Genomic DNA, 144,179 nt, shown 5'->3' with positions numbered 1-144,179 from the left:
TCGAAACGTTGTAACAAATAAATAAATCTTCCTGGGAGCTACAACTCAGTGTGCGGACATCCCTTCTTTTTTCACAGTTGTCCTAAAACCCAGAGATGTCTCTTTCAATGGCTCTTTTAGTGGGGCTTGGGTCACCTTTCTCCTGTTTTGTTGTTTTTTTCCCCTTCCCTGCAGGGTTGTTCATGTTCAAATAAGGGCTGTGGTCATATTTATCATTAACATTATGTTAATACATAATGTAAGAGAATCTATATTCCATAAAAAGTATCAAATCTGTTGATGTTAATTCTAACAAGTGTTTAACAAGTGTTGATCATACAGTAAACATTCCATTGGAAATCTGTGATAGGAAACGTCTAGTTTGGCCTATAAGAAGTTATCCCTGTGAACTGTGTCACTTGAGTGCTTGAATAATGGAAAGCAATTAATGGTAATCTAAATATATACATTTAATGTTCTGCACTGTCAATGTTCTTTTTTGTTACAAAAATGATCATGTTTTAAAAGCTGGGGGTTCATTGTCTCCTTCCTGAAAAGAACATTTTCTCTGCAAACGTTAATGTTAGTTAATTAAACCGATTCATATTGAACATTTTAAACATGCCTGTGAATTTGATAATACATTTTAATAATTTAGTCCCAATCCTTTGGGGGTAGTTTTTGTCATTGTACATTTGCACATTAGTCTAAGTATTTGGAGCTGTACATGCCATCGAAGCACCAAAGTCTGACGTCAATCGGTCGGTCCACAGGTTCATGTAGGCCTACTTTTTATTTGCACTGTAATCCCCATAGGGGGATTTTAGATCACCTCATATATGAACTGTGTTTGAAAAATAAACATGTAATCCCGGCCGTTTCACTCTTATGGATATGAAGAATCAACTGACTGTGAGAAAACGCTAATGTTACTGCAACTAATGTTGCAACTGAATGTGAGAAAACGCTAATGTTACTGTAACTAATGTTAGATTTTCGCTAGAAACAGACTGTATCAAATATGAGTGACTGACGGTCTTAACGATACAGAGACACTTCCCTGACAATATCGCAGAGACAGCCACGTAGTTTATTTTTGGACCACAATGCTTATATGAGACGATTTCAAGATGGCCCCATGTTATTCTCCATAGAGAAATTACTTCCGTGAACCAGGGGATGAGCGAGTGACGTCAGGACTTCGGCGCTCTATAGAGCGCCCGGTTAGAAGTTGCTCAGGGACACTTCTGGGGGTGATCTGGAGACCTTAGGCCTCTCTACACATTCAGCTATGGGCCTGGCTGCCATGAATTTGCACTTTTACTGGTAATGCTACAAAACACAACCTCTTCTTGTTTTGGATCGAATGTACTCCAGTTTAAATAAGCTATATAACAATAAGTCACAGATTTCTTTACAACAGGGATCAGATCTCTGATGTTGTCATAATTATGTTAAGTTGACTTTATTGAACGTTTTCCTTTGCATCTGAACGATCCTAGAGTAGTTGATTTTCTGTAAACGTATTCCTTCACACAAGTTCTCGAAAACAAACCAAATGGCAAAACGTTATTTCTCCTCTTTTTTTTCTTAAAAACATTTTATTCCGTGAGAACATCAGGGATAATACAAAAGGGCCATGTTTGCTTTTCAACATATTATTCCACGCAATCTCTTTGAAACACCACTTTATGTAACACAATCATTCACTCAAACACAGATCCATTTCCATGAAACCCTTTGCACTATTTTCTTCCCGCTGTTTGAAAAAGGTTGTCATTGAAAAAAAAATGTCTGACGTAATGAAATCACACCCGTGTGAACTGGGTGACCATAGCAACCATGCTAATTTTTTTTGGTACGAACAGACACGGGTAAATTTTTTTTGGTACGAACAGACACGGGTACAAAGCCAGTTGTTGGAGTGGTTTACACCACTCAATAATATTAAAACAATATTCTGTACGGAGAACAAATTGTCAGTCTCTGGATGTTTTATTGTTGTTCGGGTCAGTCCCTGAGTTAAGGTCTTTGCAGACTGATGCATTTTTTGGAAATAACCGGTGGAAAATTGCCAAAAAACGCATCAGTCTGCAGTCTGCAAGGACCTTTAGAGTGCACCTCCATCATCTTCTCATCACAACTCCTCGTGTCTCTCTCTCTCCTTGTCTTCTTCCACTTTGGTTTTGAGCTCTTCAAGGGTGATGAAGCCGTCATTATTCCTGTCCTGGTTGTTGAACATGTCTTCGATGACGTCCTCAACGCCCAAGCCAGGCTTCATGCGACCCTTGCCCGCTGTCACCTGTTGCTTGAGGAACTCTCCAAACTAGAAATGGCAAAAAAATAATGCATCCATGTTAGTTATCGTATTGTCCCTCTCACCAAATTTCTTTGCGGAAAATAAGCAATCTATCACGTTAGATTAATATCTGTGTATAAAACTAGTACCCTGAAATCCTAGTACTAGACTTACTACTTTTTCATGAAAGCAGGCACAGGCATACACGTGTATGCCCATGCTTTACACTTTCATCCAAAAGTACCAGAACGACTAAAAGCCTCGACATAGTCCGTTTTGACTTGCGTTGGGGTGAGTTAGCACATGCAATGCTCGCCGTTCATTACGTTGCCCATACATACATGCCCTGCCTGTGTTGCTGGCATCTGTCTCTTGATTATGTGCAATCACCTATTCATCCACTAGATGGCAGCTGCGACACCCCCTGCTGTAGATCTATTTTAGCCTACTACATGCAACGTGGTGAGCTGGATGGATCTGCCACGTTCAAATATGTTTAGACTGTACTGACGTGCCACTTTCTTTTTTGGTATGAGTTGAGATGTAGTTATAACTGAAGTGAGTTTTACACTATATCATAATTGAAGTAGTCTCTTGCTGTTTTCCCGAATATTTGACGATGGGTTGTAATTCAGATTGTATAGGTTGTAACTCAGATTGTAATTTAACAACCCATTTTGGTGTTAGCATTATGTTATGCTTTAGCTATTGAAGACAAAGACAAAGCCACCGAGTGGCGCGCTACGAGCTTGTAGGTCTGCTATTTTTGAAAAATCGAAGAACGACTGACATAGAAACATAGCTTTTTCAGAAAACTGTCAGGATGTAGAAGACATTTTTAGAATCTGATCTCAGGTCAAAACGGGTTAAGTGGTGTCCCTTGAGTCCCTTCAGCATGCAATGCAATAGTATACCACTGCCTGTGCTGGCCAATCTACAAGCTCACACCGCGACGCATTGCAAGCTTGAAACTTGTTTATTCTAATTGAATTGGCCCAGTTTTGCACCTTTTGCTAGTGATGTAATCAATCATTTGGCACCAGCTGTGTAAAATTCCATAGGATTTTCTTTTAATGGCTTCCTTTCATGTACTCTTTAGGCTACATATAAATATGTACTGCCTTATAGATCGAAATGTGCTCGGTTGGCCATTTTCTGGGTGTTAATTTAAATAAATAACATAGCCCAATAGGCTATGCTATGGAGAAAATATGAAGTTCAGTGTTGCTATGTGAGGTGAGTCCCTTATGCCCAAGCTCCTGTGTGCTTAATTTGATTTTGAAAGATGAACATTGGATCGTTTTTCTAGTGATAAGCTATAGCCCTGAAACATGACTGTCATAAGTACAAGCGTCATGTGTGCATGGCTACAATGCAGCAGGATATTATTATTGCAGATCACATGGCCGTTCCGTGTTTACAACTGAAGGCGGAAGCCTCTTTTGGAAAAGAGGGGGGTAGCCGGGGCTGGGAGCAGAGCAGGACAAGCCTTGCTCTCTGCTGCCAAAGGTCGCCAGGGGTACTTTTCTCTGCTTGTGTTGCAACGGACTGGATGCGAGAAATTTCTCTCACCCTCCGTTGCTTAGTGCTTTCTGCGTCGATTACGTTCAACTCTGTAAAGCACTTAACTTAAGGAGTGCTGGTTATTCTTTCTGCTCATTTTGCTTCTACTTAAGATTAATATCAGTGTCGGTGTTTGTTTACCTCCTCCTTTGGAACCTCTTTGTTGTGGTTCATGTCCATGGCTCCAAATAAATCAGAAGGAGTGTCCTCTATCCACACAAACAGGTATCCTGGTGGAACGCCTTTCTCTATGGCCACCAGCTCCAGCTCAAACACTAACACAGCACTGCTTGGCACACCAGGAGCTGAATGACACAGAGAGAGAGAGAGGTTAAGGTCAGTGGTTGTCAAACATTTCCATGTTCACGTGTAAGTGTAAGGTTTGACGTTACTAGGCATAATGTTAGACAATTTCATCTTTTGGACCCATGGAATGCTTTAAATATGTATGTGTAGTACATCTGATGTCCACTAGACGGGGCACTTGGTTGGTTCAACTATAAATGCATTCTAAAAGATTCATACAGTACTTCGGTGTATGCATGCACTCAAAAGTATGTTGCGCATATTGAGTATGTACTGTATGACATATGACACATACTATGGACTGCAGACATGGTTTCTCACCTCCTTTCTCTCCGTGTCCGAGGTGAGGAGGAATAGTGACCACCCTCTTCTCTCCCACACACATGCCAGTCAACCCTTCATCCAGGCCGTCGATCACTTTGTTTGCACCCAGTACTGTATTCTGAACGTTCGCATAGTCACCCCTGAGAAGAACAATTGAGCATGATATGTGTGAACAAGGGTATTGTTTAACAACAAAATCTGCCAGAGACAGGAGTGCAGTTTAGGAGAAAAAGACAGCAGGAAGTGGAGGTCAGTGTGTGAGAAACACCAGTCTTCAGACACCTCTTCAATTCAATGTCTAGAGACACCTTCAGACTCCACCTCACGCCCTGTGAGAACTCAATTGTCTTTGTCACCTTTTGTTCTCTCGATATATTAGTTCATCCCTTCGTCAGATTTTGTCAACTTTTTTTAAATTGCAAATAATACTATATGTTGGATACTTGTTTTTTTTTACCATAAATGTTAAGAATGTTGTTTAGACAGCTGCTAGGTTTGGTGTTTACCTGGTATCTCCTAGTATCTCCGCTGTGCTACATTGTTCTCTCTGCACTCTAATATGTGACTATTTACCCTGTTGTTTGTTGACTAGGGTTCAAGCCATTTACCCTGATCTTACACTTGTATGTCGCTGATGTAAGAGCAAAATGGCCACTGTGTGAATATTATGGTGGTGTTGGGTTGATGTGCAAACGACTCACGAGGAGAAGAGTAAAGTTCCGTCCATCAGAGTGCAGTTGTAGTGGTAGTCGATGTGGTCGTTGACGACGCTGGTGTCGTTGCACACCTCAGGGCGGTGGGTGACCTGGACGGTCACATTGTCCTTGGGGTTGTGGAAGTCGATGACGTGGATGTCAAAGACCAGCACAGCTGAGCCGGGGACGTCCTTACCTGTACAGACAAAGACGTAATGATAAAAATGTGACTCTGAAACATTCGTAAGGGTTTGATTTTCTGGGGGGGATGGGTGCCTCTGCTTTTGAGATCCCCCCTTTGGTCATTCATTTTTATGGTCCGTAGGGATGTATTTTATGCCTGCTTTCTGTGTCAGACGGAACTAAAAGCATGCATTTCCTTTTGGGTAGTAGTACTCTACAGCGGTGCCCGTTGGGCACTGGCCTACTTGGAAGTTGGAAATGCATGCCCCACCAGATATTATGTCTGTGTCCCTATTATGCCCATATATGGAGTTATTTGTCAGGCATGCCCAAATATAGAGTTGCAGACGTCAGAATGATGTCAGAACAGGCCAGCTCCATATATGGACACTGTATGTCTGAGAACACCAAAACAATATTTTTCATTTACAATGATGAACAGAGATGACTCGACTCTATCTCAATGGCTCTGGTCCTGTGAGTTGACTGACCTGCTCCCTGCTCTCCATAAGCCAGGTGTGGTGGAATGGTGATCTTCCTCTTCTCCCCAATACACACTCCCAGCAGAGCCTGGTCCATGCCAGGAATCACATAACCCATCCCGATGTATGTGTTGTATGTGCTGTTCCTCTGGTAGCTGTGGACAAGAAAACATCAAGAAGTAAGTACTTAGTTAGTAAGTAAGTACTTTTATACATTTCATAGGACTGTCAGTCTCCCAGTGTCCTAGAACTAGAGCAAGATGCTACAGTAATCCAATGGGTATGGGACCCATTGTACCTGCTAACATTTCTGTGGATGACAGTTTTGCCTAAACTAAAGGATGAAAATGTAAATGTGGGATGTAACCTGAGTTCTTTAAAATAAGAAAGTGCAGCAACTTTCTCTTTTGTGTTTACTGTCCGTGTCTCACACTACAAACTAATAATTTACAGCCTCAAAATACACCAGACAACAGTGACGGATAACACTTCTAAAGAAGTGATGATGGATGAGAATCTTGGTCATGAGTATGAGAAGGATGTTTAGCTAGGTTTGACATCACTCAAGAGTGGAATCATTCAAGATGTTGAGTTTTAACAGTATTGGCTTCTTAAAGGTCGACTTACCTGGTCCTACAGTTCTATTTCAAGGACGACATGTGAAAACCTGATAGAACACGTCACTGCGTGCCACTGGCATTCCAACTCCAGCTGATATGTCAAGTCAGATTATATTTTAGCCATAACCTATTTATAATATGAATAGAGGTTATACATTTAAGTTAAAAGGTACTATGGAAACTGGGGACAAAAGTCTTCCAATACTCTCTCCCAATTGGAAATAAAAGAGCATGATAGTACTATGGTCCCCTGTCTGTTTATGGCAGAGTGTTAAAGCTACCATGAGCACCCCCTCCCACAAACACACACACACCCTTGGGGCACATTATAGATCTAAGATCGGAATGTGAGGTTTGTTTGGGGGTGGTGGTGTTGTTTTCATCCACTGCCTGCCTGTGTGTGTGCTCAATGTGATATGTCAATATGATCTATTATCCTGTAGCTACTGTAACTCACAGCAACATCATTGAGAAGCACAACATCAGATCCCTATTTTTGGTATGTTATTATATTGTCATAATAGTCAAACATAGTAAAAAAAATCAAAACATTATTTTATTTTTATTTTTTAAATAGCGCATCTACAAGCTCACAGTATGTCATGATGCTGTGAGCTTGTATATTATATAGGGCTTACATTGTTAACATGTCTGAACACAAGTGTGTATACGTGTGTATGTGTGAGGGGTCTCTCAGCTTTTGTCCAATGTATGAAGAAGGGGCAAAAACAGGCTGGACACCAGTGAGGTAAAGGAAGCAGGGCTAACCTGGTGTCGAAGGTGTCGCCATTGAGGAATGTTCCGTTGTAGTGGTAGCGGATGTAATCCCCCGACACCGACGTCCGCTTGCACGACTCTGGCACAATCGCCTGCTCCACTGTGACATTGTCCTTGGAGTTGTGGATGTCCTCCAGCAGGACGTCAAACACCAGCGTGGCATGAGGTGGGATGTCTGTACCTGAGGGGTGAATTGAGAGGGGACACTTTTATAAGCCATACAGTCCAGACTCTGGCATAACAGCTACAGTAAGGTAATCCTCCCACACAAACATCTGTTGTTCTGTCTTCTGCATACCCGTATGGTAAAGCTGGGGCTCGCCACAGGTTATTTAAACGTGTAACTTCCTGTGTAAGTTAATGAAGTTTATCAAATATCAATCACAGGTGTTGCTGAGGAGAGAGGCAAATAGATTTCCACTGAGCTTGTTTAATATTGTTGGGCTGTATTTGTTTTCATATCTTCGCATTGAAATCCTATCTGGAGTGACAGACATACAGAGGTACACTGGTGAGAAAATAAATACACTATTAATAGATCAGTGGCTTTCAAACTTTTTGTACCCAAGGCACACCAACAGGAAAGTTTAAACCTCAAGGCACACCAACGGGAAAGTTTAAACCTCAAGGCACACCAACGGGAAAGTTTAAACCTCAAGGCACATCGGTATTCATAGCAAAAAGAGACTATCTACAACATGCTCACAACACTTGTGACATGTTGTGACTTGTGAGCTCATGTAGATTCTCTCCTGATTCTCTGAGGAGATTCGATAAACCAACATATAGTCTTCTACAGCTCATCACATCTAACAGGCCTTTACTTTGTAGGTAGGTCATGTGTTCTAAATACATACTGTATCCTTTTTCTCCATAGGCTTTGAAGGGCGGGATGACAATATTCCTCAGCTCTCCCACACACATCCCCAGAAGGCCCTCGTCCATGCCTTTGATCACCCATCCTTCACCAACCATCGTGTTGTAGGTTGACTGCCTGTTGTAGCTACAATACAAGAGCAAAGTCAGACACACATTATCTCCGACACAAAGTACCACTTTAACCCAGAGAAGGATATACAAAAATAAAATAGTAATTATATTTTATTTATATCAAACATTTCCCCCTTTTTTTGTAAATGTTTTGCATAAATAGCCAATCTACAAGCTCACAACGTGCCGTAATGCAACTGGTGAGTTTGTAGATTTTGTGCTAGAACTTTTTCTAAACTATACTTTAGTTATCGTGCTTGGTTTGGACGGCCCAACACTTTAATGATACAGTACAGAGACACTAACACGCAAAAGGACCGTCATTCATATAAGGGATCAGTGTGAGGTCAGATTAGGGCCACAACGTTTACTTTTATTTGACTGTGAAAGAGCTTTGTAAACAGCATCTTTAAAAGGTGTCGTGGACTTAGTGGAGCTGCAGCCTAACGGTTCGTTAGACCCTCCATGGCGTTTCTTGAATACAAGTGTAGGAATGACATTCCCGATGACCAAGTAACCATCTCCACTTTCTACCCATCCCAAACGGCACCAAACTATTTGAAAACTTTACATTGTAGATTTTGATTATTATTACAAAATATACATTTACCACTTCATTTTGGCCATTTGTAGATTTGAAATTTTGTACATTTTGATACCAATACTTTTGTACTTTTACTCAAATACATTTTGAATTCCGGACAGAGTATTTATAATGCAGTATTGATACTTTGAGTGCTTTTCCCAATACTGCCCAGGAGTTTTCCAGGGGTATCCGGAGAACTCGCCAGTTTACCAACTCGCCGCAGAGAAAATTATTAATCAATGTCTTCATCGTTATGCTAACATGCTGTCTTCATCAGTGTAGTATGTCAAACCCACAGCTGTTATAGTTCATTTCCAAAGTAATTAATTATTTTGTGCAATTAAATGATCAGCTAGATAATGATAAAAAGTTGAGTAGCCTACAGTATGTGAATACCAATTATAGTAGGACTACCAATTCAGGATATTGTTTACTAATGAATTACATTGTTTCGGTACTTTGGTGTTTAAACTTTAGCATTCCTACTTCAACTAGTGTAAACTCTAAACAACTATCCTCTCTCAATCTCTCAATTCAATGCAATTTAAATGAAGGTGAAGTAAAACTAAAATGCACTAAACAGCGGCGAGTCGGAAAACTGGCGAGTTCTCTGGTATCCGTTCCAGGCGGCACCTCACCTGGAGTCAAAGGCGGTTCCATCCAACAAGGTGCCGTTGTAATGGTATCTCACATAGTCTGAGCGCATCACAGAGCGCTTGCAGTCTTTGGGAGTGGATTTGGTTTTGGTGATGACCAGGTCAGCCTTGTTCCACAGGTCCAACAGTTGCACGTCAAACACCAGCGTGGTGTCTGGGGGGACCACGTCACCTGTGGGGAAGCAACAGTTAATCCAAACAATCGATTATAAAAAAAAAAAAAAACTTTTTAATAAATATAAATTGAATCACGGGTGTAGTCACGATTTAATGGCGGGTTGGAGCACTTTGCCACGCGCACACGCTCGTGCAAGCACGGCCACCGATTGAAATAACCTTGCCCGTTAATTATTAATATAGAAATAATCACAAATAAAATAATGAATAGTTCCAGCCCTAGTCATATGGGCCAGAATCTCTGACTCATCACTCCGATCTTTAACACTGGACACTTCAAAATCAATCAGTCAAGCTGCAAGCAATTGGTAAAAAATAACCGGAAACTGTTCATTTATCTCTGAGTAGGTATAAAATGTGGACTTTTATTATTGACAGAGTACAGATGGACATACATGGGTCAATTTGGTTTCATTTATTTTGTACTCTCTCAGTTGCAATCTGGAACTAAACATTATTTGAACCAATCTGGAATGTGGAGTGCGTTAATACAATATACATCTGCAGACAGTGGTTGGAGGTCCCTATATCGTATATAATCCCTATATCCACACACACACACAAAATACAGCATCAAAATCTGTTAAACCACATAGACCTTTATAGGCCTACTATGGGATTTGAGCTCCTACTTTCAAAAAAAATCTTGGGAAAAGTATGAAAAATGTGGAATATTTTTGAAACATTTTAACAACTCGATCTTGACATGAAAGGGTTTGAGAAGCATATGTGATCAGATCAGATCTATAGACCAAGGGAGTGAAGGGACACATTGTACACTTGGACTTACCTGCACCGGTGCTTCCATAGGCCATGTTTGGGGGCACAGTGACCTTTCTGCGCTCGTTTACGCACATCCCCACCATACCCTTCTCAATGCCGGCGATCAGTTTCCCCTCCCCGATGAGGCCGACCTTTGCATCTCCTTTCTGATGACTGAGGGAGGCAAAAGATGGGAAAAGGATACAGACAATTAAGAAACATTCATTATATGGGGCATGATGGTCGCTTTTTAACCTTAAATTGAAGGGTGCAAGCTAAAGAATTGATTGGGTTTTTTTTCTTATTTTATTTTTTTTAGAATAGTTGACACAATAGTCTTTTGTAGTCTTGAAATAGGCCTCTACTAGGCTAGTTTTCTCAGAAAAATACTTTTAGGCTAATGAAACCGATTGCAGAAAGGGAGTTCATTTGAGGTGACCTCACAAATCACGCCTAGCTGTGATTATCGCCACAACCACAACCATGAATTAGTTGTAGCCTATAAACAACAGATAAACAAATATATATCATACATGTTTCCATACTTATGTTTACTTTGCAAAAAGTTGTTTTTTCTTCGTAACAAAGAACAACAAACGTTTAGTCTCTCTTCTTCGATCGCAAGAGGAAAACGCATTCATTCAAATGTTCACAAATTAATGAATGCATTATGCATAGGCCTATGGCACACACTCACCTGGAATCAAAGACTTTCCCGTCCACAAACGTAACGTTGTAGTGATATCGGACATAATCTCCGTTCTTCACCTCTCTGGGACAGTCGGTAGGTATGGAGTATCTGTCCACCACTATCTCCCCTGATCGGTTTGGGTTGCAGTCCACCACCAGAGAAGACCAGAGGAATAACATGAACATACTAGCCCCAAACATCTTTACACCCCCAAAAGAACTAAGTTATAATTAGGATATAAATATATTAAAGATATAGTGCAAAGTTGAATCTTCGTGCAGGCTCGTCCGTTCGTGACTGTTCTGTACACGCACACAGAAGAAGAGAGAGAGAGGGGGGAGCTCCTTGGTGGAACGGTGAAGAGCAGAGCTGCTGGAGGAATTCTGTAAACGTGGACAGTCTGCAGTTTGCTGCTCAGGAATTAAGCTGTTATACCCACATCGGTGGCCCATCAAATATTGTGACCCTGTAGCTCCACAGAGTCGACGTACGCAGCCAAGTGGGGGTCGCCCGGGGGGGGGGGATACAGGGGGTCCACCACTCTAGGTCATCTAATGAGTAGATTCAAAGTAAACATTAGGCTAAACATGTTAGAACAGTAGAGCAGGTTATATTTCAATAGCCTATAGGCTAAAAATAAATAAATCTAAATCTGTTCACAAGACATTCCAAGGGATTTTGAACGGTGCTGCCTGCACAACATAACTGTTTTCAGACACCGCACAATACACAATAGGCCTACAAATAGGCTAAGAGACTAAGCAATACAGGGATGTCATGTCAGACCAAGTATGGTAATTTGACAATTTATTTTTAAACCGAAAACATTTTCAGATGGAGTTTGAAATGGGGGTTTAGTGCGGCTCTTAGGTGGGCATTAGCCTGCCTAAGATTCTCGTCAGAATCGAAAAATACCTCTACGAGTCTAAAATGTAGACCTCAGTCATCATGCCCACATATAGCCTATGATTTAGACTCTAAATCATAGGCTATAGGTGGGCATGATGACTGAGGTCTTTTTCATGCCTGCCTTTAGATTCGTTTACACGTGATGCCATGCCAACCAATGACGAGCCATTGTTTTCTTATTTATTATATAATATAACGCTTAATAAAGGAGTATTCAATGTCTGGAGTCAGGTCGATCAGGTCACCAAGTTCGTTGCAAACATCTGGCTAAACAACCGTGCCTTCTGATTCTTTGCTTTTGAATCGAAGTTGGGCAGTACGCTTGCCCCAGTCTGTCCAAACTTTTGGTTCCGAGCTTCCGACCCCCGAACACGCAAGGATAGACAGCATCTCAAATTACACGAGACGAGAGGAGTGGTCTTCAAATATAGGATGGTTATTGTTTAAAGGCACACAACGGCCGACGTGTGCTGCCTGAAGACTGAGAAACATCTACCAAAAGCCTGTACCACGAATGAACAGCAGATTTTTTGCGTGAAGATATACATTATCTCTGACGTCACGTGTTACACCGAGGCAGACCAATCTTGAAATTACTTCTTTAACCCTATACCTAATTTGGGTAAAACCTTTGGTTGCCAATCACGGAGGCAATGGGTCTCATTTTTTCGTTTAGTTTCATTCTTTTTTTTGTATTTTACTTTGTAATGCTACTGATGTTTGTTCAGCACTCTTGAAAACAATGCATTATGGGGTTGAGATGACAGGCCCTTTTTGATGTCAATCAATCAATCAAGTCACCTTAATTAAATTGGCAGATGCCAAAATAGTTATTTAATTTGATATATTTTTAGGGGCATGTCATGTGATCTACCTTTACCTTTTGGGCACCCCTGCTCTATCCACAAGGCCACTGCCTGAGCTGGTCTCAAATCTTATACTTTAGGCTACATTTATTCCAACCATTTTACAATCATACATTAGTTTTTCTCAACATTTTGAGAAAAACTGCTAATTTAACATTGAGGGTGTTCCCTGGACCTGTATCTGTGCTAACTGGCTGTGTCCCTTCCCTTCCATCACTTCCAGAACAATCTGGGAAGTGGGAACCCATAGTGGGAACCCATCTACCTCCAGAGTGGATTGTTACATCCATCCATCCAGCTGAGGGGAATGTGACACCATGGCTGCTGGCCTCCTCCTTCTCACCTTTCTCTACTAACTGCTTCTGACCCCCCATGGACGGATGTCCTCCTGCTCAGCTCAACCAGAACACACACACACACACACACACACACACACACACACACACACACACACACACACACACACACACATATATATTTAATATCAGGGATCAAATACTGAATGAATGTATTTCTTATGTATAGGCCGCCCAAGGACCACTCACACTCACTCACTGTACCAGCAGGGGCAGCCCGGCCTGCCCCTGCTGGTATTAACATAAGATTTAACTTTAAATCTTGAACCTCTACTCTTTAGATGATAAAAAGCTCTTCCTTTTGAGGTCATTAACAAACAACAGTGGTCTCCCCGTCTCTCGAGTCCAAGTCTTGAGTAAAGTGTTAGAGATCCCTGGTTTGATTCCACTCAGCGGTGAAAAATAAAATAAAAGTATACTGTTACATTTGACTTATTTCACTTTGTACAAAAGGCCCTAATTGAAATGGACAATTAAGTCACATCCAGTGCAGGTGTGATTATTAGCACAGGGTCACCGTGCCCTTGATGAGAGCTTTCATTCACTTCAGAACAAGAACAGGAGAGGAGAACATGCCAGCAACAGAGCTGAACATTTCTATCTTATTTAGTCTGTTTTACTGTGTTACCAGTCGACTACCTGTCAAATGTTTATGTTGTGTGCGTCACTGACCCAAAGTAAGTTACCAACATTACTGTTATTTGGTTCTGATTCATGTAAATGACAAGACTAATGATTAGTATGATTGGTTTGATTTCCCCATGTCAATGTGGCAACCATGTGTTACTATACAGAATATGGGTGACAATATAGGTCTAGTTCCCTTATGTTGTATTTGATGATGGTGATAATTTCCTTTCATGAAGCTGATGTGGTGTACATGGTGTATATTGTAGTGAATGTTATGTGCTTTGTGGAGTAAGTACTGTTTGTAGTTATGGAGGAGTTTGCTGTATTGTAAGCAATGCATACTGTATATTGTGATCTCCTTGTCTCCCTCCCTCCTTTAGAACCACAGACATGAACAGATAAAGATTATTGTGAACAGACAAAGATTATTGTGTCTTGCCAATCTACCATACTGTGCTCTTTAATTGTGCTGTGCTACATTCAACAAAGACTGTGCCTACGAGCAACACTCCATCCTTGTCTCCTTGTGAATTCTTACCAATTCCCTGTGGCGAATACTACTGCCCGCTACTCTACCACCTAATACAAATACAGTCCTTACCCTCTCGAACACACTTTACACATTTACACTTATTTTAACCAATAGAGGGTATGCGCGTGACATCATCATACCCGGAAGTTATGCGGGAACGCCTACTGAGTGGCAAATAAACATACAGAAAAGTCCTATTTGATTTCATTAAATTATGTGAAACAATGTTAAACTCACTTTGCCACTCGATTTGCCACTGACTTTATGCATGCGCATACCCTATATTAAAGAAAATCACTTACCCTACCTTTAAACCCATTAGGCTACTCTCTTTTCATTGTTATTCTCACGTGTTGTATCAAATAAATCCACTGAAGATGTTTTTGTAATTTATTCATGAGGAAATGAGAAAATCTCTTAATTTCCACAAAAGCGTCAGCGGCGTGCGCGGACGGACATCCATACGATGATGTCCAAGAGATCAACGTTGTATGGATGGCGTGTTGGCGTAGTTCACTTTCAAGTTTCAACTTTTGCATTTTCAGCTTTCAGTTTCAGACTCAGCAGTCTACCGTGATTCAATATACGTTCGGGTCCAGTAAAAACCGGCAGGGGCAGGTCTTTACCGCCAAGCCAAATCAAATATTTTTAATATACGATCTCCGTTGGAGCCACTAGAGGCAAAATGGACTACAAATCCTACAAATGGAGAAGTCTATGATTTTATTTTCTCCTCAATTCTCTGTTGAAGCCATTTATTTGACAATCAAAGGGGATACTCTGGGTGTAAGCACACCTGGGATTCCATGCGTGGCCAAAAGCCGCTCGTGGCAGGCGTCTCTTCCCGGTTTTTAGACAGCTGGTGGATGGCAGATTGCCGCGTCGGCCAGATTCCCGGAAAAGCTTGCCCCCGCCGGCATTCTGCCGCATGGGTGGAGCTTCATTTCCATCCACCAGCTGTCTAAAAACCAGGAAGAGACGCCGGCCACGAGCGGCTTTTGGCATCTTCGTGACGCTAAGGTGTGCCTGCGCTGACTGTCAGAGCGAGGACTTGAACCTCTGACATTGTGCTTATGAGGCAGTCACTCTTGTCTAACCATTGAGCTATGGTTGCCAAGAAAGGTTTGTATTTAAAAAAAATAAAAATGAGTATAACCCAAATGTGTCAAGATGTTGGCAACATAATTGTCAGGCTGGGGAATCTGTCATAAATAATGACAAAAAAGCCAGAGGCTTGTTTCCATTGTGGTTCATAAGCATTCGATTTTTTGACGTGCCAAAATCTGCCATTGACCCCAATTATAAATTCCTCAAATTTGAAAGCACTATATTTCTAAAACTATGAAACATTTCAAAGATTCATTTTGGGATGCTACTAGTCCTACATACTTACACATAGAGACCCCATTCAACCATATTTAGGTTCATCTTACGGTGGACATGTTTGCCTGAAAAGGAATCTTGAAATGTTTCATAGTTTTAAAAATATAGTGCTTTCAAATTTGAGAAATTCATAATGGGGCTCAATGGCAGCTATTGGCACGTCAAAAAAAATCACTTTCACCTAGAAACTCCATTTACACTTTTTATAATTGAGCTTACTGCATGAGTTATTTTCGTCTTTTTTTCAAATCCTCAAAAATGATGAAAAACTGCATGCTATAGTATGCCGTCCGAGGCCATGGGCTATAGCCCATGGTCTCGGAGTGATTTTCGTCTTTTTTTCTAATCCTCAAAATTGATGAAAAACGGCATGCCATAGTATGCCGTCCGAGGCCATGGGCTATAGCCCATGGTCCCGGAGTGATTTTCGTCTTTTTTTCAAATCCTCAAAAATGATGAAAAACGGCATGCTATAGTATGCTATAGCCCATGGAACTTTTTACTTTGAAATGTTTTCAAGTTTCTGAGTTATTGTCTCCACCAGGCCGAAGGCATGGGGAGAGAGTATGTTTTGCACTCCGTCCGTCCGTCCGTGTGTCCGTCCGTCCGTCCGTCCGTGTGTCCGTCCGTGTGTCCGTCTGTGAACAGCTAATCTCCGGCACTGTTAACCCGGTCGATGCCACATTTTGTACACACACTCCCTGGATGCCAACGATGAACCTCTGCCCCAATATTTCCAGAACGGCCTGTTATAGCGCCACCAGGAGGCCGCTTTGTGCAAAACAAGTTTTTGGACAGTACACCTACAGATTTTGTCCAAACATAACGCAAATTGGTACACAGTCTCTCTAGCGCCATTCAACCAAACGGGTCTTTCAGATTTCTCAGACTCCATCCTGATTGGCTAAGATTGGCTTCCAAACTTCCAAGGAGTGTTCAGTTTCAAACAAAATGCTGCAAATCATGAACACATCGTGTGATTTCCGTGAAATTGCGCACGCCCATTCCCACTAGGCCGAGGAAGAAATGCCACGTGGACATTTCCAACTCAGCCTCATGGTGGCGCTATAACTGGCCGAAAAGTGTTTTTACCTCCAACTGCACGGATTTGTGGATAACTTCGTATGCCAACTCCCTAGAGGCCAAGGAAAAACCTTTGCCTGGAATTTTTCACATCTGCTCTTTATAGCGCCACCAGGAGGCCGACATATGTAAAACACATTTTCTAATATTACTCCTTCAGATGTTATCCAAATTTCACGCAAATCGGTACACATGCTCTCCATAGTCATGTAATCCACCGTCATTGCCTACGATTGGCTTCTAAACTTTTCAGGAGTAGCCCGCTTGGTACCCGTTTTGTACAAATCGCCACAACTACTCAACGCAGCGTCCGATTTCGGTGAAACTGTGCATGCATATTCCCACTAGGCTGAGGAAAAAATGCCACTTGACAGTTTTCAAATCAGCCTCATGGTGGCGCTACAACAGGCCAAGCTGTGTCTCACACACACACACACACACACACACACACACACACACACACACACACACACACACACACACACACACAAAACATGATTATATTACTCCTAAACATTTTGCCAAACATCACACACACTCCTATCCTCCTGGTGGAGACCTGTGCCCAGAAGGGCACTTTTTCTAGTTTAACTTAAAACGCCCAATGCATTCTCAATGGCAATAGCACAAACGTTGGCATGCTATTAGTCCTACATACTTTCACCTAGAAACCCCATTCAACCCTATTTAGGTTCATCTTACGGTGGACATGTTTTCCTGAAAAGGAATCTTTGAAATGTTTCATAGTTTTAGAAATATAGTGCTTTCAAATTTGAGAAATTCATAATGGGGCTCAATGGCAGCTATTGGCACGTCAAAAAATCACTTTCACCTAGAAACTCCATTCACACTTTTTATAATTCAGCTTACTGTGGAGACACATGCTGGAACTTTTTGTCATAGGGTTTTGTAGTTTCTGAGTTATTTTCGTCATTTTTTCAAATCCTCAAAAATGATGAAAAACGGCATGCTATAGTATGCCGTCCGAGGCCATGGGCTATAGCCCATGGTCTCGGAGTGATTTTCGTCTTTTTTTCAAATCCTCAAAAATGATGAAAAACGGCATGCCATAGTATGCCGTCCGAGGCCATGAGCTATAGCCCATGGTCTCGGAGTGATTTTCGTCTTTTTTTCAAATCCTCAAAAATGATGAAAAAAGGCATGCTATAGTATGCCGTCTGAGGCCATGGGCTGAACTTGAACCCACGACCTGTGGCTCACATAGACAGCAGCTTATCACAGAGTGCCACCATGCTCTCTGAGAATCTCCTCAGCTTTCCATCTCTATCCAGTTCTCTTCTGGATGTTATTCTCCAAAACATGCTGCAGAGTGAAAGTAGGAGGAACTCAGCTGGATTTGAACTCACAACCTCTGGCTGACATGGACGTCATCTTAACAAGGGTGCCACTGAGCTCTCAGTGATTTTTAGGTTGTAAGTTGTTCTTCTTGGTGTCACTTTTCAAATGGGGCCTTGGGATCATGTACAGAGCATTTGAATGGTGCTGTGCATCAAAGGTGTCTTTAGTGCTTTTAAGTGTTATCGTGGATGTTAATCAGATAATACAGAGGAGAAACCATGACAGGACACAGACAGCCTCCCCATTGGTGGATGTGATCCTGGCAGCCAGCTCTGCTCAATCAACAGGACCAGAACACACACTTGTTACTTTTCTTCCAGTTTATTATACTCGTCGTCACGCTACTAGTCCTACATACTTACACCTAGAAACCCCATTCAAACCTACTTAGGTTCATCTTACGGTGGACATGTTTGCCTGAAAAGGAATCTTTGAAATGTTTCATAGTTTTAGAAATATAGTGCTTTCAAATTTGAGAAATCTACAATGGGGCTCAATGGCAGATATTGGCACGTCAAAAAAGCACTTTCACCTAGAAACTGCATTCACACTGTTTCAAATTCAGCTTACTGTGGAGACACATGCTGGAACTTTTTACTTTGAAATGTTTTGTAGTTTCTGAGTTATTTAACCTAAACGCCCAATGCATTCTCAATGACAATAGCACAAACTTTGGCATGCTACTAGTCCTACATACTTACACCTAGAAACCCCATTCAAACCTATTTAGGTTCATCTTACGGTGGACATGTTTTCCTGAAAAGGAATCTTTGAAATGTTTCATAGTTTTAGCATGCCGTTTTTCATCATTTTTGAGGATTTGAAAAAAAGTCGAAAATCACTCCGAGACGATGGGCTATAGCCCATGGTCTCGAACGGCATACTATAGCATGCCGTTTTGCATCATTTTTGAGGATTTGAAAAAAAGACGAAAATCACTCCGAGACCATGGGCTATAGCCCATCGTCTCGGAGTAATTTTTGTCTTTTTTTCAAATCCTCGTTTTTCATCATTTATGACCATGGGCTATAGCCCATATCGGACGGCATACTATAGCATGCCGTTTTTCATCATTTTTGAGGATTTGAAAAAAAGGCGAAAATCACTCCGAGACGATGGGCTATAGCCCATGGTCTCGAACGGCATACTATAGCATGCCGTTTTGCATCATTTTTGAGGATTTGAAAAAAAGACGAAAATCACTCCGAGACCATGGGCTATAGCCCATCGTCTCGGAGTCATTTTCGTCTTTTTTTAAAATCCTCGTTTTTCATCATTTATGACCATGGGCTATAGCCCATATCGGACGGCATACTATAGCATGCCGTTTTTCATCATTTTTGAGGATTTGAAAAAAAGACGAAAATGACTCCGAGACCATGGGCTATAGCCCATGGTCTCGGAGTGATTTTCGTCTTTTTTTCGTCTTTTTTTTCGTCTTTTTTTGAAAAAAAGACGAAAATCACTCCGAGACCATGGGCTATAGCCCATCGTCTCGGAGTCATTTTCGTCTTTTTTTCAAATCCTCAAAAATGATGAAAAATGGCATGCTATAGTATGCCGTCTGAGGCCATGGGCTGAACTTGAACGCACGACCTGTGGCTCACATAGACAGCAGCTTAGTTATCACAGAGTGCCACCATGCTCTCTGAGAATCTCCTCAGCTTTCCATCTCTTTCCAGTTCTCTTCTGGATGTTATTCTCCAAAACATGCTGCAGAGTGAAAGTAGGAGGAACTCAGCTGGATTTGAACTGACAACCTCTGGCTGACATGGACGTCATCTTAACAAGGGTGCCACTGAGCTCTCAGTGATTTTTAGGTTGTAAGTTGTTCTTCTTGGTGTCACTTTTCAAATGGGGCCTTGGGATCATGTACAGAGCATTTGAATGGTGCTGTGCATCAAAGGTGTCTTTAGTGCTTTTAAGTGTTATCGTGGATGTTAATCAGATAATACAGAGGAGAAACCATGACAGGACACAGACAGCCTCCCCATTGGTGGATGTAATCCTGGCAGCCAGCCCAGGTGTGTTCTGGTCCTGTTGATTGAGCTGAGAAGGACCTATAAACCTTCAAGGTTTATAGGTCCTGCTCTGCTCAATCAACAGGACCAGAACACACACTTGTTACTTTTCTTCCAGTTTATTATACTCGTCGTCACGCTACATACTTACACCTAGAAACCCCATTCAAACCTACTTAGGTTCATTTTACGGTGGACATGTTTGCCTGAAAAGGAATCTTTGAAATGTTTCATAGTTTTAGAAATATAGTGCTTTCAAATTTGAGAAATCTACAATGGGGCTCAATGGCAGATATTGGCACGTCAAAAAAGCACTTTCACCTAGAAACTGCATTCACACTGTTTCAAATTCAGCTTACTGTGGAGACACATGCTGGAACTTTTTACTTTGAAATGTTTTGTAGTTTCTGAGTTATTTAACTTAAACGCCCAATGCATTCTCAATGGCAATAGCACAAACTTTGGCATGCTACTAGTCCTACATACTTACACCTAGAAACCCCATTCAAACCTATTTAGGTTCATCTTACGGTGGACATGTTTGCCTGAAAAGGAATCTTTGAAATGTTTCATAGTTTTAGCATGCCGTTTTTCATAATTTTTGAGGATTTGAAAAAAAGACAAAAATCACTCCGAGACGATGGGCTATAGCCCATGGTCTCGAACGGCATACTATAGCATGCCGTTTTGCATCATTTTTGAAGATTTGAAAAAAAGACGAAAATCACTCCGAGACCATGGGCTATAACCCATCGTCTCGGAGTCATTTTCGTCTTTTTAACAAGGGTACCACTGAGCTCTCAGTGATTTTTAGGTTGTAAGTTGTTCTTCTTGGTGTCACTTTTCAAATGGGGCCTTGGGATCATGTACAGAGCATTTGAATGGTGCTGTGCATCAAAGGTGTCTTTAGTGCTTTTAAGTGTTATCGTGGATGTTAATCAGATAATACAGAGGAGAAACCATGACAGGACACAGACAGCCTCCCCATTGGTGGATGTAATCCTGGCAGCCAGCCCAGGTGTGTTCTGGTCCTGTTGATTGAGCTGAGAAGGACCTATAAACCTTCAAGGTTTATAGGTCCTGCTCTGCTCAATCAACAGGACCAGAACACACACTTGTTACTTTTCTTCCAGTTTATTATACTCGTCGTCACGCTACTAGTCCTACATACTTACACCTAGAAACCCCATTCAAACCTACTTAGGTTCATCTTACGGTGGACATGTTTGCCTGAAAAGGAATCTTTGAAATGTTTCATAGTTTTAGAAATATAGTGCTTTCAAATTTGAGAAATCTACAATGGGGCTCAATGGCAGATATTGGCACGTCAAAAAAGCACTTTCACCTAGAAACTGTATTCACACTGTTTCAAATTCAGCTTACTGTGGAGACACATGCTGGAACTTTTTACTTTGAAATGTTTTGTAGTTTCTGAGTTATTTAACTTAAACGCCCAATGCATTCTCAATGGCAATAGCACAAACTTTGGCATGCTACTAGTCCTACATACTTACACCTAGAAACCCCATTCAAACCTATTTAGGTTCATCTTACGGTGGACATGTTTGCCTGAAAAGGAATCTTTGAAATGTTTCATAGTTTTAGCATGCCGTTTTTCATAATTTTTGAGGATTTGAAAAAAAGACAAAAATCACTCCGAGACGATGGGCTATAGCCCATGGTCTCGAACGGCATACTATAGCATGCCGTTTTGCATCATTTTTGAAGATTTGAAAAAAAGACGAAAATCACTCCGAGACCATGGGCTATAACCCATCGTCTCGGAGTCATTTTCGTCTTTTTAACAAGGGTACCACTGAGCTCTCAGTGATTTTTAGGTTGTAAGTTGTTCTTCTTGGTGTCACTTTTCAAATGGGGCCTTGGGATCATGTACAGAGCATTTGAATGGTGCTGTGCATCAAAGGTGTCTTTAGTGCTTTTAAGTGTTATCGTGGATGTTAATCAGATAATACAGAGGAGAAACCATGACAGGACACAGACAGCCTCCCCATTGGTGGATGTAATCCTGGCAGCCAGCCCAGGTGTGTTCTGGTCCTGTTGATTGAGCTGAGAAGGACCTATAAACCTTCAAGGTTTATAGGTCCTGCTCTGCTCAATCAACAGGACCAGAACACACACTTGTTACTTTTCTTCCAGTTTATTATACTCGTCGTCACGCTACTAGTCCTACATACTTACACCTAGAAACCCCATTCAAACCTACTTAGGTTCATCTTACGGTGGACATGTTTGCCTGAAAAGGAATCTTTGAAATGTTTCATAGTTTTAGAAATATAGTGCTTTCAAATTTGAGAAATCTACAATGGGGCTCAATGGCAGATATTGGCACGTCAAAAAAGCACTTTCACCTAGAAACTGTATTCACACTGTTTCAAATTCAGCTTACTGTGGAGACACATGCTGGAACTTTTTACTTTGAAATGTTTTGTAGTTTCTGAGTTATTTAACTTAAACGCCCAATGCATTCTCAATGGCAATAGCACAAACTTTGGCATGCTACTAGTCCTACATACTTACACCTAGAAACCCCATTCAAACCTATTTAGGTTCATCTTACGGTGGACATGTTTGCCTGAAAAGGAATCTTTGAAATGTTTCATAGTTTTAGCATGCCGTTTTTCATACTTTTTGAGGATTTGAAAAAAAGACAAAAATCACTCCGAGACGATGGGCTATAGCCCATGGTCTCGAACGGCATACTATAGCATGCCGTTTTGCATCATTTTTGAGGATTTGAAAAAAAGACGAAAATCACTCCGAGACCATGGGCTATAGCCCATCGTCTCGGAGTCATTTTCGTCTTTTTTTCAAATCCTCGTTTTTCATAATTTATGACCATGGGCTATAGCCCATATCGAACGGCATACTATAGCATGCCGTTTTGCATCATTTTTTTGCATAATTTTTTTAAATCCTCGTTTTTCATCATTTATGACCATGGGCTATAGCCCATATCGGACGGCATACTATAGCATGCCGTTTTTCATCATTTTTGAGGATTTGAAAAAAAGACGAAAATCACTCCGAGACGATGGGCTATAGCCCATGGTCCCGAACGGCATACTATAGCATGCCGTTTTGCATCATTTTTTTGCATCATTTTTTTAAATCCTCGTTTTTCATCATTTATGACCATGGGCTATAGCCCATATCGGACGGCATACTATAGCATGCCGTTTTTCATCATTTTTGAGGATTTGAAAAAAAGACGAAAATCACTCCGAGACGATGGGCTATAGCCCATGGTCTCGAACGGCATACTATAGCATGCCGTTTTGCATCATTTTTGAGGATTTGAAAAAAAGACGAAAATTACTCCGAGACCATGGGCTATAGCCCATCGTCTCGGAGTCATTTTCATCTTGCTATAGTATGCCGTCTGAGGCCATGGGCTGAACTTGAACGCACGACCTGTGGCTCACATAGACAGCAGCTTATCACAGAGTGCCACCATGCTCTCTGAGAATCTCCTCAGCTTTCCATCTCTTTCCAGTTCTCTTCTGGATGTTATTCTCCAAAACATGCTGCAGAGTGAAAGTAGGAGGAACTCAGCTGGATTTGAACTCACAACCTCTGGCTGACATGGACGTCATCTTAACAAGGGTGCCACTGAGCTCTCAGTGATTTTTAGGTTGTAAGTTGTTCTTCTTGGTGTCACTTTTCAAATGGGGCCTTGGGATCATGTACAGAGCATTTGAATGGTGCTGTGCATCAAAGGTGTCTTTAGTGCTTTTAAGTGTTATCGTGGATGTTAATCAGATAATACAGAGGAGAAACCATGACAGGACACAGACAGCCTCCCCATTGGTGGATGTGATCCTGGCAGCCAGCCCAGGTGTGTTCTGGTCCTGTTGATTGAGCTGAGAAGGACCTATAAACCTTCAAGGTTTATAGGTCCTGCTCTGCTCAATCAACAGGACCAGAACACACACTTGTTACTTTTCTTCCAGTTTATTATACTCGTCGTCACGCTACTAGTCCTACATACTTACACCTAGAAACCCCATTCAAACCTACTTAGGTTCATCTTACGGTGGACATGTTTGCCTGAAAAGGAATCTTTGAAATGTTTCATAGTTTTAGAAATATAGTGCTTTCAAATTTGAGAAATCTACAATGGGGCTCAATGGCAGATATTGGCACGTCAAAAAAGCACTTTCACCTAGAAACTGCATTCACACTGTTTCAAATTCAGCTTACTGTGGAGACACATGCTGGAACTTTTTACTTTGAAATGTTTTGTAGTTTCTGAGTTATTTAACTTAAACGCCCAATGCATTCTCAATGGCAATAGCACAAACTTTGGCATGCTACTAGTCCTACATACTTACACCTAGAAACCCCATTCAAACCTATTTAGGTTCATCTTACGGTGGGCATGTTTGCCTGAAAAGGAATCTTTGAAATGTTTCATAGTTTTAGCATGCCGTTTTTCATACTTTTTGAGGATTTGAAAAAAAGACAAAAATCACTCCGAGACGATGGGCTATAGCCCATGGTCTCGAACGGCATACTATAGCATGCCGTTTTGCATCATTTTTGAGGATTTGAAAAAAAGACGAAAATCACTCCGAGACCATGGGCTATAGCCCATCGTCTCGGAGTAATTTTCGTCTTTTTTTCAAATCCTCGTTTTTCATCATTTATGACCATGGGCTATAGCCCATATCGGACGGCATACTATAGCATGCCGTTTTTCATCATTTTTGAGGATTTGAAAAAAAGACGAAAATCACTCCGAGACGATGGGCTATAGCCCATGGTCTCGAACGGCATACTATAGCATGCCGTTTTGCATAATTTTTTTGCATAATTTTTTTAAATCCTCGTTTTTCATCATTTATGACCATGGCCTATAGCCCATATCGGACGGCATACTATAGCATGCCGTTTTTCATCATTTTTGAGGATTTGAAAAAAATACGAAAATCACTCCGAGACGATGGGCTATAGCCCATGGTCTCGAACGGCATACTATAGCATGCCGTTTTGCATCATTTTTGAGGATTTGAAAAAAAGACGAAAATCACTCCGAGACCATGGGCTATAGCCCATCGTCTCGGAGTCATTTTCGTCTTTTTTTCAAATCCTCAAAAATGATGAAAAATGGCATGCTATAGTATGCCGTCTGAGGCCATGGGCTGAACTTGAACGCACGACCTGTGGCTCACATAGACAGCAGCTTATCACAGAGTGCCACCATGCTCTCTGAGAATCTCCTCAGCTTTCCATCTCTTTCCAGTTCTCTTCTGGATGTTATTCTCCAAAACATGCTGCAGAGTGAAAGTAGGAGGAACTCAGCTGGATTTGAACTCACAACCTCTGGCTGACATGGACGTCATCTTAACAAGGGTGCCACTGCAGAGCTCTCAGTGATTTTTAGGTTGTAAGTTGTTCTTCTTGGTGTCACTTTTCAAATGGGGCCTTGGGATCATGTACAGAGCATTTGAATGGTGCTGTGCATCAAAGGTGTCTTTAGTGCTTTTAAGTGTTATCGTGGATGTTAATCAGATAATACAGAGGAGAAACCATGACAGGACACAGACAGCCTCCCCATTGGTGGATGTGATCCTGGCAGCCAGCCCAGGTGTGTTCTGGTCCTGTTGATTGAGCTGAGAAGGACCTATAAACCTTCAAGGTTTATAGGTCCTGCTCTGCTCAATCAACAGGACCAGAACACACACTTGTTACTTTTCTTCCAGTTTATTATACTCGTCGTCACGCTACTAGTCCTACATACTTACACCTAGAAACCCCATTCAAACCTACTTAGGTTCATCTTACGGTGGACATGTTTGCCTGAAAAGGAATCTTTGAAATGTTTCATAGTTTTAGAAATATAGTGCTTTCAAATTTGAGAAATCTACAATGGGGCTCAATGGCAGATATTGGCACGTCAAAAAAGCACTTTCACCTAGAAACTGCATTCACACTGTTTCAAATTCAGCTTACTGTGGAGACACATGCTGGAACTTTTTACTTTGAAATGTTTTGTAGTTTCTGAGTTATTTAACTTAAACGCCCAATGCATTCTCAATGGCAATAGCACAAACTTTGGCATGCTACTAGTCCTACATACTTACACCTAGAAACCCCATTCAAACCTATTTAGGTTCATCTTACGGTGGGCATGTTTGCCTGAAAAGGAATCTTTGAAATGTTTCATAGTTTTAGCATGCCGTTTTTCATACTTTTTGAGGATTTGAAAAAAAGACAAAAATCACTCCGAGACGATGGGCTATAGCCCATGGTCTCGAACGGCATACTATAGCATGCCGTTTTGCATCATTTTTGAGGATTTGAAAAAAAGACGAAAATCACTCCGAGACCATGGGCTATAGCCCATCGTCTCGGAGTAATTTTCGTCTTTTTTTCAAATCCTCGTTTTTCATCATTTATGACCATGGGCTATAGCCCATATCGGACGGCATACTATAGCATGCCGTTTTTCATCATTTTTGAGGATTTGAAAAAAAGACGAAAATCACTCCGAGACGATGGGCTATAGCCCATGGTCTCGAACGGCATACTATAGCATGCCGTTTTGCATCATTTTTTTGCATCATTTTTTTAAATCCTCCTTCTTCATCATTTATGACCATGGCCTATAGCCCATATCGGACGGCATACTATAGCATGCCGTTTTTCATCATTTTTGAGGATTTGAAAAAAAGACGAAAATCACTCCGAGACGATGGGCTATAGCCCATGGTCTCGAACGGCATACTATAGCATGCCGTTTTGCATCATTTTTGAGGATTTGAAAAAAAGACGAAAATCACTCCGAGACCATGGGCTATAGCCCATCGTCTCGGAGTCATTTTCGTCTTTTTTTCAAATCCTCAAAAATGATGAAAAATGGCATGCTATAGTATGCCGTCTGAGGCCATGGGCTGAACTTGAACGCACGACCTGTGGCTCACATAGACAGCAGCTTATCACAGAGTGCCACCATGCTCTCTGAGAATCTCCTCAGCTTTCCATCTCTTTCCAGTTCTCTTCTGGATGTTATTCTCCAAAACATGCTGCAGAGTGAAAGTAGGAGGAACTCAGCTGGATTTGAACTCACAACCTCTGGCTGACATGGACGTCATCTTAACAAGGGTGCCACTGAGCTCTCAGTGATTTTTAGGTTGTAAGTTGTTCTTCTTGGTGTCACTTTTCAAATGGGGCCTTGGGATCATGTACAGAGCATTTGAATGGTGCTGTGCATCAAAGGTGTCTTTAGTGCTTTTAAGTGTTATCGTGGATGTTAATCAGATAATACAGAGGAGAAACCATGACAGGACACAGACAGCCTCCCCATTGGTGGATGTGATCCTGGCAGCCAGCCCAGGTGTGTTCTGGTCCTGTTGATTGAGCTGAGAAGGACCTATAAACCTTCAAGGTTTATAGGTCCTGCTCTGCTCAATCAACAGGACCAGAACACACACTTGTTACTTTTCTTCCAGTTTATTATACTCGTCGTCACGCTACTAGTCCTACATACTTACACCTAGAAACCCCATTCAAACCTACTTAGGTTCATCTTACGGTGGACATGTTTGCCTGAAAAGGAATCTTTGAAATGTTTCATAGTTTTAGAAATATAGTGCTTTCAAATTTGAGAAATCTACAATGGGGCTCAATGGCAGATATTGGCACGTCAAAAAAGCACTTTCACCTAGAAACTGCATTCACACTGTTTCAAATTCAGCTTACTGTGGAGACACATGCTGGAACTTTTTACTTTGAAATGTTTTGTAGTTTCTGAGTTATTTAACTTAAACGCCCAATGCATTCTCAATGGCAATAGCACAAACTTTGGCATGCTACTAGTCCTACATACTTACACCTAGAAACCCCATTCAAACCTATTTAGGTTCATCTTACGGTGGGCATGTTTGCCTGAAAAGGAATCTTTGAAATGTTTCATAGTTTTAGCATGCCGTTTTTCATACTTTTTGAGGATTTGAAAAAAATACAAAAATCACTCCGAGACGATGGGCTATAGCCCATGGTCTCGAACGGCATACTATAGCATGCTGTTTTGCATCATTTTTGAGGATTTGAAAAAAAGACGAAAATCACTCCGAGACCATGGGCTATAGCCCATCGTCTCGGAGTAATTTTCGTCTTTTTTTCAAATCCTCGTTTTTCATCATTTATGACCATGGGCTATAGCCCATATCGGACGGCATACTATAGCATGCCGTTTTTCATCATTTTTGAGGATTTGAAAAAAAGACGAAAATCACTCCGAGACGATGGGCTATAGCCCATGGTCTCGAACGGCATACTATAGCATGCCGTTTTGCATCATTTTTTTGCATCATTTTTTTAAATCCTCGTTTTTCATCATTTATGACCATGGCCTATAGCCCATATCGGACGGCATACTATAGCATACCGTTTTTCATCATTTTTGAGGATTTGAAAAAAAGACGAAAATCACTCCGAGACGATGGGCTATAGCCCATGGTCTCGAACGGCATACTATAGCATGCCGTTTTGCATCATTTTTGAGGATTTGAAAAAAAGACGAAAATCACTCCGAGACCATGGGCTATAGCCCATCGTCTCGGAGTCATTTTCGTCTTTTTTTCAAATCCTCAAAAATGATGAAAAATGGCATGCTATAGTATGCCGTCTGAGGCCATGGGCTGAACTTGAACGCACGACCTGTGGCTCACATAGACAGCAGCTTATCACAGAGTGCCACCATGCTCTCTGAGAATCTCCTCAGCTTTCCATCTCTTTCCAGTTCTCTTCTGGATGTTATTCTCCAAAACATGCTGCAGAGTGAAAGTAGGAGGAACTCAGCTGGATTTGAACTCACAACCTCTGGCTGACATGGACGTCATCTTAACAAGGGTGCCACTGAGCTCTCAGTGATTTTTAGGTTGTAAGTTGTTCTTCTTGGTGTCACTTTTCAAATGGGGCCTTGGGATCATGTACAGAGCATTTGAATGGTGCTGTGCATCAAAAGTGTCTTTAGTGCTTTTAAGTGTTATCGTGGATGTTAATCAGATAATACAGAGGAGAAACCATGACAGGACACAGACAGCCTCCCCATTGGTGGATGTAATCCTGGCAGCCAGCCCAGGTGTGTTCTGGTCCTGTTGATTGAGCTGAGAAGGACCTATAAACCTTCAAGGTTTATAGGTCCTGCTCTGCTCAATCAACAGGACCAGAACACACACTTGTTACTTTTCTTCCAGTTTATTATACTCGTCGTCACGCTACTAGTCCTACATACTTACACCTAGAAACCCCATTCAAACCTACTTAGGTTCATCTTACGGTGGACATGTTTGCCTGAAAAGGAATCTTTGAAATGTTTCATAGTTTTAGAAATATAGTGCTTTCAAATTTGAGAAATCTACAATGGGGCTCAATGGCAGATATTGGCACGTCAAAAAAGCACTTTCACCTAGAAACTGCATTCACACTGTTTCAAATTCAGCTTACTGTGGAGACACATGCTGGAACTTTTTACTTTGAAATGTTTTGTAGTTTCTGAGTTATTTAACTTAAACGCCCAATGCATTCTCAATGGCAATAGCACAAACTTTGGCATGCTACTAGTCCTACATACTTACACCTAGAAACCCCATTCAAACCTATTTAGGTTCATCTTACGCTGGACATGTTTGCCTGAAAAGGAATCTTTGAAATGTTTCATAGTTTTAGCATGCCGTTTTTCATCATTTTTGAGGATTTGAAAAAAAGACGAAAATCACTCCGAGACGATGGGCTATAGCCCATGGTCTCGAACGGCATACTATAGCATGCCGTTTTGCATCATTTTTGAGGGTTTTGAGCGTCATAAATGATGAAAAACGAGGATTTAAAAAAAAGACGAAAATGACTCCGAGACGATGGGCTATAGCCCATGGTCTCGGAGTGATTTTCATCTTTTTTTTAAATCTTCGTTTTTCATCATTTATGACCATGGGCTATAGCCCATATCGGACGGCATACTATAGCATGCCGTTTTTCATCATTTTTGAGGATTTGAAAAAAAGACGAAAATCACTCCGAGACGATGGGCTATAGCCCATGGTCTCGAAAGGCATACTATAGCATGCCGTTTTGCATAATTTTTGAGGGTTTGAAAAAAAGACGAAAATCACTCCGAGACCATGGGCTATAGCCCATCGGAGTCATTTTCGTCTTTTTTTAAAATCCTCGTTTTTCATCATTTATGACCATGGGCTATAGCCCATATCGGACGGCATACTATAGCATGCCGTTTTTCATCATTTTTGAGGATTTGAAAAAAAGACGAAAATCACTCCGAGACGATGGGCTATAGCCCATGGTCTCGAACGGCATACTATAGCATGCCGTTTTGCATCATTTTTGAGGATTTGAAAAAAAGACGAAAATCACTCCGACACCATGGGCTATAGCCCATCGTCTCGGAGTCATTTTCGTCTTTTTTTCAAATCCTCAAAAATGATGAAAAATGGCATGCTATAGTATGCCGTCTGAGGACATGGGCTGAACTTGAACGCACGACCTGTGGCTCACATAGACAGCAGCTTATCACAGAGTGCCACCATGCTCTCTGAGAATCTCCTCAGCTTTCCATCTCTTTCCAGTTCTCTTCTGGATGTTATTCTCCAAAACATGCTGCAGAGTGAAAGTAGGAGGATCTCAGCTGGATTTGAACTCACAACCTCTGGCTGACATGGACGTCATCTTAACAAGGGTGCCACTGAGCTCTCAGTGATTTTTAGGTTGTAAGTTGTTCTTCTTGGTGTCACTTTTCAAATGGGGCCTTGGGATCATGTACAGAGCATTTGAATGGTGCTGTGCATCAAAGGTGTCTTTAGTGCTTTTAAGTGTTATCGTGGATGTTAATCAGATAATACAGAGGAGAAACCATGACAGGACACAGACAGCCTCCCCATTGGTGGATGTGATCCTGGCAGCCAGCCCAGGTGTGTTCTGGTCCTGTTGATTGAGCTGAGAAGGACCTATAAACCTGTATAGGTCCTGCTCTGCTCAATCAACAGGACCAGAACACACACTTGTTACTTTTCTTCCAGTTTATTATACTCGTCGTCACGCTACTAGTCCTACATACTTACACCTAGAAACCCCATTCAAACCTACTTAGGTTCATCTTACGGTGGACATGTTTGCCTGAAAAGGAATCTTTGAAATGTTTCATAGTTTTAGAAATATAGTGCTTTCAAATTTGAGAAATCTACAATGGGGCTCAATGGCAGATATTGGCACGTCAAAAAAGCTAAACTGCATTCACACTGTTTCAAATTCAGCTTACTGTGGAGACACATGCTGGAACTTTTTACTTTGAAATGTTTTGTAGTTTCTGAGTTATTTAACTTAAACGCCCAATGCATTCTCAATGGCAATAGCACAAACTTTGGCATGCTACTAGTCCTACATACTTACACCTAGAAACCCCATTCAAACCTATTTAGGTTCATCTTACGGTGGACATGTTTGCCTGAAAAGGAATCTTTGAAATGTTTCATAGTTTTAGCATGCCGTTTTTCATCATTTTTGAGGATTTGAAAAAAAGACGAAAATCACTCCGAGACGATGGGCTATAGCCCATGGTCTCGAACGGCATACTATAGCATGCCGTTTTGCATCATTTTTGAGGATTTGAAAAAAAGACGAAAATCACTCCGAGACCATGGGCTATAGCCCATCGTCTCGGAGTCATTTTCGTCTTTTTTTCAAATCCTCGTTTTTCATCATTTATGACCATGGGCTATAGCCCATATCGGACGGCATACTATAGCATGCCGTTTTTCATCATTTTTGAGGATTTGAAAAAAAGACGAAAATCACTCCGAGACGATGGGCCATGGTCTCGGAGTGATTTTTGTCTTTTTTTCAAATCCTCAAAAATGATGAAAAATGGCATGCTATAGTATGCCGTCTGAGGCCATGGGCTGAACTTGAACCCACGACCTGTGGCTCACATAGACAGCAGCTTATCACAGAGTGCCACCATCAGCCCACCATCAACCCACATTGGGTGGGCAGCACGCACGTGGGCAGCACCCCCCCCCCCCCCCCCCCCTAGAACCGGCCCTGTTGAGAGCTCTCAGCTCAGTGGCACCCTTGTTAAGATGACGTCCATGTGAGCCAGAGGTTGTGAGTTCAAATCCAGCTGAGTTCTTCCTACTTTCACTCTGCAGCATGTTTTAGAGAATAACATCCAGAAGAGAACTGGAAAGAGATGGAAAGCTGAGGAGATTCTCAGAGAGCATGGTGGCACTCTGTGATAAGCTGCTGTCTATGTGAGCCACAGGTCGTGGGTTCAAGTTCAGCCCATAGCCTCAGACGGCATACTATAGCATGCCATTTTTGAGGATTTGAAAAAAAGACGAAAATCACTCAGAGACCATGGGCTATAGCCCAAAGTCCACCTTAAGATGAACCTAAAGGTTTGAATGGGGTTTCTAGGTGTAAGTATGTAGGACTAGTAGCGTGACGACGAGTATAATAAACTGGAATAAAAGTAACAAGTGTGTGTTCTGGTCCTGTTGATCGAGCAGAGCAGGACCTATAAACCTTCAAGGTTTATAGGTCCTGCTCTGCTATGCCGTCCGATATGGGCTATAGCCCATGGTCATAAATGATGAAAAACGAGGATTTAAAAAAATGATGCAAAACGGCATGCTATAGTATGCCGTTCGAGACCATGGGCTATAGCCCATGGTCTCGGAGTGATTTTCGTCTTTTTTTCAAATCCTCAAAAATGATGCAAAACGGCATGCTATAGTATGCCGTTCGAGACCATGGGCTATAGCCCATCGTCTCGGAGTGATTTTTGTCTTTTTTTCAAATCCTCAAAAAGTATGAAAAACGGCATGCTAAAACTATGAAACATTTCAAAGATTCCTTTTCAGGCAAACATGCCCACCGTAAGATGAACCTAAATAGGTTTGAATGGGGTTTCTAGGTGTAAGTATGTAGGACTAGTAGCATGCCAAAGTTTGTGCTATTGCATTGGGCGTTTAAGTTAAATAACTCAGAAACTACAAAACATTTCAAAGTAAAAAGTTCCAGCATGTGTCTCCACAGTAAGCTGAATTTGAAACAGTGTGAATGCAGTTTCTAGGTGAAAGTGCTTTTTTGACGTGCCAATATCTGCCATTGAGCCCCATTGTAGATTTCTCAAATTTGAAAGCACTATATTTCTAAAACTATGAAACATTTCAAAGATTCCTTTTCAGGCAAACATGTCCACCGTAAGATGAACCTAAGTAGGTTTGAATGGGGTTTCTAGGTGTAAGTATGTAGGACTAGTAGCGTGACGACGAGTATAATAAACTGGAAGAAAAGTAACAAGTGTGTGTTCTGGTCCTGTTGATAGAGCAGAGCAGGACCTATAAACCTTGGTTTATAGGTCCTGCTCTGCTCTATCAACAGGACCAGAACACACACTTGTTGATGATGAATGAAAAAGTGGTTCAGTCCATTCAACAAGTGCCTCTGAGAACGAAGCGAGACGCCACACTGCCCCCTAGTGGTGGCACCACTAGGAAAGTTCCAAAGTTCCACTGTGTATAGTCCAGTCGCTCTGGATTAAGAGCGTCTGCTAAATGCCTAAATTGTAAATTGTAAATTGTAAATTGTAAATTGTATAGTGTCATTGAGAAAGAACCAATAGATATAAATATGCATTGTCCATTTTTGCTCATATAGCAACATTATTTTCACAAAAACAACATCTTCACAATCATAACAAAATTAAATACACAACATAAATGTGACCATACATTTTGTGTGCGTCACAAAGGCTAAAATACAAAAGAACGCTTCAACAATTCTGAGAGATGGTGTACTGGTCTGATGATCAGACTCTCAACACAGATGTTCCATGTTCAAGTCCCACATTTCCTAGTTCAACTTCAATTCTGGAGAACGTTGAAATATACTGGCTATATAACATTGCACAAATAAGTTAATATCACTTTTCCAAGTCGGACGCAAACACGCCCAACACTCACTCAGCAGTCAGCTCACTCTAATTCAATATACAATTCAATATATAGGCCAAATATTGAATTGAATATAATTAAATGTAATTGTGTCTTATAAACCCATGGGGGTTGGGCACTTTGTGTGCAGGACACGAAAATAAAAGAATCAATCAAAATTCAATCAATCATAGCTCGAAAGTGAACAGCCCCGACATTGTCCAGTTCAAAATGAAGTAATGAATTACGCCGACACGCCACCCATACGACGTTGATACGCCGTCTCTCTCTGGACGGCGTATCAACGGCGTATCAACGTCCGCTCACGCCGTCGGACTGTTTTTGTCCAAAAACAGTTTTTTTTGTGATTTCAGAGTTGAAAGTGAGCTGAAAATGAACTACGCCGACACGCCGTGCTCACGACGTTGATACGCCGTCTCTCTCTTGGACCGCGTAGTAACGTCGTATGGACGTCCGCTCACGCCGGAGATTTCCTCAGTGATAGAATGAATAAGTTACAGCTATAACTTTAATGGATTTAACAGATGGAATGAATTATTACAACTACGCCTAGTCTTTAGTGGATTTATTTGATACAATTAAGCGATGGAATTAATAATTATAACTAAATGTCTTTAGTAAAGAAGTCAAATGTAAATAAACATTTATATTAAAATAGCTTAAAACGTGACGAATGTCTTTGTCTGTGCTTGGTGATGATAGGTTTGGTTCTTCATCAGGTCTGGCTCTTTAAGTCCACTGGTAACGTATGCGCCTTGTTGATATGAGGACTGGGGTTCGCCTCCCAGCCGACGTTACACTTCAAACCACAGTGTTTCTTTCTACCGTAGCTACATTGTTTTTTCTATCACTGAGTGGAATCAAACCAAGGAGGATCTCTCACACTTAAAGACTTGAGACGGTAGACCACTGTTAATGAACTCAATTAGAACGTTTAATGATTTGCGAGTTCAAGGTTTAAAGTTAAAGTTAAATGTTGTTATCTAAAATGCCTAACAACACTTGCAACGACAGAAACATCTAGCTGCCCTCTGAACACAAGCCACTTTACACAGCGAGTGAGCATTCATTCATTCATTATTTGATCCCTGCGATTAAATCCAACTGGTGTCCTCAACATAGACATTATTACAGTCACCAGGGGGCGCTCTGTACCAAGACGATCTGACGACGAACTGGAAGAAAATGTATTCGTGTCATGTGTGGTCCTGCTGAATGCTGATTGAGCTGAGCAGGAGCCTGGAGGACATCCATCCATCCATGGGGAGGTCAGAAGCAGAGAAAGGTTAAAAGGAGGAGGCAGCAGCCATGGCGTCACATTCCCCTCAGCTGTATGGATGTATGTGACAATCCACTCTCTGGAGTCTGGAGGTGATGGAAGGAACACATCATCAGCCACACTCAGCGACGGATACAGGTCCAGTGCCAGTGGGCACCTCAATGTTAAATTACCATCCCCAAAACGTAAGTCTATGCTTTGGAAAATGGTTGGAATAATAAATGTAAAGTATATGATTTGAACATGCCCAGTACATCTTTAAAACAACTTTATTGACCCTTCAATTCCTTGTTTATCCCCGAAATGACTGCACATCACAGGTTTTGTATTTTGTAGAAATATAGGCCAAATATTGAGACAAAGCAGTGAAAGGTCCTGAAAGATACATAACGTCAGTCTTACCCAATAGGCTACCCAATCTTTCTGTTTTAGGAACACAAGGCTGCTGTACTTTATACCTCATACTAAGCATTAAAGTATGAGGTAGCCTATAAAGTACAGTAGCCTTGTGTTCCTAAAATCGTCACGCTTTTCCGTCACGCTTTTTCGTCACGTTTCACACTATAGCATGCCGTTTTTCATCATTTTTTAGGATAAATGATTTTCGTCATTTTTGTCATAATTAATTGCCCATGGTCTCGGACGCCATACTATAGCATGCAGTTTTTCATCATTTTTGAGGATTAAAAAAAAAGACTAAAATCACTCCGAGACCATGGACTATAGCCCATGGTCTCGGAGTGATTTTCGTCTTTTTTTCAAATCCTCGTTTTTCATAATTTATTGCCCATGGTCTCGGACACCATACTATAGCATGCCGTTTTTCAATATTTTTGAGGATTTGAAAAAATGCGAAAATCACTCCGAGACCATGGACTATAGCCCATGGTCTCGGAGTGATTTTTGTCTTTTTTTTTATCCTCAAAAATGATGAAAAACTGCATGCTATAGTATGGCGTCCGAGACCATGGGCAATTAATTATGAAAAAAAGTATTGGCAAGTACAAAAAGTACTAATTGTGCAGAATATCCAGAAGTTCAAAATGTATAAAAAACATTTGAAAATGGCAGATCTACAAGCTCACAATGCATCGCATACGACAGGACAAATGGTGAATAAGCTAGCAGGGCAAAGCAGGGAGTTGCACCCTGTCCCAGGAAACCAGGAGTCCATACTACCAGAGCCGTTTGCAGTTTAACACCATGTCCTTGCATGTGAATATATATATTTTTATATATCATAGAATATGTAAGAAAAGATGGATTTAGACTTGAACTGTTACCAGGCAGTGTTTCTTGTCGGATAAAGCTGAAGTAGTGATGATAAAGGAAATCCCATATACTGCTGGGCTGGCTGCTGGATCAAAACTTCAGCAGTAGCAAAATAATTAAATGTGAATAAAGTTCCACAATGGGGTGTACTGAAACAATCATTAAGTTATATATGATTTCCTTTTTTTCCATCTGATGAATTCAATTAAAAGAAGGAATGCCAGCACTCACTGAATGTCTTTTTTCACATGTGTATTCACCTCCGACGAGCCAACGTACGCGTTTCGGCCAGATGGGCCCGCTGAGGAAGGCCCATCTGGCTGAAAAGCGTACATACAGCTAGTACACAGTTATTTGCCTGCTGTTTTATGCTGAAGACTAGCCGACCGGCTCCCATTGCCTCGCCAAACGTCCAAGCGCTGGACAACAAAATTACCGAACTATGAGCCCAATGCGAAACCGTGGATTAACAGCAAGATACGAGCTGCTGTCCATGCACGCAACGTCACCTTCAGATCTGGGAATCTGGGGGGACACCCGTGTGACACTCCTGAGAACCATCAAGAAGGCCAAGAGGGACTACACTACACCACCAAGCTGGAGGAATAGCTTGAGAGCGGGGACGTGAGGACTACATGGCAGGGGCTGTGTATACTATCACGGACTGCAGAGGGAGAGCTAGATCTGTAGAGACCCCTCTGCCTCGCTCCCTGGCGAGCTGAACACCTTCTACACCCGGTTTGAGTCCGGAAGTACAGTACAGCCAGTGCCTGCACCACCTGTGGACACCAGATCTCTTACCATCATGGAGGCTTACGTGTGCAGAGCCTTCCAGCTTGAATCTGCTATACGCGCAGCACCGCAGTACGCGCTGATCTTGGACTACACGTGGCTCTTGGGCTTTGCTTGGCATAGTTTCCAAAGTAAAACAAAATAATAATAATAATGCTAAAGTAGAATCCATTAAACTAATATCAAACACGACACTGGAGCACAGAACTGACTGACACAGTGAATAGCAGGCAGGCTGACAGTGAAGTAGTATAACGGCAAATAGCCAAAAGAGGCAATGCAATGCAGTGTGTCTGGATTTATTGGAGACAATATCGCAGAGTTGATGGTCAGTGTCCGTGAGCACCAGCCATCAAGCACACCGCTATCTGGGGGATCAAAGTGTGTTATGCAAGTGTACCCGGGTGTGCTGTTCCATCACGGTTCCAATGAAACGGATTCAGTCCCTCTCAGTGTGAATTGCCTATACATATGCTCCATATATACCTCCTGCCACGCTGGACCCACAAACAATGGACCACATCATGAGATGTATCTATGCTCCACAATGTAGGCCTACTGGAGATGACCTGGCCGAACCAAATGCTGCTGCACTCGCCTGCGCCAACCACTGGAAAGACGTGATATAGAGGATAGCCAGACACGAAGAAGAACTGTACAGCCAATGCACAGCTCCAATGTCATCATCAAATATGCGGACGACACAACAGTGATGGGCCTGATTGATGATGACGACGAGGTGGCCTCCAGAGCTGAGGTTGGAACACTGACACAGTGGTGCCAGGAGAACAGCCTGGCTTTCAACGTCAATAAAACCAAGGAGCCGATGCGTGGATTTCAGGAGGCCAGAGAGAGAGAGCACACACCTATTGTCATCAACGGTGCAGCAGTGGAGCAGGTCTGCGACTTCAAGTTCCTCGGAATACACATCTCGAGGGCATAAAAGAAGAGGATCCAAGGCACTCTGTTCCAGTGAGGTGAAAAAAAAGCCTTTTTTATTTAAGAGTTAAGGCATGGCAAAGAACATTACAAAAAGAAGGACCAGCGCGTTTCGGCACTCAGCCTTCGTCAGGGTGCCATGACATATCTCGAGGGACCTGAAGAGGGCCACAACACCACAAAAGTGGTGAAAAAGGCCCAACGACGATTCTTCCTGCGGTGCCTGAAGAAGTTCAGAGTGAGTCCCCGCATCCTCAGAGCATTCTACAAGAGTACCATCGAGTGTTCTAGATGATGGTACTGTTCAGAGTGTCGTGGGACTATCTGGTGCTACATTAGGATTCAAACATTGTGCCCTTGAACCTACTACCTTTACTTTGAAGTCTTCAGAATGGGACACTTTTCACTCCACCAGAGCCAAAGGAAATCAATATTTTAAGAGGTATGAATGGCAAGAGCTATTTGCCAGCAAAGTCAAGGAATCAAATCCATATTGTATAATACGTTTAGTTAATCACAACTTTTCTACCGCTGTCGTTAGAAAATCAAGCAAGCCATGTCTGACAATCAATGGCGCCTGCAGGCATACTTCATGTGAGATGACCTTCAAAATACATCTCCATTCATTCGAAGACAGCATATTCATATAGCTTACACTGGCAACATATATCACACAAAGGACAAATTGAGAAGTAGATTTGTTAGAAGCACAGAGCGTGCAAACTTAGGTAGATCAATGAAGAACCGATTTGCACATACTGCTTACATTGAGGCATTGAACAATGCAGATCCAAGGTCTTTAATAGCTGGAAATCGTAGTGGGCAAAGACACCTCTTTGTACAGGCAGATCAAACATGAACAGCGGAAACAAGGATAATAATAATAATAATAATAATAATAAAGCTTTATTTATATAGCACCTTTCAAGAACAAGGTGACAAAGTGCTGAACAACAAGAGCATAGAACATATCATACATCCAAAGGCAACAGCTTTGGAAGGATAACAATGAGATCAAAGCTTTGATGGACCTTAAAAAAGACTGGGAGGATAAAGACACAGACAGTGTTGTTGTAAAAGGATTCATTCAAATTATTAAAGTTAAGGTTATATGTTTTAGTGAAGGAGTGAAACTGTGGCACAATGCAACGGCACAATGTGCCACATCATGGGAGTGTTGTAGAGGAGGTCTCCCCGGACATGTGCGTATATCACACTAGTCGAATCATAGAGTGTTTTGTCCAGCGTCCACTTTTGGGATGTTTTTTTACCTCTGACCTCACTGTATGGCATGCCAATTTCTTTTTTACACCTCTGCTGCTTACCGGAGGGTGTGGTGTTGTAGAGGAGGTCTCCCCGAACGTGTGCGTATGTCACACTAGTTGAAACGTCCACCGGAAGTCTTACATTTGCTAGCTTAGATTTGCCAAAAAGTATGAATGGCTAGTCTCAGCCATGCGTTCTGCCTTGCGGAGACAATACAATAATTTCCCCTCCCTTCTACCCAGCAAAACACCAGATGAATGAAATAATTGAAACATGAGAACAAGATGCATTTGAAGCTGAAGTTCACACAAGAACTGATCCATTCAAATAATTTGGTCCTTTAATTATACAAAATTGCCCATAAATGTATTCATTTGCATAAAAATGATTGTAAAAGGACATTCAGGGAAGCACTTATTTATACCGCATTCTACAACCATGTCACTCACCAATTTTCAAGTTAAAAACAATGCACTGCATTCAATCAATGCACCAATCTTGTCTAATTCAAGTAGTTAATGTATTTAAAGCATTTGCACTCTTGTTACACTGGTTTTATAATATCTAGTAACTAAATATGGTTTTCATTTTTTGTAAACCATTTACTGTATTCTCATTAAATAGATGTCATTAGTTACTACTCAAGCAGCCATGCAGTGTATTCCAGTTACTCAACTAGCACTGCTAGTTTTTATATTAGCCATACTGTTGACCACCAGGGGGCATATGGTGACCGCATGGCTGCAGCCTAGCTGCCTGCCTGCTATATCCCCCCCTCCCTCTGGGGATATCTCTGGCACATATTTTTTAGATGGGGGTCAAATATAGATATAGATTTTCAATTAGGGGTCCTTCATATGAAAAAGTCTGAGAACCACTAGTAGGATAGATGATGAGCAGTTGAGCAGTGCCAGAGTTCACACCCAAAGGGGGGGGGAATCACTTGCATTCACTTAAATAAATCACTGAATCAAAATGTCATCCTTCAAGGAATATTTCACCATCAAGAAATTCAAAAATTCCACTCTGGTAAAATAAAAGAAACAATTAAATTACACAGCCAATTTGCTTAAAAATGCTGTACCATAAAAAGAACATCCAAATGAACGTTAGATTGACACACACACACACACACACACACACACACACACACACACACACACACACACACACACACACACACACACACACACACACACACACACACACACACACACACACACACACACACACACACACACACACACACACACACACACACACACACACACACACACACACACACACACACACACGCGCGTACACACACGCACACGCACACACGCGCGCGCATTGGGAGGGAAGGCTGGTCCCTTTTGGTTTTGTCTAATGAGGTCAGACACATTCTGATGATCGGTCTCAAGAGGTTTTTGATGGCTTGATGGTTGGTCATCATCGTGACCTTTAGCCCAGCCCAACATCCAGTGACATCATGACCACGAACCCAAGAATGGAAGTCCAGGACGCCAGCTTCCCATTTCCACTGAAAGAGGGAGAAATTCTTTAATAGTAAGTACGTGTTGTGTAAATTGAGGTTATAAGTTATAGTCAGGTTCATAATGGTACAATAAAAAATATATAAATGTGAATGGTAAATGAAAACACTATTAAAAAAAAGTCTTTCATTTATGATGAATTCCTGTTCTGTTCTTTGTCTATATGGAAGTGTCTATTTGTACGTCTATAAATGTTTTGATGAATTGAACATGGTGGACCCTCTTGTAAACAAGTGTAATGCTTAATTGGGTCGTCCACTCACAGTTAACAGCCTTTGTATTGAGTTTGTGCTTGAAATGTACTGTAATTCTGCAAACTGTTATATATTTCAATCAATCAAAACTGTATAGCCACATCTGTCAATCATTTGCTCTGTCCCCTCATCTACGCTGTAGGCGGATGGATGAATGAGGGAACAGATCAATAGATTGTATGGCAGTGGTTTCTCCAAAGTGGGCTCCAGGGACCCTCAGGGTTTGGATTCTGAGAGTTATGGTGTTTCTTGAAATGTATACATTTGAGAACCACTGTTCTCTATAAATATATTCCTCCAGCTACCCACCGACCCAACTACCATCTCTCTATCAGTGAAAAAACAACAGACAATCCGGGGACTCGGGACGTCAGGCCTGACGTCGAAATTAAAAAAAAAGTTTTCTAAATCATGACAATTTTCGGAAAGATTTGAGGCACATTTTAACGATTTTTCAAAAATAGCAGACCTACAGAGTGGCGCGCTATGAGCTTGTAGATCTGCTATTTTTCAATAGCTAGATTACAACATAATGTTTAAAACTGCCCAAAATGGGTTAAAGTCTAACTCATGTTGATTAGTTGATGTAATGGTGATGTAAAACAAACGGTGCCAAAACAAACATTAAATTCTCTTTATTGTTAATGGCATTTAATGTTTGTGTTAGGGACAAGATGGCGTAAATGTTCCCTTCATTGTCAATGGCGTTTTTAAAACAAACATTGAACTAAAAACAAACATTAAACCTGTATATAGGAGGGGCTAGCACCCCTCAAAAAGCAACTGCCAACATGTTTCCACCTCTGAAGGTCTTCATCGGGGAGAAAATGTTAAGGTCCTTCACCTGACTTGAGCCTCGGGTATGATGTCGTCAACCACCACGTAGACCATCGCCCCGGCAGCAAACGCCAGCGCATATGGCAACAGAGGTTCCGCCAAAACCACGGCAACGGCACCCAGCATCCCTGCTATGGGCTCTACCATTCCGCTCAGCTGGCCGTACCTGAGGTTCAGAGAGACAGTAGTTGACACACAGTCGCAAACACCACCACTTTTTACTGCATTCTGCCTGAACCACCGAACCGTACCTTTATTCCAGGCCTAAATGGTAGAGTCAAGAATGGCTGAATTAAATTTCTCTCAACAGAATAACTATTTGGTTGAGAGAAGAGATTCTCCAAACAATTCCCCTGCAGAATTATTTGGCAAGCCTTCACCAAAGAATAACTGTAATCTAACTAACACAAAAATTCATAAAAACTAAACTAAGCCTTTTCAAAAACTAAAAACTAAACTAAATTAGTACACCTGCTTTAAACCAAATTAAAACTACATGATTTTTTTTTGATTGATTCTTTATTTAAGTGTCATGCTTCCGAAGAAGCCCATCCCATATAGCCTGACACTCAGCCTGAATTTTCATTTCGTTTCTTTTTTAATGGGCGTGGCTAGCGATTCAGGGGCTGGAGCCAGGCTACATCCCATATGGACTTACAGGACACTTTTTACAGTTTACATGAACAATTACAATAAACCGACATGACGGTTTGCAAACAATGATCAATTGAATACCAAACTGACACTCCAGATCCTTACGAGCAGATTACATAATATATAACATAAAATAAAATACACCATTAGGCCTGTGACAGGAGACACATGTACCTACTTGAAGAGCTGGGATTGTCTTCTACTCCAGGCTCTAGAAACATTTGAAAACTACATTTCCAAATTAAATAAAACTAAAAACTAAAATAACATCGACAAACTCACACATACCAGAAAGATTTCCATGTTGACATCCCAGAACCACGCAGGGGCAGGCTAACTGCTAAGCCTTCTGGGAAATTCTGGATACCAATTCCCACAGCCAAGTTTCTGAACAGGGGAAAAGTGAAACAATACCTACAATCTCAGATCACACAGTTTCACAATATTATTTAGCACCCAATTTAGCAAGTATATCTTCTACAAACCTTTAAATTATTTGCAGTGAAAGTAGAAACGTACAACATATTGATAAAGTAAATCTCAGTGCTCACTGGTTTTTCGGTATACAAGGACCCAGCAACACAGTGGATCTCAATTATAAATAGTTCATCAAATGTGTGTACAATTCCTTGCAAAATGATAAAACAACAGCTAGTGAAGTGTGGCGGTTACTTTTACTTTTATGCATGTGTATGTTAATTAAAAGCATGTGCCTTCTTGACATAAATTAAACACATTCTTCCATGCCAGAAATAACTCCTTTGACTTATACTGAAGCACACACACTGCTGATTCTGGACAACCTAGACTCGTACGCCTAGATCCAGTGTGTGGAAGTGGAAGGCAAAGGGAGGGAGATGTTCAATTACAACATTTACAAGACAAAGGTCAGAATAGGTGACATGGACATTTTGTCAGCCTAAGTGTTTAGGGTGTAAATGGTCATCTTAATGATAACGATAAATGAAGCAGCAATACATCTCTAGTCTAAACCAGCCTCAACAGAAGAGTTGTAGGTAATCAGAATCTGCTCGTAATTCACACATAAAAGTCAAAGCCGGCCTGGTCCCTAACATTGTCCTTGACAATTTCTCCAATAGCAACAGCAAACATTATTTTACGATGCATTTTTATGCATTTACACTTGGCTTCAACCAAAATCATAGTTAGATATTTTAGTTCCTTTCCATGATATGTAGGGTTATGTAAACATTTGATTTTCAACTGAAACATTTTCAGGGAATCTGAACAATGGAAGACGTTTCAAGGACACCCCACCCACTGCTTGCTGGGTGGGGTTTAGGGGTTTCTTGTGACCCTACCATTAAAGGGGCATTCCACTAATTTTCAACATTTTACTATGTCATTAATATACCTTAGAGCTGTTGTCATCAAGATGTGTTTCACCATGATAATGATTTTTTTCATACTTACAGAATGGGGGGACTTTTTTATTATTTCCACACAACAGCTCTAAGGTATATTAATGACATAGTAAAATGTTGAAAATGAGTGGAATGCCCCTTTAACATCATATGGCAGGCAAAAATGTGAAACTTTCCATTTGCTTTAAGTAGCATGTGACATGTCAAACTAGGATTCATGAATGTATGTATGTACAGTATATAGACAATATTTTAGGCCAATAAAAAAGACTATATACCAAATGTCCCACTTTAAACAAAAGTAGCCTGTCGGCTGCCGGACTAGTATAAAAAGGGATAGGGAAAGCTTTAACTTTCCTTTTATTACATTGTGTGCCCAGGACGTCTCCAGACGTCTTTATAATCTCTCCTGTGGTGCTTTGGGAATTTTTCATTAAAAAAATGGGCATCTGTTGTGTTAAACAATATCAAGTGAAGAGCAGTTTGTTGACAACTCACTGATCATTTGGTCACTGGAATCACTGGAATATAAACCACGTGGAGATTTCAAGCCATTAAATCATTTTGCCTGCTTTAGTCAAAGGTCACCACTAAGGATTTGATTTCCAGCCAACAAAAAGCCATGTTGTAAAACCACTGTGTGTGTGTGTGTGTGTGTGTGTGTGTGTGTGTGTGTGTGTGTGTGTGTGTGTGTGTGTGTGTGTGTATTTCCGTTGACCGTTGGTCTTACCTGGCACTCTCAAAAGTGGCAGATGACGTTTTTCCAATTGCGCCAAATGCTACTCCCACAGCTAATCCCTCTGCAAAACACACACACACACTGTTACTACAACATGCAGCAAAGAAACCGTGACAGAAGAAAGGACCGGGGGAAAACAAGGGTTGGATGACCTAGCACCCTGTCTGCATAGTGACCTGGGAGTCAGGGACTAAATCCCCTCAATATTTTAAAGCCATCTGATTTAACTTGGACCTTCACTTTCCGTCTATCTGTTAGGAAATACAGTGGGTACAACTTAACCACTTCACCCCTACACAGTACTTCATTGCACGTATATGTCAAATAGCAAAATTACCATCTACATTTATGCTAAATGTTTGCCTATTACGATGTGGACAGAACAGAGATGCTAAGGTTGAAGAGCAAACTGGCCTATCTATTCTGCATTAGACAACCAGTATATTACCAGTAAGATGCCTGAGGGAGAGAAGCAGAGCGAGGTCACGTGCACGCATCCGCCTAGGTGACAGCAGACTGCTGGGCGAGAGCTGGCGCTTTGGCATGGGGGGTCAGATCAACATATGGAATGAATTCTGTACTGGCCACATAATGGAGTGTGTCTTGAGTGTACAGGGTTTGATGTGGTCAAAACAACATATGGAATGAAACAGGTCAGCTCCATGGAGATCTGGGAGATCTAAGGGTGGCAGCGGGGGCAGTGTCTTGAGTGTACAGGGTTTGATGAGGGCCCAGTTAGGGCCGGGCCTTAATTTTCGGGCCTGATGAGAACTCTAGTGTGGCAGCGGGGCAGTGTCTTGAGTGTACAGGGTTTGGTGAGGGCCCAGGTAGGGCCAGACCTTAATTTTCAGGGCCTGTTGAGAACTCTAGTTTTCGTCGGCTGCCGGGCGCGGCTGCACTAATAACTTTGGGGCAGGCCCATCTAGAGTTTAAATGGACAGGTATCAGTCAAAAGGGAGACATCGAAGAGGAAGGATGGATGGGGAAGGATCAACATATGGAATGTCATAACAGGTTAGATGTAGAGTTGCTGGCCAATATTGATGACATCAAGGATTTCCATATATGGGCATTCCCATATATGAGCTTAGTATTGATGACATCAGGGATCTCCATCCCTGATGATGTCACGTGATGTCACATATATGGTCATGTCTGGGGTGACCGACCTACCAACCAACCGAACAACTGCCCCGCTGACTAAAGCCTCTTTTAGACGGCGACCATCTCCAGATAAAACGGCAAAGTCCCGTTGCGTTCTCAGTTTTTATTGACCCTTTACACGAGAACGCACACTTTATGAAAACGCTATAATATCGCTAGGTGGCGGTAACGGGCTGCCAAATAGACCAGTCACCCACGTTATGCACAAGAAGAAGAGCCAGCTCCCCCTTCACGCATTCCCCGTGTCAATCACACTACAACACACACTACAAGTACACACTTCAACCCACACTTTACAATGACTTACATAGCTTGCTGTGTTAGGTGTTAGACTACGAGACCATTGTCCGCATTGGCCGTGAGTTCAAGCCTCAGAGCAGACAGTTTTTCGCGATTTTTGCGGTCACTTTATTTTCTCACATATTAAAAACGCTACCAGCTTAAAGTTAGGAATAAATAATACTGAGGTAAATGTGATGTTAATTAATAGGTTAATAGGGGAGGGGACTGGATTTTTATTCACAGGGAGGGTGATGGTGGTGACAGACAGCCCAGAGCATGCAGGCAGAGTGCGCCACGGGAATTGGTTATATATTTTATAATACATTAGGCTACATAAACGCTGCTGCCGCGGCTGCCACCTATCACAATTAAGGCATTTTATTTACATCATGGTTTTACATTCACCATCGCTGATGAGCAGCGCTTTGTAGGCGAGGAGGAGGCTTGTTCAGGAATTCCATTATATCATAATTATATGGCTCTGCATCAATGTAATAATATATGCGCTGCGAGCCAACGTGAGCCATGATGTCATAAGTTTTGCGGATTCACCGTTTTGCCTGTTTACACGGAGAAGGGATAAAACGGCGTTCTCAAAGATTTCCACTCTGGGAGGTGGTTTCACTTTGATGCGTTTTCACCTCCTGAGAACACCCTTCTCGTCTAAAAGGACCCCAGCAAACGATACTTTATTTTCCCGTTTCTTATGAACACCATCCTCGTGTAAAAGCCACCTAAATGCGACCTGTGGTCGCTATAAACCCATCTGCCCATTGTCAGAGTAGCTACTATCTACCGTTCCTCCACAACTACTGCTGAGGTGCTTTTGAGCAATCGCCTAGTGGCTCCAATTGTGCTGTTCGGTTTTATTGCTTCAAAATATGAATACACATAAATTATAAATCGTTGGCAAAGTGGCCATGGTATAAGTAGGATAATGCACACGCACACGCGTGTGTGTGGTTTTTCAATGCGCGCGCGCGCGCGCACACGCACGCACGCACGCACGCACGCACGCACACACACTCCTGTGACGTTTTCCCTCTTAGTTTCACGGCTGTCAGGCTGAACAAATAGAGTTGACAATGTCAATGTTTAGCAGCAGGTTAACTCAAAGCCTCGTCTGATATTGTTTGGCACAGATTGCTATTTTAAATTAAAATTGATTTTCAATAGAAAAAGTTTTTTCCTAGAGTAATTCTGCAACATAACCTTCCTAACCTTTGTTTGTTGCAAATTGGAATCGAAAAGTTGCGCACGCACACACGCACGCACGCACGCACACCCACGCACACGCACACACACACACACAATTTACAATTTACAATTTAGGCATTTAGCAGACGCTCTTAATCCAGAGCGACTTACAATAGGCAAGAACAAAAAGCATGGGAATACATCACACACACACACACACACACACACACACACACACACACACACACACACACACACACACACACACACACACACACACACACACACACACACACACACCTCCATCTTTTCCCCTACACTCTCCCCTCCTCTTCCACTGAGTCCTCACACCCTTCCTTCCTCAATTGTACTCTTTCATCTATCTCCCCGGTGACCTCCTCGACATCCATGTAGGACAAGGCTGTTGGTTCCCGAAGATCAATAGTGGACAAAGACCAAAGGTGTCAGCTGCTTCAGGGGTTCTTAAAACAGGAACTGGTACTTTGTCTACAACAAAGTTCCAATCTCTCTCTAATGCTGTCTCCTTTCTTCCTTTTGACCCTATCGATTTCTTCTCATTCCATTCCTGAGATACGGTCTTTCTGTCAGGGCTGACGTCACGACTACCTAGTCGTTACGTCACTCCCTCCTCTTATAAGGCCTCGTGCCAGAATTACTCTGTCGGATTATAGATTTCCTTTTGTGTTTGTTAAGAACCTAACTCTAACTCTAAACTCAAGCTAAACCTTTCATCTCTAAACTATCTACTCGGCAGTCTTTAGCCAAGACTTTACCTCTATCGAAGTTAGGGGTTACATCTAGTCAGCACTTCCGCCTTTGTGACTCGCGGAAAACTATCAATCCTTACAGTATAATCCGACCAAATCTTGGTCTCTTGGTCACTGAATGAGGGAAAGGAGCTCCACATATTTGGCGCAGTCAGAAATTGGGGGGAATAGCTAGTGTGTGTCCGTGTGAAGGTTTCTGGAACGTCACGGAACTGACAGCATCGCAGGAGAGTAGGGTCATCCGTCCCCTCAAGATCAAACTCACTAATCAGTCGGTTTAGTCGACTAAGACTAATATGTTTTAAAATGTCCATTTCTGCTAAGCAGCAAGCTATATGGTTAGACTCATTTTACAGATTAAATAAACTAATCGATTAGTCGAGAGTGTTGAACAGCCCTACAGGAGATATTTCTATTATTGTACAGTTTGTGGTGTGTGTGGGTAGTATGTGGAGCATCACCATGGGCCCGAACCTCCAAGCTCATCCACTAGGGAGAGTAGAGGCCTGGGGAGGGATCTCAGCACCATGGACAGTGCATACACCCGCTATTACCAAGACAATGTGCTAAATCAGTAGGAGTTAGTGGCAGCTGCTTATTACCATAGATATTATAAAAAATAGATGCCTCACTGGCCGTTGCAGTTCATTGGAGCGACGTGTATCCCAATGAAGGTGGAAGTGCAGTGCTGAAGGCTTTTCTTTTTTTTAAACAAATCTTAATAACAGTCATGACAATAAATTACAATACAAAACAAGACAAACAAACAAACACAAACAACAAAGTTATTAATACAACAATACAACATCAGAGCCAGGGGGGATTAGATTACTAACAGAAAACATTAAAGAGTGAACACAAAGCAACAGTTCTCCGCAGCTTTCTTATTTAGAAGTGCTGACGGCATTTGCTGAAGGCACTCTGCGTCGCTGCCCAAGTGACGTCACTCATGCGACTCCTCCATGTCTCTCGCTGTCACTCAAGTGACTACTGGCCAATCACAGCGCGTCTTTTCCGGGACTTATGTTACGCACGCGGAAGCTGCTCATTGAAGGCAAATGCTTTGCAAGGAATCTCGGGAGAATTGTGCCTTCAATTGTGACACACGCCTCAGAGCCGGAAAGGGCGTCTACGTTTATATGTCTATGCTTATTACCCTCAGAACACCCTCATCATCATTGGGGGACTACAACTTCAGGCAGTAAGCAACACATTCCCCAGTGAAATGCTGCATTGACTTGAGATTGAAAATGTTGAAACTTGAAAGGCTCAGGCTCTCTCCTGTGTACTGATGTCTGCTCTGTTATGTTTCCATAGAGGCATACAGTAGTAGCTTGTGAGTAAATCTGACTGAAATACCCCGGTACGGAAATAACTTGGCCAGGCCTGTTTCTTTCTGCCCACTTCTCTACTCTCTGTACACCTACGACTGGCTGGCCATGCACAGCTCCAACTTAGTGGTCAAGTTTGCTGACAAAATAACAGCGACAGCCAGGCATGATCATGGATAAAGCAGACTAAGGCCTGACTCACACGTGCACAACAGATTGATGTATGGCTGATGCATGAGACTTATTGACTGATGCAAGCTCGCAATTCATTCCCAATGGGAGTCACATGGTTTGACACAACATTTGTGTTGTATGAGGGGGTGGGGGGGCAGTTGAAACACAGCCGAAAGCCGTACAACACAAATGTTGTGTCAAACCATGTGACTTCCATTGGAAATGCATTGGGGCAAGATGTAAACAAACCCTTTCTTTACATCTAGCATGCATCAATGTTGTATGCTAGATCGAAAGGTGTGAGTCAGGCCTAAGACCAAAGAGCTGATCGTGAACTCCATAAGTCAGGCAGAGAGCACACCCCATCTAAATCAATGGGGCCACAGTGGAGAAGGTCAGTGACTTCAAATTCATTGACATTCACATGAATCACATCACTGAGAAACTCACCCGGGAAGTCCACTCCACACGAACCAAGTGGTGTGACTTCCTCACACCACTTGGTTCGCCTCTACATTCTCAGGCATCAAGAAGGGGGCCCTAAGGTTCTGCAGGCTTTCTACAGGGGTAACACAGAGAGCATTCTGACTGGCTGCATCATTGCCTGCTATGGGAACTGTACTGACTTCAAACACAAAAGCAAACAAACAAAAAAACCGAAACTAAACAATTTCCAGAAACCATTTTGGGCGGGAACCCCTTTTGGTGTTAGCATTATGTTATGCTTTAGCTATTGAAAAATAGCAGACCTACAAGCTCATAGCGCGCCACCGAGCGGCGCGCTACGAGCGGCGCGCTACGAGCTTGTAGGTCTGCTGTTTTTGAAAAATCAAAGAACGACTGACATAGAAACATAGCCTTTTCAGAAAACTGTCAGGATGTAGAAGACATTTTTAGAATCTGATCTCAGGTCAAGTAAAATGTATGCTTGCCTACAATAATGACATGCCCAAATTACGGAAAATGTACTTGCACCTTAAACGTGACTGTGATGTTGGGAAAGGGGAACTCAAAGATGGTGTTAGATTAGAAAAAAGCTGCTCAATGTATAGTACAAAAGAGCCTTACACACACAAAACCACACCCACAGACACTTAACCAGGCAGCCATGCAACACATACATAATCCACATTCCCAATCTTCCTTTTGCACTGATTTACAGCCCCTTGCTCACACATTACAAGCACAAGCACACAAATACCCATCCCCACTAACTCAATATAATCAATCTCAGGCATAGAGAACATGCCTTCGCTAATTTATTCATGCAATATGCAAAACAAAGCTAATGTATTCATCTAGGAAATGAGACACAGCTAATGTATTAATATAGACAATGAAAGTCAATAGTATTTTTACACAGGGTTACTGTAATACAGTACTTAAGATAATACAATGCAAATTTAGCCATACAATTAATGAAAGCCAGCAATTTATTCATACAGTTAAACATACTGTGTCATGCGAGAAATAAAACGGATTTCATGTAGGGCTGCAACTATAGATAATATCATATTAGCGTTTATTCTAGGAAATGAAAAATTTACATTTTTCAGGAAATTAAGAAAACCTTATATATGTATGTATGTATGTATGTATGTATGTATGTATGTATGTATGTATGTATGTATGTATGTATGTATGTATATTTTATTCTTCATAACAAATCCAGTGTGGTAGGATGGTGTTTCTATGTCTCTCTGTGATTTGAGCCTCTGCCTATATACATTGTGCAGCCTTTTATGGCAATAACCAACACAATATGTTGGTTATTGCCATCCAGATAGGGCTAGAATAGTGCATAGTCGATAGCATTATTGGATGTATGGGGCGGGTCATCCAATCACGGATTAATTGCATAATCTTTTTTTAATCTAATTAATTTCACAAATGAATGTCATAGTTCAATGTTGAAAATGAGTGGTGTTGCTGCTATGAGGGTGGGTCACAAACACATTCGAGACTCTCAAGTGGGCCATTATCCAGAAAGGGTTGACAACCACTGGTTTAGAACAGTGTTCTGTTCAGTGAGCTGCGACCCAAACAGGTAGCAGAATGCTACCTGTTTAGCATGTTAGAATGGGGCGGCCCTTGACAAAAACTTGACAGGCTTTGAAACCCATGGTCTCCAGGTCTCCTTTCTCAGCTGATGTCCTCCCCCCCCCCGTCCCCCCGTCCCCGTGTCTAGTGTACTGAAGTGTGTACTATTTGCCGATGATACGAACATGTTCTGTACAGGGGAGGACATCCAGCAGCTCATGATGGTGCTAACAGCATAAATGAATAAATACAAACTCTGGTTTGATAGAAATAAATTATCTTTAAATCTATAAAAAAAAGTATAGTAAACCATATCATGTATCATATATATTATATACTATACTATAGTAAAACCATATTACCTTTTATACCTACCGTACTATACCATATTACAGTAAACCATAACATATATTATACCATAGATACTATACAATATACATTATAACTCATTAACTCATTATAGAACTATATTCTATAAGGATAACATAACATACCAATGAGATGCAGGAATCATACTCATATCCCCAAAATAATAACCCTTATATAATAATCTGCCAACAATGTACTTCGGGATGCTCTGTGCCACCTTGGCTTAATCAATCAGTATTAGTAAACCATAACACAATAATGGCAATGAAAGGTATTGATTCCACACAGCAGGAATTATTGTGTTGATGCGATGTTTATAGTGGTGTATGTACGTAGCTGTGTATACTGTATGTATGAATATGTGTAGGTGAATGTATATATCTAAGGACAACATGCATGTATGCACTGTGTGGGTAGACAGATGTCCCATCAGTCTGGAACACGTGCACCTAAATAATGTGTGTTATGTATAAACTGAACTGAACTGAACAACCCATGCTTAACCTTTAATACATTTTAATATACCACTACTTTATTATTTTTGTTTTTGTTTTTAAATTAATCCATTTTGACCTGAGATCAGATTCTAAAAATGTCTTCTACATCCTGACAGTTTTCTGAAAAGGCTATGTTTCTGTCAGTCGTTCTTCGATTTAAAAAAAATAGCAGACCTACAAGCTCGTAGCGTGCCACTCGGTGGCGCGCTATGAGCATGTAGATCTGCTATTTTTCAATAGCTAAAGCAAAACATAATGCTAACACCAAAAGGGGTTCCCGCCCAAAATGGGTTAAGTTGGTTCCTTTCTTTATCTCTACAGTGACTTTGGGTACTTAGAAATTAGACATTTGTCCGGTACCCAAACTAGTGACAATAGCCTATCTACGACAGAAGCGACATGTTGTGAGCTAGTAGATCAGCTATTTACTATTTTCACTACATCCTAAACATTTGTTTTCTAATTTATGGAATTTATTTTATTTTTTTATGCATGCAATTCGTATTCATGAAAAGCTGTATTGCATTAGCCTGGCTAATAAGCCAGACTAATATCACACAACACTGTCGCGGTATATTAGTCTGGGCTGGCTCCACTTGGATTTCATTTCCCGGGGGGCGGGTTCAAACATTTTCTCTTTGACGCAATTGGTCAGAGCTACTGTCAGTCAAAGGTCTCAAGCATTGAACGTCACTGTACCAAAGCCCGCCCATATTGCATACCGTGTCCCGATTGGCCCGACCTGTTCTCGGTTGTAGGAAAGAGGCGTGCTACTGAGCCTCGCCAGACCCTAATCCGCTGGCAGGCAAATTTGTTTTTTGCCAACGGCTGATTCGGTCTGGTTTATTAACCAGGCTAGTATTGCATGCCACCCTATATCTCTCTCTTTATGTCAGACTTTACTGCACTGTATGCCAGAGAAGAAATGCTCTGAGTCCGACTGATCTTTTAAAAAAAAATCCCCCGTAGCGTTCAGCTCAATCATTCACTGATGCCAGGTGCAAGTTTAGCTCCCTGTAAATCACCTGTAGTGTGGCTGTCACACAAGCCGTTTGATTCCTTCCTATTGTAGAGCCAGGCATATTCCACCAGTCCCAGGCAGCGCCCATAGAGTATTAAAAGGATAAAGACTGATCTGGTGCGAAGCTCCCCCCCCCCGCTATTCATGTCAGTGGAAGTTGCTCAGTGGCGTTTTGAAGCACCCGGAAGGACCGTCTCAGAACGTCTACTTCCGCATTTGACCACCAAATTTTGGTGGTCAAATGCGGAAGTGCAACCGAGCGCTCAATGTTAAAGCCCAGCTGCACGGGGTTTCCCAGTCATGAATCCACGGGTCCGCTTGTAGTCCCTCCTCTTACCACTAGGGCCCAGTGCTTCAACGTTGGAGCGCCTCACTGGCCCCTTGGCAGCGCCCCTTCACATCTCAGATATTTGTTCACCTTCAATTTGCGGCTGAATTAATCACACGTGAGTGGTTTTTGGATCATGGCCCAATGGATTGCATACTAAATAGTGTTCCCTTGTGTTTAGCTGGATTGTTTGTGAGCAGTATCTCTTTCTCATGAATTAGCTTATCGTAGATTCTGTGGTGTCCAATTCTAAGACAATCAAATGACTGTCTTTTGTGATAAAAGATGTGTTCAAGGTGTGGGTTTGTTTACATGCCACGGCTATCCATTTTAACCCATTTTGGGCGGGAACCCCTTTTGGTGTTAGCATTATGTTATGCTTTAGCTATTGAAAAATAGCAGATCTACAAGCTCATAGCGCGCCACCGAGTGGCGCGCTACGAGCTTGTAGGTCTGCTATTTTTAGTCTAGCTTATTGTAGATTCTGTGGTGTCCAATTCTAAGACAATCAAATGACTGTCTTTTGTGTTCAAGGTGTGGGTTTGTTTACATGCCACGGCTATCCAGAGCAACTGTAAGGATGTGTTCAAGGTGTGGGTTTGTTTACATGCCACGGCTATCCAGAGCAACTGTAAGGATGTGTTCAAGGTGTGGGTTTGTTTACATGCCACGGCTATCCAGAGCAACTGTAAGGATGTGTTCAAGGTGTGGGTTTGTTTACATGCCACGGCTATCCAGAGCAACTGTAAGGATGTGTTCAAGGTGTGGGTTTGTTTACATGCCACGGCTATCCAGAGCAACTGTAAGGATGTGCTCAAGGTGTGGGTTTGTTTACATGCCACGGCTATCCAGAGCAACTGTAAGGATGTGTTCAAGGTGTGGGTTTGTTTACATGCCGCGGCTATCCAGAGCAACTGTAAGGATGTGTTCAAGGTGTGGGTTTGTTTACATGCCACGGCTATCCAGAGTAACTGTAAGGATGTGTTCAAGGTGTGGGTTTGTTTACATGCCACGGCTATCCAGAGTAACTGTAAGGATGTGTTCAAGGTGTGGGTTTGTTTACATGCCACGGCTATCCAGAGTAACTGTAAGAATAGAGCAAAGAGGAGGTCCACTAAATACAGTGACAAGAAAACAATCTTGTGCTACAAAATAATTACGATAGTCTGTTTACCCCGCTAGGGTAAAGATCAAACCTCGCATCTGTCTAAATCAGTGGTTAGTGGTAGTTTTATCCTGTAGTTTTATCCTGTAGTTTTATCCTGTAGTTTTATCCTGTCGTTTTATCATGTAGTTTTATCCTGTAGTTTTATCCTGTTGTTTTATCATGTAGTTTTATCCTGTAGTTTTATCCTGTAGTTTTATCATGTCGTTTTATCCTGTCGTTTTATCCTGTAGTTTTATCATGTCGTTTTATCATGTAGTTTTATCATGTAGTTTTATCATGTAGTTTTATCCTGTAGTTTTATCACACTTTTTGGTCACAGTTTTTGGTCACACTTTCTGGTCGCACTTTTTGGTCACACTTTCTGGTCACACTTTTTGGTCACACTTTTTGGTCACACTTTTTGGTCACACATTCTGGTCACACTTTTTGGTCACACTTTTTGGTCACACTTTGCTCATGGCACCCCTGTAAATAACGTATTCATCCACGGCATCCCTGAATGACATTTCTTTTTGGTCATATTTTTAGTGAAAATAACTGTATGCTTGATATTAACCACTTGAAACCCAGCATCCATATTCTGGGGGTAACATAGGCCAAAAGTAGCCGATCTACAAGCTCACAAGATCGGCTATTTTTGGCACAAAGATTTGGCGTAGATTAAAAAAGAACGCACTAAGTGCACAGTGCAACTCCATTTTATTAGAGGGTGGTTGAATTTAAGTGATATTGATGAATTCCAAATAGTATCAAAGTATTCTGCAGCATCCCTGGACTTGCTTCACGGCACCCGCAGCACCCACTTTGAGAAACCCTGGTCTAAATCATACCGTCTAAAACAGCTTATGTTTATCTAAATAACATAAATAGCATAAGTGAACAAGGAAGAGGAAAATAAGGAGTGGCTAGGGGTGTGGTCTGAAGAGGTGAGTTCAGACTATGGCGGGTGAGTCTGCAGTTCTCTGACTGGGTGGGTGGGATGTCGTACAGAGAGGAGCGGCAGATATCCCGGGTTTACTGATCATGATGTGTGTGAACAGGGTGGATCATCAGGCCAGTGAAGTGAGCACAGAAGTGATGAGATGTGGGATTTAGGAAATTGAAACCCAGGCGTGCCATGGCATTCTGGATCAGTTGAAGGGTTTGAGAGAGCATGCAGACAGACAGACCACCAAGGAGGGAGTCAAGCCCGGAGATAACTGAAGTTCGGATAAAGAGCTGGGCTCACTTTTTGCTTCTCATTCTCCGGATAAAGTGCAAACCTGACTGTGTGTACATTGCACGTTTTCTGGGAAAATATTTATATATAATATATGTAATTTATGTGTGAGCACGTAGCTAATTATGAAACCTATATGCAGATGAAGTCTCACTAATGAATTGGTTGTCCACCAGAAAAGGATGTGCTCAATCAGTAGAGTGCACTCCGTTAATCTCTCTTATGACCACATCGTACAGTACCTCCGCGTCACATGTCATTAATTCACCCTCTCACTCGTACTTCCTGCAGCGCACCGCCTGAAGCTGAGACCATGCTGTACTTCCTGCAGCGCACCGCCTGAAGCTGAGACCATGCAGTACTTCCTGCAGCGCACCGCCTGAAGCTGAGACCATGCAGTACTTCCTGCAGCGCACCGCCTGAAGCTGAGACCATGCTCTTAACCTATTCTGGGCGGGAACCCCTTTTGGTGTTAGCATTATGTTATGCTTTAGCTATTGAAAAATAGCAGATCTACAAGCTCATAAAAATCGAAGAACGACTGACATAGAAACATAGCTTTTTCAGGAAACTGAAGCTGAGACCAGGCATTTGTTTAGTCCTGATGGATGGAAATCAATCCTCATTAAATGTGTTTACATGTTACTGAAAGAGGACAGCGTGATGTCAACATGTGATCCATGTTTTTCCCGTTTTTTTTTTTTTCTCCAGTTTTTGCAAAACATTTTTTTCACTCTGAAATCCTGGGTGCTACACTCCCTCTGCCAACCTGGGGAAAGAAACGGACTGACCTCATGCTTCCTTCAATGTATGAGGAGTCCAAGCCGCTTCTTTTTCACCTGACAGGGTGGAGTTTCCCCGGTTGGACGTAGCGCGTGAACACGTTATTCCAACCAGTTCCTTTCCCCTCCATCAAGGCGCCTTGGAGGCAGTATAGAGCGTCGCAGTCCCGCCTCCTACCCTGGACCAGGAAATGAAACCCAATGCATTATTCTCATAGACATTTCTTAAAGTATTTATTTAAAGACGGTTACGCCGCGGACAAAGCCAACTCGAGTCGTGACAACTCATGACAACACAAACAATATTTTGGACCAAACAAATAATTACAAAGAAGAAAAACAACAAAAAACGTGTTGTAACCTGCCGTTTTTTTCTTCTTTCTAATTATTTGTTTGGTCCAAAATATTGTTTGTGTTGTCATGAGTTGTCACGACTCGAGTTGGCTTTGTCTGCGGCGTAACCGTCTTTAAATAAATACTTTAAGAAATGTCTATGAGAATAATGCATTGGGTTTCATTTCCTGGTCCAGGGTAGGAGGCGGGACTGCGACGCTCTATTGAGACCAAGATTACTGCATGTTTTTGTGACACACCATGAGTCAGACACCCTCCCCTAACCTAACCTCGCAGGAAGCCATGGGTGATTTTTAACCCGCAGCACCGGTTTGTCTGACTCATGACTGTATGACTGTTGGTATGTCTAACCAACGTATTGCCAACACCAACTATGGCTATAATATAGTCGTGGTCTTCTACCCAGCTCAGTGGCCTTGTGGTTAGAGTGTCCGCCATGAGACTGGGAGGTTGGGGTTCAATCCCCGGCCGGGTCATACCAAAGAACCAAGAACATCTGACCTGGAATGTTGTGGATGGTGATGGCCAGGATGAGTAGCAGAACACGTCTCCAACTGTTTCCTGTCTGCCCTGTCCCTTCCTGTTGCCTGCTTCCCGTTTCCTGTCCCTCGGAGCTGCTGGACTGGGGGCCTCTCCTCCTCTGGTACACCTCGCCCTGCACACCGTTCTCTAGCTTATCTGCCACAGAGAGAAAGAGGGATGGAGAGAGAGAAAGAGGGATGGAGAGAGAGAGAGAGAGGGATGGAGAGAGAGAGAGAGAAAGAGGGATGGAGAGAGAGAGAGAAAGGGGTGTGAAAAATGTAAAAAAAACTAGGGCTGTCAATATTAACACAATGACACCTGGTGGATGCTAACAGCAATAGCGGCAATGCTAGCGAGGACCATCCTTGCTCCAGAAAACGCCAATGTTCCAATCGCGATCAACGTAAAATCCGAAAATCCGAACATCGTCGATCTGATCAAAACCACAGACAGCGCTGTAGTTTCCAAGAAAAGAGCATGGAAAGGCCGTGGCTAATACAGAAGCTAATGTGGTTGGCCGCACAGACGCAGTGCAGACGAGGCCCTAGCAACCATGCCTAGCAACCGGAGCGCTTCCAAAAATGGAAAATAGCGAGGCATTCTTATATCGATATTAAACGCCTTAGGACGAGTATACTTCTGTAGAGCACATCGCATATTTATTTAATTGGACAAGTATACCTGTCCTTAGCATCAAATGTGTTAATACAATACTCAAGTACCGTACTGTACTGTACTGTACTGTACTGTACTGTACTGTACTGTACTGTACTGTACTTCCTGTGAAACACAGCGAGTAGACAGAAATGGCACCATCCTATAGTGATTAGCATAGTTGAGGACATTAAACCCGGGAAAGCATCCGTGTTATTTTATTTACAGTATATATACAGTATGTTGCTGTAGAGAGGAAACCACCTAACTGCATTTCTTTCTTTTTTTTAAATTCTTTTTTTGCATAAATCAGTGCTATTGAACACCCTTTACGTCTGTGTGTTGGTTAAAAAAATATTGAACCAATGAAACTGCAGTAAAAAGCGATTCGGACAAAACCTATTAACTCCATTGAACTCAAACTGTCTGCTAAAGCAACTAACTCCACCACAGCACCTCTCCCCCTCTAATGCAAGTAATTGACAATATATAAAGTCACAACACCAACTTTGATGAGGCAGTATTGCTTTGTTTTCAAAATACAAGGTTTATTTCATTTCTTGAAAAATGTACATTTTGGAGTTAGGGGGTTTCTTGCCGACAGCAGAGATATATAGCACATTGGTTGGCTATTCAAAAATCATGACATTTTCTGTAAATCTTTTAATATATACTGCATTTTAAGAATATTTTTGAGTGGTGCAACCACTCCTATAGACAGCTATGTGTGTCCCTGGGTCTGTCTGTCCAAGCACGAAAATAGTGTTATAGCGTTTGTTCACCACCAAGTGTCACTGTTGCACAGCCTAACACACAGACACACACAGGCCAGGGAGGAGGGCTTGTACAGTACTGTACAGTACCACTCACTTCAGATTTTTAACTCAAATCTTTGCTTCTGGGGGTCCCTGGAACGGAAATATGTTGAGATGAGGCCAAATACATACGAGTTTATGGGTCCTTGACATGAAACGGGATATTGCAACATATGTTTTTCAGAAAACTGTTAGGATTTAGAAGATATCTGTAGAACCGGCCTCAGCTGTCTTAATGGGTTAAGCTTACAGTAGCTTGAAAGTGGTCAGGCAGGACAGGCTCTCATGGTGTGAATCGGAGGCCATTATCCACCCGATGGCACAGAACGTATCAGTAACACACGACACTCAGCAATTGACTTCAGGAAACAGGACATTAGACATAGATTGGTCCACCGTAATACTAACATTCTGTTTGGTCGAGTGCCTGAGTAAACCGCCTTGAGGTTGATTAGCAATGTACACACACAGTATGTCATTATGCTATATTACCACCTCTGGGGCAGCGATGACACATTTTCTAGACTGATTTTCCTTTGACTGAAATAACAGAGCCCCCGGGACGCTTTCTATATCAATCAGCATCTCCGGTAACAGGAATGTGGTTAATGAATTCTATAAAGAAAAATGCACATGAATGATAATGGCGCTGCACTGTACTGTATGAGAAAAAGACACCGCAAATACCGTTATAAAGAGTGCAGACTTCCCTGCCCCCCTACTATTCATTTCGATGGAAGTTGCTCAGTGGCGTTTTATAATTTATTTTTTTTGCATTTTTCCGTTTTGGACACCAAAATTTGGTGTCCAAAATGCGGAAGTGCTGAATGTTAAACCCGAGCTGCACGGGGTTTCCTCATGCTAAATCCACGGGCCCGCCTGCATTCTCAGCGCTGACCAGTAGGGCTCAGCACTTCAACGCTGGAGAGCCTCCCTGGGGACTTGGAGCCAACCCAACTGCTGGAAATTCCTCGCAGACAGCCCCAAGACAAGCCTGACCAGCCTATCTTGAGAAACTGCAACTTCTCTTTTAGGGCTAGGCCATGAGCCAATAGCATAATCGAAACAACATAAAACCAGTGAGTTTGCTAATAAGCGAATTCTAGCCGAGTCTAGAAAATGTGCTTTCCTGGCTAAGAACTTGGCCACCTTGCCAATGGTCTTAAGAGCCATGGTTTTACCACCCAGGCCACGATCTAGCAGACAACCGAGGTAGCTGACATTGAAAAATGTTGAAAATTGAAAATGTTGGAACCTGTCAGTTTGTTTCCTGATCCCTTTTCAAACTGATCTATCACTCTCCCCCACTTTCTTTCACAATGTGTATCTGCCTCTCTTTTTGTCTTTAGCTCTTTCGCCACTCTCCTCCACATGCGCGCGCGCACACACACACACACACACACACACACACACACACACACACACACACACACACACACACACACACACACACACACACACACACACACACACACACACACACACACACACACACACACACACACACACACACACACACACACACACACACACACACACACGATGAGTGATTGACCCCAGTAAGTGCATCCATTCAGCCATGTGTGAAACGACAGATATAATCTCGTCTGTAAAAGGTCAGATGGTTTGACCTCACGGTCTGTATCTCTTTATCCACGCACTCCTCAACTTCAGTATGCAGAGGTTTGCAATAGACCTGTAACGTCTCATTAATTCTCAAAGGAGCGGCATATGACACGGTTGCCCGAGGTGAAACCGAAACGCTTAAAAAAATATATGTGTTTGATTGATTGATTGAGTTAAAGTCTTTATTAACAGTTTGCAGAATGGGTAAATTTCACATGAAAGCACAACTCAATACAAAGACTGTTACTGTGGACGACACACTGATAAAGCATTACACTTGTTTACAACAGGGTCCACCTTTTTCAATTCATCAGAACGTTTAGAGACTATATAAAAAAAAACAGGAAATCATGTAAGGAGGTAAAAAGGGCAAGGAAACATACAGTAAGGGGGAAAGGGGGCGGGGGTATTCAGATGTATCGATTTACGGGGGCCAGTTTCGAATTGCAGCCGTCCGTCCGTAGGTGCCCTTTGAGAGCGCTTTTGAAGGAGTCAAGGGATTCGCACGTCTTAATGGCTGTTGGTAGGGCGTTCCACATTTTGGTGGCATAGGAGCGAAAAGAACGAATTTAGTCCCTTGTTTGTGCCGAATCTGGGTTGAACATGGTTTGTTGAACTCCCTCTGGTGTTATGGGTGTGAACTTCGTTGACATTAAGGAAGTATTTAGACAGGTGTACTCTCTCAGATTGAAAAAAAATCGCTGAGGATGTTATTGTGCCGAGTCTGTCTGTGTTCCACTAAAGAGAGGGTGTGCGCATGCATAAAGTGAGTGGCAAATCGAGTGGTAAAGTGAGTGGCAAAGTGAGTTTAACGTTGTTAAACGCATTTTGGGCGGGAACCCCTTTTGGTGTTAGCATCATGTTATGCTTTAGCTATTGAAAAATAGCAGATCTACAAGCTCATAGCGCGCCACCGAGTGGCGCGCTACGAGCTTGTAGGTCTGCTATTTTTGAAAAGTCGAAGAACGACATAGAAACATAGCTTTTTCAGAAAACTGTCAGGATGTAGAAGACATTTTTAGAATCTGATCTCAGGTCAAAATGGGTTAATGCAATCAGATTTCTGTTTGGACGTATGGAGTGTCAAGGCCAGAACGTAGTTTCTTCCCCCACTCAGTAGGAGTTCCCGCATAACTTACAGGTATGATGATGTCACGTGCATAGCCTCTATAACAATAAGCCATGCCTGTCCTCAGGCCTCTGTTGCTATTTATCTCTAAACCTCTCCAACACACGTGTGTGCATGTGAAACGTGCATGTGAAATATATACACACACACAGCTGGCAAAGGGCAGCTGTTGAGGGATGGCTGCAATTATCAAGTGATGTATAGGCGCCTTCACAATCTATACTGCTATGCATGTCTCAAACAAACCAACACACACACACACACAGTCACACACACAGTCACACACACACACACACACACACACACACACACACTTGCACAAACTCTGAATATATTAAGGAAATAAATCTACATACACACACAACATAAATACGTACAACACACTCAGAATACCTTAATGAAATGCACAGACACACACACACACGAATGGTGGGCAGGGCAGTGGGTAATCTCACTGACCTTGGACACGCATGCACGCAATTGACCAATTTACCTTTGTATTCTGTCTCTCTGAATGCTCTCAACATCAACAAGACCAAGGAGGTAGAGGAGAGAGCATGTCGCTATATGTAATTTACATATAGCGACAACAGCGTCGCAGTGGCGAGTTTCCTCTGTACACAAGTGATGAAAGCAAGGCTCAGCAGCGCCTGTACTGCCTCCATTTGTTCACTGTTCACCATTTACATGCCCCCCATGGGTCAGATTATTCGCCACCATGGTCTAAGCTTTCATTATATGCTGATGATACTCAACTGTATCTCAGCAGTCAGCACCTCACCTTCCACTCAGCTCCCCCCTCAGTCCCTTGTCAACTGCCTCCTCCTTCATGTCGATGGCAGCTTCATATCTCCATCTCTGGAAGTCCGCAACCTGGGCATCATTCTGGATTCAACCCTCTCCTACCAGTCACATATCAAATCCATAACCAAATCAGCATTCTACCACCTTAAGAACCGCCCTTCACTCTCTGACTCCGTGGCCGAGACCCTTATCCATGCATTTGTTACCTCCCGCCTGGACTACTGCAATGGAGTCCTGTTTGGGGTCCCAAACAAGTACCTGGACAGGCTGCAGTATGTCCAAAACTCAGCTGCCAGAGTTCTCATCCGCACCAAGCCATGGCAGCACATAACCCCGACCCTCAAACAACTGCATTGGCTTCCTGTCAAGTTCCGTATCAACTATAAACTCCTCCTTCTCACCTACAAATGTCAAAACGCCCTGGCTCCACAGTACCTCTCAGGCCTCCTCCATAAACCTCCTGTGACACGGAACCTGCGGTCCACAAACTTGGACCTCCTCTCTGTCCCCAAGGCAGTTAAGCGAACCTTCGGGGACAGAGCGTTTAGTGTGGCAGCCCCCACCCTGTGGAACTCTCTATCTATTCCAATAGAGATTCGCCATGCTCCAACACTGGACTCTTTTAAGGCTGCCTTGAAAAGACACTTATTCTCTCAGGCTTATGGCATATAGTACATTTTGTAAAGCGTCCTTGGGTTCATGAAAGGCGCTATATCAATTCAAGCTATTATAAATTCAGTGTGAGTCGCCGTAACCTCAGGCTACTCACAAGGAAGAAGGCTTGACGCTGAAGCACGATTCGATTTGTCAGTGCTGCACTATGAGATGAGGTCACTACTTTTGTGTGGCACTCTTGCATGGCGAAGTAGGTTTACATTTACAAAACAAAACCCTTGGAAAGTTCAAATATGGAGATATGAGATTTCTGCCTGACAGAAACAATGTATTCCTTCCAGCACGATTTCGGAATGCTATAGTCTCTCAGTCTCTCTCTCTCTCTATTCTTGTCATATATCTGCCCGTTCATTTCTCACTTTTTGGTGTTGACCTGCTGATGTTCTCTTCACTCCACTGCTCAATTGTAATCATTGCTCTTCTTCCTCAGCCAGCCAAGTTATCCATGCCCCCAGTCTCTGCCTCAGGCAACGCACGTGAGCGTGCATGTGCACACACGCACGCACGCACGCACGCACGCACACTATATATATATATTTTTTTGTAATGTTTTTTTGTGGCTTTCACCTTTATTTTATTCTTTTTGTAGAGGGATAGATACAAAGTGGGCTGACAGGAAAGGGGGAGAGAGATGGGGGGGTGACATTAAAATACTGGACTCTGTGATAGATTTCCCTCTATGGTTGCGAGATCTGGGGACCATTAGCAAACCATGACCTCAAAAAATGAGATAAACACCAAACAGAGACCCCACACAGACTTCTGCAAATCCATTCTCCGAACCCAGTGAAAAACACCTAATAATGCATACAGGGCAGAATTAGGACGAAATCCACTCATAATCCAAATAAAAAAGAGAGCACTTAAATTCTACAACCACCTAAAAGAAAGTGACCCAGATGCACTCCATAACAAGGCACTCACACACAGTGAAACTCTAGAGAGATGCCCCCTCAGCCAGCTGGCCATGGAACTCAAACACACACACAAACACAAACAGAGCCATCAGATAAAAAAAACCCATTGGATTATATTATAAAACAGCAAAAGGAAAACTATCTGACACATTGGAAAGAAGCAACACAAAAGCAGAGTAAACTAGAATGCTATCTGGCCCTAAACAGAGAATACACTGTGGCAGAATACCTGAGCACCGTAACCGACCCAAAACAAAGAAAAATCTTAACCAGGTAGACTCAGTTAGCACAGTCTTGCGATGGAGAAAGGCTGTCATAGGCAGACCTGTATCCCGAGAGAAGACGGACTATGGATCCACTGCACACAAAATTAAGTGGAAACCGAGCTACACTTCCTAACCATCTGTCCACTGTACCAAGACATCAGAGACACATACTTCCCACAGATTACAATCACCAACGGAGATTTTGGAAAACATGACTAATGACAAAAATCCCATATCTACTGGGCACAAAAATGTGCAAACACAGCAGCAAGATTTGTGAGCTGCTGTGATAGGAGAAGGATATCAAATGGAACACAACCACCCTAAAGACTAATCATTGTGTGTATTTCTGCATCAAGTGATCTTGATACAAAGAAATTGATTTATTGAAGACTCTGACTTTCAAATGTACATACATTTAGCTTTGATTGTATTGCTGTATTGTGCCTTTTGCTTTGGCAATGTAAACATATGTTTTCTCATGCCAATAAAGCCCTTTGAATTGAATTGAATTAACATGCAGTAAAGGACATCGTGATCGGGAGTCGAACCCGTGGCACACTGCCAGACTGGGTTACCAGCCAAGGTGCCTGGACCGCTGAGCCACGGCCTAGGCACACACTATATTTATATGATTGTCCTATCAGTGCCAATGATTCCAATGATGAGCAGCTGGGGAGAAAGAGTTCCAGCTGTGGAGCAGGGACCAGATTTTGAGAGAGAAATGATAAGCAGCCAGCTCTATGAAAACAAGCCCAACACATGAGCAATTTAAACCTATAATTATACATGGGCTATTTGAAAATCGCCGATGTGACACATTGTGAGCTTGTATATCTGCTGTTTTCCAAAACATATTGGGGGAAAAAAGTGAAAATCTGGTACGGATGTCCACTCCACTCCATGGCACAAAATGTTTTCAGATGGCGATACACGGACAATTACATTAATTTGGGGGTCCTTGACATGAAAATGTTTTCAACATTAAGAATAAAGCACAAAGAAGCAAATACATGCCTAAAAAAACGCAACTACTGTACCAATATTTACAAGCGACGTTACAGGAAAACAAGTCCAAAGTCGCTTATAATAAGCGGACATGGCAACCCTGGCAAAGACCTGTGTACTGAGGCGGCATAAAGGGTGGATGGATGGACCAGGGGTGTTCCATTAAGGCTAAATCACACAATTTATATTCTTGACATTTGCAGCTATAATCGTATTTGTTTTTAAACATATTTGCTGTTCAATAAGCTGCTTATGGTATAGGCCTCTATTACTTTCAATTGGACTACTAAAGGAAAAACAACAGCCTACCATATGATTGCAAAAAAGCAAATAATGTGAAGCCAACCATTTACATTTTGTGTCTTTGAACTCTGACATGAAACGTGCAAGGCACTGCAAGCACTGGGTGAACGTTTATTTTTTACATGTGTTTTTACATGTGTGCGCATGTAGCGGTGTGTACTTCGCCTGCGTTGTGTTGTGTTATAGAATTCGCCCAAGTCTTCAAACAGGGTCGTCAGCAGCCATTTATTGATTCACAATCACTGGCACTGTAAGCTGGCGACAAACGAGGAAATGACACTGTCAGAACCAGCGCAGCTTCACATCAATTCAGAATCACAGCTAAACCACCAAAAAGAAAATACACATTAGCGTTTGCACAGTAATCCACCAGTTCACATCCTTGTACCATTGACGTGAATTGTGTTACATTTTACTCAAATAAAATACACTTTTTGTCACGCTAAACAGGAGCTCAGAATTCTCAACCTACCATGTGTTTCTCAAAAGTTAGACTGGTAAGAATGAAGGGGGTTTACTCCCCAAGTCTACAGGGGCACAGGGGGTGGCGGGGCGGTCCCAAGGTTGAGAATACCAAAACACAGGTACTGCAAGTGGAACTACATTTCCTCTGTTACACTCACGCACGCACGATCAAGATGACCGTTTTGTTTTAACCGTTTGGCCGACCGGATGTAATGCTGTCTAACTAGTGTGTGTGTCGTTGCATATGAACCCTGATGGGGAGCTCCGATCATCATACACCCCATTCCGTTCTCAGCCAATCAAATCATCACAAAAGTAATTCCGGCCAATCACTTTTGGCATCTTCACTTTTCTGCCCTCACTAGGTCTGTCTATCTGTCTCTCAGTCAGACAGACCAGGTATTACAAAAACGAGTGGGGCATACATTCAGAACTTGCATTGTTCCCGACTTGCATCGCTCTCAAGTAGGACGGTGCCCAGACTAAAACTAAAAGTTATTCAAAAGTCTAGGACTAAAATTAAATCAAACTAGAAAAAGTGCCCTTCTGGGCACAGGTCTCCACCAGGAGGATAAGAGTGTGTGAGATGTTTGGCAAAATGTTTAGGAGTAATATAAACAGGTTTTTTTGTTTGTTTGTTTTTTGCAACAATTTTCTTCATTTTGTTGAGGAAATGCAGAGCCAGATCACTCATCGAATCTCTGAGGATAGAATTCTGGATGAGCAGGACATGTGCAGCATTTTGAACGAAACGGGCCACTCCTGAAAACTTTAGAAGGCAATGTTAGCCAATCAGTGTAGAATCTGAGAAATCCAACAGATTCGTCTTGATCACATGACTACAGAGATCATGTGTACCGATTTGCGTGAGATTTGGATGAAATCTGTGCGACTAACATAAGCAATGTGTTTAGCAGAAATCGGCCTCATGGTGGCGCTATAACCGGCAGATGTGGAGGGATGCAGGGACAATGTTTTTCCATGGCCTCTAGGGAGTGCGCATACATAAGTTGTATACAGATTGATGAAGTTATAGCTAAAAACAGGAATTGGCCTGTTATAGCGCCACCATGAGGCTGATTTGGAAAAGAATGAGTGGCATGTCGTCCTTGGCCTAGTGGAAATGTGTGTGTATAATTTCACGGAAATTGCACACTGTGTTTGTGATTTGTGGCATTTTGTTCGAAACGGACCAATCATGTGAGCTTTGGAAGCCAATATTAGCCAATCAGGATGGAAGATGGGAAATTGTGCAGATCTGTGTTGATCACATGACTATGGAGATAGTGTATACCGAATTGTGTGATGTATGGATAAAATGTGTACGAGTAATTTACAGAAATGTGTTTTGCCTAAATCGGCCTCATGGTGGCGCTATAACAGGCCGTTGAGGAATATTTGGGGCAGAGGTTCGTCGTTGGCATCCATGGAGTGTGTGTGCAAAGTTTGGCATGGATCGGGCCAACGGTACCGGAGATTAGCTGATAACGGACGGACGGAAGGACGGAAGGAAGGAAGGAAGGAAGGACGGACACACGGACGGAGTGCAAAACATACTCTCTCCCCATGCCTTCGGCCTGGTGGAGACAAATATGCTGTCAAATTTAACACAGCCTTGATCAAAGTTATTTTTCTTGTGATCCGTCTAAAAGATGCCAATTTGTAGAATCCTCCAAATGCGCTGAATCCGCTGGCCTAACACAATCAGTAACCTGGAACTGTGGCAGCGAACAAAACAACACAGACCCTGAAGAGGAAGAAATCCTCCAAAGGCGCCAGGGATTGACTGGCCACACTCTTCGCAAGATACTCCCTGTTCTGGAACCCGCACATGAGAGAAGGAAGAGGGCAGACCAAGAAACACCTGGCAGGGTGACCACATGTGAAGAGATCTGGCCACACATGGGGACAGCTGGAGAAACTGGCCCAGGACCGAGATGCCTGGAGAGCATTTGTGCGTGGCCTATTCCCAAAGTTGGGCTATAACAAGTGGGTGCGTGACAACCTAGGTCAACCTGACACAAGTCAGAGTGACTCAGAATACTTTCATAATATTTGGAATGTATATCTATGTGATTTATTTCAGTTTAACCGTTTTAGACCCTCTAGTAAAACGAACCTGAGTTAAATAAAACTCTAACCTTGCAGTGGCCAGATGTGAATCTGCCGATGACAAAAAATAAATAATTGTATGGCCAAGCCAGGCTACTGTAGGTGAATGCGTCCTTTTTCAGCCTACATAAACAAAGTCTCTTTATGACCTGTTGTGAGCTTGTAGATCAGCCATTTTTGGTGAATGTTGCTTTCAGGATAGGACTTTTGGGTTTAAGTAGTTAAACGCCAGCTATAAAAGTTATTTTTAGTCTGTCCTAATGGAAACTAAATTTCTCTCCAGTTTTTTGAGTGGTGCAAACCACTCCAACAACCAGCTTTGTCTGTATGTTTGTGTACCTGTGTACGTGTCCGTGCACCTGTGTACGTGTCCGTGCACAGGTGAGCATGGTTACTATGGTCACTGACATTACGTCAGACCACAGCTGATCAGGCTATATAAGACCTTGCACCACTCAGTTCACACGGGTGTGATTTTTCATATGACATACGGTGTCTTTGGGGGAAAGCATTACATTCCTATACCATTAATATGACAAAAGGTGCTATACATACAGTATGTCATTAGGGGTGCCATGGATGAAAAAGTTACTTAGAGTGGTGACCTGAGCCAAAAGAGTTTGAGAACCTCTGGGCTATAGGTATAAGTAAGTAAGTATGTAATTACAGTAAAAGTATGGCGGGAAGGAATCGGTCATAATCTGTGCTCACGATCACTTCTCCCATTGGAAATGTCCACTTGAACCCTAGCATCCCTATTCTGGGGGAACATTTTTCGGTGAAATTGAACCAAGTACAGAGCCGACCCCGGTCAAGTTGACTAAGTATAAAGGGTTCATGTGGTTAAGAGGCTCAGGACTCCTAAAGTGGTGGGACACCCACATGACACAGATACGGGAAATGACTCTAACGTCAACCATCTCGGTTCTAAACCGTCTCTGTTGTGGTCTAACCATGACAACTGTTGCCAGGCGATTGTCCTGGTCCTGATGTAGCTACAAAGGTAACTGTTTGAATATGATCCTGAGAGATGCAACACGCCTGTGCACGGGCGGGCGGGCGGACACACACACACACACACACACACACACACACACACACACACACACACACACACACACACACACACACACACACACACACACACACACACACACACACACACACACACACACACACACACACACACACACACACACACACACACACACACACACACACACACACACACACACACACACACACACACACGATGACCATGACCAGTGACCACACATGACAATATGTGCTACGCTGATAAGACTATACAAACGTACTGAGGTATAGCTGCTCTTGTTACAATACATGTGGGAGAGACAGATAGAAAGAGAGATGGGAGAGGGAGAGGAGTGGAGAGAAAGAAAGACATGATGCAATAAGAGAGAATTAGATAGAGAGAACCACAGTACAGCACATGGCAGATGAAGAGAGACAGACACCACTGACTAAATTATGGTCTTTTTGTATTAACACAATCTATGCCAGGTTTGAGAATTCTTGTCTATAGAGCTTAAACCTGCCTGTGCTAAAACAAGACATTCTTCTATAATCCAGAATTATACAACACTCTCATATTTACTGGGTGATTGCTTCTCCGTCGCTAGGCAACGCTTGCTTCCGCGTTGTGACGTCATTGAAATCCCCAGACTCTGTTCATATACAGTACATTACACGCGATGTTTAGCAGCACTTTTCTCGGAATTGAGGCTCAGATTGAGGTGATAGGTGAAGGACAATGTTAGGATATTTAGGATAGTATATTAGCGCTTCTGACGATAGAATAAAGACTAGCGCCTGCCGCAGAAATGACCGGTTACTTCCGGTTCAAGGAGTGAGTTCACGGGGCATTCTTTTGGCACTGGCGCCACCGTGCCGGAGTCAATGGTGGCCTCAAATGTAAATTTTATGTGGCAACGCACCCACACACACTTCTGCATCAATGCACTAAGGGACCACAATGAAATACGCCTTCAGACTTTATTATGTTTACCCTTGGCTTTTGATTGGTTATGTACCTGACTGAGGGGAGGGGGGAGACTGTGACCAGATGTATTCTAAGCTGCGTTTCAATTTGAAATCTGTGTTTGGGGAAATGTATTTTAATCGATTGTCTGAAGTAATCCGTCTGTCTTCATGTCATCTTGCAAGCAAGTCCGTCAATCTGTCTACAAAGAAAAATGAGTGTCATTTTAACTCTGTAGGTTCAAAAATTTACCTAAGGGTAACCGTCTTCCCGTTTGCCTATTTGAAAACCTGCCTCTGCCACCAGTCTGTCTGACTGCTTGGCTGCATCTCAATTACATTGTTTGTAGGGAATGATTTCCCATTGCTTTGAAAATAGAGTTAAGAAGATACATTCAACCTAAAGTATAGGAATTCCTGGCGTATCATTTACTAAACAGATATAATAATGGCCACAGTCACCTGCATAGAACTGTACCTATCAGTCTGCCCATCTGTCTGACGGATCACTCTCATTAATTTGTCTGTCAGTGTCCGTCATTTGGGATCGCTCTGGAATGTAATGCCACCCCCCGTTCCATTTCTTTGTTTCTTGGAAAAAAATAACACGATGGGAACTATGCAGAAAAACAAATTATTTCACACGTGTGTGTGTGTGTGTGCATTTTGGTGTGCATACCCTTGCACTTTGGCATTTTGTAGAGGTACTCGAGTTCATTTCTCAACAGTTATTTCAGGTCGGAAGGGAGTGCATATAGAGAAGGGTGCAGATAAAAGGACAAGATGAGATTATTAGTGTGTCACTCTGAAAGGTTATTATTAGTGTGTCACTCTGAAAGGTTTTGCGGCAGTCAACAGCTTTTCTACTTCATCTCCCATTGGCACGGTAAAATCGTGCTCGTCTGTGTGGCCCAGCACAATTAGGGCTCCATTTTCGTCAGTGCTAAACCCCTTATCCCTAAACTTCTTTGCCTTTTTTTACTATTTTGCAAAACATTTTTGAATAGTTCAACCAGCCAATCTACATTGACACGTTGTGAGCTTGTCGACTGGCCATTTTAACTATTCAAAAATGTTTAGCAAAATAGTAAAAAAGGCAAAGAAGTTTAGGGATAAGGGGTTTAGCGGTGGCGAAAATGGAGCCCTTAGAGTCATGGAAGAGAGTTACAGCATGGGGCTCCATTTTTGTCGCCGCCGTTTCCCGCGACGCAACCCGGAATTCAGCCACTGCCCAAAAATTAGGAGTATAGGAGCTTGCTCTGTCCCTTAATGGTATTTTGGTCCAGTGTCACCCGCTATCTATTTTGCCGACACCGGTATTTGCGCCTAGAGGTGTGGTCATGGGCGTGTTGGCACGCTTTCCCCTAAATTGCTATTTTGGTCACATACATTTGGGAAGTCGATAGTGGATTTTAAAAGCACCCGTAAGCCGTGCCAAATTAGTTTGGTAGAGCGGCGCGCACCTCAATGGAGATGTCCAGGTACAATTGTCAGGCTGCAATTGTAAAGGAAAACTGTAACGGAGATGTTTTAGGGATTTAGACAGGTAACCAAAATACCAACTTTAGTGGGGGAACATCCCTTCCCCACTGCTAAATCCCCAAACAGTGTATTTAGAAAGATCGAACGAAAATGGAGCCCATGGTGTGCAGTCGTGCACATAAAAGGAATTGGTTCAGTAACAGTTGATGGCGGGCAGCAATGTTTTTAATATTCTCTTATATTAATAGAAGATAATTGGTGGTGCAGATCTCTCCAGGTAATTAGAGATCAGCGTGTGCACCTACTGAGAAGGAAGGAAGCGAGCGCAAAGCATGGAAGCACAACCACGGGTGTGACAGCTGGAAAGACAGCAGAAGAGTGAGACGGAGACGGAGAGGAATTCAATGAGAAAGGCAGTACTCACCATATATACACGGAATATATTGTCGCTGCAGAAATAAGCCTTTTAGCTCCTGTTTCAACGTTTTGATTTGTTTTGGGTGACGTGACATGTTGTGAGCTTGTAGATTTACTAGTTTTGCTTTTATTTTAGTTAACCCATTTTGGGCGGGAACCCCTTTTGGTGTTAGCATTATGTTATGCTTTAGCTATTGAAAAATAGCAGATCTACAAGCTCATAGCGCGCCACCGAGTGGCGCGCTATGAGCTTGTAGGTCTGCTATTTTTGACTATCACTGACATAGAAACATGAGGTATTTCAGAAAACGGTCAGGATTTAGAAGACATTTTTTTTAAAGATTTTCGACGTCAGGCCTAAATGGGTTAAAGTGATTAAGTGTGTCTGTGGGTTTTATAAATATTGAGAAAAATATGGAAATGTGAAAACAGGAGCTTGTGACTAAATAACTGCATTGGATCCATTGGAGTGGACATAAAAGCTTTCCACTGATCCCAACAGAATTGTGGTCTGCCAGGGATTGTTTTCATAAATCAATGTTTGAACACCTGTGTGTTGGTTAAAACATTGCACCAATGGAAAGTATTAAAAAGTGCTTTGGCGAAAACCTCCTAACTCCACTGGATACCCCCAAACAATATCTGCCAAACCAGCTAACTCCACCCGTTTAGCCACCTTTTTTATTAATACATCTGTGCTATTGAACACCCTTTATGTCTGTAAAGACCTCCCAACTCCACTTGAGCTGGATGTTTTGTGAAATTCCTGAAAAAATAAACATTTTGGAGTTAGGTGGTTTCTTCCAGACAGCAGTGATTTGCATTTGTATATGAGACAACATGGTGGAACGGTGGAGCATGGAAAAATACAAGCAAAGTTTCACACAACTGACAAGGTTATCTAAAGCTGCACGGTTCCAGCTACGTGATCAGAAAGACATTGTGGGCTGAGCAATGATCAGAGCCTGGACTAGAGGCTCCTGCTTTGTAAACTGTGTACCCAGACACTTAATATTGAATTTCACCATGTTGCACAGACCATAATTCAATCTGAGGAAATAAACAAGTGCGCTGCGGGCACATTTGATTCTTCGAAATAGGGAATGAATAATTCATTGGCGGCCATGCATTACGAATGAAAAGGAAGTGCCAGTTGTGTGTGTGTGTGTGTGTGTGTGTGTGTGTGTGCGCGTGTGTTTCTAGGTGTGTACCCACAGAGTTCCTCCACAAATCAAATGGATCAATAATTGAGCGAAACCGTACAAATCCACAGTATAAAGCACCATATTTTATCTGTCTCAACATGTGTCCTACTACAAAGTATACCTTGGCTGTAAAGAATAATCAATTTTAATAAAATTATAGATTTGAATAAATACAGAAAAGCTCAAATCGTATCACATTGCTATTTCTGCATGACACTTTAGTATGGGCTTACGAGGTTATTCATATAAGCATCACATACTGTACTGTATAATGTACCTCTCGATTAAAAACAAAAATTTCCTTCCATACGAAAGCTAGCTACAAGTGGTGTCGCTAAAACAGTCTACTAAAATTAAATTTAGACCGCAAGCTACAAATGTAATGAGAACTTCTGGATATTAAATGCCAAGTGAAGAAATGCTTGCTTGATTCAGTAAATATTGCCTCGAGTGGTCATGTGAATCACTCTGGAATATGTCGAAATGAGTGTGAAAGCTCCTGGGCACCGTCATTGGGGGGCATTGGCCGTTTGTTAAGAAATTAGACTAGACTAAAAACATTCCCATCTCTGGACTCTTGAATTTCTCCTCTGGACTGAGTCTGTCTTGCATTGTGCAATTCTTTTTTTTTTTTATATTCTTTATTTACCCAGGGAAGTAGCTGAGCACAGGTGCTCATTTTCAGCAACGCCCTGCACACACACACACACACACACACACACACACACACACACACACACACACACACACACACACACACACACACACACACACACACACACACACACACACACACACACACACACACACACACACACACACACACACACACAAACCTGGGAGCTGACCAGTACAACCACAGTCTTATACTGTTGGCCACTAAGCAGCTCCAGGGGGAGCAGTTGGGGGTTCAGTGCCTTGCTCAAGGGCACTTCAGCGGTGTTGGGTGAGTGATGACAATCACTTCCCCACCCAGATATTTCCTGCCCGTCCGGGGAATCGAACCGGCAACCTTTCGGCAACAAGGGTGCTCCTCTAACCCTTAGGCCACCGCTGCCCCATAAATATGCTCTCATGACATCACAAGCTGATGCCATGCTTACAGTATGTGATGCCGTTTCAGGTGATTTTGTAGCAGATATTGAGTATCTTGGTTACAACTTTGGTTGACTTACAGTATCAGTCATTTGCTGCTACAACACTGTAAATGTTCCTAGTAATGTCCTACTCCTGGAGAGGGCAGATCTTCGGTCTTTGAATCACTTTGTTTTCATTTGTTTTGCGCGCTTTTACTTTCCACAACAAAACACAACAGGAGTCAGGACGAGGTGTAACTAAGGGTCAAAATTCAAATCACTAAACTGTCCGTGGTGCCACTGCTGACTGCTGAATAACACAGGCTACTGTCTGCGCAGGCAGGTGACTGCTGAATAACACAGGCTACTGTCTGCGCAGGCAGGTGACTGCTGAATAACACAGGCTACTGTCTGCGCAGGCAGGTGATTGTAAATTGGGAAATTAGACTGGAGCTGCGCTGCAACGACAACGAGCAATTGAGATAATAGGCTGGCTGTGGCTATATAATATTATATTACTGGGTAAAACTGCGTGTTTTGATACTGTTATTGTTATCTCTATGTCGACAATTATAATATTCCGAATATATTTTTGTTATTTTCATAACTTTACATAGAACATAAACTGAGGGTGCACATTTTGCAACTGAGGGTGCTATGCCCCCTCAGGCACCCCCGTGGCACCAGGCATGCTCCCGACCACAGCTAATTGTTGGCTGTTAGAAACTGTTGACTCCGTCACAGCATGGCCTCAGAATGATAATCGGAAAAGCCATATTAGTATTCCTACACCAGAGCTCATACTGTACCTCCGGGGCGAGGAAGCACTGACGTTTCAAAGAATCAGCATACATTTACAAGGAACGTCAATGTGTATCTCCAGGCAGATGTCAACAAGGGAACTTTTGCCTTCATGAGATAAGTGTGTACAAAAAAGTACTCATGCATAGCATAGTGTTCCTCTGGTTAAAGAAAAAGAAAAGGCAATACATACCATCCACATTCATATACCACACAAATCAATTGGATCCAATGACATTGTGCTTACAGTATCTTCTATGATGGCTGAGAACTCATGCAATACAAAGGTTTGAGCCTTGAAATCAACACAGGTGAACACAAATTAAGTCACCACTATTTCCCAAAATGAAGAAGCCAAGCAGAGGATGAGAACAATTTGGCCCTCAAATGTCAGACAGGCAGACTGGAAACCCAGAGTGGAAACACCAACCAATATCATCCCAGATAAAGCTAAAGCTCAAGTGGAGACAGTTGAAACAACCAATCATTTCACAACAGAAGATGGAACAGAAAAGAAGATGGAAGAGAAAGGTTTGTTTGGTGTGTGTGTGTGTGTGTGTGTGTGTGTGTGTGTGTGTGTGTGTGTGTGTGTGTGTGGCATTGTAAATGTCTAATCTACATACAAATGAGTGTTCATTTGTGTTTTCTTCTTTGTGCATGTGTGTGTGTGTGTGTGTGTGTGTGTGTGTGTGTGTGTGTGTGTGTGTGTGTGTGTGTGTGTGTGTGTGTGTGTGTGTGTGTGCTGTCCTAGTTACAAATACATGCCATGAGGATTCAGAACGTATGCACACAGCATGGTACCCTGTGTTTGTTCACATGTTGGGATTTAATAAGATTGTGTATGATATTTATGTGAATGTCCTCATTGGTGTTGCCAACATCCCCCCTTTCTGGACAGAGGACATGGGTAACGCACGCACGCAAATATACCATAATCTTTCTTTGCAGTGGGCTTCTAAAAGCTATTTTATCTTTACAAGGGTGAATGTTGGAACAAATCCCATAACCCCCCCCCCCCCCCTCCCCCCCCTCCCAAAAAACCCCAAAACATGTTTTCCGCTCTATCAGATTGGTTTTCGTCCTCATTTAATTCGGGTGATGCTGCCATACTTTTTGACAACACATTAAATCAAATGTCACTGAAATGATGCGCTCAGATTGGACGCGCAGTGCTCTTTATGAGCAGTGACCAATTTAACGCCCGAGGGAGCTGTCACAGAGAAAGAAGCTGATCTCATTCAGCCTGCTCGTATACACAAAGGGACAGAATTAAAAGAAAAACAAAACAAAAACCAAAACCTTGGAATTAATATATTCCACCAAGGAACATATTGACATTGAATTTCAAATGCCAATATAATGAACATGCTCAGAGCCAGCAATACCATGGACGCCACCCTGAAAGTGGGTGCTGTGGGGTGCTGCAGAATACTTTGATAATATCTGGAATTTATCAATGTGCCTTCAGTTTAACCACTTAAACCCATTTAGACCTGGGATCAAATGTCTTCTATCTAAATCATGACAGTTTTCAGAAAAACCTCTTTCGTTCTAGTGGTGATTCTGGTCTAAAGTTAGCACTACTAAAGGAAAGGTCCGGTTGCACAGGACATTAAATTGCAATCTATTCAGTTGAGATATGTTATTTAGGATGGATGGACAGACACTGCAATCAAATATCTTGATGAAAATCAAAAGCGGGTTTGTATAAAAAATATTAGTAGTAAAAATATCTCTGAAAAAAAGAGAGATGTAATGTGTCTGGTCTCTGTGAGGAGACTAGCTGTAAGAAAAATTGGAGCTGCTTTGTTAAAACTGTTAAATGCCCAATTATAAATTGTGATGAACATGAGACAATTGAGCACCTGCTAGTAGACTGCCAGAGGTCTAGACAGCTGTGGGGGAAAATGCTACAAATCGGTTTAAAAATGAATATAAATTACAATGCTGCTACAGTATGTATGGGGTCTTTGCTGAAAGAATGTCTGCCAGTGCCATGGAACAAGAATTTTACTGGTCTATTGTTTGCACAGTTGTGAACAAACTGTGGAAAACCAGGTGTGCCATGGTGATTCACCAGGAGGCCATCTCAGGAGAGGTGGTCTTCAAACAAGTACAAACTGAACTGAAAAGACAAAGAACTCTTGACTCAAGAAAAAATAAACTGACACCATGGCACTTATTAACGTTGTAGAAAAATAATAATAATAAAACTTCTGTATTGAAATGCCTTGATATATTTTTGTATTGAAACATGCAACTTAATGTCATTTATGCATAAATTGTAAAACCCTGAATAATTCTCAATAAAGTATATATAAAAAGCAATCCTTATAGAGCTTAATGCTAGTGTGGCTAAAAACACACAATTGCACAGTAAATAACCATAACCGCACGTGCGCACACGCACACATCATATCTTTCCACTCATTTGCCTCTGCTAATTAATGGGGATTTTTTGTCAGAGCTGATAACGATCAGCCGTGGCACTGACAACGTGCGTGCGTGCGTGCGTGCGTGCGTGCATGTGTTTGAGAAACAGAAAGTGAGAGAGAGGGTAGTAGAAAGTAGAAACCCATTACCAGGTTTACACTCGGCACCACAGAAACACCACTGGCCCAGCTTCAATGGCATAAAGTAACAGAAATTAAATGGTAAAAATGGAGCCAATATAGCAAACGGGTGAGCAGAAAAATGTAATGATTAATAATTATTTATTTATTATTCTTGTATGACTTGCAGGGCAAATACATTTGTTATTAAAGTGACACTTCACCCCTTTTGCAACCAGATCTTATTTTAATTTGTTTTTGGGAGACAAGAAACACTTTCCTGTTGTTTTTATGTGGGTAATATGTGTTTTTAGATATTTTAGTATTTCCGAGTGTCCATGATTTCATGGACACTGGGCTCAAGAAACCCCAAGAAAGTGTTTGTTACATCATTAAAATAAGATCTGGTTGCAAAAGTGGTGAAGTGTCCCTTTAAGCACTGAAATGGGGTTAGGCAAATTCTGACAGTCTGCCCTTTAGATTAGTATTTCTCAGATAGCCATTCATTGTTGAAGTCCCACTTCATGCTTCATGCATCCCCGAGATGCCTGTACAACTCTACTTCCATTTAAGCCGCTGCAATCAAAAAAGGAGCAATATTGGCAAGTCGTAAATTTTGCGTTATTCTTAAACCCAATTGGTTGCACTGATTGAAGAGTGCAGCAGCATTCAAACAGGATTAGATACACCAAAGTGAGGCTTCTACACTGGTTCTTCCTGCCGTGAAGAAGCAGGCCTGCAACTGATAGGAAAAGCCAAGTAAAGACTCAAGAAATGTGAAAGGGCACATTAGAAGAAAGGGTTATAGCAGAAAGCAGGTAGCCATCAACGAAGCTTAATGCTTTTGTCTGTCTGTTTGCTTGCACAGAAGTCTGTGGTTGGGGTTATATAGGTTGGGTGTGGGGCATATGAAGGGGAGGCCTTGCCTGGAATGTGTCCTGCGCCTCTACCTATCCTGATGGTCATCTCCTCTGGGTCTGAGGCGTCGTCCTCGGCTTTCTCTTTGAGAACCTTGGAGTCAGGGGGCAGGGCCAAGGCAGTGTTGGGATCTGCCCCTATGCCCTGCAGAGAGAGAGAGGGAAACAACGAGATTGAGAGAAAGATAGACACAGAGAAACTAACACTTGGGTTGACAACAGTGCTGGGCTAATTCATATGTAGTATTGTAGTAGCCCGTAGAACTTGCCCTAGTCTCGACGACCTTACAGGCAAAGGCTCAACTTATGTAATTTACGTATGATTCTTCATGACTATTTGATGTATTACCATGTGTTGTTCTTGCATACAGTAAATCGTTCTGGATTAAGAGCGTCTGCTAAATGCCTAATTTGTAAATTGTAATTGTTATGACATAACACACGCCTGCACGCACACACACACACACACACACACACACACACACAAACTCAAAGATAAGATGCAAACGCATGCATGCACAATTGCACATACTCTCTCCTTCATGTACTGTAGGCCTACAGTCACACACAGAAACATAACAGGCTTGTGTGCCAGTGTTTGACTAAAATACAGCCGCGGTGGAATTTTATACTTTGGCTCCAGCGTGATTGCTAACCTCCGAAATCCATCGTTGTCAACCATAGAAAACAGCATTGTGACTTTGGCCATATATTGCTTTTTGAGTGGTGCAACCACTCCTATAGACAGCTATGTGTGTCCCTGGGTCTGTCCGAGCACGACAATAGCGTTATAGCGTTTGTTCACCACCAAGTGTCTGAGTGTCACTGTTGCACAGCCTAACACACAGACACAGACACACACAGGCCAGGGAGGAGGGCTTGTACAGTACAGTACAGTACAGTACAGTACAGTACAGTACAGTACAAGCTTTTTATATATACTTTATTGAGAATTATTCAGAGTTTTACAATGTATGCATAAATTACATTAAGTTGCATGTTTCAATACAAAAATATATCAAGGAATTTCAATACAAACGTTTTTTTTCCTTTTTTCTTTTTTTTTACAATGTTAATGCCAAGAGTTCATTGTCTTTTCAGTTCAGTTTGTACTTCTTGTTCCATGGCACTGGCAGACATACTTTCAGCAAAGACCCCATACATAGCAGCATTGTAATTTATATTCATTTTAAAACCAATTTGTAGCATTTTCCACCACAGCTGTCTAGACCTCTGGCAGTCTACTAGCAGGTGCTCAATTGTCTCATGTTCATCACAATTTATAATTGGCATATAATTGGATTGGCATTTAACAGTTTTAACGAAGCAACTCCATTTTACTACTGCTCTTACAGCTAGTCTCCTCACAGAGACCAGCCACATTACATCTCTCTTTTTTTCAGAGATATTTTTACTACTAATATTTTTTATACAAACAGCACCCCACAGCACCCACTTTCAGGGTGGCGCCCATGGTATTGCTGGCTCTGAGCATGTTCATGTACAGTACCACTCACTTCAGACATGATTTTATTTTTCAGCTCTCAAGCTGTTATGGGGAAGTGGGACTCTGAACGGCAAACGCTCAATATTTTGTTATCTCCATAACGTCAATATTGTTATATTAGTATTTTGGCTGAGTTTTTTTTAAGAGTTCCACTCTGAGGACAAAGCTCTTACCTTTGCAAAACATTTGAACATTTGAATAGCTAAATGGCAGTAGCAATAGTTCAGCATTTATTTATATATTTTTTTTTAGATTAAAAAGACGTTTGGCCTGGATGGCTATTTATTAAAAGAAGTCAAAAACGAATTTGGCCTAGAATGAGTTTATGGGCATAGTTTTACCAAAAGCTGTTTTGGCAAAGAAAACCCATTGCCCTAAAAAAAAAAATATATATATATATATATATATATATATATATATATATATATATATATATATATACTGTATATGTGGAGGTTTTAATTGGATGCCTCAGCTGCATTGACATTTGTGGGCTCAAAACTGTGCCGACTAGACCCTGAAGTATGAATCATCGACCTGACAATCCAACCATGTACCCACCCTCCGCTTATAAACCTCCTTTATCTCTCTCCACAGCCCAATTCATTCCATCTCCCTCCATCCATTCCCTGATGCTCCTGTCATTCAGCGTTTGCTTGGTTACGTGGAGGAGGCTTTTAGCGTTGGCTGGAGCGAGCGGTAAAGGTAAATTCTGTTCCCACAGAAAGACCCTGAAAAGACCCTGAAAAGGCGTCCGTTGAATACACAGTAATAATGCTATGCTTCTCTGTGTGTGTGTGTGTGTGTGTGTGTGTGTGTGTGTGTGTTATATAGCGCTTTTTATCCAAAACGCTTTACATAGATAGATGTGCAATACATTCACCCAGTCACACACACATTCATACACCAATGGGGGTGGAAACCATGCAAGGCACCAACCTGCACATCGGGAGCAATTAGGGTTTAATAGGCGTCTTGCTCAAGGACACTAACTCTGGGGGAGCCTGGGATCGAACTGGGAACCTTGCGGTTCTACATCTGGCCGCTCTACCAGCCACTATACGCCTGAGCCACTGCCGCCGTGTGTGTGTGTGTATCGTGTGCGTGCGTGCGTGCGTGCGTGCGTGCGTGCGTGCGTGCGTGCGTGCGTGCGTGCGCGTGTGTGTGAATATGATTTAATGGCATCCCTGTTGCTATGGTTACATACTTTATATTGTCTGTTTTTGGCCCCATTAGCTTTGGGCTCTAATGATGGCAATGTCTGTCCATCCAGCCTAAAAGAAATATTTCAAAATAAATGTGTGTGTATGTGTGTCTGTGCCTGTCAGTCTTTATGTGTGTCTATCCAAGTCTGAATGTGTCTGTCTGGATGTGCACGTGCGTGTGTGCGTGCGTGCGTGTGTGCGTGCGTGTCTGAAGGGGACAGGCTGAGATGATGGGACACCATTAACCTCATGTGGCCTTAGGTACTGGAGCAGAACACAATCTCATTACTACAACTTCAACTCAACAATAAACACCTTTATCTCAGCGCTGGAGGGCACGTCGTCCCATCTGTCTGCCTGCCTCTGTCGTTCTCTCTCCTCATTCCTCCCTCTCTGCCTCAGTGTTATTCCATGCAGGTCTTCCTGACCCTCTACATCTGCGCGTCTCTCTGAATGCATAACATTCTCCCTCTTTCTGTCTCTTTCTAGACTCTCTGTCTCCTTTTCTGCATCTTTCTCCCTCTCTTCCAATCCCATGCCTCTCTCTCTATCACACTATCGTATTTGTAATGATGGTCGTGAATGATAAAAATGAAGTTCAGATAAGAATATCCCCTTCCTACAAAATATGTGAGAGGTTTTATTTATATGGTTCAAAAAAAGTTTCTATATAGTAGAACCTGTTCTGATCAGGCAGTCCAGGCCCAGAGGTATTTGGAGTTCTCGACTGGCTATGGGGATCTACAGTACCATGGGTCACAGACAAAGTCAGAGAGAGAAGGATAAGGCTGGCAGGGCACTGCGTCAGGAACCCAGAACTTGTATTGAGGCAAGTACAGTAAATTGACTCTATGGGAGCCAACTCAGGGCAAAGCCAGGAGGGGAAAGAATTAAGCGCACCACCTACTGTATGTACAGTAGATGCACGCGGCGCGACAGCTAAGCTAACAAGAACCTGATGTTAGATAGGAGAGTGCGGAGGGCAGCGATCCAGGAGTCCCAAGTTGGTGTTGGCTATAGACCTCACTCTCGCATTAGCTAACTATATAGAACCACTTTCCAAGTGATCACTAAAAATCACACCTGTGTGAAGTGAGGGGCACTAATATATTAAAGTCTAACTCATGTTGATTAGGTGATGTAAAACAAACGGTACAAACATCAAACGCCATTAACAATAAAGGGACAATATGACGTAAATGACACATGGCGTAAATCTTCCCTTCATTGTCAATGCGTTTACAAAACAAACATTGAACTAAAGACAAACATTAAACCTGTGTATAGGTCAAAGATGTTCCATGTGGCTAAATATGTACAGTAGTTCCATATTTGTCTCTACAGGATAAAAAGAATCACCCCTGTGTGAAGTGAGGGGCACTCTTATCATCATACTGGCCAATCACAATTTGCGTCCTCACTTTCGTCTTCAATGTTTGTGTTTACACACTTTAGTCTTCAATGTTTGTGTTTACACACTTTTGTCTTCAATGTTTGTGTTTACACAAACCCTAAAGGCTGGACATAGGAGGACTTTCTATGAGGAGGACTCATAGAAAATGCCCCAACATTGAAGCAAGCCCTTTCAATTTCAAGAACCATTTTTACTTAAAAAAGTAAAATACTAGTGTGAGAGTTCCAAAAGCTGTCATGTTCCACAGCAGCTGCCTGTGGAGTGTGTCTCACAGTGTACGGCGTATGACTGCACACGCCACAGCATGTCAAACTTTGAGTGAGGAGAGTTGAGTACATCTCAGAGGAGGACCATATAATATTGAAGGGAGTAGAGAGGAGAAACTCCAAAAGTCAAAACCTCCCCGTCTACCTTTTGGGATGCATTCCTACAATGGTTTGCTGGTGACATGTGTCATTCATGTTGCTCCTTAGGGGTGACATGTGTCATTCATGTTGCTCCTTAGGGAAACCCAATTCCTTTCCGACAGCAGTCAACAGTCACAAGTCAATGACAGCAGACCAGAAAAAGGTCAGAGATGTAGTAGTTTGCTATATACTGTTATGAACCTGGGGGAGTGTGGTCCTGGAAAGTCTGTCCTTCAAGGCAATCACTGTGTCTGTCCTGTAGATTACACTTTATAACATGCAGAGAACACACACACACACACACACACACACACACACACACACACACACACACACACACACACACACACACACACACACACACACACACACACACACACACACACACACACACACACACACACACACACACACACACACAGACACAGACCTCTGTATCATTCCATACCTCTGGTGGTGGGCGGGTGGTGTTACAGCGTGACACACAGACTGACACACACAGACAGACAGTTTTGGCCATCTTCTATATAGTAGGGGAGCCTATCAATCAAATTTTGATGCCCGTGATTTTGGAATGTTAATTTTTGGAGACAGGTATATCTTGATTCTTGGGGTTACCAGAATGCCAAAAAAACATGTCTCCAATTTTTTATGTCAGGTTTAGCATGTTTAATTAGCATAATTAGCTAATAAATTGTCAAAAATGGAAATGGCAATAACTTTGCTTCTAGGTAACTTATAAAGGTGATCTAAGAGTCTGAGTCCATGTTTGTGATGTCCAGATATTCATCTGTTACCATTGTGAAGTCATACAACCTTTCCTAATTAGCATAATTGCCATACATTATGCAAAAACGAGGTGAACATCAGCAAATTGCTGCATGTTTTACTTTTAGTCAACTTTGAAAGATTCTCACAGACTTCAAGTGTATGTTTACAACTCCAGGAATAATTATCATCCTATGAATAAATCATGCAACCTTTTGTCTATGTAATAATTATGTAATAATCACACCAAAACCAGAAATAGCTATATTTCTTTGCTTTAAGTTAATTAATACGCATGATCTTACAGACAGTGTAAGTCTGTTTGCATGTCTAGAAAATATTAGAAGCGACCTCGCACTAAAGGGCTGGGCGAGTGCTGGTGCTTTGGCATGGGGGGTCAGATCAACATATGGAATGTATTCTGAACTGGCCATATATGGAGCGTGTCTTGAGTGTACAGGGTTTGATGAGGTCAGATCAACATATGGAATGTCAGAACAGGTCAGCTCCATATAGAGATCTAATTTAATTGTCGGGCCTGTTGAGAACTAATAACTTTGGGGCAGGCCCGTCCATAATTTCCTAAAGGCGACCTGCAGTCGCAAGAAAGAACAATATGGGAAATGGTCACAGAATTATCAGATTGTTTATTCTAATATTTACAGAAAGTTTTGAAAATTGAAGGGTCTCCATCTTCGTCGTCATCGTCAATCCCCAACAGATGTGCCTTGCTTACCACACACCTCTAATCATCTGCCCCACACATGCACATCTCAGAGCAGTTCAAATTTTAGATCGACAAGAACAATGTGATATGCACTGTGATTTCTTACAGACACATTTGATCAGTTGGGTAATGGTGGCTGGCCCGTGGGTATCCCGTGTTGTGACTGGCACCAGTTGAGCTCCCTCAGCCTCCCATTCATATTCAGTTGCTGGTGGCATCTGTGGGTTAGGTACGTGCTGCGTCAGAACTGAGCCTTTTTGTAGCTCATAGTATATACAGTAGCAACTGCAGATACCACCTCCACAGGACACCTGTTTAGACCTGGCCAACAGGTTAAATTCCCTGGAGCTGTCTGATCAGCTCCAGAGACGGCATGGAACCCTGGTAAGGCTGAAGTCCTCGTTTTACCCAGTGCCTGCACTACTGGCTCCAGCGATGATACGTTTTTTGTTCCCCACACCGGTGATGAAATAGATGTCCTTGCACAGCTGATGGTACCGTCGTATTGTAAGAACAAAGACATCAGTGTCAGGGGACTCAATGTAGAGCTGTGTTGCCCCTCTTCGGACAGCATCCAGGCTGTGCAGGATTATCCTTGTGTCAGCCTCTTCCTGTACGCTGTGGAGATGTTTTACATCGATAGAGTTTGAGTGGACAGCCTGCCTTGACGTGATTATAAAAACATTGGGTTTCACCTGGAAGTGTTGGAGGGCTTTCTTAGCAAGATAAGACAGTCAGCTCATCTTTGGTGCTGATACCTGACAAGAACTGTTTTTCTGACACTTCCCTATCGGTGTGTTGTCTTCCACATGATAAGTGGTAGGGGCCCGGGGCTTTCCACCCTGGCGTCGGTCAAATACTACATGGATCTCACTATGTTCTTTGGTCTTCCTGTCCAGTGTGGCTATGGAGTGGTCAGCTTACTGGGAACATGTCTTGATCCATGGTGGCTTTCCCATTGCCTGTACCAATGCCATTCCATCTATGACAGTTACACTCTTAGCTGGAAGGGTACAACTGTCAAAAAAGATTGAAGCATTTGTTTGCCAGCTGTACGAGCCCGGTACAAATCCTGTGGATGTTGATGAGCTCAGGTGGAGGTTATTCACAAAGAAACAATTAGAAGCCGAGAAGCTGCCACCTACACAAGCAGCATTAAATCAAGCCATTACCCATGCATATTATCAGGCAATGGTATGGGATCAGGACCACGTACCTAACCCACAGATGCCACCAGAAACTAAAAATGGATGGGAGGCTGAGGGAGATCAACTGGTGCCAGTCACAACACGGGATACCCACGGCCCAGCCACCATTACCCAACTGATAAAATGTGTCTGCAAGAAATCACAGTGCATATCACATTGTTCTTGTCGATCTCAAAATTTTAACTGCTCTGAGATGTGCATGTGTGGGGCCGATGATTAGAGGTGTGTGGTAATGTAAACAAGGCACATCTGTTGGGGATTGACGATGACGAAGACCCTTCAATTAAATGTGTTTTCAAAACTTTCTTTAAATATTAGAATAAAAATCATGTGATAATTCTGTGACCATTTCTCATATTGTTCTTTATTTTATGAGGGATATATATATATATATATATATATATATATATATATATATATATATATATATAAAGCTAATAATGGAAAGGTTGCATATCCTAGTTATGGAAAGAGAATATTTTCTAGACATGCAAACAGACTTACTGTCTGTAAGATCACATTTATTAATTAACTTAAAGCAACGAAATATAGCTATTTCTGGTTTTGGTGTGATTATTACATAATTATTACATAGACAAAAGGTTGCATGATTTATTCATAGGATGATAATTATTCCTGGAGTTGTAAACATACACATGGAGTCTGTGAGAAGCTTTCAAAGTTGACTAAAAGTAAAACATGCAGCAATTTGCTGATGTTCACCTCGTTTTTGCATAATTTATGGGAATTATGCTAATTAGGAAAGCTTGTATGACTTCACAATGGTAACAGATGCATTTCTGGACATCACAAACATGGACTCAGACTCTTAGATCACCTTTATAAGTTACCTAGAAGCAAAGTTAATGCCATTTCCGTTTTTGACAATTTATTAGCTAATTATGCTAATTAAACATGCTAAACCTGACATAAAAAATTGGAGACATGTTTTTTTGGCATTCTGGTAACCCCAAGAATCAAGATATACCTGTCTCCAAAAATTAACATTCCAAAATCACGGAAAGTGATAGGCTCCCCTACTAATAGTTAGTGCTCACTTCGTTCGCAACCAAGCTACTTATCCAACGCCCTCCTTGGTGGTCTGCCGGCATGCTTGCGTAGACCGTATAAACCGTATATAAACCTTGTTTTGACATCTGGGACAAGGAATTGGAGATGAAAGCGATTGAAAGAAACAGATAGAACGGGCGCGGGTGTGCACGGCGATCAAGACGGCGCACTCCAGTGTGATTGACAGCACCAGCTAGCAACCCAATGCTAATGTGAGTAGCATCTCGACTCGATGGATCAAAAGCACTATAAAAGACCAATTCACGGCCTGGGCCGTGGCTCAGCGGTCCAGTCAGGCACCTTGGCTGGTAATCCAGTCTGGCAGTGTGCCGCGGGTTCGACTCCCGATCACGACGGCCTTTACTGCATGTCACCCCCCCCCCCCCCCATCTCTCTCCCCATTTCCTGTCAGCCTACTGTCTGTCCCTCCATAAAAATAAAAAAAAAAGACCAATTCACGTAAATCTACAGGATTGGTGCTGGGCCAGATTAATCCAATTCACGTAGATTTACATGAAAGTCGCACGCGCGCACGTGCGTGCACGCACGTGCACGCACGTGCACACACACACACACACACACACACACACACACACACACACACACACACACACACACACACACACACACACACACACACACACACACACACACACACACACACACACACACACACACACACACACACACACACACACACACACACACACACCAATTTGTGATTTTTTGTGAGGATGACTTTTAGATTTTATGCTCCATGCTGGTCCTGGAATCAGCTCGAGTGACCGTAAACTTGAGCACTTGATTGATTTGGATGATTTTTAAATTTTACTTTAGACTTTAGGTTTTACTAGTTTGTATAAATGTATATAATATATTATGTGCTTTGCTTTTTATTGTAATGCCCTTGCTTGATTGCTTTCTTGGCCAGGGCTCCCTGGCAAGAGAGATTGCCATCTCACTGGGACTTTACCTGTTAAATAAAGGGTAAAATAACACACCACACACGCACGCAAACGCGCACACACACACTGTCTATCAATTTGAGTTTGTGAGCTACGGCTCAATTGTCGTGGCCTGTCATAGTATAATTAAAGTAATACCATGCTGATAATTCTTCCGTGCTGATTTATTGGCGTGGCTTCATTTTCTCATGCAGCCTAGTCGCAACTGCTATCATTTATGTTTGAGGTCTGAGGTTATACAGTAAGTACCATAGTAACAGCACCACCACCTACTGTACTAGGGGTGTAACGATATACTAACTACATTGAAAAATCGATGTAATCGATTTAATTTCAAGAATCGAAGTATATCGAAATGAAAACAGCAACATTGACTGTGTATCGTATCGTTTTGCAATGCAAATAATCGGTATTGAATCGTTTTTTCTATGCAAATCAATACTACATTTCCGTGCGTGGTATTTAGCAATTTTTTTGAAGAAAAAAGAAAAAGAGGGGTTTAACCCATTTTGACCTGAGATCAGATTCTAAAAATGTCTTCTACATCCTGACAGTTTTCTGAAAAAGCTATGTCAGTCGTTCTTTGATTTTTCAAAAATGTATCGTTACACCCCTACCTCCTACAGTACAGTGCTGGGGGGTCCAACCTCAGCAGCAGACACGCTCCACTGTCCATCAACAGAACATTTGAAATGGGAGAAAGTTGACATGCGTATCGAAGGACACTCATGATCGACTGTCAGTGCTCACCCTATTACCAATTGTAGGAGTTAGCACTTAGCATTGACAAGGGACTACACACGGGAATCAGGAAGATAAAGATACATAGGAAGATAAAGAAAAAAGGAAAAATCTATTGTCAAAAGAAATTGTGAAAATAAAATAAAATAATTGAGAGAAAGGGAGTGGATATACGATTGTTCTTCATGGTCTCAGTCAGTCAGATACAGACAGACAGTTCTCTAGTCTATCCCATAGGAAAGCCAATCGTGGCCCGTCAAAATTTGACGGACATTTAATGTCCTGGCTTCAACTTGACAGCCTGTCTCTTGAACTTGAATTCTTGCTCTCATCATCTCTCATTCTTCATCAATCTCTCTTTCATTCCATCTGTCCCTCTATTGACTTCTTGTCTTTCTCTCTTTCCCTCTATGTAATCTTTGTCTCTCTTCCATGCCTACCTACGCAGTACGCACCCTGATCTCTTCTTGCTGTCTCTCCATATCTCAGTAGTTGTGAGAAGTGAATGACTATAGACACATGCAAAACAGAACATAGAAATTCTTAGCACACGACATGCACTCTGTGGGACATGGCATGTGTACTCTATCATAGAATAAATGAGTACTGAACGTTGCTAAAACCAAATGCATGGTGTTTGGATCTAAGAGGGTGATCCTCAACTGAGCCTGTCACTTGCCGGGAAGCCAGTAGAACAGGTAACAGAGGCTAAACTACTTGGAGTGGTATTGGATCCTAAGCTTAATTGGACTAAGCAAATTCATAATATAGTAACTTGAATGGAAAGAAGCATTGCTATAATAACCAGGAAATGTTCGAGGTACATAAACACTCGGAAAGCAGTAATTCTGTTACGGCTCACTCCTCCTCACCTTCACATGCAAGCACTGCTTAGCCACTCCCCCCTCACTGACTACTCCATGGCTCTACTCAGCACACCTGCTCTCCTTCACCACTGCACCTGTCTTCCATCCTACAATCAAGCACTGCCTCTACAAAAGCCCAGTCTGCCCTTCATTCCACGCCAGAGCTTCACATGTAAGTTAAGGTACAGGCCAAGCCTTTAGTATTGTTAAACTGAGTTAGAGCTAGTTACAGTTTTAGCTTTACGCAGCTATTTTCCCAGCTGTTCAACTTTACACAGTTGCAGCTCCTGCCTTTGTTGTCTTTTCCCGTGGTGGTTGTTTTTCTCTGAAGACTGACACTTCCTCTCCTCCTCCTCCCCAGTGCTTGGTCCCACGCTGAGTTTGGCCAACCTGGAGAGCCACCGATCTTCTACTTCCCCACTCCTTTCCCTAAATACCTTTGTGAATAAACCTGAACAACACCTGAACAATGCCTCCTCTCTTGCTGTGCACTTGGGTCACACTTACTAAATATAACAAATTCAAGCTCTAGTGTTATCACCTCTTGAGTATTGTCCAGTCATTTGGTCATCTGCTACGAAAACAGACAAAAAAAATACAAATAGCTCAAAACAATTGATTTTACGCTATATTGATGAATTGAATATATAGGATCTCAATAGAGTTGTAAATACCGGTAAGTCCATTGTACTTTTTTGTGTTATCCTTTTAGACTAAGTGTATGACTGTACGTGTGCTGTTCGCATTTCTGTCTAATAAAATATTTAATCAATCAAAAAACACCAAAGCCGCAAAGATGGCAAAATCAGATCTTAATAGGGTTTTGGCTACAGTGGTACAGGTTAATAACGTAATAGGAACACAGTTATCTTTGACACACAGCCGCTGCGCTTGTCGGAATGGGCCGTGTGTACAACGATATCCCCATCATGTACAATACATGTATATCTGTCAAGGTGGCTGAGCTGCAAAAGGTTTTGTCAGCTGCTTTGATGGGATCAAATCTGTCCGGGCTGAAGAAGGCGACACATACAGACTACACAGAAGGTTGAGAAATGGGTCGTGAAACGTTGAAATGTTTTTCCTGGATAGAACTAGCCACACAAAGTGAGACAGCAAGGTGCATGTGAAACTGTTTTGGGCATGTCTGTTTGACACACATTAAAACACTCCCATCGCCCAGGACGATTGTCCTTTCTATTAGTAACGCCCGACGCCCAGGATGAAGTATTGTCCAAAAGACGAAGTTTATTGATATGAGAAGAACGGATCGCATGGCTCTATAGCCCAGGCGCGCCTGCTGGGCAATCCTCGGTGACGCGCAATAGTGAGACGTCATCGAAAAACTCCCTCCCCTGTTTAGCTGATGAAAACGAAAATCTTAAAACGTTCATAACTCGCGATCTAAATCATCCCGTCTTTTTATGAAAAAAGATCCTGTGTTAGACGGCGCTCCGCGGTCCAGTCGCTAGTCTCGATAGATTTATTCTTGTCTCCCGTTGTTGTCGATCGACTCTAGAGTGGTGTGGCTATTGTTAGCTGCTACACACATATCAACAACTTCCGCCGGTCCGTCCGGAAAAGGGGTCCGTGTTTATAAATCGAATGGGCGCTATAATGTAATGGATTAAATAACCCCGGGCAATTAAAGTGTTAAAAATGCTCAAGCTCAAAAGTTCAGCACTGTGGATAACCAAGTTTGCAAAGCCATGAGCTCCCTGTCGCAGAAGGACTTAACTCTGGTTAGCCTCCGGGCCAGTATGGACTTGCGGGTGTGGCCTCAAATAAAAGTTTCTGCGGGAGCGAGGCGTCCCTCCTCATGGCCTTGCATCGACCACTTCAGGCCGCTGAACTGGATGCCGCCATCCTATGCTGAAAAAGCGAGGGCCCTTGTCCAGGCCACAGGCACTAAGCTAGGTGAGATAATAGTCAAGGGCTATGTGTCCTAGCTGCTATCCTGGTTAGCAAACAAATATAGGCTAGTTTAGAGATCTAAACTCACAGAATCGTTGAAAAGGTTGTTCTGGAAAATGACTTATAGTCATTGGAATGTGTTCTTAGGGCAGCATTTCATTCCATTGGTTCTCCCACCCGTCCAATCAGTGAGAGCAGTCACTTTGACTGGCAGTTGTGCCTTGTGAGACTTCTGCGTTTTTAGAAAACTATGCTTAAACCTAACCTTAACCTTACTCTGAAAAGGCAGGGTAAGTGATTTCACTTAATTCGAATATCAGCAAATTTGGGTTCTGTTGTTCTAGTACTCGTTGCTATAGAGCGTCGCAGTCCCGCCCCCTTTCATGACGACGCCAGGCCCAGGAAATAATTCCCAATGCATGTTTCACATAGACATTTCAAAAAGTATTTATTTAAAGACCTTTTAAGCCAACTCGAGTCGTGACAAATCATGACAATAAACACAATATTTTGGACCAAACAAATAATTACAAAGAAGAAAAAGAAAAAAAGTGTTGTAACCTGCCGTTTCTTCTTTTTTCTAATTATTTGTTCGGCCCGAAAAATTTTGTTTACAGACGGGCCGACGGTACACAGACAGCAGCCTCTCCGCTGACCGTGTTAGTGTTGCTGCAGGAGACGGAGTGTGAATGAACCGTGCGGTCACTGGAACAAAGCCACCGTATTAGCATTTGAATACCTGTTCTGTGAACACCGTAAAGGTGTGTGCCTACGTGACCAAATTACCAGGGGGAGGGGAGCTTCAGCCTTCAGTCAGTGGGTGCTTTTTGGCTTATTATTTTGCCAGTGGGTGCTTGTGCCCTCAAGCACTCACGAAGTTGACGCCGTTGTGTGCATATGTTGTTTACAACATGGTGGCCGGAGCAGCAGGAGAAATTCAGAATAACGGTATACTATTATACCGTAGCTACACAGAGAGCTGCAAAATAAAGTCTGGCAACATGAATAATACAACCGTCTCCCATACAGCTCTTGGAAACATATCCACAGGGATTTAGACAAGGACGCCGGACACACTGGGGATACATAACTCCTCCTAGCATGCATTATGCAACATCACAAACTACATCAGCATCGAATTCTGAGCCAACAAACCCATTCCCTTTAACATGCCTCTATACTTTTCCAGGACAGCTAATCCAACTGAGTGTACAGTGGGTTATACAACCAAAACACCACCAGAAATAACAAATGCTTTTACATCCGCCATTGCTGTCATTTTCACTTTATTAACGGGGTTCATTTGCATGTAAATGACCAGTGTAAAGTGGGTTGTCTCGGCCTGGCCCATGGCTCAGTGGTCCAGGCACCTTGGCTGGTAATCCAGTCTGGCAGTGTGCCGCGGGTTCGACTCCCGATCCCGACAGCCTTTACTGTATGTCTTCATCCATCTCTCTCCCCATTTCCTGTCAGCCTACTGTCTGTCCCTCCATAAAAAAATATAAAATAAAGGCGAAAGCCACACAAAAAAAACATTAAAAAAAAAAGTGGGTTGTCTCACTAGCACATTGTCTGTGATTCTTTCTCACAGTAAACGGTATACAGACACATTAGAGGATTCTTTCTCACAGTAAACGGTACAGACACATTAGAGGACTCTTTCTCACAGTAAACGGTACAGACACATTAGAGGACAACGCCATATAGTGATTCTTTCTCACAGTAAACGGTACAGACACATTAGAGGACAGTAAACGGTACAGACACATTAGAGGACAGTAAACGGTACAGACACATTAGAGGACAGTAAACGGTACAGACACATTAGAGGACAGTAAACGATACAGACACATTTAGAGGACAGTAAACGGTACAGACACATTAGAGGACAGTAAACGATACAGACACATTAGAGGACAGTAAACGGTACAGACACATTAGAGGACAGTAAACGGTACAGACACATTAGAGGACAGTAAACGGTACAGACACATTAGAGGACAGTAAACGGTACAGACACATTAGAGGACAGTAAACGGTACAGACACATTAGAGGACAGTAAACGGTACAGACACATTAGAGGACAGTAAACGGTACAGACACATTAGAGGACAGTAAACGGTACAGACACATTAGAGGACAACGCCATATAGTGTCAAATACAGGCAGGCTGTCTGTCAGTATTGGCCTTTTCTTACAATGCAACTGAATGGTGACATTTATTTGTTAACCTCACAGAGGGAGGATCTACCCCTCATCCCCGTAACCACTCAACCTCACAGAGGGAGGATCTATACCCCTCATCCCCGTAACCACTCAACCTCACAGAGGGAGGATCTACCCCTCATCCCCGTAACCACTCAACCTCACAGAGGGAGGATCTACCCCTCATCCCCGTAACCACTCAACCTCACAGAGGGAGGATCTACCCCTCATCCCCGTAACCACTCAACCTCACAGAGGGAGGATCTACCCCTCATCCCCGTAACCACTCAACCTCACAGAGGGAGGATCTACCCCTCATCCCCGTAGCCACTCAACCTCACAGAGGGAGGATCTACCCCTCATCCCCGTAGCCACTCAACCTCACAGAGGGAGGATCTACCCCTCATCCCCGTAGCCACTCAACCTCACAGAGGGAGGATCTATACCCCTCATCCCCGTAACCACTCAACCTCACAGAGGGAGGATCTATACCCCTCATCCCCGTAACCACTCAACCTCACAGAGGGAGGATCTACCCCTCATCCCCGTAACCACTCAACCTCACAGAGGGAGGATCTACCCCTCATCCCCGTAACCACTCAACCTCACAGAGGGAGGATCTATACCCCTCATCCCCGTAACCACTCAACCTCACAGAGGGAGGATCTATACCCCTCATCCCCGTAACCACTCAACCTCACAGAGGGAGGATCTACCCCTCATCCCCGTAACCACTCAACCTCACAGAGGGAGGATCTACCCCTCATCCCCGTAACCACTCAACCTCACAGAGGGAGGATCTACCCCTCATCCCCGTAGCCACTCAACCTCACAGAGGGAGGATCTACCCCTCATCCCCGTAGCCACTCAACCTCACAGAGGGAGGATCTACCCCTCATCCCCGTAGCCACTCAACCTCACAGAGGGAGGATCTACCCCTCATCCCCGTAACCACTCAAGAGGTCCTGACTTTTAATCAATCATATTAACCGGAGAAATTATTACATTTCCCCTTGAGCCCGTTTTCTTCCCTTGCTTAGGAACCAAAGACAAATTGCATAGCATTAACAAAAGTAGTGTTATCAACTGTTTCGTGATGTCATGCATGGAGCAGGTTGAGCTGTAATTTGACTGCTTTTGAGAAGACATACAGATTCACATACAGATAAACCTGGTCCTAAACATGCCCATGTCCTCAATGTCTTTTCCTGAGGCATTGTACAGTATGCCTCAGTAAAAGTAAAAGTGAAATATTTGACAATATCAAAGCACCTCCATGACATTGTAAAATGTAAAAGTAAACAATTCTAAAGCAGACCTTATATAATAGTTCCAATTGTAAGGAAGAAGTAAGGGCAGTTGGATTCCAGGATAGTCATTCCAATGAAGCAGTGTACCGTGCATGTGCCTGCGTGTTTGAGTGGTGCAACCACTCCAAGGAACAGCAATGTCCGTGTTAACCTATGTGACTTTGTGACTATGTGCCTATGAGTAGCAGTAGGGGCAAAAGTGGCGCTGTTTTTACAGTATGTGTGCATGTGGTTTTTCTGTGTTCAGCCATTTTTAGGACTGAAGAACGTATAGTTGTATACGTATATTGCGATAATAATGTGTGGTTAACACAGATCATCCCACAGGCACACCTGGACTTGTCTCATGGCACACCATTTGGAAACCACTGCTCCATCTCACTCTCTCAGACTCTCCAATTACAGGGATGTCCTGCTCCAATAAGACAGGTGCACCGCTCTAATCTAGCGGGTCTTTCGTGCAACGTCAAGCACAGACTTTTCTCTCCGGGAGATTTCTCTGACTGTGTTCACTGACAGTGACTGTACTTCAGCCAGCAATTTTCTGACAGGGCACAGTATATAGGTATAGCTCTGCAATTAGGCTCTTTAAAAGGTATATTCAGTGATTTCACTTAATTCAAATATCACTTATTTTTTGGATAATCCTCCCTACTATAAAGTGCGCTGACCATATAAGGAGTTCCTCCCTGTCCCCAGTTAACCCCTGGGGTCAAAAAACCCTAGTTTCGGTTTGGGCTTTGGGTGGCAAAGCCTTCATCCAATCAGGATGAGAGGGGCCTTCCTCCAATCATGATCGAGTGGGGCGGGCCTTGGTGCATGTGCTGTTGGTCTGTTGTACTTCCCCCACTGTAGAGCGTGTGCATGTGCACGTGCACATCTTGTTACCGGGTGTACCAGGTTTTTCCCCAAATCACCCAAATCACTGAATGCTCCTTTAAGAAGGTTAGGTGCCTCATGCTGTATTACTGACTGCATCCCTGTGTGAGGTTTATGTTATACATGCAGCAGGTGTTGTGTTCAGTTCACGTATCAAGTATTGGTTTAAATGGTTGTCAGACCTGTTTCATAGCTTACCTTTACAGGAAAAACTCTAAAAGAGAACACCAGCACTCACTTTGAGGCACTTTTTTATTCATTAAATGGTTGACATGGTACGCTGCAGAGGAGCACAGCGAATGCGTTTCAGCCCTTCATTAGCGTTTCAAAGTCGCTGTTGTGCTGCTCCGCAGCGTACCATGTCAACCATTTAATGACTTAAAAGTGCCTCAAAAATGGGGGTTCCGTGAGTGCTGGTGTCCTCTTTTAGAGATGTTTCTGTGAAGTCACTTACCCAACCGCACATTCGGTAAAAAATGCTCAGACTCGTTGGAATCGTGCTAGTTACTACCTTGATGTTAATCTGTTTCATACCAATGTATGTGCAATTAGTGGACACAGTTGCTCAATTGATCTACAGATGCTGCAAATCCGTATATCCATTTCAGAAGGATCACTGACCGTGTTGGGAATGGTCCACGTTGATCACCAATAAAATAACTTTTCATGAAAATTATACGATTTATCATTACAAACTCATTGCACAGGCACAATCACACGCGCACACAGTCGCACACACGCACACTTAATTAGTTTAATTAGTCCGACTTAATGCATCTGGGTTGAGTGATGAGTAATGAGTGTTGCCAAGGTGTTTATGGAAGAATAATTTCCCGCTAATGCTGGCCAGGCAACCTTTACGTCTCCACAATGGAGGCGGTGACATCCCTATGGTATGCAAATGTCACACATGCATTCAGACACACAAGTCATGAGTCACACATGACTGTCTGTACACACACACACACACACACACACACACACACACACACACACACACACACACACACACACACACACACACACACACACACACACACACACACACACACACACACACACACACACACAGTTCACATATACAGTAGTATACAATATTAGGTTTGTGCTGATAGACCATAACATTGTGTATTGACACAACCTCTTTTTTTCACTGTACCGTACCGAAAGAACAACAAAAACTTTTTTCTTTTTCTTTTCAAAACTAACGGACAGACGGACGGACGGACAGACAGACAGACAGACAGACAGACAGACAGACAGACAGACAGACAGACAGACAGACAGACAGACAGACAGACAGACAGACAGACAGACAGACAGACAGACAGACAGACAGACAGACAGACAGACAGACAGACAGACAGACAGACAGACAGACAGACAGACAGACAGACAGACAGACAGACAGACAGACAGAGTTGTTATGCCGTTACTGACCAGGCTGATTGAATGATTAACAGAAAGCAATGTGGTGCTGCCCTCTGAGGTCCCCATTGGCTGATTGGCCGCCGTTTGTCTTGGTGGCACTCAATTTGAATTAATTTGATTGATGGGATAGCACGCACACGCACGCACACACACACATCTCCGAGGGAGGTCTGTCACAGACTGGATGATGATTGATGAAGACATCAAGCAAAGTGTGTGTGTGTGTGTGTGTGTGTGTGTGTGTGTGTGTGCGCGTGCCCAAAGGTGCGTGCAAATTTCAGTGTGCATTTGTTTATTTGACAGGCTTCCAGATAAATCAATGGGTCCTAGCTTGGTGCCTGGCCCTTAATTAACAAGCCACTGGCCTGTGGGACACCGCTATATATCACACACACACAGTCACACACACACAGTCACACACACACACACACACACACACACACACACACACACACACACACACACACACACACACACACACACACACACACACACACACACACACACACACACACACACACACACACACACACACACACACACACACACACACACACACACACACACACACACACACACACACACACGCACACACACGCGTGGGTGTAATGAAGTGTGAATCCCGTTTACAACAGTGTCACAGATGATGATGTGGAAGATTGTGATTGATGATGTCAAACTGCCCCCAACAGTCATATACTGTACGTTCCTCAGCCTGGAAACTAACTCTGATGATCTCGATACGCCAAGAAACACATCTTATGATCACCAACATGGTCTAAGTATAATCCGCAAGGATGCCTTTAATTATCTCCAGTCCACCAGGCCAGAATGGCTGGGAGGTGGATTTTGTGCACCTCCCATTTTGACCCGAGATCAGATTCTAAAAATGTCTTCTACATCCTGACAGTTTTCTGAAAAAGCTATGTTTCTATGTCAGTCGTTCTTCGATTTTTCAAAAATAGCAGACCTACAAGCTCGTAGTGCGCCACTCGGTGGCGCGCTATGAGCTTGTAGATCTGCTATTTTTCAATAGCTAAAGCATAACATAATGCTAACACCAAAAGGGGTTCCCGCCCAAAATGGGTTAATTATCTCCAGTCCACCAGGCCAGAATGGCTGGGAGGTGGATTTTGTGCAACATAATGGAATGTCAGAACAGGTCAGCTCCATATATGGAGATCTAAGGGTGGCAGCGGGGGCAGTGTCTTGAGTGTACAGGGTTTGATGAGGGGCCCAGGTAGGGCCGGGACTTAATTTTCGCCGGCTGCCGGGCGCGACTGCACTAATCACTTTGGGGCAGAAATATGAAATGTTCAGAACAGGTCAGCTCCATACAGTATATGGAGATCTAAGGGTTTGAGGTCAGATGTAGAGTTGCTGGCCAAAATTGATGACACCAGGGATCTCCATATATGGGCTTAATATTAGTGACATCACGTGATGTCACGGCATCACCATATATGGGGGGTGACCAACCAAACAACTGACGAGAAATGCACGATTTCATAGTAAATGTGACCTGCAGTGGCAATAATAATTCTATAATCCAGATGGTGAGCAAAGACATCAGTCTGTTGTTTCACTGTCAGATTATTTTTCTTATGTTTGATCTGCCAATTAAATCTTCAAAGTGATTCTGAAATGACAAACTAAACACGCGCACACCCCACGCGCACGCGCGCACGCACGCACGCACGCACACACGCACACGCACACGCACACGCACAGGAAGTGGGATGACAAAGCTGGGTAATTAGTGCAGTTCCGGTCAGAATAATTAATGGATTATAGATATTTAAAAACATAAGATGCCTCACTGGCCACTGCAGTTCAGTGGAGCGACGTGTCTCCATTGAAGGCAGGAAGTCAAGCGGAAGTGCTAAAGGCATTTGCTGAATTATCCGGGACTTATGTTACGCACGTGGAAGCTGCATCCGCTATGCTTCGCAAGAAATCTTGGGAAAATTGTGCCTTCAATTTTGACACTCGCCCCAGAGCCGGAAGAGGTGTCTACCTTCTTATGTCTAGGGTAGGTACCCTCACAAAAAACATGCAGTATAATCCTGGTCTCTAAACTGACTCCCCCTGGCCAGCCGGGGCGCCTGATGGAGGGGAAAGGAACTGGTTGGAATAACGTGTTCCTTCCACGCGCTACGTCCAACCAGGGAAACTCCCCCCTGTCAGGTGTAAAGGAGCGACTTGGACACTCATGCATGAAGGAAGCATTAGTTCAAGTCCGTTGCTCTCCCCAGGTTGGCGGAGGGTGTGTAGAGCCCAGGATCACATTAGATAATTGACACAGGGGTGAAAAATGGGTTACAAAATCGTGGGATAAAAATATATATTAAAAAAATAATAATAACAGCGGGGAACACACATAGTATAATACACAGCCTTAATTTAGCCCTGAGAATGTATATTGAATGTTAACAATGTTAAATGTTAACAAGAATGTTAAAATGTACGCAAATCTAAGTGTGTGGGATGGGAGGGCTGTGGAACTGGGAATGTATTGTTTTGTTGTTTGCTTTATTTATGTAAGAAATACATAAATAAATAGATTCAGTCATGTTTGTTAAAATTGTTGAATGACCCTGTTCTTTAACTGGTTTCCGGTTCAAACTTTCTGCCGAGCCAATCAAACAAAGCTATGGGAAACCAAAGCTATATCCAACTTGTGGATACTCTGGACCAGAGTCATACCACAGAATCTATTTATTTTCTTTCTCTCTTTTTGTTTCCCAGCAAACTCAGTGACAGTGTGACTAAGCTCAGGGTCACTGGCCTCATGTCAGACCAATGTGTAAACATGAACAAACATATGCAATTATGCACCGTCCAGCACAACCACAAGGGCACTCCCTTAACCATATGTTTCTCTCTCTTGCTCTCTTAGAGTACAAAAAAAATCACACCCGTGTGAAGTGAGGGGCGCTAAATATATTAAAGTCTAACTCATGTTGATTAGGTTGATGTAATGGTGATGCAAAACAAACGGTAAAACCCCATTAGAAAAGATATGCCAGGGAACCCCATAAGAGAAGATGTGTACAGCTCTAGCAATGATTCTCAACCATTATCATTTCAAGGACCCCCAGGTTTGACATGCATTAGTCTACGGACCCCCATTTAATGGCATTTAATGGCAAATCAATGTTAATTTAACTCTGAGAGTGTACAAATGGAACCAAATGGACCCGTTGTACACAAATGGTTCCATGTGTACACTCTCTGAGTTACAGGGGATCCGCACGTAATTCCGACGGAGCATTAGTCCGATATGCGGGAACCGCTCGAACATGCGCTGCTCCCGTGCTTGCGGTTGGTTAGGTTAGGGTTTGAGGTAGGTTGTCGTTTGTCGGAACAATGACTAGTCTGAACTACAGTACTGCACAGACCCAAAAGGCTCCATTTGGTTCCAAACTATCATTTAGCTGGGGGACCCCCTGGAACTCCCTCAAGGACCCCTGGGGGTCCCCGGACCCCACTTTGGGAACAACTGCCCTAGAGCTTCCTCCCTCGCTGTCTCTCTTCACACACACAACTTGAGACACCTTGTGACGGCTGTCAAGACAGAGTGACAGACAGACAGACAGACAGACAGACAGACAGACAGACAGACAGACAGACAGACAGACAGACAGACAGACAGACAGACAGACAGACAGACAGACAGACAGACAGACAGACAGACAGACAGACAGACAGACAGACGAAAGAAAAAGCCATGATCAAGTAAACCGTGAAATCCTGAGTGTTTTAAAATAACCCGGTGCAAGATAACATTACCCGTTTATAGAATTGCCCCTGGAGTCTACATGGGGCCACTTCTGTCTCTGCATTCTGGTCATCCCTTAGAAGGTCAATTTTACCTTTGGGACAACTTAATATTCAAATCAACATCCAACAATTACTCAACTTCAAAGCAGTGTTGAGCAGACGAGAAGGCAGACAGAGAGAGAGAGAGAGAGAGAGGCAGAGGGGAAAAGGGTGAGTGACAGACTACCATGATGATGATCAAAGCTTTAATAATAGATGCATTTTCTCTTTGAAATGGCCCCCATACAGATAATAATCAACAGGGGGAAACAGAGACGTACGTGTGTGTGTGTGTGTGTGTGTGTGTGTGTGTGTGTGTGTGTGTGTGTGTGTGTGTGTGTGTGTGTGGTGCGGGTGCCGGGGTGCGCACGTGTATGCTTTCTTCTAGTACATTCAATCAGTGGTATTCACAAGACAGAAACTGTGTACATGTGCGGCGAGCGCAGGCGTATGTGTTGCCAGGTACCAGTGCTGCATGCATGGACGGTAGCGTCACAGCACCAATGGACAATGCTTAGATCTGATATTGCGTCGTGCAATCAAACTCCCTCTCTCATCTCCGCTTTAAGCCGTGCCTGAGCCTCAGTGGAAAAGATAAAAACCTGGGTAGACCGACACAGCCCAGACTCGTCCTGGGAGTATACGCTCTAAGCAAAAGGTGTTTTATCTTTTAACACCGCTTCTAAAGAGGCACCGCTCATAGAAATGGTGTTTTGATCATTGCATAGTCAGTGTATGTTGGGTTTCCATTACATTTGTGAAAATCACACCCTTGTGAAGTGAGGGGCGCTAATATATTAAAGTCTATAACTCATGTTGATTAGGTGATGTAATGGTGATGTAAAACAAACCGTGGCAACAAAAACATTAAATGCTCTTGTTAATGGCATTTAATGTTTGTGTTAGGGACGAGATGACGTACATTTTCCCTTCATTGTCAATGGCGTTTCCACCTCCTCATGCTCCCTCGTACACACGGGCGTCATGGACAGAAAATAGCAGATCTGTATAAGCGAGTCAAATCGACCCGTTGTGAGCTCATCGAATGGCTATTCTCCGTCCGAAACGCCGCCCGCCACATGCAAAATATAATCAACTCAGCTGTGTACACTCCCCACGTCGTCCTGTGTTGTACGGCTGTGTAGTGTAGTGTACACAAAATAAGCTTCCTCTTATGAATGTGAATGTAAATTTTGTTATAATTATGTAGGGGGATTATTCATTATGTGAGTTTAAAATATGTTAGAGAAAAATTACATGTACAAAGGACAGGCATCAACAAGCTTTGAGCTTCGGCCTATGCCTTTTCCATCAACTATAAGAGAGTGTGAATATTTAATGTAATGATTTATGTTACACTGTTGAATTGATCGAAATAAACTAAACTAAACTAATTTAACATACATTGACTGGCGAATCATCCGTGTGGTTTTCCGACAGCCTGCCTAACAGCCTACAACCCTCCTGGGCTGCTCACAATAAACAAGGTGCAAATCGAGTCGTGCAACCAACCAACATGAAATGGGGAGAATAAATGACCAGAATTGATATTATCATGATATCATATTGCAGGAGCTACAATGAAGGAGTAGTTGCTTCATAGTGGAGTTGAAAGGGTTTACAACATTGTTCAATCAAATTGCTATAATCTGTAAAAGCCCCTGACTTTGTAAACAACCTGGAAATAATATCGTACAAGCACACTAGTGACATGTCAATGACATGGAGAATAAGTGCTGAACAGGCAAGTAAGTGACTATGGCATCATGAGTAAATGTTACAGTAACAAACAAGAAATCTGTTTTGCAATTCTCAGCCTCTGCCTCAGCCAATTGATTGCCATGGCAACCGCACACCTGCAAATTGATTACTTAACCAGTACACTTTTCACAGTCAGTTTGCACTCTTCGTGCACAGGCAGACAGACAGATACAGAGATCTCCATATACAGTATGGACATAAAAGGGACACAGACAGATAGTTAAAATGGGTGCTATGACACGTTGACAACGGGTATTATTAGGTTCCCAAGTTGCATCGTTCTCAAGTAGGCCGGTGGCCGACGGGCACGCACAGGTCTAGTACATGTAAATGTGAGATATAGAGGGTATGCGCATGCACAGTGAGTGGCAAATCAAGTGGCAAAGTGAGTGTAAAAGTTAAATGCACGCATGCGTGCGTTTGTGCGTGTGTGTGCTAGCTCAGAATGAAGGAATGACAGGTAAAATAGATAGAAAGTCAGATGTTGAATGCAGTTATGATGAGGTCACACACGCACGCACGCACGCACGCACGCACGCACGCACGCACGCACGCACGCACGCACGCACGCACGCACGCACACACACAATAGTGTCTAACGAGTGGCCCCACTGCCAGCCAGAGACTGACTTGGTGTCAGGTTTATCAAAGTGTGAACATTAGATTGCCTCAGAGTTTAACTCTCCTAGAAAATCAACTTAGATGCTTTCCCAGACCCTGGGGGGGCAGCCTATAATAGCCAGCCTGGGTACCTGCTGGCTGAATGACTCACCATGCTGCAGTCTCCAGGGGGATTTATACTTAGTGCAGTGCGGCTAGGTTTCCTTCAAATCAGGTAATGGATCATAAAGTGACTTTTATAACATTCAAACAGATATAACCCATTTTGGGCGGGAACCCCTCTTGGTGTTTATAGCATTATGTCATACTTTAGCCATTGAAAAATAGCAGACCTACAAGTTGTAGGTCTGCTATTTTTGAAAAATCGTGAAAATGTGGCGCAAATCTTTGAATATATATATTCTTTCAGAGCGTTTTTAACTCAAATCTTTGCTTCCGGGGGGGTCCCTGGAACAACATATTTTCAGATGGGGGTCGGTGGCCAAATACATATAATTCTAGGGGTCCTTGACATGAAATATTGAGAACCACTGATACAGAAACATGAGGTTTTTCAGAAAAAAATACATTTTAAAAAGACATTTTCTAAATTTCGACGTCAGGCCTAAATGGGATAATAGGGCTCTGGAATGCAATTGTTGGATTTGTCGGTCCCTGAAATTGATGACATGGGACGTTGAGTCTGACCACGTGAGAGCAGGCTTACACACCAACCAACCAACCAACCATGCAAAGCATCTCATCACCTACGTAGCCACAGCCCGGGGCCAGCGAGGTTGGAAGGTGACATTTGGAAAAGGATAATTATTCATAGGTAGGACAGAGCTGTAGAACACACACACACACACACACACACACACACACACACACCTGTGTTTGGAAAAACGTGCAAGCCCCAGAAGAAATACATCCAAGCTGACGTGAATACAGACACACACACACTATGTGATATTCAGTGACATGGTCTCCGTGTCCATTTGGGTGAATAAATGTGGCAGACGTGCTGGCGGCTGCATGAACCATGAGCTCTACAAACGCTGTGTGCTACGCTGCCATACCCTGTTAGCGACACACACACACACACACACACACACACACACACACACACACACACACACACACACACACACACACACACACACACACACACACACACACACACACACACACACACACACACACACACACACACACACACACACACACACACACACACCGTTTATTAGCAGAGTTCTCCCTAAAGCTTAAACGAATGTGGACACATGCACTCATACATGCAAAAACACGAAAAGTCATGTGCATTGTTTCTCAATGTCTGGTCCAGGGGTCCAAATGGATCCTTGCAGGTCTATACTGTAACTCTGGAGAGTGTACACATGGAAACACGTTTAACCCATTTTGGGCGGGAACCCCTTTTGGTGTTAGCATCATGTTATGCTTTAGCTATTGAAAAATAGCAGATCTATCAGATCAAATCGAAGAACGACTGACATAGAAACATAGCTTTTCCAGAAAACTGTCAGGATGTAGAAGACATTTTTAGAATCTGATCTCAGGTCAAAATGGATGAATCTTATGGAACCCCGATCTACAGTTCTACACCAATACACACACAACTTCACAGTGTTAATTTAACTCTGGGCGTGTTACGTGTACAAATGGAACCAAATGGACACCCTGTTCAGACCACCATCGGAGGCCGGCCTCTTCCAGGTGGATCCAGAGATAAGTGTGTGGCTAGATGACACCGAGTTGGACATGCAACTCAGACCTGCAGCGGCCAGAATTGATCCAGCGACCATGTGGTCATTGCATGTTCATTACAGAGAAAAGTAGCAATGGGCATGTTAGAGCCAGTAAAGCAGTTAAGGGGGAGAGAGGGTGGCATCATTTCTCTTCACATTGAGGTGACCGCTAGTGATATCCTATCAGTGTTTCACCAGGGATATTCATTAAACACAAAGACAAGCCGAGTGGCTCCGGAGGCCACAGTCAGGGCTCCGCGGACAAGGGAAACATCACTTATTCATGAGACAGTATAAATCTCCGTCCCACAGGGGCACATAGATGAGGGCGGGGAGGGGCATTAATCGCGATCACTGTGTTCTGTTGTATTAACTGGGAAAACTAATGACGTATTTAGGAGTAATGAGAGCTCAGAGACGCAATGACAGCAGTGGGTTCAGAAAGACCCCATATACTTAAGAGTATAGAGGCACTTCATGAAATGACATGAAGTAAAGAGCCACTAAGCCAGCAGGTTCCCAACGTGGCTGGAAACCACTGGGTGTCTTTCTGCTTTTCAAAAGGCATCACTACTGGCAGAATGAAGCTGCAGCTGAATGCAGAAACAGAATGAATGAAAATATATGCCACTACACGTTGAACGTCTGAACGACTCCTGACCAATCAAAGACCGCCCGGCCAGCCCAGCAGGGAAGAAAGAAAGCCATCACGAGAAGATGGGATCAGGTAGAGCCTCCTCCAACTCAGGGAGGCTCTTATAGGATATGTCGAATAGGATAGGAGAGAGATAGACACACACACACACACACACACAGAGAGAGAGAGGCAGAGAGGTGACCATGAGAACCAAGCATGCTCTCATCATCAACATGCTTCCTCCTGTTCGATCAGCTCCTATACTATGGTTTACGTGGCAATGGCACAGCATGTCTCAAGAGTCAAGACAGTTATTACTGGAACATACACACGATTACAACGCGCACGCACGCACGCACGCACGCACGCACGCACGCACTCACACTCACACTCACACTCACACTCACACTCACACTCACACTCACACTCACACTCACACACACACACACACACACACACACACACACACACACACACACACAGAGAGAGAGAGGTGACCATGAGAACCAAGCATGCTCTCATCATCAAGATCCTGTTCGATCAGCTCCTATACTATGGTTTACGTGGCAATGGCACAGCATGTCTCAAGACAGTTATTACTGGAACATACACACGATTACAACGCACGCACGCACGCACGCACGCACGCACGCACGCACGCACGCACGCACGCACGCACGCTCTCTTTCTGGGGGGTAGCTGGTATTTGTACAGCTGCTGGTGGCACTTTTTACTAGTTTCTCCGCAAACAGCAGCGCTGAATGAGAGGAATGATAGACAGAGGAATAGATGGTCGTAGAGCACAGGCTGGGGCTGACAAGAGAGGAAAAACAATGGTCTGGTAAATTAGCAGAGGACGAGAGAGAGAGAGGGGGAGAGAGAGACTTGGCTTGATGATGACGACAAATACAACAATGCAGCTGTTCCGGGAAAACACGTTATTCACTCTCTCTCTCTCTCACAGTTGACATGGATCGCCCTCTCCTCTGGTTTTGTCATTCTGTCTGTTGGCAGGACAAGCTGTCGCAAGATTAAGTGTCATAGGAACAGCAACTGTAGCCTGGAGCGAGACGTGAGGAATAGCAGAGAAGATGGAACGCCCTCCCTGTATCCATTAGAGGTGACCACACTTTGGCGGTGGTACAGTACATGGCCCCCAGACCTGTGGAATAGTCAACTAAGGCTGTGTGAAATGTGCTATATAAATATAGATGGATTTGAGTGATTGGCCACCTTTTGGCCAACGGTTGTGGGTTTCGTGTCTAAGCAGGATGACATAGCCTTCTACCACAGGGGTTCTCAACGTTTTTGGCTGGGGACCCCCGAAAATGCTTTGGCCATGTCTCGCGAACACCCTCTCGTGTAATATTGCAATTATACAACAGTTACCCAGCCAGATGTAGTCACTACGACCACAAATGTACCCAAGAAACTAGCTAGCCTAGCCACCGAGTCTGCTGCGCTCTGAGAGAAAAGCACGGCTGAATTCTTTGTTTTGATTAGCCGTTCCTATATTGTGGTTTAAGCACGGCTAGAAAGCTGTTTCAACCAATCAGATTGCTTCGTCGAAAATACAAAGTTTGCATTTTCAATTGGGTGCTATGGCGCCACCCTTTGGCCAATGGTTGTGGGCTTCGTGTCTCTACCATATTGCGAGTATCGCGAAAACCGATTAAAACAGAACTGCAATAAGTGGTGGAAGAAGGAAAAACTAAATGTGTCATAAACTGAACAAAATTCGTCCATAGACATGGCCACACATAATAATAATATATAATAGCAGTGTAATAACCTATATTATTTACCTTATGATATATTATTATGAATATAATATTCTGTAATATGCATGGATCATTTAGGTTTTATGCTGTCTTTTTATGTGATGTCTGAGACACTTGTTGAACTCTAAAACATTGATTTGATGGAGATTTGCAAGGAGATTTGATGGAGTCTTTTCCTTTTCCCTTCAGGTCGCCACAGCGAATCATTTGCCTCCATCTCACCCTGTCCTCTGCGTCCTCTTCTCTCACACCAACTAACTTCATGTCCTCTTTCACTACATCCATAAATCTTCTCTTTGGTCTTCCTCTAGGCCTCCTTCCTGCCTGGCAGTTCCAACCTCAACATCCTTCTACCAATATACTCACTAGCCTCCTCTTTATGTGTCCAAACCATCTCAGTCTGGCCTCTCTGGCTATATCTCCAAAACATCTCGTTCCTGATCCTATCCATCCTTGTTATACTCCCAGAGAGAACCTCAACATTTTAGTCTCTGCTACCTCCAGCTCTGCTTCCTGTCTTTTCCTCGGTGCGACCGTCTCTAAACCATACAACATAGCTTGTCTCCTTCCCTTTCATCCTTGCTGATACTTTCCTAATCACCCATCACACCTGACACTTTTCTCCACCCACTCAACCTGAACCTACTGGCCCTCGTTTCCTCGAGATATGGACACATGAGGAGAGAGAGGAGATGGAAGAAGCTTGTACACTGTTGTGCTCAAATAGCGTGCATGCGTGTGTGCGTGCGTGCGTGCATGCGTGCACGTGTGTGTGTGTGTGACCTAATGTTCTCGCATGGATGAAAGATACAGCATCACTTCCTCGCCTTATTAATCCCTGGTCTCCCTAACAACCCTGTAAAGCTCTGCAGAATTAATGGGGGTCCTTGGCACTGCGGAACGAGAGCATTGCATCACGGCACATATACGGTATATCATCACCACCGCTTCCTGTCTGCCATATATATATATATATACGGGTGGCGCTGCGCCAAACACAGTTCATGGCAAACAAATGACGGCTTCAGTGTTTGCCGTGTCCAGGGGAAACGGACTTCTGGGTGGATGGATGTTTGGAATGGAATGGCTGCCAGGGACGCCCCGGGGGGGCGCATGAGTTCAGTCACTTCAGTGTTGATTTCGATGACTAAAACTATGACGAAAAATGTCCGTCGACTACCTTTTTTCACTGACAAAAACTAAATAAAAACCAAGCTACAGTGAATATATATAAATATATTGACAATTTCGTCAAGAAATAAAAACTAGACTAAAATGTTAGGGAGAGACTAGTGGAGATGCTTGGTTGCATGCTTAAAATAGCAGATCTACACAAGTTCACAACAAGCTTCTAGATTGGCTATTTTCAGCATGCAACCAAGTCTAAAATATGTCACCATCAAGGCCTGTTCAATTCAACTGCAGATTTGGTCGACTAAAACTAAAACTATACAAACACTAAACCATTTCAGTTGACTAAAATGTGACTAAAACTAAATGAAAACTTATTCGAAAGACTTTGACTAAAACTAAATCAAAATGTGCTGTCAAAATCAACACTACCGCAGTTACCTAATCTGTCATTCTTTAGCTATGAGAAGAGGTGTTAGAAGAAGAGGTGGAAGAGAAGACATGTCAACAAGTTGATAGGAATTTGTCTTGGTTCATACTCAACATATACAGACAACCATAGATACAAAAACAAGAAGGACAATACGATACAAAAACCAGCAGCATAGGGAATTAACATTCAGTTTTAAAAGTGCTATATGCATATTGCTACATACATACATACATCTATCAGCCCAACTGTGCCTAATGAGTCAAGTTCAGATGTCTAATGGCTACGAGGTAAGTGCTATCTCTGAAGCGAGATGTTGAGCTCTTGATGCTTCTATATCTCCTGCCTGATGGGAGGAGATTGAAGAGGTAATGTGCAGGATGAGAGTTGTCTGCAATGATTTTTTTTGCCTTCCTAATTATTCTGGTGGAATAGAGTGAGGAAAGTGTAGGGAGGCTACATCCAATGGTTTTTGATGCGCAACGTACTACTCTCTCCAGCTTCGATTTGTCTTGAGAGGTTGTGTGACCAAACCAGACAAGCATGGAGAAGGTAAGAACACGTTCAATAGTGGCCCTATAGAAGTGAGTCATGGCTGCTTGGCTGACTTTAAACTTCTTAAGCTGCCGCAGGAAATAGAGATGCTGGTGTGATTTACTTATTATGAGACTGGTGTTGAGATCCTCTAAACCCAGGATGTTGTGATTACGGGGTTAGTGAGCAGACATGACGACTTTCAAGGGCATTTCATTTACAGATTTATTTTTTAGACCGTCTCCTGATTGCGTCGCCAATCATTTCCTTTTTCTTAAATTCGTAATTTTTGAGGATGTGTGGCTAACTGGCTAACCATGTGGTCATAGCAGAATGCTTATAATTATAAATGTCTATTCTCATCATATAAAATCACAATGACTATAAATGTTGGTGTTTGTTTTGTAGACTGGTGAATAAATCACTGCAGCCAACGTCAGGAACCCCATGTCTAGTTTTGGAAAAATGTGTGGGAACCTTGTACAGTATAACCTTGCTCATTGTCATTACCTGGTTAAGTGCTTTTATTATGCTTTTATTTCATGCCAAACAGCCTCTTGACTGGCAGCTTTTGTGGTAATGACTTACTGTCACTTTGAAGGGCTGTTGTTCTTGTTCTTGTTGCACAATGATTGACAGAAGCACAGCACTTTTACCCTTTCTTTTGTTGTAATATAAAGTATTGTTATAGTGTTCGGTATGGATTGTATAATTTCTTCTGTTCTAGGTTATATAATGTTGTTGCAGACATTGCAGTCTCACGAGGCCTGACTGTTGACTTGAATGTGGTGTTCACTAAAAAAACGTAATTGTCTGTATAATTGCCTTGTGTATTCATTTTGACAAAGGTAACCAGATTTATTTTTGGATAATTTATATGCACTATAATGAGTTGAATACAGTTAAAATATTGAGTAAATTTTTAGTCAGATCAACCTAGCATTTCATATATTATATGTGGTTTTGACCTAGGTTTTATATTGCATATTAAGTTTATCTACTCAAATTGTACATTTCAAGGTGCTCATTCATAGCAGTCAAAATTGCTCAATATGTATGAGTGTAAAAAGTGTTCACCAATATAATTGAGTAGATTGTAGCCACTTGTAGATCTGTTATTTTCATTGAATGTTTGCCTATTGTGACATTCCCAGGATATGGATGCTATAGGGTTCATGTAGCTAATGACAGAATGAACAGAATGAACTGAGTAACGTCCATGCTGTAGGTTGGCATAATTCATAGTGCTCATAATTGTGTCTTATCACCTTAACCCATTTTGACCTGGGAACGATTCTACAAATGACAGTTTTCTGAAAAACCTGTTTCTATGTCAGTCGTTCTCAAACATTTTTATGTCAAGGACCCCCAAGATTATATGTAATTGGCCGCCGACCCACATCTGAAAATATGTTGTTCCAGGGACCTCCCAGAAGCAAAGATATGAGTTAAAAACGTTCGCTCTGAAAGAATATATATTCAAAGATTTGCAACACATTTTCAAGATTTTTCAAAAAATAGCAGACCTACAAGCTCGTAGCGCGCCACTCGGTGGCGCGCTACAAGCTTGTAGATCTGCTATTTTTCAATAGCTAAAGCATAACATAATGCTAACACCAAAAGGGGTTCCCGCCCAAAATGTGTTAAAGTGCAAGAAGAACCTCCAATCCAACCAGGCCCACACACTCACACACTCTTTACAGCTGGAAATAAGAGTGGGTGGAATTCTGTATTGTGCAAGATCTCAACATTTGCAGTAAGAAGGAAAAGTTGGGGAGCCATCATAAATAAATCTGGATGGTAAAAACGCACGCACGCACGCACGCACGCACACACGCACGCACACTGCCAAGTGGATTTACAAGAGCAGGCCTCATTAATGTCTCTCTGCCATGGGCAGCAGTGAGTGAGCCTCCGAGGTGCATGGGTTCTCTCCAAGCAGAGCTCCCTGATGCTTCACTGACAAATTATACAACACACCTCTTGGCTGGCTTTACAGCATTTGCATACACAATGAGACATAAATTCACCTTCCACAGCACTGCCACTCCGGTGTGGAATACCCTGAACCCTTCCCTCAAAACAAGCACATCTCTAGCTTCCTTTAAATCTGGTCTGAAACTTCACCTGTCACTGTCAGTAGATGAAATGGAGAGAAGTCCGATGTATATTTTTTTATTCCAACCTGTACATAGATTTCATGTTTTTGAGATATCTCAATTGTTGTTGTGATTGTTGCGATTGTGAATGAATGGAAACAAGACCGCAAAGTCTTTCTTCTGTGCTATCCTTTTGGACCCAATGTGCCTGACTGTTAGCCTGGCTAATAAGCCAGACCGAATCAGCCGTTGGCAAAAGAAAAATTGCCTGCCGGCGGATTACGGTCTGGAGAGGCTCAATTGTACGCCCATTTCCTACACCAGAGAACTGGTGTGGCCAATCGGGACACGGTATGCAATATGGGTGGGCTTTGGTACAGTGACGTTCAATGCTTGAGACCTTTGACTGACAGTAGCTCTGACCAATTGCGTCAAAGAGAAAATGTTTGAACCCGCCCCCCGGGAAACAAGATCCATACACAGCATCTCCAGACTCAAATACCACACGACAGTGTGATTTGAGTCTGGCTTATTAGCCAGGCTACCTGACTGTACCCTGTACCGTTTGCATTTTTTATTGTCTAATAAAATAATCAATCAAACTATACTTACAAACAAGGGCAGGGCGAGGTCAGCGAAGTAGACAAAGGCTGCTCCCAGAGTGAAACCCACCGCCACAGGCACAAAGGCAAACTTGCCATACTTCCCAGAATCCTCAGCCATGTCGATGGCTGGGGCCAGCAACGACCAATAAGAGGCAGCCAGCATCACCTGAGAAAAGGGAGAGGAGAGAAAGGAAGGCAAGACAGACAGAAATAATGAACATTTAGTCAAGCATAAGGGTGTAAAATAACACATTTTCTATAAATACATTAAATTAGGCTTTAGCCTAGTTGTTGTATTAAGCCATTTTGACCCGAGATCAGATTCTAAAAATGTCTTCTACATCCTGACAGTTTTCTGAAAAAGCTATGTTTCTATGTCAGTCAAAAATAGCAGACCTACAAGCTCGTAGCGCATGAGCTTGTAGGTCTGCTATTTTTCAATAGCTAAAGCTATAACATAATGCTAACACCAAAAGGGGTTCCCGCCCAAAATGGGTTAAGCCTTGAGGTGTATCCTTTTGTTTTCTGTCCTCTCGCTACCAACGTGTGGCAGACACATGAAAGGTCACCAACCAAGTATAGCCCTTGAGGGAACAAAAAAAAAACATTTTGTGACAGACTTAAGTTGAGTCTCATCCAAAGTAGAAAGGGGAAACAAAAAGTATTCATTAGTATATGCATATGAGCCCTGAAAATCGCTGCCCTGTTCATTGCTGTGAATTGCAGTGAAAAACCTGTGTGTGCATGTGTGCATGTGTGCGTGCGTGTGTCCGCCCTCCAGGTTACCCTGTGGCTGTCTTCTAGCTATTCACACACAACACACCTGTTCATTGCTGTGAAAAACCTGTGTGTGCATGTGTGCGTTTGTGTGTCTGTCCTCCAGGTTACCCTGTGGCTGTCTTCTAGCTAGTCACCTGTTCATTGCCTTTGGATAGAAAAGTCACACGTTTCTATGGCTCCCTGAACTGTTCCACAGTTTCTGCTCCCATGACAACAATAAATAACTAACCATTAGTCATCAGTGCATTAAATGCATCGACACGTCCACGTTTTCACAATTCAGCTAGTGGGCAATGGGTATGCATGTTCATGTGTGTAAATAATATACAGCATCGTGGCTAAGTGTGTGCGGCCTTTTCTAATTTTTACTTAATTACTGCCTTAGGCCAGCACCTCACCAACACTGGTGTGCGTGAGGTGAGCTGCTTTGTCTACCTGTTCATGTGTGTTTCCATGTCTGAGTGAATAATATGTGTCCTTAATCTGTGCGTGCGTGCGTGCGTGCGTGCGTGCGTGCGTGCCTCTGTGCTCATGTGTCTGAGTACACTGCTGGTGGTGTGTCAGTGCATGTAATTATGTTTGTTGATTGACATACAGTGCCAATTATCAACACATCATTGAGCAAGTCAAAATCTCAAGGCACACCTGTAACTCATTTACAAGCTTGCGATGTATTGCGAGGCCCGGCATGGCTGCATGTAATCATATGGTAAATGGTGCATTTATATAGCGCCTTTATCCAAGGCGCTTTACATAGATTGTGCATTACATTCACCCATTCACACACACATTCATACATCGATTGCAGCGGAAGCCATGCAAGGTACCAACCAGCACATCGGGAGAAATTTGGGGTTCAGTGTCTTGCCCAAGGACACTTCGACATGTAGACAGGAGGAGCCGGGATTCGAACCGCCGACCCATGGATCATTGGACGACCTGCTCTACCTCTTGAGCCACAGTATGGGGCAATGTTGCCTTCCACCGCTGTCACCTTGTGAATAGTTTGTACTACTAGACCTGTACGTGGCCGTCGCAGTCGGCCACCGGCCTACTTGGGAACGATGCAACTTCGGAACCTAATGATATACGTTGTCATAGCACCCGTTTTTAACTGTCAGCCGGTGTCCCACATGGAGATCTGTGTATGTGCCTGTGTGTGTGAAGACTGCAAACTGAAAAGTGTACATGGCAATCAATTCGGCCCACTGGCAGAGTGATTGGTTGAACCTCAATTGGCTGAGGCAGAGGCTGGAAATTGCACAGGTGAAAGGAGTTGGCCTCATTAGGCCCACTGGCAGAGCCTGGCCCAGGTGAAAGCCCGACCAGAGCCTTTTGTGGTGGTTCTGGAGACCCGTGGGTCCGACCGACTCGATACCTGGCACTGCACTCCCTGTGGGGGTGTGGAACGTGTGTCGAATGTGAAGTCGGTGGGTCAAACGGTTCTCGAGTTACGTGCATTACAACCGTACACACACGTACACACACACGTACGCACGCAGAGACGTGGCACATTTATAGTAGGATAGCTTGTACTATGAGGATGATGATGATGATGATGATGATGCAATTCCTCCCTTCGTACTCTCTCTTCTGAACCCAACAGATGTTTGTCTCCACCAGGCCGAAGTCATGGGGGAGAGTATGTTTTGCACTCGGTCCGTCCGTCCGTCCGTCCGTCCATCCGTCCGTGGACAGCTAATCTCTGCCACCCTTGGCTTGATCGCAGCCACACTCTGCACACACACTCCCTGGATGACAGAGATGAACCTCTGCCCCAATCTTTCCACATAGGCCTGTTATAGCGCCACCAGGAGGCCGATTTCTGCAGAACACACTTTTTGACAGTAATTTGCGTGCTGGTTTTGTCCAACCAGCACGCAAATTCTTACACAGTCTCTTTACAGTCATTAAACGAAACGGGTCTTTCAGATTCGCTTCCAAAGATCGCAGGATTTTGAACAAAACGCTGCACATCATGAACACATTGTGTGATTTCCGTGAAATTTTGCACGCACATTCCCAATATGCAGAGGAAGAAATGCCACTTGAGAATTTTCAACTCAGCCTTATGGTGGCGCTATAACTGGCCGATTTGTGGTTTTACCTATAACTGCACCAATCTGTGTAAAACCTTGTATGCACACTCCCTAGAGGCCAAGGAAAAACCTTGCCACCAGGAGGCCGACATTATGTAAAACCTTTTTTTTATATTACTCCTTCAGATGTGATCCAAATCTCACACAAATCAGCACACATGATCTCTATAGTCATGTGATCAAGATGGGTTTTTTTTTATTTCTCATATTCCACCCTTAGTGGCTAAGATTGGCTTTCAAAATTTGCAGGAGTGGCCCGTTTTGTACAAAATGCCGCAAATCATCAACACAGTGTCTGATTGTGCCGTTGAAACTGTGCATGCATATTCCCACTAGGCTGAGGAAGAAATGCTACTTGACATTTTTCAAATCATGCTCATGGTGGCGCTATAACAGGCAGAGTCACGTCTTTACATAACTGCACCGATCTGCGTAAAACTTTGTATGCACAGTTGCACATTCCCTATAGCCTCGTGTTGCGATACTAACCCATGCTGGGCGGGAACCCCTTTTGGTGTTAGCATTATGTTATGCTTTAGCTATTGAAAAATAGCAGATCTACAAGCTCATAGCGCGCCACCGAGTGGCGCGCTACGAGCTTGTAGGTCTGCTATTTTTGAAAAATCGAAGAACGACTGACATAGAAACATAGCTTTTTCAGAAAACTGTCAGGATGTAGAAGACATTTTTAGAATCTGATCTCAGGTCAAAATGGGCTAATATACCACTGCACTGCACTATGTCGGGGCATATGCATATGCAATAGAGGCGGATTAAGTCTGGCTGCGCCAGGCTACATTCCCTACAGGCTACATTCCCTACAGGCTACATTCCCTACAGGCCAAGGAAAAATGTCTGGCCTGCATTTTTCAATTCTGCCTTTTCGAGCGCCACCAGGAGGCCCACTTATGTGCAACACTTTTTTAATATTAGTCCTTCAGATTAAGATCCAAATATTAATCCTGGTGGAGACCTGTGCCCTGAGGGGCACTGCTTCTAGTTTTCCTCTGCAACTGACCAGAGGCAATGAATAGGTGCAGAGGACTGCCACTAAAGTAGTTTTAGTTTAATTCAGCTCACGAGAGCACTGAATTTAACAAATTTAAGCTAAAAAAATAAATCCTATATATATATATATATATATATATATATATATATATATATATATATATATATATATATATATATATATATATATAATATCTATATATATATATATAATATACTCAACTGAACATTATGCATCCGTTGCCGGAATATGCAGTCAAGCTGGATTCCATTCCATTCTGCTCTGCGTAATGGAATCACACAGATAAGAGGGGAATGGAATGTCTGAGTAAATGTGTGAGTAACAGAATCATGCATATTTTATTAATTGATTCCAAGTTGCCAACCCTCTCTTGATATGCAATGCTGGCTAACCATACCCGTATTGTGAAAATGATTAAAAAGGTAAATAAGACTCCTGTCTCTCTGTGCCAAATGAGTCTAAATGGCCTTCCTGTAGTTTACTATCTGAGCACCGAAACCTCCAGGCCTCTAAGATCATGCATGACTAGTCTTAACACAAAAACTGCTCGTGACGGAACATTCCGCCATATAGAACCGGCAACCGCTTCTGGTGGAACGTTCCGTCATATAAGCTTTATTATTGATATCAAACAGGATCGCTGATTTTGTTTTTTTGCTTGGCCGTTCCTTCTTCAGCGATCCTAGGCCGGTTTCGCGCACTGCCATTCACTTCTTGTATACAGGCGGACTAAAAAGCTAACTCAAAATCTACGGAGCTCTCCATGGTTTTGACAAAACGTGCAATGTTCGAAGGTCTTTTCTGATTGTCAGGTGATCCCAATTGGATATTGGCGCTTTCTAGAGCAAGGATGGCCTCATTTTAGCTCTCCAGCATTGACGCTAATTATTCAGCATCTAAAATGGACGCCACAAACGGATGTGCAGCTAACTATAAATGCGCTACGTCTCTGTCTGCGTGCGTGTGTGTACGGTTGTAGTGCACGTAACTCGAGAACCGTTTGCCCCACAGACTTCAAATTCGACACACGTTCCACACCCCCACAGGGAGTGCAGTGCCCGGTATCGAGTCGGTCGGACCCACGGTTGTCCACAAAAGGCTCTGATCAGGCTCTGACCACTTTTCACAGTCAGTTTTCACTCTTTAGACACAGGCAGACAGACAGATACAGAGATCTCCATGACAGACAGATACAGAGATCTCCATGTGGGACACAGACAGACAGTTAAAATGGGTGCTATGACAATGGGTATTGCATACTACAGAGATCTCCATATAGAGTATGGGCACAAAAGGGACAGACAGATAAAACGGGTGCTATCACAAGTTGAAAACGGGTATTATTAGGTTCCCAAGTTGCATCGTTCTCAAGTAGGCCAGTGGCCGAAGGGCACATACAGGTCTAGTCACACTAGAACCGGGTCGTAGATCCGGGTCGTAGATCCGGGTCGGCAGTCAAGCGTTGGCACATGCGCCCACCAGGTGGCAGTGATGCGGTTAAACTAAGCAAAGTGAAATTGAACAAAACGGTGTGTGTGTGTGTGTGTGTGCGTGCGTTTTACTGATATATGTTCGCTCTTTGTATAATTGCTTTTTATAATTATTGTTGTTTGTTTGTAGAAATTATAGTTTGCTCATTGTGAAGCGTGTAAATGAAAAGCACTCACTTTGTTGAGGAAAGCAATTCTGAGAACGATTTTTATAGTTCAGTCAGACAACTCATGAATAGTTTTAAACTTTTAACCAATATGTATTATAGAATGAGAATACACAAGAGTGCATATACTATTTTATCTTGGCGTTCGGCTCTGCTACATACATCTCCCTGCTCGGCAAAATTAAAGAGAGCCCACTGGTGGTGCTGGGGTGGCGGTGGGAGCAAACATCAAATAACAACAACCAGGAACCATTATGCAGAAGGAAGGCAGGAAGAAAGCATGCAGTCAGGTGAGCTTAAAGATGGAGTGCCACGATTTTTTTCCACCCTAAAACATGATCATCAGGTATTATTACAATATAAGGGGGAAGAACTTTTTCCAAAAAGTGTACAGTATCTGTTAAAATCATACTTTTATGTGGACACGCCCACCAGTTCATTAAGTATGCCTGGTTTGCCTGGTGGGTGGTGATGGGTGGTGATCCACCTGAACTGAAGCCGCACCCACAGCGGTAGTTGTATGATAAAGGGGGAGGGGTTAGGGGAGGGGCTGATAGTGTGGTGTCACTATATTACGGTTTATTTCACTGGCCCGTTTGACTGTCAAGGGTTTAGCCTCCAGGAAGAAACCCTAAATATAAAGTTAATACACCATTGCACATAACAACAACTCCATGGTGTCTAATGAAGTACTGTCACCTCAGACACATGAAAAACTGGAAAAATACAAAAATTCTGGCACTCCATCTTTAAATACCCCACCCAAATTGAACAGCTGACTGAACCTGAACCTGAACCTGCATGTGAACCATGAATTAAATAACAAATAGGCGCACACACGCTGCTGTTTTCCTCCTCTCCTCTCCTGTGAGTCCTGTCCTGTCTCTATCACTGTGGTCCGTCCATGACACCGTGACCATGCACGTTTACAGTATGACAATCTATTGAGATTACCTTGCTAGTCGCTGCAGTGGCTGGGCTGTCAACTGTCAATTATATGAATGTGCAGCCTAAACCAGCCTCATGTGGCACTGGCAATGGTGGGCCTGGCTGGGTGGGTTAACCTCCCTATCTCCGATGCGGTCCCCTGCACTTGCGCTGGCACACCGGCACGGCACATTTGGCATTCGAGCGACACGTCGGGTTTATCCTTAAAACGACGAGATGTAACTCGAGAAAGACATGGCTGTAGATTGCACTATAGCCTACCCGTTGGTTGGTAGACTTGACTATAGCTGCAACACTGCAAATGCCTCTCGATCCATGTCATGGAAGTTAACTATTCCGGGAGGGGGGGAATGCAACATTGCAACATTGTTCCCCTTATGACCAATCCAACTTTTAATTGCGCGATTTTAATTGCTTGCACACTTGGAAATATCCTACAAATTTCATATGACATGCCTTTACAAAATATATTTTTTCATATATATTATTAGTTTTTTTCACATTTTAGGAGTGAAAACATATGTTTATAGATGCCTGTGACAGCATGTCAGCAGTTCAGACAATGCTGCTCCGCTTGTGTACGACAGAAAAACAGCTGAGGACAAAGCCTACGACAGCTCCTGACCTAATGTGATTTTTGTCCTGGCTCACGTTCAAGTTCAAGGTTTTGCGGAAATGATAAATGCCGGAAATTGCGGGAATTCCGGCGTGCACCCATATTTTGGCGTACGCCGCTATGATAAATGAGGGCCATACAGTATATAAACAAAAGAGTTGGTACCAGTTCGGGAAGCACCGCATAGCCACTTGTAGATTGGCTTTTTTGGCACAAGATTCTTCACTCCTTGCTGAACGTTAATAACTTTAATAACTTTAGTTAATAAAAGGGGGGGTCCCTGGAACAACATATTTTCAACATATTTTCAGATGGGGGTCCGCGGCCAAATACAGATAATTCTGTTTTTTTTCTGAAAATTGTCATGACTTATCAGTGTTCAGGTCTAAATGGGTGAAGGTGAATATCTATGTCTATTTTAATCATTATGTGAAACTTTGACGTGTTGACTGTCAACACACTGAGCGACCTAATAATTCCGCTCTGAATGCAACTGATAGCCTACAAATGAAATGCAAATACAAACGGTGGAATTTGCATCATGTCTATATTATGCATAACATAAGCTACAAGCAATACATTGTTTGACACATTCTTTCTTTTATATACAGTATATATGTACAGTATGTTGACAAATGTTGAAACCTTATTTGAGGTTTGGGGACAATTAATTGATTCAGCATGAAGACTAAAGCATTCTAAATACATACAGTACACGCAATCCTTGATCCTTGGGAGGTCACCCTCGGAGCCGACGTGAAAATGAGCGGACTGTACGGCCAAAAAGAATAAGATGAATCCCACACGTAATGTAGAAATGGTCGGAAATCACGGTATGCTCAAAATATGAGTGTATATTGCTTGATGAATCTGGCCCATTATGCTCGATGTGAATGGCCCTATAGAATGTATTTTTTGCCTCTAGCTTCACTCTCAAATGCTACTACAAATGCTAAGCTTAAAACTTGAATCTTATGACTTGAATATTATGTTGGCAGAGGAACTGTAGTGCCCAGGATTACATTAGATAATTGACACTGGGTGAAAAAATGGGTTGCAAACTTACAAAAAATGGACCAATGATGCATTTCCAAGGAAATTATGACATTTATGCCCGGATCAAACTACCGTACTTCAGCTGGGGCAAAAATATATGTCAGTTCGGGTAGGACTCTTGGTTTTGTGGGATATCGCTAGGCAACCAGCCGCCAGGTAAGCGTGGGACCCGAGAGAGCCAGTGTGAAAGGAGCATAGAGCAGCCGAGAAGACCACGCCCACCACTGGGCCAGCTGATCGAGGCCTGTTACGTTCCAGCCTATGTGCTGTCTCAAGGCCAAGGGTACTCATCAGGCCCACCTGCGCGGCCAGACAAACAGTTCAAGTGCAGACGAGGCTGCTCTTGCGCTCACTTCCTCACTGACTCTCCGACAGGATAGATCGGGCCATGCTGGCGGTAAGCGAATCCCATGCACGCACTCACACACCCACACTTATAAAGTGATGTCTGTCCTGATCAGCGCTAACGCTCGCTTCTCTCTCTCTCACAGGTAACCCGCTCCCGATCAAACCTGTGACCCTTACATTAACCCCGCCTGGCTATAGGACGACGGGGAACGAAGTACCCGTCTCAGGCCAGGCGGAATTATACGCCTAAGCAGCAGGAAAGACTGTTTAGAAGCCCCTTGGAAAAGGGAGGACATTTACGTTGTTGTTTCATGCTGCTTTATTATTTCGCACCCCAACCAGCCCATACCCACGGGCCTGTGAATAAATAAAAAGCCGTACTGGCGAGTTCTACCACAACCTGAGTGTTCTGGTGTGTTCAGTCTCCACACTTGGTGGAGAATAGTGGGACAAACTGAACCACACCGGCCTCCCGAGAAAAGATGGAGAGAGATCCAGCAATCGAGGCGCTCCTCCAGAGCCAGAACAACCTACAAACTACTGTCCACGAACTGGTGCGCCACTTCCACAGAGAGGCCAACGTCGCGCGCAACCCAGCCGAGGTGCTTACCAAACTCACGGCGGACGATGACATCGAGACATATATGGAGTTGTTCGAGCGCACCGCAGCACGAGAGCGCTGGCCAGTGGCTGACTGGGCCAGCATACTGGCACCGTTTCTGACGGGGGAACCACAGCGGGCGTGGGGCGATTTGTCCCTCGCCGACTCCCAAAACTACCAGCGGCTGAAGACGGCAATACTAGCCCGCCAGGGCCTCAGTCTGCCGGCGCGCGCACAGCGCTTTCACAGCTGGACCTTCCACCTCTCTCAGCCACCCCGAGCGCAAATAGCGGCTCTCGGCCGATTGACGCACAGTTGGCTAACCACGGCGGGCGACCTACCAGCCGTGGACAGAGTAATGATAGACAAGTGCATAAGAGTGTTACCGCCAGAGGCCCGACAGTACGTGGCTCAGGTCGCCCCCGGCTCGGTCGACGAGCTGGTGGACCTCATCGAGAATTATACAGTAACCCTAGACATCATGAAAGGTGCTCGGAGCGAGGCCTCGAAGCCCAAGCAGGAGGAGCGCACAGGGCGCGACCGAAGAAGGCCGCCAGCCACAGGCCGCTCCCCACCTCGCCAGCGGAACGAGCGCAACGAGCGCACAACCGCCCCGGAGAAGAGTCCTCGGAACCAGGGCCCTCGGAACCGGGGGACCTCACCTCGCCGCTGCTACGTGTGCGGCCAGGCTGACCACCTGTCCTGGTCCTGCCCCGACCGGGACGTCACGATGCCCTCCGCGGCCAGCACCGACGGCAACAGACCCTGTCTGCACACGGGCACAGGACACCGCGGCCACACCAACCTGCCGGTAAGAGTAAACGGCGTGGACACAGAGGCCCTGCTGGACTCAGGCAGTGCCGTGACACTAGTCCACGCGGATTACGCCGGCCCTGTCGGGGAGACCACCATGCCCGTCAACTGCGTACACGGAGACCAGCGCCACTACCCAGTAAGCGAGGTCCGCATCCAAACCACCCGAGGCACCGCAATAGTGACAGCCGGCGTCGTGGCAAACCTACCGGTCCCCCTGCTGATCGGCTATGACTGCCCACTGTTCGAACGGCACTGGCGGCCCGGCGTAGAGAGGCCACCAGGGAGACGCTCACGCCGCCGCCGCCGCCGAACACGGCCACCTCGGGGACCGCGAACCGCATGCCCAGCGTTCGGCGCCCCATCTGACGCTTCGAGAAGTGACAGCGGCCCCAGCGCGGACGACCCCGGCGCCGAAGAGGACTCCGAACCTCAGGGACCACCCGACGCGGACCCCTTCGCAGAGTTCCCCACCACGGAGCTCCACTCCTCCCCGAGGGGGGGGGAATTCGCCACCGCGCAGTGGAGCGACCCAAACTTGGAGATGGCGCGACAGCGCGTCGACGTCATCGACGGAAAGAAACAGAGCGGGGTGAGTGCACTTACATTACCACACTTTATGGTTAAAGCGGGCTTGTTATACCGGGTGGCCAAGGATAAACGGGATGAAGAGATAGAGCAACTACTCGTGCCAAAACAATATGTCACACGGGTGCTATATCTCGCTCACACACACCAGCTGGGCGCACATCTCGCAGTTCAGAAAACCTACGATCGGGTTCTAGCACGGTTTTATTGGCCCGGAATTAAAAAAGCCGTGGAAAACTTTTGCCAGAGCTGCCCGGAGTGCCAGAAAGCGGCCCCCCGCCCTGCGTATAGGAACCCACTAGTCCCGCTCCCCATTATTGAAACCCCATTCGAGAGAATAGCTATGGACATTGTGGGACCACTTCCCAAGTCCGCTAGAGGACACCGCTACATATTGGTCATTGTGGATTACGCCACCCGGTATCCCGAGGCCATCCCACTCCGCACTGCCTCTGCAAAAACGGTCGCCCATGAACTCATAATGATGTTTAGCCGGACGGGAATAGCGGCGGAAATCCTTTCGGATCAGGGAACCTGTTTCATGGCTCGAATGTTGAATGCACTGTATAAGTGGCTTAAGGTTAAGCGCATACGCACCTCCGTATACCATCCCGAGACCGATGGCCTAGTGGAGAGGTTTAATAAGACACTGAAAGCAATGCTCAAGAAACTTGTCGATATAGACGGGAAGGACTGGGACCAACTAATTCCCTATGTACTTTTTTCCATCCGAGAGGTCCCACAGGCTTCCACCGGCTTCTCCCCCTTTGAGCTGGTATATGGGAGGAGGCCGCGGGGACTGCTCGACATTGCGAAGGAAGCCTGGGAAGCACAGCCCTCCCCGCACCGAAGCGTCATAGAACACGTCGATAAACTACAGGAGAGAGCTCGCAAAATCTGGCCCATGGTGCGCGAGCATATGGAGCGCGCACAACGGGACCAGGCGCGCGTCTACAACCGAGGCGCACGGGTGAGAGAGTTTCAGGTGGGCGAGCAAGTGCTCGTCCTCGTGCCGTCATCTGAATGCAAGTTTCTCGCTAAATGGCAGGGGCCCTACGAGGTGGAAACACGCATCGGCCCGGTCAATTATCGAGTGAAACAGCCAGGCAGGCGGAAAGCACACCAAATATACCACGTTAATATTCTAAAGAAGTGGCATCCCCCGGGCGCCGCCCCTATTCCTCTCTCACTTGCCACCCTCTCCTCTCCCCCCCCCGTCCCGATAGGAGAGGACCTGTCACCGGCACAACGACAGGACACGCACGAGTTGCTGAGCCGCTGCGGCGATGTATTCTCAGAGCGGCCCGGGCGCACGCATATGATTGAGCACGACATCGAAACCACCCCGGGTAGAATCGTGCGTCAAAGGCCGTACCGCATCCCCGAAGCGCGCCGCCTAGCCATAAAAGAGGAGGTGAAACAAATGCTCGCACTTGGCGTGATTGAAGAATCGTACAGCCCCTGGGCCAGCCCCATAGTAATAGTGCCCAAGCCAGACGGCTCTATCCGTTTTTGCAACGATTTCAGAAAGTTAAATGAAATCTCAACCTTTGACGCCTATCCCATGGCTCGGGCAGACGAGCTAATCGAACGGCTTGGCCCCGCCCGGTTCGTTAGCACCCTCGACCTCACAAAAGGGTATTGGCAGCTTCCCCTCACGGCACGCGCCAAGCCCAAAACAGCCTTCTCTACACCCGACGGCCTATTTCAATATACAGTGTTGCCATTCGGTGTCCACGGCGCCCCCGCCACCTTTCAGCGCCTAATGGACCGCGTCCTCAGGCCCCACCGCGAGTACGCGGGAGCTTATTTGGACGACATCGTGGTCCACAGCGCCACCTGGCGGTTGCACCTGGAACACCTCGAAGCCGTGCTCTGTGCGCTGCGTAAAGCCGGCCTGGTGGCCAACGCCAAGAAATGCCGTGTCGGCCTGACGGAGACGGACTATCTGGGGTTCACGGTGGGACGTGGCTGCGTCAAACCCCAGCAGAGGAAAGTGGAGCGGCTGAAGGACTGGCCACGGCCTGTTACGAAAAAGCAGGTGAAATCATTCATGGGGCTTATCGCCTATTATCAAAAATTTATTAAAGATTTTGCTACTCTTGCAGCGCCGCTCTATGACCTCACCAAGAAGAGCCTCCCCCACCACATCAAATGGAACCCCGAGGCAGAGCGGGCATTCTGCACACTAAAGGCTGCCATATGCGAGGAGCCCGTTCTCGTCGCCCCCAATTTTGGCAAACCGTTCGTCCTCCACACCGATGCCTCGGGGACGGGGATAGGAGCCGTGCTATCGCAGGTCATAGGCGGAGAAGAGCACCCGGTGACGTACGTCAGCCGGAAGCTACTGTCGCACGAACGAAACTATGCCACTGTAGAGAAGGAATGTCTCGCGGTCAAATGGGCCATCCATCATCTACGCTATTATCTGTGGGGGAGACGTTTCATTGTCATCACCGACCACGCCCCCTTGAAGTGGATGGCACGAAACAAAGACAGAAACGACCGCGTCACCAGGTGGTTCCTCGAGTTACAAGATTACAACTTCGACGTACAACACCGGCCCGGCAAGGATATAGCGCACGCAGACGCGCTCTCCAGACGGTATGAGGATGAGGATGAGGATGATGAAGCTTCCGCGGCCAACGGCAAGCTTGGAGGGAGGGTGTGTGGGATATCGCTAGGCAACCAGCCGCCAGGTAAGCGTGGGACCCGAGAGAGCCAGTGTGAAAGGAGCATAGAGCAGCCGAGAAGACCACGCCCACCACTGGGCCAGCTGATCGAGGCCTGTTACGTTCCAGCCTATGTGCTGTCTCAAGGCCAAGGGTACTCATCAGGCCCACCTGCGCGGCCAGACAAACAGTTCAAGTGCAGACGAGGCTGCTCTTGCGCTCACTTCCTCACTGACTCTCCGACAGGATAGATCGGGCCATGCTGGCGGTAAGCGAATCCCATGCACGCACTCACACACCCACACTTATAAAGTGATGTCTGTCCTGATCAGCGCTAACGCTCGCTTCTCTCTCTCTCACAGGTAACCCGCTCCCGATCAAACCTGTGACCCTTACATTAACCCCGCCTGGCTATAGGACGACGGGGAACGAAGTACCCGTCTCAGGCCAGGCGGAATTATACGCCTAAGCAGCAGGAAAGACTGTTTAGAAGCCCCTTGGAAAAGGGAGGACATTTACGTTGTTGTTTCATGCTGCTTTATTATTTCGCACCCCAACCAGCCCATACCCACGGGCCTGTGAATAAATAAAAAGCCGTACTGGCGAGTTCTACCACAACCTGAGTGTTCTGGTGTGTTCAGTCTCCACAGTTTATATAATATGCAATTGTTTGTTTGTTTACGTATTTATTTGTATTCTTTTTTTTGGGAGGGGTTCTGGCTCCTTGCGAACTCTAGCCCCCCCTTGCACATGAACATCCCGTTGTCTCCCTCTTGATCTACCATGATGGACTCATTAAACGGGCTCTCAACAGGGCCTCCAGCCTATTGGCAGGCCTGTCAGTGACATCGATGCTCTCAGCCAATTACAGGGCTGTTGCCCCATGCAGCGGCGCCTTATGTTTCTCCTCTTTGCTCCCTTCATTACTCCACAGCAGGTGTGACTTTAGACAGCAACAGCATCGGATTGACCTTTCTGCTTTACAGTCAGAGAATGAACGATGAATCCAAGCCAGTTAGTCAGTACGTTCTAAAGTAAACTGGCTGGCTGGATAGCGGCAGCCAGGCAGAGCAGTTAGGCTTCTGGCTGCTTTTTTATTATCATGCGTTTTAGAGTTAGCATACCATATTCAAACTAGAAAGGTTCCGCCCTTTGTTTGGGAGAGCTGTTGCCATGGTTGTTTGCCATGGCTGGGGGTCCTTCACATTAAACTCAAGAGTTTGAGAACCACTGGTTTATACAACGTGTTAATGGTTTACGTCCGATTAAAAAGAAACATTAAGAAACATCACTTGAAAGAACCATATCACAGCATGAAACATAATTATCATCTCTTCTTTCTCTCGATCCTTGGACAAGATACGGAAAATAGAGTCGAGACTTCACAGTGTCATCAAGGCTAAATTACACTGCCCATGCTCCATTACAACGACACACAGTTGTCGTTTTCGCAGAGCGCTCTCTCTCCTCTGTCTGCATACAGATGAGAGCTGCTGGAGATTGGAGCAAACAGCTGCGTATGTGCCCATGCTCCAGAATAATCAGTCCCCCGCTGGGTGAGGTATTCCACCTCATTGCGATTGAGATATTCCACTTCATTGCAGAGCAAATTTAATAGCCGGCACTTTGTAGCCGCTACACAACAGGTGCCAACCATTGGCAAAAGATAGGGGTGGAATCGATGGACTTGATGGAGAGGAAGACATGACACAGATGACTGGTCACTGACCAACAATGAAATCCGCATGTATCTCAGAAATTGAGCGGTAACTCCTCCTAATATCACTCTACGTCTCAGCCGGATTCTCCATCTCCACTCCCTATAAACGATCTTCCAGGCTTCTTGCCAAACGCTCCTGAGAAAAGCTGTGTAGTAAATTGGGCCTTGTGGGGGTTCTGGTTGTTTGCTTCATATCACTCATCGATCTCCTGACTCCATGACTAATTTATCTATCCATCATTCCTCACATCCTATCCCTCACCCGTGCTCCATCAATTCACAACTTCCCGCTATACTGTACACATGTAGATGGATTCATCTACTGGTATACACAATCCATGTTCCCCTTATGACCAATCCATGTTCCCTTTATGACCAATTCATCTACTTACTCTGTCATTCTACGTCTCAAAGACTTCTACTGATTCTTGGCTTCAATCCTCCACCGTCTGATTATCATTTTCTGCAGCTATCCATCCATGTCACTCTATCTGCTCCTGAATGTTTTATTTTATTAAGTATTGTGCTCTCTATAGATAGATAGATACCTTTATTATCCCGTGAGGGAAAATCAGTTGCCCAGAGGCGGCACAGCAGTTCAGGTTACAACATGTCAACCATGGTTTAACTTCCTTGAATAAAATGTTTTGTCACCACTCCCTCCAGGGTTAAAATCTGCTTTTTATTATTTTCTGATTGCACACAAAGAGAAGGGTCCCGCACACTGTCTAGAACTTGCAAAACACTAGAAACGATGTTTCCAAACCAAGCTAGGCTAAGTTGACGGTGCCCGGGATTAAAACCAGAATATTGGTTTTCCAAAAGGCGAGCGGCGAGCGCTCTCGGCTCTACCGACTGAGCTACTGTACTTGCCTCGGACACGAATCGGAGGGGTTGCATATCTTTCTATAATATTATACACTTCACTCAAGACATCTAAACACGTCATCACTATACATGCAAATTGAATGGCAAGACATGGCTAGGGCTGTTTTCAAGAATCAAGTGTTGTTACTCATCACACTCTTCAATCTTTTCTGCCACCCCCACAGGCTCACCATCTCTTCTTTTAGTCTTCATTAGTTACTCCTAATGCTTTAACCAATTTTGGGCGGGAACCCCTTCTGGTGTTTTAAACATTATGTTATAATTTAGCTATTGAAAAATAGCAGTTCTGCTATTTTTGAAAAATCGAAGAACCACTGACATAGAAACATAGCTTTTTCAGAAAACTGTCAGGATGTAGAAGACATTTTTTAGAATCTGATCTCAGGTCAAAATGCTTTAAGAGGGTGAGTGTGCTAAAGTAATAATGTAAATTATGAACTGAGATGACAATCCATTGATTGCATTGATTAGAAAAGCCCTTGTGTGCAGCGGCAGATGCACACAGTAAAGCCACAGTAAAGGAAAAGGCCTGCTTCGGCTCCCCTCAGACAACCGGTTATTTGTTATGTACACAATAGAGAGTATGCGCATGCTTAAAGGACAACTTTAGTTTTTTTCAACCAAGGCTCATGTTTTAGGTTGTTATTAGAGAAAGTAAAAGATGAGTGTTAATTGTTTTTCATTTGCTGCTTTCTTTCGTTTTAGGGATTTTAGCTGTTTTTGACAGGGGGGCAGGGGCATTCGAGCATGGGGCTAAATATGTATTGGTTTACAAAATATTATGGCGATTTATTTTTGTATTATTTACTATAGTCCTAATAGACCCCAGGAAATTACATCTGACCACAGAAGATCACAGGATCTATACTGAATGTGAAGGTGGCCTACAGGTGGGAAGCCACACTGTGTCATATAGGCTCAATATATCAGTTTGACACATTCAGTAGATTGCGTGATCTTTTGTGGCCAGATGTAATTTCTTGGGGTTTAGTAGGACTATAGTAAATAATAATAAAAAAAATAGCTATAAAATGTCAAAAAAATCATATTTAGCCCCTTGTTCGAATGCCCCCGCCCCCCTGTCAAAAACAGCTAAAATCCCTAAAACAAAAGAAAGCAGCAAATGAAGAAAAATTTACACTCATCTATTACTTTCTCTAATAACAACCTAAAACATGAACCTTGGTTGAAAAAAACTAAAGTTGTCCTTTAAAGTGAATGGCACATCGAGTGGCAAATCGAGTGGCAAAGCAACAGGAAAAGTGAGTTTAACATCGTTTAATGTTGTTTAATGCAATCAGATATGACTTTTCTGTGTGGATGTATGGGCTGTCAAGGCCAGAAAGTAGTTTTTGCCACTCAGTAGGCGTTCCTGCATAACTTCCTGGTTTGATGACGATGTCACGCGCATACCCTCTATATATACTATTCAAGGCAGACAGACAGTGTATCAGACACATAATACACATCTATTATTCTCTCTCTGTGTCCTGCGTGTCTGGAATTTGATTCTTGAGACAGCATTATTTATTTTCGACGTGAGGACGACAGAATCTGTAAGCTTGGCTTCACCTCGTTGTGGGGTCACAGTCTGCAACCTCCCACACATCATTGCGATTGCACTGGGAAGACTAACAAGTACTGACAATTGACAAAGGCCATGATTGAAAATGTTATAGTGCTACTGATGATGAAAATGAAAAAGATAAACCTGTATTGATCCCCGGAGGGAAATTCAGGTATACAGTAAATGATACCGGAGAGGTACTGTACAGTTAAAGGGAAATACCACTCATTTTCAACATTGAACTATGTCATTAATATACCTTAGAGTGTGGAAATAATTTTAAAAAGTGGTCGTCGTCCCCCTTCTGTTTAGCCTATAACTGGAGGTCTAGACCTTGGGGTCATGTGATCAGTGACATCACGAAGGTGTACTCTGGCCTTGTTGGCCTGCAGAGTACACCTTTGTGTAAAAAGAAACGCATCTCCGTCTCACCGTTATCCACTCTTATCAAACATTAAGCACAGTCTGGTGTCATTTTTGTCAAGGCTACTCAAAACAATAATATAACCAAATAAATATAGTCTATATTTTAATATACTGAACAATAGAATATATTAAATGATGAGAGGGAGAGGGGGGAAGAGAGCGAGAGAGTCTACCAGATAGTCTACCAGATAGAGTCTATCAGTTGAGGCATTTAGGGAACGGGAGCGAACAGAACCATATATTCAGGGGACAATAGTTTTCCTGTCCTTTATATTTGTGTAGGCTACATGAGAGAACATTTAAGAATAACGTAGATACATACAGTGAGTGGCCTACTACAACATGTTGACATGCAGCTACAGTATATATCAGGCTATCATTAGAGGCAGCTGTGCATAATATTGATCAAATTAAATTATTATAAATTAAACACATTAAACACTCAAGCTCAGATGATTCCAGGAGGAGATAGACTGGAGAGGGGGAGAGAGGGAGGGGGAGTCGGGACAAAATAGTCCTTTTGCTTTTGCTTTATTATTATTAATTAATTTAGTTAGTTATTTTGTGTGTTGACCTGCCCCGCGAATCCGCGATAATTGCGTCTGAACTCTTGACCCGTCCCCCTCCCCGCAGGAGAACCCACGGGACCTGTGGGCAACAGGCCGGCCCGGGCATCATAATCTGTGGAGCACCACTGGCCTAGAATACGATTAGGGTATTTCAAACAACTCGGATTGAGAGCTTATGGAGGTGCTCATTTCCCAGGGCCCACAGTTGAAGAGCTGAGCCAGAAGGCAAAGCTCTCAGTGTCTACCGAGCAATCTTCGTTCCCACGCTCACCAGTATGGTCACGAAGTGTGGGCCATGACCGAAAGAATATGGTCGCAAATACAAGCGGCCGAGATGAGTTTTCTTCGACTGGCATCTCCCTTAGAGATAGGGTGAGAAATTCAGTCACACAAGAGAGACTCGGAGTAGATTTGCTGTTTCTTCGTCTGGAAAGGAGCCAGCTTAGGTGGTTCCATCTTTTTGGAAAGCTGTCATCCTCCTCATTATTTCCCTAACCCTAGACAGGTCTAACATAAATTGTAAGCCAAATTGAAAAAAAGACAATTGTAAACCCGGAACCCAAACCCGATATGAAGGCTTCCTCAGTTCTGTGACATCTGGCCCTCAGATACACAAGGAGGAAGTTAACAAAAATGCCACAAGGTACAGAATGAGTCACACTACAGTAGATACAGTTTACAGTCTCTCCCAGCAGAGATTTCCTCCTACTTCAACAGTATATATGTTACAGTATGATTGAAAAACCAGTAAGATTGAAAAAGGAGTGCTTGTTTTCTTGATCTGTGTGTGAAAACAACACTAGATGCAAACCCAAGGCATCTCGCGTGCGTGCGTGCGTGCGTGCGTGCGTGCGTGCGTGCGTGCGTGCGTGCGTGCGTGCACAAAGTCAACTCACCCCAGCTGCAAACCCCAAACTTCCATCCAAAATGCGCTTCTGATAAAGAGCAGGGAGGTACACAAGAGGGAAGGGGGGGGGGAGTGTCAAATCTTTTTTTTTCAAGGTTAATTTAATGGTGTTATCTTGTGTACATGTATTTTCTGTGTATTTTGTTCTGATTACTCAGACATTCACGTTTCCTACTTTCTAATGTACTGTTTAGTTATCGCACAGGTGAACCTGAAATCGGTGGCATCATGAATGAATAGCAAACTGCAATGCATTACATGTTTTCGAATCATTTTGAGATCATTGCATGCCTAGAGACTTAAGTCTTGTGTGACACCCAGTCCCATCCAGTTACCTGTCGACTGTGGAATATGAAAACCAGGGCAGCCCCAGCAGCGGTCAGGCCCCAAGTAAAGAGAGTTCCCAAAAGGGCCTGGGTCACTGGGCTGTAGCCTGGCAGCATGGTGCCTCGCTCACCTGGAAGGGAGCACACATATAGATATTCAGACTTCAGAGACACGCCACACACAAGAGAGAAAGATTCACTAAGACACAGTGACACATAAAAAAGACATACATGCAGGTCTGGATCTTTTTTTTTGTTTTTTTTGTTTGGGGGGGGGGGGGGGGGGGGGGGGGGGGGGTTAGGGTTAGGGTTGGATGCAAGGCCATCCAGCAAGGCAGCAAGGGCAGCAAGGCCATCCAATAAAACAATGATATATTAAGTCCACTAAAATAATTAGTTGAGTTTAAGGGATGTCAGAGAATACATTTTGTGTACTATAAATAAATGGTTGATATTTACAAATTACCAGTATTTGTACAAACTCCTGAAAAGGAGTTCAAAAGTTCATACTCGGAGTCACTAGTCAGACTAGTAACAATCAAATTGACAGTGAAAAGGATTTAATTGTAATTCTGTATGCCCTATGACCTGTAATTGTTGGCCCAACCGTGTGTGCATGATTACTAGTGCCTGTGAGTGTATGTTCTGAATATGGCGTCACATGCTGTGTGGTTTCAAGTTGCCCGACCGGGAAAGTGCTCGTTTGAGAGGGGACGCAACCGTCTATAAACACGGGATATCTGGCAAAACACCTGAACGTGGTCAGAGCGCTCTGTCTTCTGGTGTGTGGAATGTAAAATAATATGTTTACCTATAATATCACTGATGCTACACTTAAATATAAAATAACAAGTGTGAACACACAGTCATATTCTTCATAGCTATGTAGATAATTAGCATAAAAAATTAGGTATAGCATATTTTTATTGCACAGCCCCAGTAAAAAATTAAATTGAAAAGTGTTGAATTGAACCGTAATTATTTTTTTTACCTATAATTGTATTATGGACGATTTACTTTTCCGGCAAGTGGGCATGACCTTTGGGCAAGTAGAAAATGACCTTTACTTGCCCAATGGGCAAGTTACCTCCCCCTGCAAGCACTTGGACTGGTAGAAGTTGAGGCATTACATTTTTGTTTGCCTCTTTCTAATATTATTTGACAAATGCTGTAGACCGAGTTGCCTTTGCACCTGGCAGATTACTTTAGATGCAACTATTTTTCATCATCCATTTTTCTCCTCTTTTGTCAATTCTACACTATTGTAAGGGTTCGGTTGGATGTGTCCTTCTCTGACCAAAAACGGTTCACGTCCTGTTCCATCTATGGAAGGTTGTCTGTGAAGACGAAGGCCAAACAGAGAGGGGCAAAAGGCATCCATTAAATGCCTACCCTGCATACATTTGCATAAAAAAGATAAGCGGATAAAAAGCGGTCACCGGTGACTTTTCGAAACATCACAGCTTTTTTGATGCAATAAAGCAGGGGTTCTCAACCCGTGGGTCGCGACCCCTCGGGGGGTCGACAAATTATTTTAGGGGGTCCCCAAATTATTTAAAAAATATATATATATATATTTTTAAATTTTATTTTCACTTTTTTTCAAAAATAGCAGACCTACAAGCTCGTAGCGCGCCACTCGGTGGCGCGCTATGAGCTTGTAGATCTGCTATTTTTCAATAGCTAAATTATAACAATGCTTAAAACACCAAAAGGGGTTCCCGCCCAAAATGGTTTAAGGTTATTGTAGCAGTCAATTTATATTGGGGGTCGGGAGGGGGCGGGGCGGGGGTCCCGAGACATTGCCAAAGCATTTCTGGGGGTCCCCGGCCAAAAACGTTGAGAACCCCTGCAATAAAGCATGGAGACCTCAGTGTGCAAGGCTGCAAGCACTTAATTAAAGCAATTAATTATTCTCTACTGCATATACATGTATACACAGTTACACACACAGATATAAAAGGCAAATACAGACATTTACACATACAAAGAATATGCAGAGATAACATAAACACAGATAGATAGGACACATTCTGAATACCGATAATCTTGTTTAATCTACTTCAAAGTGCACTTGTCTATTTGTGGCTAGAGCAATAATAATAATAATAGCATGATGGCATGTAAAAAATGAGACATGAAGCACCTTGGCTTTCCTAAATGTACACGTGTGCAGTGCACGCAGTACACACCCATTGAGTTAAGCCACAAACTAGGTGTGTGCCAACGGTGCCATATCCTGTGTGATTAAGAACTTGACACTCATGTAATTTGCAGTTATGTAGCACAACCTGTTAGTACAAGTACAACTTGTACAACAGCTATACCACTTAATAAATAACTTAGCATTCACTGTGTAGTGTCACACTACAGTGAATGCTAAGTTATGTATTAAGGGATAGTAGTAGGGGTACTACTAGTAGGGGTACTACTAGTGTGTACGTATGAGTTGTTCACTGACATTTTGCTTTCACAGGAATAAAACGAGTACTTTTGAGGTGGCTTTAACAATAATTACAATAGTAATAATTGTGCTATGGCAATTACAGTACTATAACAGTCAAAAAAAGGGGTACCCATGTGTCGCACGCACATCATTACTTAATTGGACAGATTTAGTTTATCGATTCTGATAATTCATTCACAAATGTCAGAATCAATTAAAACATAATATCTGTCAGTCTTGGTCAAAGTACACAGGTAACTGTATTTAATTATTGGTAAATGAATGAGTGTCTGTCAGTAAAGGCTGCTATAACTATATCAACTGCCACAAGCTCAACTTGTACTACAAAATTCCCTCCAACGTTATCTTCAAAGTCGTTAAGACACAGCTGTATAACATTACGAAGATCACAGAACATGCATGAGTTTAGATACTATTTTGTCCCGTTTTATCTCTTTATTAGACGGTAGCTGGGTGGTTACTTACTTCTCCACAGGCACCTAAAGAAGTCCAGTCGTTATTTACTTCCAGTTCCTACTTCCCTGTACACGTGTCTATGACAGCCATAATCCCCGCCCCTTCCCTGAGCCGATTGGCCAATCACTCCAGTGCGTTGGCCACTGGAGTGGCTTCTGGAATCTGGACCAGAAAACCACAGAAAGAAGAATGCCTATGATGCTCAAACGGCACTTTCTCCTATAGTAGCACCACACAAAGCTGCAGCTGTTAAATCGGTTCAAATCGGTACATAAGGAATTGACAACACTAGAGACGGTCGCGGCCACACAGCCAACTCAAGGTATGGCCACTGAGCCAACTTGGGGACCCAACGCAGCTCCTCCAAGGAAAACAAACAAATTAACGGAGCTGAACGTGAATCCCCTCCACCGCCCACCCCTTTTTTCCCCTCACTGTATATGTTTCTTTTCCCTTTTTACCTCCTTTATGATGAATTCCTGTTCTGTCTATAGAAGTGTCTATTTGTACGTCTCTAAATGTTTTGATGATTTGAACATGGTGGACCCTATTGGAAACAAGTGTAATGCTTAATTGGGTCGTCCACTCACAGTTAACAGCCTTTGTATTGAGTTTGTGCTTGAAATGTACTGTAATTCTGCAAACTGTTAATAAATTCTTCAATCAATCAATCAATCAAACATACAGGGTCTGTCAAGGTTATTTAAATAATGCCTAGACTTATATATCCAATGTCCAAATGTGTTTTAAACTTTTAATGAAGTGCCTTAACTTGGCTTCACAGTCAGAGGTTGGTAAAAATAATAATAATAAAAATAATCTGGGAACCCATTCGGTAAAAGAAAAAGTGTTTCTGCTGTCAGCAGAATCTGTACAGAGATTAGGCAAAACACAATCAGAAGACAAGATCTATCAAGGCCAGACATTGACTTTGACTGATTGAATACTTTATTACAGAATGGCAGTATAGGCATGGGGCTGCTGCTTTGCTGCATTCACTGAAACCAACTATTAACAAACATTTAGTACATAAGTCATTAATAACTAATTAACTAGCTGTGAATGAACTATTATAAAGTTACCATACCAGTAAGACGACCTGAGGGCGAGAAGTGACCCCGGTCCGCCCTGGTGACAGCAGACTGCTGGGCGAGCGCTGGAACTTTTGCATGGGGGGTCAGATCAAAATATGGAATGAATTCTGTACTGGCCATATATGGAGCGTGTCTTGAGTTTACAGCGTTTGATGAGGTCAGATCGGCATATGGAATGTCAGAACAGGTCAGCTCCATATATGGAGATTTAAGGGTGGCAGCGGGGGCAGTGCAGTCTTGAGTGTAAAGGGTTTGATGAGGTCTGGCGGCTGGCCATATATGGAGCGAGTCTAGAATGTACAGAGTTTGATGAGGTCAGATCAACATATGGAATGTCAGAACAGGTCAGCTCCATATATGGAGATCGATCTTAGAGTGGCAGCGGGGGCGGTGTCTTGAGTGTATAGGGTTTGATGAGGGCCCAGGTAGGACCGAGCCTTAATTTTCGGGCCTGCCGGCTGCCGGGCGCGGCTGCAATAATGCGGGGCCCATCTAGAGTTTGAATGGACAGGTGGAGACATCGAAGAAGAAGGATGGACGGGGAAGTTATGTCAGAACAGGTCAGCTCCATATATGGAGATCAAAGGGTTTGAGGTTTGAGGTCAGATGTAGAGTTGTTGGCCGTCTCCATAATATGCAGATCTAGGTGATGATCCAGTCTTCTCCATGTATGGCTATCCAGGGTTACATGAGGTCAGTGTCGTGATCTTCATATATGGAGACGGCCATATATGGAGCGTGTCACAAGGCGTGATGAACTGAGGACCATATATGGTGGCATGACGGAGTCACTGGCAGGTTTTCATAGTAGTCTGCGACCTACAGTCGCAATAAATGTAGTAAAGCCAGACATGCATAAACTGTGCTACAGGAGGTCATATATAACCTGACTCCGCCAGATGGGGCAGCAGAGAGTACACTGGTTTCCCCCCAGGGGGGTCATATACACAGTGGGACCTGATCAGCAGATTTGGTAACCTTGTGCTCCTGCTGAATGAATCCCAACATGCCTTGGGAGATAATAGTCCTTCAAGGCTGAAATGTGCTCGTTTCTCACAAAAAACAGACACACAATATTGATTGCAAGTCCATTTTCCTCTGTGTAAGGCATTTAGAAGTCATTGAAACAACACTGCATTTACTAATTGAATTGTGTGAAAGTCCCTTGGGAAAATGCAGGCCAAAAATGTAATGAAACTGAAGTGCAACCCAGAATGCGTGCGTGCGTGCGTGCGTGCGTACGTGCGTGCGTGCGTGCGTGCGTGCGTTCGTGCGTGCGTGCGTGTGTGTGCGGCTGCACAACTGCATGCATACTGTACAAGTCTGTACTAAGTGTGACTGCTACTGTACATGTGTGTGTATGTGTGTGTGCATGCGTGTGTGCGTGCGTAAGTGCGAATGAGTGGTCCATGCTGTGTTTTGACAATAAGAGAAAGGGGGCAGGGTTTGGGATAAGTGATGTCGTTTGGGAATTTTCCTCTCCTGCCCAATTTCCAGAATTTGTGGTCTCCTTTCTGACCCCACTGACTGTCCTCCACGGTAATTCCTAAGTATCTTGATCCCTGACCTTTCAACTGATCATCAGAACTGATAGCTAGGGCCTCCCCTCTTAGGTTCGCTCATACAATTAAACCTCAGCAGAAACCACACACAATCAAAGAACTGTTTATTTAACCACACAAACCATACTTTGTTGACAGGGTCCCCTTCTTGTATTCCCTCTACACCAAACCTTTTCAAGCTGATCTACAAACTAACTTGGATATGGCAGTGAGTGAGCAGAATCTGAAGTGTACACAGGTGAGTATATATATACAGTAGTCCTAAAGTACCAAAGTCGTCACATCACTCGATCGTTCATCTCCTGGGTCGCGGAAGTTTTTCTCTCTGGGGAATAACATGGGGTCATCTTAAAGTCGTCTCAGATAAGCATTGTGGTCCAAAAATAAACAAACTGTCTCAGCTATATTGTCGGGAAGGTGGCTCTGTATCATTTACGACAGTCACTCATATAGTCTGTTTCTGGCACAAATGTAACTAATTTGGCGGCAGTAACATTAGCGCATTCGCTGAATACGCTCCTTTTTTTAAACTGGGTCCCGGCTTTCCTGAACCGACACCATAGCTGATCACACATTAAACTCTGTAATTTTCTACATTCTAGGGGCCGGGCTACGCAGCGATAGGTTGTTCGTATAGCTCAGCGTGTGAATCATTTATTTATTTTTTTCGCAAGTGTTCTATTTTTCCTCAGCCCTTCGCCTCGCCTTCAGAGGAAAAAATCATACCTGTGTGAACTGAGTGGTGCAACTCCCCTCTCCCCCTGCCTCTCTCTCTCTGTCTCTCTCTCTGTCTCTCTCTCTCTCTCTCTCTCTCTCTCTCTCTCTCTGTAATTAGCAGGCAACAGTGCAACACTATCTCTCTCTCTGTTTCTGGCACAACAGCGCCACGTTTGCCCCTACTGGTACTCTAAACATAGTCACATAGGTTAGGACATAGTCACATAGGTTAGGACGGACATTGCTGTTCCTTGGAGTGGTTGCACCACTCAAAAACTGTAAATACAGAACTCCCCGCGGGACGGACGAATTGTCGGTGCAGCCAACTAGCTGCATACACATCTGCTCCGTCCCCAGTGTTGCCCGGCCATAGGAAATATATAAAAACAACACTAGCTGATTCTCAGAAACATAAATTAACTGATAAGAGGCAGAGCAAAGCATTTATTCTGCCCATTTAGCTAGCACAGCATCCACAGCATTCCTAACATTACTGAGGGCCCTCCTATTATAAAGTAATATGTAATTGTATAGACTGACACTGGTATAATCTGCAGGTAGGTCCATGAGGAACAGCCTGGGCGGGTCTCTATTATTGAAGATGCCATTGGAAATTCCAGTAGTCCATGAGTATAGGCACTAGTCGCCAGAGATAGAAACGTGAGACATTAATCCGAGGACAAGGCTGAACGCCTAGTGTGGGAAACATCTAGGGATGTGTAATTTTATTGTTCCATGGATACCGTCAAAAACTTCTTGCATGGGGGACGATGAAGCTGTGTGTGTACTGACTACTGAGGCAATGTGTGTTGGTGTGCTGTCCGTTGTGTGTATTAGGGAAGTTTGTGCAGGGGTGTGTGTATTTGTGTGCAGTGTGGGTATTCTGTGGGATGTCCCGGGGTATTCCAGCAATGCGTGTCGGAGAGAGAACAGGACGATGGTCATCACTCATCTGGGGCCTTTTATTTCGAAAGAGAAAAGCCTTCTCTCTCCATCTCTTCTGTGTGACTTGAACTATCTCCCTCTCTAAACAATGCAACAAGCTGTTGTGATTTGGGTTGACCAACCATGTGGTCCATTAAGAGTCTCCATCTAACTAAAGGTGGTGAGTGAGTTTCAGTTGAGGCACTTTGTGCAGAACAAGCTGAAACCAGGCAGTATCACACAACAAGTTCAGAAGTTTAATACACAAACAAGTTCAGAAGTTTAATACACACATAGAGAATACAGTATTGGACACATTATGTAACCAGGTTAATGAGACAAGGACAAGAACAGAATGTACAGGAATATAACATGCATCTCGAATCATTGTACACAGACGTCAGTCTCTGATAAATGTGTTGATAGTCATCGTATCGCGAGTATTCACCCCATGTGTTTGGTGGGTCAAGCAGATACCCTAAAGGTAATAAATCATGACAGTCCCCTCTGTGATTACAAAAACCTTTGTAAACATCATGATACAGATTACGTACACAATAACAAGAAATGTAACATCTATCTATAAATGCACCAAGTCTTTGTACGTACGTGTGTATCCACGTAACTCGAGAACCGTTCGCCCCAAATTCGACACACACGTTCCACCCCACCACAGGTAGTGCAGTGCCCGGTGTCGAGTCTGCCGGATAGCCAGGGTCTGGACAGGGCCCAAAATAGTCAATTGATCACACCTGGTCATGCCTAGAACTCCATATATGGAGCTGGCCTGTTCTAACATCACAATTATGTTCTGACATCTGCATAGACTCCACATTTGCAAGAACTCCATATGGGCATAAAAGGGACACAGACATAATACATGGGTGGGGCATGCATTTCCAACATGCATCGTTCCATGTAGGCCAGTGCCCAACGAGCACCACTCTAGTAATAAAAACAATAAAGGGATAAAAAAAAAATCTGTTTAATTGACAATAGATAGACAGAGAGAGAGAGAGAGAGAGAGAGAGAGAGAGGGAAGAAAATAACACAATCCTCTTGATTCTTGATTCATTCAACAAAAAGTAAAAACAATTTCAACAAGTTGTTTAGTGTCCAATCAGGCATTGTCCTGCTACCTGGTTATGGTCCATTACGCATCACATAGCATGGGACGCCTTGCATTGCAAATGTCTTTGGTGCCAATAATGGTTCTTATCTTGAGCCTTATTTGCGTTATGTAAACGCATAGAGATTGTCATGACATGACACTGATGTCCTTGCAGTGCTACACGCTGTGTACAATATGCTGAAGAATTCAGCATTGTGTGCAAACGGTACATCAGCCTACACGGCTGAAGTACCGTTTGCACACAATGCTGAATTCTTCTTCTGTATTCTTTGAGTGGCCTGGCCTTCCACCTGGTTTTGCACCTGATGCCCGCCTGCGGCAATTGTGATTTCCTCATGCCAGAATCAATGAAGGGCTATCTATCAAGCCCTATTTGACACAAATTCACACACAAATTCTCTCTCACTCCCTCTTTCACCTCAGCCTCTAATCTTTCCATTCTGATGGATGGACTGCGGGAGAAATGAATTGCAGAGGGGTGGGGGGGGGGGGGGGGGGGGGGGGGCGATAAAAAACAACAGTGACAGTCATGTCAGTGGGTGGTCAAAAACAAACCACATGCTTTCATAGAAAATAGTTATCTAGTCCTATTCCCATGGATTGGATCATCCACTCTCACCTACTGTCACTCATTCCCAATCACCAGTCACACCTGGCACTACTGGTGAGGCTAATATTGTTACAGCCCCTAACGCGTGTAATCGCTCAAATATCTTCCAATCTTTCTCGAGGATGCTCTTAATGTAATACTCTTTCTTTTCTGTTGGGACTAGGTTATTTATTAAAATCTCTACGCTTTGGGCCAGGCCCTGATTCCCTGTGCCTTGGGAATGATTAATGTCAGCGCAAGGTTTTATCTCTCTATATGTTATGCCTTTAGTAAAAAGCCAATCTGCGGCTAACAGGCGTTTAGCAGCATGAAGTTTTTCTTTGTAACATTTCTCTTTCTCGTATGCTGTTTCATATACCTCCGCTGAGTCCTGAGAGGCTCCGGCTGGCTCTTCTGATGCCATGCACTATTAGTCTAGACCCCTTCTTTTTACATGGGAAATGCTTCGATAAAGCATTCAAACAAGGTAAAGTACCAATAGCTACACAGTACCAATGTAACCCCGATTATCACGATGGATTCAGCAAGGTTCATCTCACCTTGTTCTGCTCGTATTCCTTGGTCCTTATAAGATCGTAAGTGCTGGTCTGGTTCCCCAAAAGATAGGAGTCCGCGTGTTCCAAAAGTAATTTTCTCAAAAAGGGAAAGTGGTGGTACAAATAATTTGTAAAAATTTAAAAAGTAGTTGCTCCTGAGGGGGAGGTATAGAGGTTGCTATCAATTGGAAGATCTAAAAAGTAGTTAAAGAATGGAAAGTGGTTTGCTTTCAAAAGTGGCTCTAAAAAGGGATCATCTACAAATTAAGTCTGCACTAGGTATAATGATTCAAAAAGTATAAGTCTGATCTAAAAAGTATAAGTCTGATTTGCGTTGTCTAAGTCCAAAAAATGTGTCAATATTCCTGAAGGGTGGTGCCTCTCCAAATGCTCTTCTGAGATGCGGAGCGACTGTCTGAGGTCCTGAGCTTAGTGCTCGGCTTTTTCAAGGGTGCTACACTCCTCCCCTTCACTTAACTTCCTCTTTCTCCTCCCATCATGTTGATGGTTTCGCTTCCCTCTGGGCGTAGCCCCTAGCTGCTGGAACTTTGGCAATAGGGGATTTCCCAATACTGACTGTGTCAGCATCCTGAAGCCTCCCTTCGCGAGACCTATTGCCAGAACCACTATTACAATTCCCCCCAGCCCTATCAGCAGATATGGCCAGAGTTTTGACAGCAAATCACCTACCCACTCTCCCATTACTCCCAAACCAGCTGCAACTTTCTCTCCTACCTCCTCTAAGATCTCTTCTCCCACGCCAACCACTGAGGATCCTATTAGCTCTATCCAAGTACAGACATGGTCTCCGCCTACTTTGCAATGTAGCCAATGTTCTATGGGTTCATCACAGGTCCCTTTGTTGTAAATCCTGTTGGGGCCAACCCAACCATACCCGCCAGACCTATAGCTTCGTCAATCATTTAGCCTTTCTTTTCAGATGGGGCTGGGGTGCCGACTACCGTAAATTGGACATTCTTTTAGCTCATGGCCAATACCCAGTAGGCACCTCCACCTGATCCATATGTTATTCTGGCTTTGGCCTTACCCTGACAGCTATCAGAGGTTTTCCTGAGCCTAGGTCAGACACGGATACATACTGGCGGCTATACAACGTTTCCTCTTTTACTGGCCTTACCGTAGTACTACTCCAATTTGTGTAACCCGGCCTACAAGTTTTCTTATAGGTGTGGTTATGGTAACTAACTCTCCTGGGTACCGTATGTAGCTCCATTGTGGTTTCTGATGGGTCTGAGGACCCCAGTTGGTCAAATGTGGTTGTCAGACTAGGCTCTTCAGACTCCAAGGTCCTGTGAACCTCGGTCTGTTCTAGTATTACAACCGGGGAATAGGTCTCATCTTCCTGGCGGGTCATATACAGCTTAGATATCCCTGCTTCAATCCTTTTTAGTGAATCTGGTGTACGCTCACGTACACACAGATCATTACCCTGTCCAGACAGGCATACACGGCGCTCCCTAGGGAACAGCGCCTCATAAAGCATAAACCATGTTAGGAACGGAAGTTCTGTGTAATGTATGTTGCTATCGCCCCTGAAGTATTTCGCCCAATATGCTCCGGTGATAACCCCCCATACCGCTGCCCACAACGTGACTCTAAGTACTTTCTCACCCCACCTCTGTGGCAAC

General features: G+C 43.4%; 2 protein-coding genes across 3 annotated transcripts; both read right to left on the bottom strand.

The window, feature by feature from the left end:
* Positions 1-1,024: 1,024 nt before the first annotated feature.
* On the bottom strand, positions 1,025-11,512 carry LOC306915483 (peptidyl-prolyl cis-trans isomerase FKBP10-like). Its single transcript, XM_079492825.1, has 10 exons — positions 11,097-11,512; positions 10,428-10,573; positions 9,443-9,632; positions 8,086-8,231; positions 7,220-7,409; positions 5,841-5,986; positions 5,173-5,362; positions 4,469-4,611; positions 3,983-4,146; positions 1,025-2,305 (listed from the first exon to the last, which is right to left on the bottom strand). Exons 1-10 carry the CDS (start codon positions 11,288-11,290, stop codon positions 2,117-2,119), a joined length of 1,698 nt encoding a protein of 565 aa, XP_079348951.1. The 5' UTR covers positions 11,291-11,512; the 3' UTR covers positions 1,025-2,116.
* A 28,581-nt stretch (positions 11,513-40,093) lies between these two features.
* slc39a11 (solute carrier family 39, member 11) lies at positions 40,094-136,092 on the bottom strand. Of its 2 annotated transcripts, none has more exons than XM_079492833.1 (10): positions 135,965-136,092; positions 133,042-133,163; positions 132,696-132,734; positions 113,429-113,587; positions 79,646-79,781; positions 58,391-58,567; positions 45,167-45,236; positions 43,340-43,438; positions 42,405-42,563; positions 40,094-41,293 (listed from the first exon to the last, which is right to left on the bottom strand). In XM_079492833.1, exons 2-10 carry the CDS (start codon positions 133,147-133,149, stop codon positions 41,215-41,217), a joined length of 1,026 nt encoding a protein of 341 aa, XP_079348959.1. In that variant the 5' UTR covers positions 133,150-133,163; positions 135,965-136,092; the 3' UTR covers positions 40,094-41,214. The 2 variants fall into 2 exon arrangements, with proteins under 2 accessions (XP_079348959.1, XP_079348960.1); XM_079492834.1 differs by having other exon boundaries at positions 79,670-79,781.
* Positions 136,093-144,179: the final 8,087 nt, after the last annotated feature.

Source organism: Electrona antarctica, assembly GCF_951216825.1.
Source record: "Electrona antarctica genome assembly, chromosome: 22".
NCBI classification, from domain to species: domain Eukaryota; kingdom Metazoa; phylum Chordata; class Actinopteri; order Myctophiformes; family Myctophidae; genus Electrona; species Electrona antarctica.
The sequence above is the reverse complement of the archived record's forward strand: the minus strand, read 5'-3'. Positions and strand labels throughout refer to the sequence as shown.

What these genes read in the sequence shown, in the direction of transcription:
- slc39a11 (XM_079492833.1), bottom strand. Translation starts at nt 133,149, where the DNA reads ATGCTGCCAGGCTACAGCCCAGTGACCCAGGCCCTTTTGGGAACTCTC. An exon ending in GCCACTTTTGAGAGTGCCAG is followed by an intron (nt 43,439 to 45,166) that starts GTAAGACCAACG and finishes TCCCCTGTTCAG; the next exon opens with AAACTTGGCTGTGGGAATTG. An exon ending in TCAACATGGAAATCTTTCTG is followed by an intron (nt 42,564 to 43,339) that starts GTATGTGTGAGT and finishes TCTGAACCTCAG; the next exon opens with GTACGGCCAGCTGAGCGGAA.
- LOC306915483 (XM_079492825.1), bottom strand. Translation starts at nt 11,290, where the DNA reads ATGTTTGGGGCTAGTATGTTCATGTTATTCCTCTGGTCTTCTCTGGTG. An exon ending in CGGACACGGAGAGAAAGGAG is followed by an intron (nt 4,147 to 4,468) that starts GTGAGAAACCAT and finishes TGTGTCATTCAG; the next exon opens with CTCCTGGTGTGCCAAGCAGT. An exon ending in AAGAGGTTCCAAAGGAGGAG is followed by an intron (nt 2,306 to 3,982) that starts GTAAACAAACAC and finishes TGCCATTTCTAG; the next exon opens with TTTGGAGAGTTCCTCAAGCA.